Raw genomic sequence first — 134,496 nt, 5'->3', positions numbered from 1 at the left:
CGGCGGAGCGCTCCGCCCGCCCCTGCGCGCATGCTCGCAGCCCCCCGGGCATGCGCCGGCCGCCGCGGCCCGGGGCGGGAGCAGGCGTGCATGGACGGGGCGGGAGCCGGGCCCGGCCGGGGAGCCGAGCCTCCGGAGCCGCAGGGAGTGCGGCCCCACGCCGCTCGCTGCGCTCCCTGCACAGCCTCGCAGCCGGTCCCGCAGGCGCGTGGGCTCCCGGGCATGGCAGCGCCACCCCGACGTGCTGCTCCGCAGAACCGGTGACCGTGCCAGGTATTTAGTGATCTTTAAAGAGATGGATGACAAGCGCCTTCCAAAGCAAACTGATTAAGGGCTGTCACGCGGCTCGCAGTGTTAGTACTGGTTTGGCCACTATGGACATAGAAGCAGGCAGCGTTTGAAAAGAGGCAGCATCTTGGATTAGCTGTGAAGAAAAAGGCTTTAAGACAGTGGCCTATAATAGAGAGGAAGGAAAAATTTTAAGCCCATAAGCCAGTCTTCAGACTTACAGTGAAAAATTCAAGAGGGCAAACGTATACCCAAAATCTCAGTCCTTTTCCCTGTGCTAGTGGACTTAACTAACAAGCACTGCCTCTCCACAAGATTTATGCCTTAGTAACTGCAGCATTAGTTTATTTCCAGATCTTTCCTTACAATCCTATCAACTCTCATCATGTTACTGCCACCCTGCCCACAGGTAGCTGACCCAGCCTAGAGACAGCCAAAAAGGGAGCTCTCCCAATACCTTCCAGGGCATAATAAGTTCTTAGATGATATCAAAATGATTTTTTAAAATTGCTCAATGTAAGGTTTTCAGAAAAATAAATTATAACAGACATTTATCTTTATACATCTGAAAAAAAAGAGACTGAAGACTCCAGTGTTTTTGATAATGAGGCAAGCAAATAAAATCCACACCCTAGAAACACAAATAGTGGTGAATTCTGCAGCAGTAATTCATATTTGCTCTTTTTAATGGTTTAGAGGAAAAAAGTAGATCAATGACAAAAGACTTTCAATAGCATGCCAAAGTATACACAATTTGAATTAAACAACTCTTTGGGTATCTACAGCATTTGAGACTAAAAGGAGCCTGAAATAATAAAGGAGTATGAACAGATTCAGAGTATTTTTTTCTTTTTAGGGATAGGCAGGAAGAAAGGAAACAAAATTCAGCAACATGCCAGTGTTCTCACTGAATTGTGATCCGTCTATTTCCATAATTTTAGGAACTATAACAACAACTGGATCAGATAGTCAAAAAAAAGGGGGGGGGAAGTATGATATTACAAGAGATAAATAACTAGGCTAAAAATAAGTTTATTGTACATTTGTTCCCTCATCTCAGAAAGAGCAAGCAGCTTTAGGCACATAAAGCTCTTACTTTGACATGCCTAGGTCCTAGGGTGTAATTCAGCAGCCAGGGATTTTTCTGGCTAAGCCCGGTTTTCCCTTGGAAATGCTCTTGGCACTGAGAAATTGACAGATCTGGTTATTAGCTGTGCAGCAGAGATGCTCAACAGATGTTCTCACAGGCAAACAATCTCATCTGCTCACAGACAAACATGGGCTCAGCCTTAGTGCTCAACATCACACTGATGCCTCTTACAGAGAAGTGGCACGGGACAAAACTGCTTGCAGCTTTGCACCACTGTAGTCTTATTCACAACTACAGATGTCTTCCATGAGGTTTTATGAGGGGAAAAAAATCAAAATTTAGGAAAATCAGAGAAAATGTATATCGTGACAGCACTGTCCATTACAGTAACACTATGTATTTGACTGCACTGTGCTGAAGAGACACAACAGTAATTGTACTGCAGCCATCAAGTAACAAACTACTCCAGTTCAAACCCTGCTCCTTTCCTTACACCCGTGTGTTTTCTGCTCCCCTGATCACACCTAAGTCATGGCAGCCTATAATCAATCTGCCAAATAACCTCAGGGAGCCTGACAAGGAGGAAGAAATTCAGCTGCCAAGAGCAAACCATGCAGGTAAGCCAACAGGGCGCCCCTCAGCTGCTGCTTTACACGTTTGTTTCAGTTCAGTTTTTAAAAAGATCCCAAAGCACTCCCAGACTTAAATGCAGCCACCTATGCAAAAATACGACTGTCTTCCCAAAAACCCCAGCACTTCTTAACACTGGTGATTTATGAAGCCCCTTGATGTGTGCAAAGAGAGGAAACCACATCTCATACCCGTATGGTTTAGCAAACCACAAAATACGTAGGACAGAAAAAAAAACCCGCAGGAGTATGGGCTATGAAGAACATTGATATCAAAGACAATAACAAAGAGGACGGTAGTAGACTAAACAAGAGAAAGAAATGTAAACAAGCACAGATATCGCCCACCTGCGCTTCAACACACTTCAGCATTATCTAAAAAGCTGGAAACCATGTGCAGGATATACAAACTAAAAACCTGAGTAAAGCACATCGAGACTACACACAAACCCCCATCGTTTACTGCTGCTACAGTTGCCCGCACAGGCGGTTCATGATATCTGAAAAAGCATTTTGTTAGCGCAAAAGGACGAGGGAAAGGCTGGATAGCACGAGTGGGATCGGCCAGGAGCGCCGGCAGGGCGTGAGGCGAGGCAGGGATTGAGAGAGAGCAGCTGCTTTACCGGAACGTGGAGGCATCGAGGTGGTATTTGGGAAGGAGAAGGAGGGGCAGAGGAAACAGGTGCAAAAGAGCGAATATGGAGATGAACGGTGGGAGTGGCTGGCAAAGGTGGGGAGGAGAAGAAAGTCCTGGAGGCTGAGAGGTGAGGGATATGGCATGAGGGAGGAGCAGCGAAGGGGCGACGAGGGCGGAGAGGGGCGGCCGTGAGGGACAGCCGTGAGGGACGCGGGCAGCGGCGCCTTGGAGCGGGCTGGGGCGACAGCGCCCTCGGCCAATGAGGAGGATCCACGCTCCAGGAACAGGGAGGAGGCGAAGGGAGTTCCGGCCGCCCGTGGCCCCGCCCGGGACGGCCCGTGGCCCGCCGGCTCCCCGGCTCGGCGGTGCCGGGTGCCGGCCAGGAGGCGGGAGGCAGCGGGGCCGCGGTGCGGTACCGCGGGCGGTCACTGCCGCGGGGTTTAGTAAAGGCTGCCATTTGCTTCGTCTGTCTAGCTGCTGTCAGTAAAAACAAGCTGTTGATGAAAGACTTGGTCTAATCTTTAATATCAGTTTTCCAACTCAACCCGACTTCTGGTCTTCTGAGAGATCCTTCTTTAAATTATCCAGTGAAGATTTCTTGTCATCGGGTCTCAGAAGAACAGTCCTGCTCACTGGAAGGAGGTCTGTGTTAAAACTACTGAGGCAACCTGAAGCAGTCCCATTCCCCATTGTGTGAACAGAATGGCTTTGTTCTAGAGTTGCCACAGTTTTCATACATAATTATTTACCACTACAATTTTTTTAAGATAAATGAATCCTAATTCTTATATTGGATATTTCTGTGACTTAGCTAACGTTTAAGATGCAATTATATATTGCGTAGATGCAGCTGCAGTGCATATATATATATATATATATATATATATATATATATATATATTGCAGCAAATACAGCTGTTTCATGAAGCTCATGGGGAGCCACAAGTCAGCTGAGGTAAAAACTGTGTTGTGTTACAGCAAAGTACTGTGAAAGCTGTGGTTGAAAAATGTTACAGTGTAATCTTCCTAGAGTTTTTGTCCTTTTCCTAAGAGTTTAAATTGTTTGTTGCAGACAGATGACAGACTCAAAGTTGTGTCTTTCATTCAGCAGAGATTTGCTGTATGCTGTTGATAGATTGTATGGTATCTGTGGGGAGGAAAAGAGCATCGCTCACTGAATTGAATTCCTGTCCAGATTACAAATGTCAGGTTGTAATAAAGCCTGATCTTTCACTGCTTGGCTATTTTTAGTAATTAGATCGTGATTACAAAACAGAAATATTTTGATAATTGATTAAGTTACATAAAAACGCTAATCCTTCCACACAATGTTCTTGAATTGTCTAAAAATAGCAAAAGGCCATGAGGAGACAAAGACACACTAGCATATGTCGTGGCCTTCAGTATTTCTTTTATTTTAATGTTCTGTTTTCTGCTCTTTGGAACACAGTTTTTCTGAAAAAAACCCATGACCATTAATAAACAGGTTTCTGAAAATTTCTTTGAAGCTGTATTCACAAATATGCTGTATTTTACTCCTTTGCTACAAGCTTGCTCAGTCCCAGCACAAAACATATTCTTGAAAAATATAACTAGTCTTAAAAACATGTATGGTAGGAGGTATTTGGCCGTCTGCAAGATTAGCTGGTTGAGAATGGTGTTAGCTGGCATAGTGGAGGGACAAAAACCATTTACCTTGATAGAGGAAAGACATTGCTATTTGTTAACTGCATTAAAGACACTAAAGTCTTTCTCAGGGTTTGGGAGAGGTCTGGATAAATCGTGATAGCAGGATATTCATAAATAGTATGACATAGTCTTACTAGTATTTTATCCAAAAAATTCAAGTTGTTGTGACACTTGTGGTGTTTGAATTATATACTAGTAGTTAGCATATAAGGTGATGCTTAGTCAGCAGAAATCAGCATATTTCCCCCAAGTTATTGTAAACTCTGTGTAGTTTTTTTGGGCTCTGTAAGTGTTGTAGACAGGCAGGATTATAAAATAAAGGCCTTTTGAAATCAGGCCTCACTCTGCTAAAATTGCCAAAGCTGGCCTGTCATTTCTTCAAAGTGCAGCTAACAAGCAATATGCAAGTTCCCATGTGAAGCTATATTAAGAATAAGAAGTTCGTTTAACACAGCAATCTATTCTGATGGTGAAAAACAAATGCATTTGTGTGAAGTTGTCCCATGGGAACCCACAAAGGAAAAATGTAAACATATCTAGAGAGAGAAAATTTGATAGACATATATAATAGCCCTTACCCACCAATCAACTGAGTTTCACTGTATTGCTGACCAGTTAGGTTGAACACAGTGCCTTCTGATATTTCCTATAAATATGAGCTTTGTGAATAAAGAATTGGCTTTCTGCATGAAGAAAATGGAGTCTCGGCTGATTTATTCCAACACATAAAAAATTAGACTTTTGAGTTTTCTTGTACGTTTTTCCCATGATATTCCAGCAGGCCAAATGGATTATAAGGAACTCTTGATAAATTGGTACGTAGGTTTTTCTTTATAAGAATATTATTTTGATTTTTATAATAAAGAACATTAATTCCATATATTGCTGAGGGATTTTTAAAATTTATTTTATCATGCTTGTTGCTTTTTGTAAGAATTTGAATATGATTGGTGAGAGATGAACCTTGCAAAAATAAGAACTAGTTATTAAGCTTTATCTAGTCAAAGCATAATCTGGTAATCACCAAGGTTTCAATTAATTTTCAGGACACTTCTGCAAGGCAATCTGAAGGGTCAGGATACTCTTAAGTGAGCACATCATCATGGATCTCAGTAGGTCCAATGCATTCTAACTCTTCAAAGAGCCACTGTATTTCTGACTTGTCCACTCTGGGAATGGAGATCCTGTAGCCATATGGGTGGGTTGCCCTGGTGCACTTTTAGCCTCTGTTCCTGCATGGCAATACTCTTTTATGAACTGCTAGCACATGGCACTTCTTTCATGCCCATCTGTCTAAACCACAACTTTCAGCTACCACTTGAACATATTCTCTGTAATCTCCTGCCCAGCTTTCTTCACATCTTTCTTGCCCGGTCTATGTCTCTATGATGGCCTGTGGACCTTTTCAAAATATTAAATCTTTTTGCTGACAGGGTACCTGATTCAGCTGCTAGCCTTCCCTCTCCCCAACTTCAAATTTATCCTCACTTTTCCAAAGCTCTGTTCCTTTTCTGTTTTCTGTTTCAGGCTACGCAGCTAGCCGGGACGCACCTTAAGGTCAGCCGCCGCTGCATTTGGTGCCCAACGTGAGGCAGGCCGAGACCACCACCGGACCCCACGGACGAGGATCCCAGAACCATTGGGCTCTACCCACTGGATTCTGGCAAGTTCCTCTCTGGCCGTCAAGCTACTTCTGGTAGAGCAGGCCCCTTTTCGGTGGGTGGCGCTCCCAGAGGACTGGGATCGGCAGCTCCAAGCACCCACGGAGTCGGTCCCACCACAGGAGCCACTCGCCCCGGATTTCAGTTTGACCTCCGCCGAACGTAAGTCCTTTTTCCCTTTCCATTTTTTCTTTGCCCTGCCTTTTTAACTTTCCTGACTGCTTTGCTCGGTCCTTTTTCTTACTGCGCAGGCCTTTGCCGGCATAGTCCGGCGGCAGGGCTCGGTGGGAGGTCCCCCTTTTCACTTTTACTTTCTCGTTTTCTCGGGGCAGCGGGTGGATTGAGTTGCCGTCTTTTTAAAAACTTAAATATGGGTGCATGTTTCTCAGGAACTGAGAAGAGACTTTACCTCCAGGTTGCGGGTATCCTTGTTACTGGGAGGGTTGAGGTCAAATTATTACCAGTTTTATGGGAAAATCCACGCACTGCCGCAGATCTGCAGGGGGGAACAATATCTACTGACCACCTGTGTGGGACGGGGAGTTGGGGGGATGGGCATTCCCAGGCGTGGTACATCCCCGAGGAGGCGTTGAAGGAAAGCGCCAAGGCGGCTGAAAGTGCTTTTTTCAGATTGCGTTCCTCTTCCATCTCTCTGATAACCTACTCTAAGATCATTCAGTCCACTAACGAATCGTTTGTTGCTTTCGTCGAGCGCCTCCGCCAGGCAATTGAGTTGCAGGTCCAGAGCGAACCAGCTAGGATGGACATTCTTACTGAGGTGGCGGCTGCAAATGCCAACTCCGCCTGCAAAGCCGCCATCCTCAGTTTGCCTCTGGACCCGCCTCCCACTTTACACCAGATGCTGGAGGTTTGCACTCGGAAAGTTTCTATCCCAGCGGAGGAGCTCGACCCCAAACACCAAATACCATCTCAGAGGATTGCGTTAGTGGACACCGAGGAAGTTGCTGCCGCTTCCACTCCTTCGACCCCTAGCCACCCTTCAACCACCCCAAGGGCGCCACGCAGGACCACCGATCCTTGCCACCTGTGTGGAAGAACCGGCCACTGGATGCCAGAGTGTCCCCTGAGGCAGGAATTCATAGACTTTAAGAAAAAGCAAAGACCTCAGGGGAGCACTCAGAAAAAAAACTAGGAGTCGAGCGCGATTCCTCCCTGCGCCAAGACACAAATAGGGCAGGCTCGTTTACATCCCGCGGGGGGGTGAAAAAGGGGGGAGACTCCCAACAGAGCTTGCCTGATGCCACAGTTTCACCGGACTTGACACATTTTCCTTTAACTTGTCATACTAAGGCTATACCCAGACCCATATTGACGTCATTTTCCAAAATTTCTCCTTTCAGGTTGCACCTGACCGAGTCTTTACATCTACGCGACTCAAGTTTCCACCTTGTCTCGGTGTGCCCTGAAGTGACAGGTACTTGGAGTCGGATCAGATGTAAGTGCATCGTGGTCGGAGACACCAAATACACACCATTTGACATCAACATTGTCCCAGGTCTCATAACATCAGACCTGGGGAAATTGTCTCTCGGACTTTAGTCTATTCGCCCTCCCACCTTTTTGCCTCAGGGACAGGTCGTGGCACAAGCCATTCCTGTCCCTGAGTTGACCTGGGACCCAGAGCTACCAAAACCTCGACAACAGACAGCTTTACCTGCGGTAGCCTGGGCCCAGGTCTTAGGCAGAGAAAAACCACGAATCACCTGCAGCTTGCAAAAAGGTGGGGACCAAAAGCTATTACAAGGGCTTTTGGATACTGGGGCAGATGTGACGATCATTCCCTCCAGAGAATGGCCGTCACATTGGGAATTGCAAGACGTGGCTGGACGAGTCCAGGGTGTCGGGGGCATCCAATTGGCCAACAAATCAACAATGTCGTCGAACACAGGGGTCCTCTCCAACCGGGAATGCCGTCCCCAACGATGCTCCCCCAAAATTGGCAATTGGCAGTTATTGACATAAAGGACTGTTTCTTTCAAATTCCCCTTCACCCTGACGATGCCGCACGTTTTGCCTTTTCGGTTCCTACCATCAACCGGGAAGCCCCAAGGAAGAGATACCATTGGCGTGTTCTCCCACAAGGTGTGAAGAACAGCCCCGTCATCTGCCAATGGTACGTCTCTTCCTTGCTGTCCACAGTGCGAGCAGCAGCGAGAGAATCGATCATTTACCTGCAATAAACCTAGGCACTAACCCCAGAGGCCTCAGCAGCTGTGAGGTGTGGCAGATGGATGTCACCCATATCCCTGAATTTGGCAAACTTAGCTATGTTCATGTGTCCGTGGACACTTTCTCCGGTGCAGTTTATGCCTCTGCCCATACAGGGGAGAAAGCAGTCGACACCAAAAAACATCTTATTTTAGCTTTCTCCGTGTTGGGCATCCCAAAAATAATCAAAATGGATAATGGCCCAGCATACAAGTCCAGGGAATTCAGGAGCTTCCTACAGCAATGGGGAATAGAGCATAACTCCCCTGGACATTAAACCCAGACTGCACTACCTCTGGAGTCCGTCTCTTCATTTGCCTCCTGTGGGTTAGCGGCCCTCTATCTCTCTCTCTCAGCCGCGGATCCTCGTCCCTTAAGGCGAAAGCCTTAGGCGCTCCCCTGACCGAGCCCCGGATCGGGAGAGTGCCCCCGTGCTGCCGGCGGTGCTGGCCGCAGCTAGCCGGGACACACCTAAAGGTCAGCCGCCGCCGCTGCACTACTTACCCTGTGAGATATAGCAGAGACCCTGAAGTGCCATCTGGCTCAGGGTTCACAGACACTTACTCCCTTGACCCTGCCAGGACCTTGGGGCGATGCTCACAAACTACCTGGTGAGAAGGGACAGGAAGCATGAGCAAACCAATTGTTGTTGAAATATCCTCCACATAGGTGGTCAGCAGGGGAAAGGTTGCTTCCTGCCTTCTTCTGATGAAAAGGAACTGCCTCAATAATGGCTTTTGAAAGCAAGAGGCATTTCCTGCTCCAGCTTTGCTGCTTACATTTTCTGTGCTTGGCTGGGTTTCCATCATACCCAGCTGCTCCTTCCTGGTTGTGACAACACTTTCCTTCCATTTGACAAGAGAAGATCAGCAAAGTGAAGTAAGACAAATTTTTTCACTTACTTCCATCTGGTATAATTAAATACTTGAGAGAAAGCAGGGCTTATATATTCTTGATCCTGAGGAAAATATATGAATCTGTCACCAGTTCCCAACTTACTAGCATGCAATGTTCTGACTGTGCTACTGCTATGTTGGTTGTATAGTTAGGGTCCATAGCAAAATCTAATTATTCTTCTCTCTTATGTGTGACTTCTGTGTGATGCGTCCTGTGTTTGTGCAGATTCCGGGTGTTACAGGATAGACACAGTTAAAACCAAACAGCTGATAGCCAGCTATCATTCTGCCATGCTTTTAGGTAATTAGCATGCATATGTTGGGAGATTTCACAGAATCTCAGAATAGTCTTGAGTTGGAAGGGACTCAGAAGGATCATCAAGTCCAGCTTTTAGGTGGATGGCCCATTTGGAGATTGAACCCACAATCTGGGCATTATGAGCACCATGCTCCCACCAACGGATACCTCTGGAAGCCTTTGTTATCGAAGTTCATTTGGGACTGAAAATGAAGAATTTCCAAAATGTCAGTTTAGCTGTTTATGTTGCCAGGATATTTATATTTACAGGATCATCTGACTCCTGTCTGCTCTGTTCTCATTCTTTTGCAACCAGGAACCTCGTGGGTGACCACAGGAGAGGAGCTGTGTGAGACTGCTGTAGTGGTGCTCAGCCAGACAACATGCCTGCCACAGGTGTTGGTAACATCAGATTTATCAATTATTTCTCCATGCAGACAGATCTTTCTGAAGCTACTGCATCTTTCTGAAGATTTATTCATTTCAGCCTAATGTGCTTTTTCTGTCTTCTACTGACATGTGCTACTTTTATTTTTCCAATATATGAGAAAGAAACCATTTCTTCCAGCGAATGAAGTAAGGAGAAAGAAAAGTGATTTCAGTTCATCTCACTTTTACTAACCAAAATGAATGTAAATGAACGAAAATTGTTTTATTCCATGTCAATCTGGAATAATAATATTTAATTTTGAAGTCCTTATAAAATAATATTTAATGTAATATTTAATTTTGAAGTCCTTATTAAAAAATAAAAATAAATGATGAGGGCATCTTTCTTTCTTTTCAGAGTGGTTCAGGTGCTTCACAGGAGGGTGGAAAAGGTGATATCAGTTTGTGCTTCTGACTGAAGGACTAGAGCCAGTCAGAAGAGCTCCCATGGGAACTCTTCAACCACTGAGCTCTGGTAGCTCTGCAGTGAATCTTTTGCTGCTGCTGTCACTGCTGATGTCCTCCAGTGGACATGGTCTCTCTGCTGTTTGCACTTCTCAAACTGAAGCTGTCATCCTTCTGTCTTTCAGGTTCTCCACCTGATGATCTCAATTTCTTAGGGTTGTTTGGGGGAGCTTGTGAAATTTACTGGTTTTCCTTTGATTCATCTTTAAATTGTGGTCTTTTGGCTTCTGATTTTTTGTTTATTCACTCCCCTCCCCCCGCCCCCCCCCAATAAAACCCCCCAAACATACATCTGACTTCCCAAACAGATCGTAGTATGAAAATTCGTTGCATTAGTAAGAAAATTATTCTATGCTAGTGGGCCAGGGGTTCCTCAGGGGCCAGAGAGATTTTCTGAGCTCAAGATAATTTCTAAACAACATCAATTCAACATTTGCAAAAGAATTTACTTTTACCTAGAGAAAAACACTTAGGACTGACATGTATGGAACTTAGGCTGACATGTATGGAAAGTCTAATAATGGGGACATAAAACAGGACATGGCCACAAATTTGGACAAATAAAAATAGGACAATCTTTTCTTAGCATTTTCAGCAGTACAGAGACCATTAGCAGAATAAGAGCACTGTTATGCCCTATTAACAGATACTGTGGTGCAAAAAGCTTTCCTGTGAGAAACTTCATGTTTAAGGTTGCAGTAACATATTTCTTTTCTTTTTTCTTTCTAGTTCTTTCTGCTATGCTTTCATGTGCATTAATCCATTTTTTTTTCCTCTTAAATTTAGGGAGAATAACTATTTCTGACTAACAGGCCAGCAAAGCAATGAAAAATTAAAAGTTTTCAAGCCCTTGTTTATTGATATGAGAAAGTTCTTAGAAAGAGTCTTGTCCAGTTGTAGTGCATGAACTCACTGAGAAAACTTAACATGAGACTGCAACAAGGTATGTGACAGAGTTCTCATCCTCCAGTCCTTCTGCCATCAGGGAAATGCCAGGACCTTTGGAAATAACATGAAACATTGTATCTTGAATATATATATATAGCTTTACTAGCACTTTTAAAATCACACTGGCATTTTAAAATAAATACGCTGTCTTTTTCTTTGTTGTGCTTCAGGAATGTTATTCTCCAGTTTAATACTCCTGCTAAAACCACACTGCTGCTTCCCCCTCCCCACCCCTCCAATTGGAGGCACTAAAGGCAAGGCTCGCAGGCTGAGACAAGAACAATTTACTGGAAACAGCAATGAGATAAGAAAGCCAACAATGAGAAAAACAATATTAACAGAGGTATACAAAAGTGCAAAAATGCTCACCACTGACTCCTTGACAAATAAACAGTGCTGGAGGGATTCCCTCTGCCATGTTTACTCCACTGAAGGAACGAGAGTCCTCACCTCCTGCCCCTGGCAAGGACCTGAGCTGGTATTGAGTAGTATCACGGTCCTGGCCACTCCCACCTACTGCAAAAAATTAACCTGTCCTAGCTGAAACCAGGACAGTCTTTAGTGTTAATTACTACTATTAGCGCTGTGCCTGCCAGGGAAATAATATTCGAGTTGAAGCTAAGTTTCTTCTTTGTGGTGGAAAAATCAAAGGCTTTGAACTTGCATACTAAAGGTGAAGGGCACTGTGGGGTGCTGTGACTGAAAGAAAAAGAGGAAACTTCTCATAAATTACAAATAGACTTGACATCCTTTTGAATTGTGAGAAAGCTCTTTAAAAATATTTATTAAATGCATGTTTAAAAGTAGCTGTTTCCTTCAGGGTGCACAATATGGAGGAGCGGCCAGCCAGATGTGGAGGTGAGCAGGTGAGGTAGGGTAGACTTTCTCTCCTGTCACATCTGAGTTCTGTAGCTTATCCCTCTGCTGTTCTTACCTCTCTCCTGATCAGATTTATTAAAAAAAACACCCTTTATCTTACCTGGTTGTAAACTTACAATTCATTCTGGTTTTATTATTGAGTGCTCCATTCTCCCAAAGTGTAAAACCACAAAAAACTCAGTCTTTGCCTTTGAGAAACTGTACTTTAGGCATAAGATATAGTCTTGAAGAAATGAGGACAGAAACAAAGGAGGGGAGAGAGAATGTAGGAAGATAATTTTGATTTTCAGACCATTAGATTTTGTTCACGATTTTGGCCATTGTTGGGATTCATCTCAGTACATTTTAGTTGCTTAAAATACAAACATCTGTCCTAAAATAAGGAGCAGGGCTTCTCATAACCGAAGGAAAGCAGCAGATACCTCCAAAAGGGCATATCCCTTTAAAGTGTCTAAAGAAGGTGGTGGGATGAACTCTGTAGGGTTCCCTGTCTTTCTTCATTGGAGTGAAGGAAGCCCAAGTGATTTGTTTAGATTAAATACTTTTCACATAGCAAGAAGAATCCTAAGCTCAAATAATTTCATTTCTTGAAAAATGTATTGAAATTTTAAAGTGGTGGCTCTACTCCTGCCCCTTCCCTCACTGCTGGTTGGTGTCTGTGAAGGGAGCACATGCTGCAGTGCTGACAATTCCCATCCTTTGTGTGTACTGAGGATATGCCTTGGGCCTAAGCAATGACAACCCTCAGACCTGTGATGACTTGAAAAATCACACACCAGTGCTATCTACCCTCCAGCCAGCACGGGACGAGTGATGCATTATAAATCCAGATCCTTTACCAGTGCAGAGATTAAAGAGGTAAGAAAGAAGTTTCTTAATCCCTGCCTCAAGCAGTTTAAAACCTCCTTCTTGCTTGGGGTCCTACATAAATCAAAACAGAAGACTGACTATATTCAGCAAATAAATCTTCCTTGATATTTACTTCTCGCATAAATTCTCTGTAACAAATTCTGAATTCCCCATTAAATACGTTAATAAAATGTCAACCATTTTATAATTTAGTAGCATCATAGTAATAATACTTTCTTCAGTTATATGTGTCTCTTTCAGGCAACATTTGACATACTGCTTGCACATAAAATGTTAAATTAATATCTTAATACATCATTTAGTTTTTTTCCTAATACCAAAACCCACTAAGTGTAAACCATCTGTACAATAATTAATCACGCATGAGTGCAAACTAAATGCAGATTAAATCAGCCTGAAAAAAGTCTCTCACAAGTAATTTCCACATGCATTTGAGGAAAATAATTTCATAAAAATAAGTATAAGAATTATTTCTGCTAGAGTTAATAATTATAATAATGGCAGAGGACACTTAGTACTGAGCATTGCAATAGGATTAAAGAACACACCTTTCTTTTTTTGCCCCGAAAGAATAGGAACAACCAAAAGAAAACACAGTGATTAATTTATAAAACATATTTTGTTCATATAGAAAACCTTCTGTTTAAGGATGTGTGATGATACTTGACAGACTATAATGAATTAAGCCTTACAGTCAGAGGAGAACTGATAACAAATATGTCACCTGTAAAATTGTGTATCAAGGCAAGCTGCCATTGTGAATACTGGAATCACAGTGCCACACGTTTCAACAAAGACTGCAGAGAGCAGTGGCCAGTTCTGCACATGAGCTGTTGAACACTGTTTCAGAGCTGCTCCATCACCATGTTGCCCATGACTGTGCTGTACCCCACACATCAGTCCCTGTCCTGTGCTTGCTGCTGGGGACAGTTACAGGCAAAACTTGTGCTGAAATGCAAAGCCACAACTCAAGTTGCCCTGTTGTCTTCATCTTCAAATTGATAAAAACCTAGTGCTCCCACTGATGATCCAGAGTTTGAACTATTTCAGATTTGGCTCAATATGTCCACACTAGTGCAATCACAGCTGTCTGGCAGGCATGTTTACAGTCACCTCAGAACCCCAAACAGCCCTCCAGACCATTCACACTCCTGCTGTGAGTCATCCTTTTTGACCCATGGTCAGACAATCCAGAGCCACTAGACTTCTGATGCTAACTAGCTATAAAGACTTTGATATTTGATTTCAAACCAGACCAACTGAACAGATGTTTAATTAAACAACAGACAAGATGTTGTTTGCCAGCACTTTAAGTATCCCAGTCTTCTGTTGTCAGTTGCATGAACTTTTTCTGCCATGAACTCAACCTGTCACAATTGTCTTTCAGTGAATATATTTGCTGATGCCAGAAGCAGAAGGAGTTCACAAATCAAGCTTTTGACAGGTTGCAGGCTGGGTCTCATTCTCACCTACACCTTGGTGCCTCAGGGGATGTGTTGTCTTCTCCAGCTGAAGTGCACAGGTATGCCTTTGCTTGCTTCCCTCACTCAGCTCTTTTCATTCCCAGCTGCGACACTTGGCTGCCTGGAACCCAGGTAAGACCTCTTCAGCATCTAATTTTCCTGTTAAGCATGGAACCAAAATTTGTTGGGGTTTTTCTATACCTTGTTTGTCCATTAAAGTGAGTGAGGTTTAGAGAGCATCACTTGTATTACATGTCACAGTGTTAGGGTAGGAATTGGATGTGTAACTGCCAAGATTGCTCATCAGGGGCACCTGTATTTCACTACAGTGCTGTGGCAGTGGTTGCAGCTTAATTAATCTCTGAATCTGTCCATTATTCTGACAGAGTATAAAATTTGAATTCCAACACAGGAGGAAAATATTTGCTCAGTTTTGCCTCGGACAGTGGATCTGTGGCCAGGTCTCTCTGTAGCCAGGCACGGCTGCATGGATGCTCAGCAGCATCATCTCCCTGTCACATGCCAGGCTCTCTGTGGTTGTGGCAGGTGAGAGCAGCTGCAGCAGCATGAAAGCCTGGTGACCTTTACTAGCTTTCCCTGCCTGTGGTGGCTGAAATACTCATCTAGGTACAGCTGTTGTGTCATGTGCTGTATAGAGCTGGGTGCACCAAGCCCACAGGGAGCCTATAACACCTGAAGTGCTTTTGTTTCTGTTCCCATACTCTGGGGTGTATTTCATTTAAGCTCTCTCAGTACAGTGACGGCTGTGTGAGGGTGAGAAACAAGAACACAGCTGGGAGGTGGTGCTTGGGGCACACTCATACAGGGATGCCCCAGCAGCTGGAACTGTTTCAGGGCACACCAGCCTCACTGATTCCTACAGGTGGAGAAAGAGGTGGAAGATTCAAAGACGGGGGCAGGTTTGGAACTGCCACCAGTTCTACTTGGTGGCAGGTTACTGGATTGCCTTTTATACCTATGGCTACCTTTTGTTTTTCCAACAGTTTTGTTGGCAAGTCTCACTTTCTTCCAGGTAAATAGGAAGAGGAAGGATGCCATAATGCCACAATCAACCTCTCCTGGACTCAGGCTGAGTTTCCCCTGTACAAGTTTTTTGCACTGATGCTGATATTACCTGGTTTTCTTCACTAAACATTGAGATGCACTTACATCAGATCTCTGACAAAACTTGTAGCACCTGACATCAGGCATTTCTCAGTGGCATCTTCATTAGGACCTCTGACTATCTTTTAAGTTAATGAAAACAAACTAGGACCTCCAGAGAAAGAGCTAAAGCTCTGCAAACAGCCCTGCTGAATCCACTTAGAATTAAGGGTTTTTATTTGAATACTACAGTATTTTAGCTGGTAACATTCTGGTTATATTTCACACTAAGTGTGAATATGTTTTCACGGTCTTCTCTGAAAGCCTTTGTGAAGTGCTCCTCTGCTTTCATCCCAGTTTCAGTGCCAAAAATTCTATCATGAGATTTGTTTTTTCTACAACTAAATCAAAGCCAGGGTTTCCTTTTAGTCTTTATATTTTTATTACATCTCATGTCACTTCACTAAAGGCTGGTCCCGGGTACACCTGTGTCCCTGGTGAGAGAGAGTACCAAGTGATGGACCAGTTTTTCTCTTGCAGCAGTACCAGTCAGAGTTTGATGGGGAGGCATGAGGCTGGGGCTGGCCATCCTGTTACACCTCAGTAAGTACAGATGCTACAGTGACTCAGGCCAATTTTGAAATATTATCATGTGATTTACACACCTTTCCAAGGTTTTGTTAAACACTTCTTTTAAGAAAATGCAATTGAGAAACACTTGACAGTGAATCCTTATTCCCCACTCTCCTGCCAGTGAGGGACCTATGAGATATGAGATCTTCAAGCACAAAGAAAACATATGTGTTGTAATTGAGTCTGATTCAGGTCCTGAAAGGGGCAATCAACACCTGCTAATAAATAATGAGCATGGATTTGTATAACTAAAAAGAGCATGCTAACTAAACATAGGCACTGCTTTACATCTAAAGAGTCAAGTGTCACTCATCATCTGAATTATAGCCTGAGCCATAGACTGAAATTTGGCTATGAAATGCTACTGTGGTAGTTGTATTTCTAGTGTTTTGTAGGATCTTCAAATATCAGTTGTAGGGGTTTTTTAACTGCACCTTTTCGAACAAGTTGAGCCAAGTAAAGCTGAATGGATATAGCCTCCAAGGTACCCATTCCTTTGCAGAGTTTCAGGACAGAACTTGTTTAAAAGGAAAAGCCCTGTAAGGGAAATCTTAATATAATGAGGAAGATACTGAAAGTTGTTTCAGGCAAAACAAAGAAGAAGTCCTGCAATTATTCAGACAATCCAGAATTACTCTTTTAATTTATTAATGACCACTTCATGGGGTCTGACAGGGCTCTGACACTGGACTAGGGATGAATTGTAAATTAAAAGAAAATCTGGAGGACCTCTGATATCAATCCTGGTCTCATTTCCACTATCATAACTTGGAACAGTTATTTCAACAGAAATAAATGGAATTAATTCAAATCTGTCTCTATTCACAGAGTCGATTGAAATGCTCAGTGTTCTTTTGTAGGACTGCTGGCAATGGGTATGTCAGGATGGGAAGCATAATAAATTATTGCTCATGGCAGATTGGCATTTTTACTGAAAAGTAATGTGCTGAAAAATTTAGCATAGATTTACAATATGCTAGCTATATTTTTTATTATTATTTTGCAGCTGGTGTGTTCATAACTGAAGTTCTTTAAAAAAAGTATAACTAAGGACAAAAGGGGTACAGGCAAAGGATAATTGTGTTTTCTGCTCGTGTTGGGATTTAATTGATTTTGTACGAGGAATACTGCTGGCTATACAAAACAATTTAGTCTTTCTTTGATCTTCTTTTATGCTCAGTGCTGCTAAGTCCCCAGCAGGCACAGCATGACTGTGGTGCTGGGTCCTGCCACCCAGCCCTTGGGGACCTTCTCCAGGGCCGCAGCAAGCAACTGACAGCCTCGTCAACCTGTGGGATGAGCAGCCCTCAGAAGTACTGCATTATAGGCTACCTAGAGGTTGGTTTGCTCTTTCTTCTTTAATAAACTGAACTCCTCTTACTAACCATATTCTCACTCTTCCTACTAACCTTATTCTCATCTGCATAGGGAATTTGCCCAGACTGGGAAGTTCCTGTGGGAGTTATCTGAATAATCGTCAGACAGGGTGACACCAAGTCTGGAGGAAGGCTGTGCCTCACTGCAGCACATAAGGAGGGTTTGGCAGCAAACAGCCTCCACAGTGATGTTTCTCTCAAGGGAGAGAAACATCCCTGAGATGCACAGGGACTGAGCACAGGGATTTCTGAAGAAGCTTTGCTCTGCAAGTCCTCTTCCCACTCAGGCCCCAGAGGTGAAGCCCACGGTCTGTGTGTGTGAGGGCAGGGGTGCCACAGGCTGCAGAGCCCTCTCCAGAGGACATGTCCATATGGTGTTGAGACCTGAGGCAGCCTGTCAAGAGATTGGCCTGAAATGAGGCCAGTGTTGCTGAAAGCAGAAAGCTGCCTCTGAAAAGGGAAGACCTAACAGTGTGGCCCAGGCTTTGGCCATGTGGGTGGGTCAGCAGATCCAAAAAAAAATGTGGCTGACCAAGAGGATGCCTCTCACTCCCTGGCTGCAGTGATTGGGGGGGGGAACCACTGGGTATATGGAAGGTGTGCAGAAATGAGGATTCCCCTCTTGTACGTCCTGGAGGACTTGGCCCCACTGAGCTAATAAATTGTCACAAATAGAAATATTGTCGCTAAATAACAGCCTAGGCTGAAGAGGAAGTTCAAATACAGCTTAATTTAAAAGCAATTGAAAATAATTAGAGTTTATGACCTTCTAGCTTAATGTTGTGACACATTTGCAGAGTAAAGTATGAACATGGAACCAAGCACTGCTCCAAGCTGCACATTGTATCTACAGTTTTCTGCAAAATGTAAATATCTTTTTCCTTTGCTAAAACAGCTTGAATCCTCTTTCTAGTCCTAAAGGTGGATGATTGTCTTTTATTCTTGCTTTTTAGGAGGAGATCAAAGAGCAATAAAAAAATTCATTTTTTCACTTGCCTGTACTAACCCTTTGAATTATGTAAATACAGACTCCTGAAAAGGAGCAGCTGTTCTGCAATAATCCCTATGATTTAATGCTGCTTCAACATATCTTGACCCCTGGTGGCTGTCTCCTGAACAGGGTGAAAACTACAAACTCTGCTGCTACAGAGCCCTTTGTCAATGTGTTCTGTTCCATCAGATTGCCTTAAATGTGTTGTAACCTACAGAGCATCAGAGTGCCACTTCACTTTCAATTTGCTTTCTCACCAGCACATTTAGAATTCTTTGCTGGAGAGAGACCAGGAAGTTTTGCATCTTGTAAACCAAAATTCTTCCTCTCCTCTCCTGATGACCTGTGTCAGATTTCTTAAGAGCAAACCTTACTCATGAAAGTGCGTGTTAGTCAATGTGGCAAGCTACCAAGAGCCAGGATTTAGCTGGGATTCAGATGGAAGAAAACTAAAATTCAACTGCTTTGTGTTTGGGAAAGAGCACTACAAATAATTTTTAGGCTTTAATATGTCTTACTGTTTTTAAAATGTAGGTTAAGTGGGTTTTAGCTCAATGATTGGATTTACTACTTATATATGTTTTGAAAGGAAAAGAGAGGGCACTCAGTGTTGAGGAGAGTATAAATCTGCACGACTCAGAGGCAAATGGGATCTGCCAGACGGAAAAGAGAGGGCACTCAGTGTTGAGGAGAGTATAAATCTGCACTCATAGGCAAATGGGATCTGCCAGACATGGACATGCACATGCTTGTTCTTTGGAGCAGATTTTTATGGAGCAACGTTAAACATAAGTTGCCCCAGTGTCACATTGTTTGTCTATAAAAACGAGTTTGAGTGTTCATGATCCTTCCAACTACTTCAACAACCTGAGCTCTCCTTACCAGAGCTTTCTGAAATGAGATGACAGAGTTGTTTTTTTTTTAATTTCTCACTCATCTGCTAAAATGTGCATTCATATGTTTGTCAAGTGTAGTATAGAATGACTGAATATAATACATAACTACTATATTTGAAGTGTATTAATTATACCTGTAAATCTATATATCTTCATTTATTTAAATGCAAATTATTCCCAGGTGAGTTCATAATGCAAAGATGTTAAAACCATTCCCAATTCTTTGTGGACCCTGAGTGTACCACCCATCTCCTTCTGGGTCATTTCCAGCCTCCCAGCCATGGCCACCCCTGCCCACCCTGCTGAACCTTTCCCCAGGGCCCTGCTGGCTGTGATGGCTGCTCAGGCTCTCCACATGATCCAGCTCAGGCCATCTCCCAGCCCAACATCTTAACCTTGTCACCTCTTGCTCTCCTGCTCAATCCCCATTTTACCACCTTAAACAGGAACTCCTTGTCCTCACTATCAAAGCCTCTCATTCAGAACTGAGATATCAGTTAATCATTACTACCTTCATCATCTGCTTGTAGCATTTTCAAATAAGATCCTTGTGTCCTGTTGATATCCTGATTTTCCTCCTTTGCATTGTTTTTAAACTTTCCCAGTTCCCCTACGCTTCAAAAGACACTGACAGTGGTCAGGGTGGTGGTGTCATCTCGAACCAACTACTTACCTAGTACCTGGTCTTACTGAGATCCCTTCTCCACAACTGAAAAAGTGTCATTTTTATAAAGTACCTGGGGAAGACCATGACCAACACTTACTATGTGCAAGCTTTGTGCATATGATGGTTCTCTTGGGCTTGTATATGAAAAGCCTGAGTGATTAAAAGCACAGGCATCCAAAGAAACAAGACAGGTTCAAGCCTTGCAATGACACAAATATATGTACATCCACCTAAATTTTGTGAAGAATTCAAATTAAGCTTTTATTCTGCTCATTTTGTTTTCTAGGCTGAAGAGAAGTGTTTTCTCTGTGATTCCAGATACCCATATAATCCCTATACCCAGCACAACAGTCACATGGTTGAAAATGTTATCACAACGTTTGAGCCTGAAAGGAAAAAGAAGTGGTGGCAGTCAGAAAATGGTAAGTTCCTTAGAGAAGATGTTACTGCAAAATATTACTGGGAGATTTCTTTATGTAATTGACTTTCACGAAGTTGCCTTCATGAAGAGATGAAAAAAAACCTGCATCTGTTCTTTGATTAGGTAATACTGAGTGATTTAAACCCATTTGTGTGTAGCAAGATAAGATTTCAGGAAGTCTGTGTTTCTGTGGACAAGTTTTAAACTCAGCACCTCCAAGAACTGACCAGAGGATGTGTGGCCATGAAAGTCATATATTTTCCACAGGGTGTCTACCCGGACAGAGAATTTTCATTTGGGGCAAAATATACATTTGCCTACAGATGTAATGTAAAGACAGTCTGTGAAACACAAAGACCCATTTAAAAAATTATTTTTAAAGAACTAGTAGTTTAGGAAAAAAATAAATAAAGCCTGGCTATCAGCTCCCTTATTCTGATATTCCCAAGTTCCTTTTCTGCAGGGCTGTTCTTGATCCATTCATCCCCCAGCTTGTATTGATTCTGGGGATTGTCCTAACCCAGGTGTAGCACCTTGCACTTGGCCTTGACAAACCTCATCACACTCCCAGAGGCCCACATCTCAAGCTTTTCCAGATCCCTCTGGGTGGTCACTGATCCTTCACATGTGTCAGCAGCACCACTAGGCTTGGTGCCCTCTGCAGCTTGTGGAGGATGTGTGCAATCCCAGAACTGATGAGGGTAGTATCCTTACCGCTTCTCTGGGAAGACATGCTAGGAGGATTAACATTTACTCTGTCTTAGTTGACTTAGAGTGATTATGTGAAAAGCTGGTTGGAAATTAAGGCATGGAAAAATAAGATAATATGTTACCTCTATTTTGAGTATCCAGCTGAAAATCCATAAGTCTTGTTTTTTCATGGAGTTTAGCAGGGATCTGTCACCAGCTTTGGACACCACTGCCAATAAAGCTGTGAGAAGAGCTTTCCTTGTTCTCTCTATCTTTCTTCTGGGATGAGGTCTCATGCACAGCCTGGTCAGCAGGAGTCCTGAGACTCCAAATGTGTACAATGGGGATGTCAGCTGAGCTCCTGGCACTCTCTACAGAGAGTGTGTGACTTCTGGAGTTTTTTTTCATATTTGTTGCAGTTTTGGAAGATGCCTGGTGCAGTAGTTCTGCTCATAACAAATTTCACATCTGGAAGTATAGAAGGATTTAACAGTTCTGTTTAGCGTGAAGAAAACACCTCATTTTATTAGTTCTCGTTTTCTTTCTTAGCAATAAGTGAATTATTTGAATGGATTTTAAAAGGTAAACCTAACTGGATATAGAAACAAACAAACCCAGAACCCTCCCATGACTATCATTTACAGCCTGAATTATGTGAGCAGGACCTTCAGCCATCTCCTGCAGTCTCAGTGACATGCAGCATTGCTGGTGACAGTGCCAGGAAGGCAGCACATTGTATTGCCCTGGAGAGAGAGGTCCAGATGCACGGGTTTGTGCACAGAGGATACCCCAAAGGGTCTAGCTGCTCTGCTGGAAAAGGCATCTTTAAATGCCCCATGGGAAAACTGTCTCAGCAACCCCTTCAATGTACATATTGTGCACTTCATTTTCCTTCTCTTTTCAGGCATTGACCATGTCAGCATTAGATTGGACCTAGAAACTTTATTCCAATTCAGCCATCTTATCCTGACCTTTAAGGTACATATTTTACCACAGCTTTTATGTAATATCATACACTAATTAACCACAGGAATAAATTGCTTAGAGAGGCAATGAAAGCTCCATCTTTAGAGGTTTGCAAGAACAGGTTAGATAAACACCTGTCAAGTATGGTTAAATTATAGTTGATCCTGCCTTAGGGGAGGAGGATAGACTGAACAGCTTCCTATTCATGTGCCTTCTGAACCTATTTTCTATAAATCCGAGAATTAAAACTGAAAAAATACTTTGCAAAATTACACTCTAAAAATGTAAGACATATCTGAACTGCAGTTGCTCTTTCAATTTAGTTCAGTTCATTCATATCAATTATGATCTAGATGATTACAATTTTTTTTTACTAAATTCCTAATTGTTATGGTAAACTTCCTTACTTACAAAGTAATCACATATCTATATGAAATGTTACCTTTCCCTTTTGCTAGAGAGAGGTGCTAATGAGCTTTTTTAGAGACACTTGTAACTATCACAGTACCTGTAACGAGCCTATAAACTCTCAAATACAAAATTTTAGCATCCTTCAAAGAGGAATATCAAAATGTAACAACCCCTGAGGTGTCTTATTAATGCTGGCTTAGAGAATTCTTGAAATGTTTCTTGCAGACATTTCGGCCTGCAGCAATGCTGGTTGAGCGCTCTAGCGATTTTGGTCAGACCTGGAAAGTGTTCAGATATTTTGCCCATGACTGTGCAGCTTCTTTCCCCAACATCTCTTCTGGTCCAGCAAAAAGTGTTGGAGATGTTGTTTGTGATTCAAGATATTCAGACATCGAGCCCTCCACTGAAGGCGAGGTACTGTCAAGTATCTGTTTGTATGAGTTCAAATTATTTGTGGAACTGAAGGTCTCTTGTCTGTTAAAAAAGAGGTCTGTCCTTTGTTCCCTTTGGTGGCTGCTCATCCCATCTTTGTTTTGCAGGTTGTTTTAAAAGCTTTGGATCCCAGCTTTGAAATAGAAAATCCATATGTGCCATATATTCAAGGTATGGACACTACATGTTTTGTCCAGAGACACTTTGCTGGTATTTTTTGTTTTGTACACTGAAAGGGTCAACAGCTCAGCTGGTGTAAGTCAAAGATGTTGAAAATTAGATACCTAAAGATATTAGGGACACATTGTATTTGTAAATTAAATGGGCCAGTCTTGTTCTCTAGCTCTGAGGGCAAACAGCAAAGCTCTGCAGAGCACATCCATGGAGCTAAACTGTCTTTCCCTCTGGATTCAGGCCCAATCCACACTGCTTTTTGAGAGCAGTCCCAGAGGTACACGTGAACCCATGAAGACGATGGCTGGGAAAATGCAGAGCCATACCAAGTAGGATGCTAACACTTATGCAGCTCTGTGCCAGGAGTGGGTCCCTGCACTGCCACTATAGGCATTACTGATCTTGGCCAATAGTGGATAATTTTCATTATCTCTTTACTATGGGAAATTTCTTGGATGACTGATTCAAGCTGAAGATTTCATACTGTTCATTTTAGACTGAACTTGGGCTCCTGATCTCTCTTCTTTCCTTCCAGATCTCATTACATTGACAAACCTAAGGATCAATTTTACTAAACTCCACACCCTCGGAGATGCTCTGCTTGGGAGGAGGCACAGTGATCCCCTTGAGAAGTACTACTATGCCATCTATGAGATGGTTGTGCGGGGCAGCTGCTTTTGCAATGGCCATGCCAGCCAGTGTGATTCCATGCAGAACCTACGGGGAGATGTTTTCCATCAGTCTGGGATGGTGTGTCCTTAATGCTGTCTCCAAAAAGGGGAGTCTCCATTGGTGTTTTGTGAGAAGGAAGAGATGGAGGGAGGGAGCTGAAGGAAGATCTCTGATAATCTTTGGATTGGCCATTTGCAACTGCTAGTTAAATGTTTCAATGCAGACTCTTCCTTTAAAACCTGGGGTTGGAGTGCACAGAAGCTGTCTTTGTTGGCACTACTGTGGTGTTTCAAAAGCAACTGGGACAAGACATGTTGATAATAGCAGCAAAATGCCAGAGCTGTAATGATGCAAATGTAATGCAGTAAGTAGCCTATGGCATGTGCAGACTTGAATGGCCACTTGTTGGGTGCATTCCACACTCCAGCTGGGCCTGGAGGCTCTGCAACGGGAGAGGAGGCACTGGCACAAAGAATAGCTGATAATGCAAAGCTAACCCATGAAAAATGGATTATTAAAAATTCCAGGAATGTGATTGCAAGTTCTTTCCCTCTGGGAACAAGAGTTTTTTCTCCTGGAAAATATGTATCACAATATGAAGACATATAGGGAGAGAGAGAAATAATCTACAATTTTGATGTCTCCTTTGATATCTCTTTAAGTATTTTTTTTCTAAATGTTGCTCAGTGGCTTTAAAACTATTTGGTTAATGTTTGGATATATTCTCCAGATCTTTTACTCAAATAATTGAAAATTATGTCAGTTGAGGGAGCCAAAGAGCTTCAAATTTTCCTGATCTTGCTGACATATCTTAAACAAATATCTCTCTTCCTCTCCTCTCCTCTTTTGTCACCTTATCTGCTCTCTGTTCCCACCACGTTACAGGTCCATGGGAGATGTATCTGCCACCATAACACTGAAGGTTTCTCTTGTGAAAGATGTAAAGATTTCTACAATGATGCTCCCTGGAGGCCAGCTGAAGGGACACAGGATAATGCTTGCAAACGTAACTCAAACATGATATTTTCCTTTTTAATAGTAGGAGTGGGTGTGGCACAATCCTACTCCAATCCATAATGAGATGGCCAGGTTTCTGGGAGGGAGACTTTCATGCCTCATCCAGAAAAACAGATTCCTGCATCCACAGGTGCTGTGTTATCCTACAAGAGGTAGAGCTGTTTCACGTTCGTATTCTTAAGAAAAAAAAAAAAAAAAAAACCAAAACAAAAAACCCCCCAAAAAAAACAATAAAGGGGGAAAATCAGCTAATGCAAAAAAGATCATTCATTGGTTTGTGTTTTTCATGTGAGTGAAAGAATTTAGACATGGCTAAATTATTTATTTCCACAATAATAAGTAATGCAGTATTCACAAGAATAATACATTAGGATTCGTAACAAATATTCAGCTAGAAATTTCTTCAGCAGAGCAGTGTCCCCCACTGCATATCAGGCACACTCACCTGCATTTTCAAGTTTAGGATACAGTTCTGTCCGAAGACTCCATTTTTTTCTCCCAGCTGTAAGACACAAGGCCTGGGAATAATCTTGCTGGGCACTGAAACCGTACAAGTAACCAGTGTTAAGTAACTGTGTTAAGTGTAGACAGCAATGTGGCCAGACCACAGCATTTACCTGGTGTGAAATACCCCACTGTTTGCTTTGGTTTCAGGTTGTAACTGCAACAGCCACTCCAGCAGGTGCCACTTTGACATGGCCGTGTACCAGGCCAGCGGTGGGGTCAGCGGTGGCGTTTGTGAGGACTGCCAGGACAACACCACGGGCCAGCACTGCGACAGCTGCAAACCTTCCTTTTACCAGGATCCACTCAAAGTCATCTCAGATCCTCGGCCGTGCCTCCGTAAGCTTCCCTTTTTAACTTCTGCAAGAGTGACTCAAAACAGGGCTGCTCTGGTTCCCTTTGCTCCGAGCCCTGTGGCCATCCCCATGCTTCAATGTCCACGTGGTTGTAAAAATGTTACCAAACCTATAACATCCAAACTGCCCTACCAGCACTGTGAAAAGAGCTGCATATTCCAAATCCTTGCTAAACAGAGCTTAGAAATCCAGCAAAGCTATAATTTTTCTTGAACAAGGTTAGTACAAATAGCATTAGTGATGTTTCTTCTGTGACCTTCCGCGATTACAGAAGAGCCTCCAAAATGATGGGAGGAGTAAATAACTTTTGCTAGATACCTGCCATATGCAAGAAAAATAATCTTTCAGACATGAAAGCTCTTCTTCTGAAAGATGACCTGAATTCATTATTAACATAGGATGGAGAAAACACTCTGAGTATTATTTAATTGTAGCAATTGACTGGCATGAAAACTCCTTAAGGAGGGAAGGGCAGATCACCAGCAGCTCTGTAACTGCATTTTCACGCTTACATCTCCATGTGCTTTTTTTGTGTGTCTCCCTGACGCTGCCTGCAGCATGCAGCTGTGACCCCGCGGGGACCCTGCCCGAGGGTGTGTGCGAGAGCCGCACGGACCCCGCGCTGGGCACGGTGGCGGGGCGCTGCCCCTGCAAGGACAACGTGGAGGGCGCTCGCTGCGACAAGTGCAAGGCAAACTTCTACGGGCTGAGCAGCAGCGACCCCCTGGGCTGCCAGCGTATGTAAACCACCTCCTCCAGCCTCCTTTCCAAAGCGTTTTTAAGGCATGAAGGTAGTTGAATGCACAGATCCACACAGTAATGCTCTTGTAACTTGAGTCACAAAATACACAGCTTTCTGCTGTAATTTAACATCAACAAAATTCAAGGTTTCTAGTGCAGCATCCAAGACTGAAACAACACAAAATGACTTTCAGAATGCATAATATAATGCAACAGATCAGGCTATTGCTCATAGAAGGGTTATTAATATGCAACTTAATTGAAAAGGAATATTGAGATGACAGCAGCTGCTGCCTTGCCAAAAGAACTTCCAGCCAACCATTCCTCTGAGAAAGGCTTGGTGAAAGCACATCCCACCCCTGCCCAGGTGCACCCCAGCTGGGTTTATGAGCACGTTATGCCCACACCAGGTGCTCAGCACACACAAGGACTGCAGTGCAGATCAGCACACAGCCCTTGGCAATCCACTGCTGAGGCCTTCTGCCAGTGCCTCTGCTCCCCGCAGAGAGGGACCCACTGAGAAATTGTCCATTTCCAAGGGCAGTCTGAGGGCTGGAGGGTGCCAGGGCACATTCATGTGCAGAGTGTCTGTGTAGAGGATGGAGACTGCCAGTCATGCTGATGCCACATCTAATGTAAATGCCAGTCCTGGGCTGTCACTGGGCCCTGCAGAGGTAACTGCACTTTTCTGTCCCTGCAGCCTGCAACTGCGATCCCTTGGGCAGCTTGCCCTTCTCCGTCTGTGATCCTGCCACGGGACAGTGCCTCTGCCAGAGGTTCACCACAGGGCAGCGCTGTGAAAGATGCCTTGTACGTACTCAGATTTTGTGTTTGCTTCTGCATGCGGTTGTGGAAGTCTCCTCACTCATCTCACACCTTTTCATTGCCAGAAAAGTGAACAATTACTCAAAATTCAAAATAATTTTATACCTGTGTGCTCCCAATTTGCATTGACACGTTTGTTTTTCTTTCTCTGCTCCCAAGTATTTGTGCAATCAAATTGCAGGGGGAGGAGCACTCCCAGGAAGGAAAGGAAATGCAAAATTATGTCCTTGATCAATCTTAGCTATTTACAGAGCAATTTGCATGTACAAGTGGGTAAATATCTGGCTCTTGCAGTGGCTGAGCACCCCTGCTATCCGGTAAGAGGAGCAATCTCCCATGGCCAAGCACAGTAGTGCTCCATTGTTCATCCAGCAGAACGAGTTTTGTTTTGCTTTGCATACTTAAACATTTGCCATAAAAGAACCTTTCTTTTTATACCAGGCAGGATACTGGGGTCTTGGCAACAGCTTGTATGGCTGTTCTCCATGTGACTGTGATATTGGTGGATCCCAGAATAACTTGTAAGTTAAAGTTCTTCAAGTGCTTTCTTGGTTTTAATTTTTATAAACTCTTAGGCTAGATTTTCTGGTTAGGTTAGTAGTCACAGTACAGATAGGGAAATAGAATGTAGATGGAATTTCATCATATACAAACAGTGTGAAGTTTGGTGGAGATCTTGGAAATTTATTTGTGTAAGGGGATTTACCTATTTCCTTTGAAACCAACCTTAAATCTGGTTGAAACTAGATATGTTTAATATGAAATATAAAACATATGCCTTGAGAGAACCAGAGGCCCTAATATCATTAACACCTAGAAGTAAGTTAGGGGTGACATTTTTGTCTTAGCTTCCTACATCTACCTTAAATGCTACATTTTTTTTTCTCAGTCCTATTTAAAATGTGTAATTTTAGAAGCAAGGTTGGTTTCAGTTGGACTCCTCCAAAATCTGTTGTGTAGGGGTCTTCACTACTGCTGTTAGGCTTCAGATAGAGGAGCACACAGTCCCATGCTGTAGAGCAGCTCCTTGTGAGCAGGTAAATCACCTGGTGTATTAAATACATGTGTAAGCATACGAAAACATTCAATATCACATCAAAGGTCCTTCTGATCTCATGTCCTGCCTCCATAATTGTGGGTAACAGATTATTAAGAATTGTGAAATAGTGATTCTTATAGAAAAAGATACAGGAAATGATACAGGAATAGACAGGAAGCAAAAGGATCAGTGCTTCAGGTATGGAACAGACAAAGACAAAGAAGGTTGTGAACTCTGAAATCATGGAAAAGTGGCATTGAATAAATGCAGCATCAAAAACAGAGGAGGTGGGTGATAGGAAGAAGTTTAGTAATGGAGGTAATCCAGCAATGGGAGAAATTAGGCAAAGGTGGAACAAGGGTGGCTGTGAGCTGCCCTCAGACTGTGAGGACCCTGCTGTGCCACTCTGATGTCCTCCCTTTTCCAACTCCTCCCATAGGTGCTCGCTGAAGGACGGTCAGTGCAGGTGTCTGCCCAACATCGTGAGCCGCCAGTGCAACGAGCCAGCTCCAGGATACTTCTTTCTACCCCTGGACTATTATATTTATGAAGCTGAGCAGGCAAAGCCCCTTTCTGGCTCTGCGCCCTTGGTAGGTATTTGGCTTTTTGGGGGTTGTACTGAGAGGGGATCATTGTGGTGGTGACAGTGGAGCTGAGGCTGAGGAGGAGAGCCCTTGCTTGGGGAGCAGCTCTTCAGCAGGAAAATGCAAAACAAGCTCCTTGACCATTGTCAAGTTTGTTTTCCATGGACATGACTATTCCATAACTGTGGCTGTTCAAAAGGGACAGTCACTACAGCGTGGTATGACCTGCAAAGCTGCCCTTGCTGCTTCTCAAGTGCAGGCTGGTCTAGCGTGAATTAAAGACATACATTTAATTATTTAAATTAGAGGAAAGTGTTTGAATTGCCAAGAGCTCTCATGAAATGTTTTATTTCTGGGAATCTCCAACAAGGGAAGAATCAAATTACTCTCTGCTCCATTGGACTAATTCCTGCTGCCTTATATAACCACATTGATTGTAGCCTAATTTCCTCAAGAATTTGGCATCCATCTGTAATGTTTTTTGAAAAATTAATTTTTTTCCCCCTTCGACATGGGGGCAGTTGTTCCCCATGCTGAATGCAAACCTGAAATGCATCCCTTCCTCTGTCTATGCTTTTGCTAACATTTTTTCTCTGACATGTTGTACAGAAACTATAGATAAGGAATAATAAAAAAATGTTTATTTTCAGGTTGCATCCACAAATATTTAGCTATAGTCACAATCTGTAATTATCCTACAGTCCAATAATTAAATGGAAAACAGATGTCTGGGACATAGCTTATGAGGGAAAAGTGCAAGTTAATTTTAAAGGAGTGAAGGAAAAAGATTTCCAGCAGCTGCTAGGCCACAATTTAGAGTTTCTCCCAGTGAGAATAAATCTTATTTTAAGAATGTGAATTTTCAATTACTTTCTTACCACCCTTCAAGACTGTCGAGACAGTGCTGCTCTTCTTTTATTACTTCATAGGTTCAGCCAAGCACTCTTCCAAGGTGTGACATTTACTTCCAAAAGAAAGGCTATGAGTTCATGATTGAAAATGGAAAGATTGTGTTAAACAGGAACAAGAAACGAACTGTAAGGAAATCTGGACTGGAACAGGTAAATTAGAACTTGAGTAGTTACTTAAGTTTACACCAAATAATAAAATTTTATTTTGTAACAAAGAGCAAGGAAATGTCTGAACACATGGGATTTGCAGTCTCAGACATTACAATCCTGACACAAATCAATTTTTGGTACACAGTTGGGTTGGACATTTTATTATTCACACTGAGAGGCTGGCTCTGCTATGTCCGGTGCCTTTGTAGACTCAATTTCCACGAATTTTTGGAAGAGAAAAGTTCTTATGAAAGGTAATTTTTTTTTTTTTTGGTTGCAAGACATTTCCAACAAGTTTACCAAGACATTAGCATGGTACCTCCTGCACTTAAATGCAGCCATTGTAAGTACTGATATTTATATATCCTGCTTATAATGGAATAGTCCAGCCATGTGTGAAATCAGGCTTACTCTGTTTAAGGTTTGCAATGTGAATGTAGATATAATACTTGGAGATGCCAAGTATTCAGAGGTGATCAGATTATTCTGGTCCCTCTTATTGCTGTTGCTGCAAAGTTATAGGAAGCTTTCCTTTACATGTGTCCCCAAATATCCTACCTTTGGGAGAGTCTTAGATTGTCAATCTCGAGCTTGTCCAGAAAATGAGACTGATGGCTAAAATAAGTAAACAATGTGGCAAAAATATTTCCTTTATTTTTTCCAAGTTTGTTTTTGGGTAATTTAACTCTGTGTGTTGCTGAAAACGCCAATGTGTCCCTGCAGGGTGCGATGCAGTTCGGACAGGACTCGGATTTGGCGGTGGTGCTCCGGCAGCCCAGCGCTGGTCGGGCTGTCACCTGGACAGGACATGGCTTTGCCCGTGTTCCCAGTGGAGCTGGGCTGAGATTTGCCATCAGCAATGTTCCCTTTGCTATGGACTTTGATATCACAGTTCGCTATGAGCCTGAGGTACTTGTGATGTCTTGTGATGTTGTGATAGGTGCAGGGTCTATTTTGTGAATAATAGGATAAGCAACTTGTCCTATTCTTTATATCTACAATTAAAATTGCTTGGTTTTTCACTCAGTAACAAATTACCTCACCAACCAAGTAATATGTTTTACACTGACCCCCTTAACCCTTTCCACTCAAATATGAAAAATCTGCACTAAAAGTGTTTTCTAAGCATTGGCCAAGATTTCCTCTTTTGAATGTTTCTCTTTTGGCACCTTTACTTGGACTGGACTTTTACTCAAAAATCAAACACACAGAAAATACAGTTCCTTTTAGACAAGCATCCTGTACTCCTAGCTGGGCTTTTTTGGGCAGCAAAATGTGTACAGGCAGGAGTGATCTGCACAGATGCTTATCCAGGCCTTTTGCAGGCATCCTGCTTCCCAGCTGTTCCAGCTGGACTCTGAGATGTGTGAAAATTGTAGGAAAATAGCCAAATTACTATTTTTTGCCTGGAGAAGATTTCTTAATGATGATGACATGTCTAGGGAAATCTGTTAATCCAAATCTGGTTAAACTCAGGTCCTTACCCATGTCTTCAAAAACACACGCAAGTGTTTTATTGGTAGCAGCTTTTGTATGCTCCTTACTCTTTTGCAATTCTCTGGGACAGTCCCACAACTCAATATTTTCCTGCTGTCTATTGTGTTCTGTTCTCTGACTGGCACTCTGAGGCAAAACAATCTCCCAGTGCCTTAAAACATTGGCACAATTTTTCAGTGGGCTAGCTTGAGGTAGCTTTTTCTGTCTAAGGATTGAAGAGTTGGGTTTTAAATACATTTGTTACAAAGTTTTTTATGTTTACTATTTCTTATTAGATGTGTGAGAAGGCAGCTAATGAAGGATATCTCCAGAAAAACACTGTGCTAAGAAAAGAAACTCCAATGACTCTAACAGAGCTGTTTCCATTTGAACAAGCTGAGGTCCCATTTCCGTCTCTGCTTTTCATTATCTATTGCAAATACAATGAATTTTTCACAAATAACATTGTTTTTCAGTGGTATAAAGAATAAAGAGAAAGTCTGTCTTGTCACTGCAGTGTGCAGTGATTCAGATGGCTTTCATTAACACTTGCAAAGAGAAAGCAGGTTTTTCAGATACAAAATGTAGCCATAATTTTTGTCTTTTGTTTATAGTTGTTGGAAGACTGGCTTGCAAGCATTTCCATCCAGCCTGCTGGTATCTTGTCAGGTCAACACTGCAAAAACAAGGTCCTTTCACAGGAGCCACATGAATTGCCTCTCCCAGCTACAAAGAGGTCTGACTGTTGATGTCTTTTTGCCTGTAGATCTTCTGAGTGCAAATAATTTACTGAAGCACTGCAGAGCAACACATGTGTGGGATAGTGGGAATATCAGAAACACATGTGTGGCCTTTTCTGTTGCTAGCACACCACAATACTACATAGGCTCTAAGGAAGAGTCTGATGTCCCAGTCCTTAATCTAGCAAAGGTTTGCCAGACTCAGGAGAGCAGCCTGAGATCCAGCTGAGACTGGTTGCTCTGGTGAAGATCCAACTGCAGCTGCTTCAGTATAGAAAGGAAATATTGACTTAAATTCACTGTCATGCTCTATTTTCAATGCCAGCTTTTCAGCTTGGACCTGTGTAAAGAATAGAGAGAAGCTAAGAGGATGTGACCAATATCTTGATCAAATAGGGACAGGAAAGGATGAACATGAACAGTGAGTTGCAAACCCCCTTGCTAGAAGCAGTAAAATCTGCCATTTTCAGTTTAATCTCCCCCGGATTAAATTGCACTTAGTGAAGCATCTGGCAGAAGTCCTGCAGCTTTCCCAAAGCCTGCAAGCATGGGGGTGGGTGTGCTCCTCACAGGAGCAGGGCTTGCTCCAGGCTGAAGGCATCAGTTTGCAGGCACAGAGGGAAGGGAGAGCTCACAACATTCAGTAAACTTGCGTTGTCCTGACTCCTGGCTATAACTGTGCTTCATTTCTGCTAAACAGGATTGCAATCCTGCAAACTCCAGTCTGCCTGGAGCCGGGAACAGAATATTTTGTGGATGTGTATTTTTCTCAGCTCTCTGCCTCTGACAAAAAGGCAAAATCATTCATCTTGATTGACTCAGTGAGTAATTCTGTCACAAGTCTCTTGAGGTTGTATTTATACACAGTGATTTTTTTTTACAAACTTATTAGAAGTATTTTTTAAATAAGGTATAGTGTGTTTTAAAATAAATTCAGCTTCTCTTTTTCTCCACTGGCATTGTTTGCATATTTTTGTATGGAAAGGCAGAATTATATCTGGTTAAATTTTCAAGGAGCAATACAAGTCATACTTGTTGCATGCATTGCATGTATCTCGATCTGTTGCTCATTGATTATGAACACAGTCCATACATATGTGCTGATAAGATGCTGTGGCTATGGTTATAAATTTGTACAGCTCCTCATCACTTAGGTTTTTTTTAAATATCTCTAATTTGTTGGGATCATGGATATTTTTAATTATTATATTGGAATAGTAAAATTAGATGTGTACTTCCTGGGAATCAGGTCCAGATATTTCCCAAGTTTCCATCAAGTCAGGAACTGGGTGTTAGTTTTGGGTCCTTCTCTTGAGAAAAATATTTTTAGATCTATTTCTCTTATTATTCCTGTAGAACTAGACCTGGCAAGGGCTGGCTATACTTGGACATAGAACATTCAGCTGATTTTTCCCTATCACAGTAATACAAGTAAAAATTTTGGCCAGACACTGCTTTTGGCGTCACTAACACAGCACAGCAAGACCAGTTCTGAGTATATATCAGAGATCTTATTATAATTTTATTTTTTTAAACACAGTCTCTCTTATTTGAAGAACTCAGGGAATGTTTAGACCTTCAGAATAAATGTGAATTTAGATGACAGAATGGCACAAATGCAGATTTGGAAGCCCAGTGCTCCAAGCCTCTGTCGTTGCAAGGGAAATCACATTAAGAGAATGTGGGAAATTCTGGTTTTCAATATATCTAAGCAAAATTATTTTCATTTCTCTCTTAACAACAAAGCTTGGACTTATTCCCAGAATCAGCTCCGTGGAGAACTTATGCAGTGAAAAGGATTTAGATGAATACCAGAAGTATCACTGTATTGAAATAGCATCTGAAGTTGGGCCTCACGTCCTGCCCGAAGCGTGCGCACGGCTCATAGTGAGCCTGTCAGCCCGAATCCACAACGGCGCCGTCGGTAAGGACCAGCCTGCACAGGCAGCTCTTTTGGGCAGTTGCTGGCTCTCCCTTGAGTTTGTAGGATATGTTGACTGTGGAGCTCTCAGCCTGCAGTGGTGTAGAAGTGAAGCTGGCCAGCATGTGATATCCATGGATGTGCGGGGTATATCCCGCTGAACCCTGCGTGTGCTGCAAACACCTCTGGGTGGCATGAATCTCAGAGCTCATCACTCCTGATGGGCTTCATGGAGCAGCATGAGAGGGACCATGATGGTGTTTTTGTGTCTTCTGAAAAGCATTTCAACCAGATGCCTTTACCATATGGCCAAGGCATTCTTTCTTTTCTGGCTGCTGTAAATTGACAGAGAAGTTTCAAAGCCGTCTCTCTAGATGCTGTAGGTTAGCTGAATGCCTTGGTAAGATTCCAGACACGATGATACATAAGTTGGTGTACTGGAAGAGGTTCACCAAGAAAATCTTGATGATATTCCAGCAAGAAGGCAGTGGCAGGTAGGGTTTGAAATTCCTAGGCAGCTTCCTGGACCCACCATTAGCTGGGCTCAGTAGCTCAGGGAATTTCCCAAGTGTTTGTCCCTGAGAAATGGAACTTCTCTGCACTTCCAATAAGAGGAGGGGCTTTTCTGGGCAACTTTGGTGGCCAGCTTCTTCCAGGGAGCCTAGCAGCAATGCCTCCAAAGTGATAGCATCTGCTTGAGTTGGGCAATTTTTAGCACTGATGTCTCACTCACTTTAATATCAGGCAATGAGGTCACAGCTGTGCAACCAGTGAACCCCTCATTTAGGCCTGGGCTGTGCTAACTCCCTATTGGCCTGATTCCTAAAGTGATGAGATTCTCCCAATGAAATGTGGGACTTTGGTTTTCTAGTGCTTTCCAGAGCATCCTGGAAAACATCCTCTGTGGGATAGCAGAGCATCTTCACTCAGTAAGTTAGTCCAAGGTGTCCAGAAGGAAACAAACAGTACACAGATGCAGACTAAATGCAGTTTGCAGGTTATGCCCAGTGCTCCAGCTAGAGGCAGATTTATAGCAAATCTTTCTAGACTTCAGGATGTCTCTATTTGGATCTACACTTTACTACTCCCTTTCTGTCCTACCCCAACGTGTGCTGAAGGCAGTGCCTTGAATGTGGCAACTGCAACACCAAGGCTTGTGCTGGTGCCTGATATACCATCACCATTGGTGCTACACCATCAAATGATCTAAACTATGGCCATCATCAGGTTAGTGAACCCCTGAGAAGAATAACCAAATTCTTTCCTACCTATTTTAAAGTGTGAAGCTTGCAAGCTGATGAGAGCAGTAGAACTCCTTGACTACCTAACCTGTTTTGATTTTCTTTCCCCTTGCCAGCATGCAAGTGCAATCCCCAAGGGTCGCTGAATGCCAGCTGCAGTAAACTGGGGGGCCAGTGTCAGTGCAAAGCCAACGTCGTGGGACGCTGCTGTGACACCTGCTCTGCAGGCAGCTACGGCTTTGGCTTCCATGGCTGCTATGGTGAGTGCCTTGCAGCCAGCACCGCTACCAGTACCATATCCCAATTTTTCAGGGCTTTGAATCCCAGATTATGTGTCAAGCAACATAAAAAAATGTTTCCACGAATAACAAATTTTCCATCCCTGCTGCCTTTGAGCAGCATCAGCGATGGGATGGGTTGGCAGGAATGCTTTAAGGACACAGCTTTGCTTTTGGTGTTTTCCAGCGTGCGAGTGCCACCCGCAAGGCTCGCTGAGCCCGCTGTGTGACCAGGTGACGGGGCAGTGCTCCTGCCGCCGGGAGGTGGATGGCCAGCGCTGCAGCCGCTGCCTGCCTGGGTACTTTGGCTTTCCCCACTGCCGTCCCTGCCCTTGTAATGGCCACGCGGAGCTGTGCGACCCTCGGAGCGGAGAGTGCCTCAACTGCCGCGGGTTCACCGCTGGAAGCCGCTGCGAGAGGTCAGTTCATGGGCTGTGCTGCAAAGCTGCGCCAGACACTGGTTGTGGTGTTCGTGAGGGTCCCAGGACGAGGGAAGAGATGAATCTGACTCCATGTTCTCAGAAGGCTGATTTATTATATTATGATATTATATTAAAATAAATTATATAGTAAAACTATACTAAACTATAGAGAAAAGGATACCTCAGAAGGTTTAACAAGAATCAATAATAAAAACTCATGACTGACTCCTCAGAGTCTGACACAGCTGGCTGTGATTTGTCATTAAGTAAAAACAATTCACATAGAACCAATGAAAGAATCACCTACCACATTCCAAAGCAGCAAAACACAAGGAGAAGCAAGCAGATAATTATTTACATTTTTTCTCTGGGGCTTCTCAACTTCCCAGGAGAAGAAATCCTGGCGAAGGGATTTTTCAGAAAATATCACAATGACACTGGTGGTCTCCAAAATGCCTGTGTAGCTGGGGGCCTACAAATGCATCAATGACCTGAACAGGTCATTGACATATAAACATGAAACTGGGCCTGGCTGCTGAATGTCAGGTATCTATTTCCTTACTATTACCTATTGCATGTGGAAATGTGCATGCAGTGCCTGTGGGTGGACTGCAGCAGGGCATGCACCCAGCATTGCAGCAGGCTACCTGCAAGAAGGCATTTGAGACATGGAGGCATGGCACATGTACTTGGAGACATGCACAAAGCACTGTGTATGGGACAAACTGACTCCTGCCAGGTTCCAAATTGCCAGCTTTCAAATTTAAAATTCAGCATGAAGCTAGCCAAGAGGCTGAATATTGTGCTGAATACTCATTTTAATACTCAATCACCTTCAAGGAGTTTAAGTAAATGTGCCCTCTTTGCTGGTCATATTAGTTCTGTGTTATCAGCAAATTACTTTTCCCATGTGTTCCAGCTCCATTCAGAGCACTGCTCCTCTTTTTTATTTTGTACACTGGCAGCAGTGTCACAGTTCAACATGAACATTGAAATTAAGTTTGTTTAGTTTGGTTTGGCTGGACTGTACCTTGTCATTAATTTTTAAAAGGTTTTCCTCATGAAACCTGTTGAGCTTTTCCTGCAGTGCTTTTAGACAATACAGTATTTGGCTGTTCTATTTGTAGATGGCAAACAAATTAAAAGTGGCAGACTGAAACACTTTTTGCCATGTGGCTTTGCTGAATCTCCAGACTCCAGGGGGAGGAAAATCAGATAGCAAAGTCTTTTAGCCTTGCCTCTATACATATGGAGAGCTGTGCTCCCATTTGCTACAGTAGAACAGATCAAAGACTGAGGATGCTCCAGGAGCCTCTGCATTGTTGTTGCTGCAGCTGCAGGACTGTGGGGGGTTGGGATGCAGAGGCAGCTGTGGTAGGCAGGTGGTTGAGCCCCCAGGGAGCCCCAAAAGCCCCCACCAGTTCGGGTAACAGCACAGCCACCAGCACCTTCAAAGAGCCATTACCCCAGGTTTGCAGAACGTGTCAGACAGAGCATGGCTCAATAAATATGTTGCATCTAAAATATGCAGTATTCTCTGAGTACTCTTAAGGAATCATTGCTTTTTTTGCCTGTGCCAGCACTTTTTACTGTCATGCCAACCACTCTGTCTGGATAGAAATAGATGAATATATGTGCTGATAGGTAAATATAGAGAATTTTTATATGGCAGCTTTTAGCTGCCTATGCAGAGCATGTGTGATATGCCATATCATCATCTGCAGAGGATCAGGAATGGGACATCACACCATGATCAAGTGAAGCCAATTTATTGCAAAAAGCAAGCTATATTTATATTGTGTTCTACTGTCCATGCCTCAAGCTAATACATGATTGGTTAAATCATTCTGTGCATGCGTTTTAAGCTTTCAGTTAATTTTAGCTTGTTTCTTCTTCATGCATCTCGCTGTGGTTTTCTTGTCTGCCTTTACATCCTAAACCATCTGTTGCTGAGAGTGTTCTTCTTCTTCCCTGCCCTGTCCTTCGAGGGCATTGTGACCTTACTCAGTTTCTATGAAGTCTGGATTGTGCATATATATATATATATATATATCTATATCTCCATTGTCCTGCAAAAAACCCTCAACAATAATAATTCAGTTTAAAACTGTTCCAGAGTAGGTGAAGTCTTCACAAACATTTATTGAAAGGAAAACATATGTCTTTCTTTTTGGTTCAGATTTTGAGAATGCAGCTCTGATTTTCCATTTTAGAACACCTTTGAAGCTTGAAATGTCTCTACCAATTGATGGAGATAGCATTACAATGATCTGGAATACTAATTTCAATATATACATATAAATTGATTCACCTGCATGAAGCACTTGACAACTTGTCCTGCTTTGTGTTGACTGCTTTGGCAGGTGCATGGATGGCTATTATGGAAACCCTCTGGATGGAGAACCCTGCCTCCCATGCATGTGCCCAGGGGCACCTACAAGCAATAGGTATTTTGCACATTCCTGTTACCAGGACTCCCAATCTGGACAGCTTGTCTGTAATTGTCTCAAGGGATATTCAGGTACGAAGCAAAATAAGGACTGGTTTTGATACTACTTAAATTAATGTAAGAGAAAAAAAATTATCGTCTTCCACCTGTCATGTGTTCAGAAATAACAATGAGATAATGCTAATAAAACAGCTAAGAAAAGTTAGCACTCAAATTTACTGAAATTATGTGGCTAAGTTCTGACTAGGAAGAATGGGAATTGTGCAGTTAGTGTTTTCAAAAGGGATTCACCTATGCAGATACAGTGAAGTCATTAATTATTCTGATGTCACTCTCTGGAAATCTCCTCCTTTCCAGAGGCATTACACTAATCTGGTGGGGAGAGGGGGGAGAACTGCTTCTTACCTCTGAAAAAGAAGCATTGCAAGCCCAAATGGGAATATCAGAAAGAGATTATAAGATTTCCTAATCACAGAAAGTCTTTCTCCATATAGAGGAAACTCTTTGACATTATGCCTTAAAGTGACTTCTTCATGGTTCAAATAGTCATTTTAGAAATGGGGTTTCTGTTCTCAGCTGTCTAAAATGCAGATATTTTTGCAGCAAACTGATTCCTCATTTCCTAACATCTTGTTGACTTAGATTGAATTCCTAAAGGGGAAGCTGAAGATATTTCCCTTCCTTTGGGCATTAGAAAGATCTCCGCTGGTGGAAGCAAAGCTTAATGGGAATTACTGCTGAAAATTAAACCAATGCTGTCATCTTTACTTAGGCAAGGCTCCTTATAAGTCAAGAGTGGTTTTGCTTGAGTAATTGCTGTAGGGTCAAAATTATTCATGTTGGTGTTCACCCAGGGGACATCTGTCCTCACAAATCACGGCACTCCTCAGTTTTGGACTTTATTGCCCCTGCTCCTTTCCAGCAAGACTCTTGATCACCTTTGTAGCAACAGTCTCACTTTCTCAGAGATTGAGAAAGGCTCTGGGTCCTGAGGAGCACAGTGAAGGAAGAGAGTCCTTGGCTGAGGGTGAACCAGTGGATGTGGTTCCAGAAACACCAGTCTGCCCAGAATGGTTTCTGAGATGCAGAGGTTGCACCTAGATCAGGGCAGGCATTGAGACAAAATGCAGCACTAGTTGTAATGCCAGCAAGCAAGGACAGAGCATCAGAACTCATCTGAACCCCTGGGTACCCTCCAATGCTGCTGTTGGAGTGAAGGGCCAAGGAAAATCCTGAAAATATGGCTAACCCTGACTACTGCCATTGAATGGACTTTGATGGAAAAAGGTGTTTGGAGGCGTTGTATGATGGGGCACCTAATTGCTCTTACTGAAAGGACTTCCTTGGTATAAACAACTTGGGATGAGGAGGGTGTATTTCCACCAGATTTCAGTGAGGAAGATATAATTTAAACTGTTCAGAGGATTAAAGGGCAGGTGGATATTTTCCTATGGAAATGTGCATTGGAACAGACAGTCTGAATATTTTAATAATATTAGTGGAAATTACATGTTTCACTTGAATTCCATCAGCCAGCAATATTTTTACCTTTCTCTGACAGGCAATCAGTGTGACAAGTGTCCTAGTGGGTTCTACAAAAACCCCAGCAGCCCTGGGCTTGATTGTGCACCATGTCCCTGCAATAACAACATTGATTTGACAGACTCAGAGTCCTGTGACAGGGTCACTGGGGAATGCACCAAGTGTTTACACAACACCCATGGAGCAAACTGCCAGTTCTGCAAACCAGGTTATTTTGGCTCAGCCCTCAATCAAAGCTGTCAAAGTAAGTAACAGCACTGCAACTGTGTTTTACTACCAAGAATATGTTTTTAAAAAATAGGCTATAGGGAAAGGCTAGACCTTGGAGGGAGGACAAAACTAAAGCAGATAAATAGAGCAAAATATAAGAATCAGAAATATATTTCTCTATTTACTAAATATAAATCAATGATACAAATAACATGGCATCTATTAAATTCTTTGTCATCCAAGTCTCACTAACTCTCATACTGAATATCACTCCTAGGAAATACTAATTTGTGAAATGAAAGCAGTATTCTCTGTTAGAAAAATAAATGTGCATTCTGCTTCTTCAAGAAGGAATCAAAAGTAAAGGAATCAGTGATAATTGTTTATCCATGTTGCTGGCTGACGCCAGCTAAGCTCAGTTAGAGCTCAGTTAACCAGATGATCCCTTGCTGAACTTCCTGCCTTAGCAGTTGTTTTCATTAAGTGGCTAGAGTGAGAGCATTCAGGCAATTGAATAGACCCTGTGAGGACACATCAGTAACTCAGCACTTTGAACAGAAGAGTAGGAGTGTAAGGAAAAGCAAGGCACAAGCTTCTTCCCAGTTTTTCTCTAGACTCATTTTCACAGATGTGCCTGATTGAGGATTTAATTTTTATGGCCAAGATAACTATAAGTATAGTCAAGACACTATTTTTCTGGGAATCTCTAAAATACAGTCCAAGCCCATCCCTCATTCAGTCTTGGAAAATGTCTGTTAGAAATTGTTAAGCAAGAACTTCTGGCTCCTCACAAGGAAGGCTTCTTATCTTGGCTTACTGGGGATTCCCACGCTGGATAATGCCTACTGTAAATCAATTTATCCTTACCCAACATATTTAACATTGCATTGTAACAAGATTAAAATACACTGAGCCTTCATTTTCTGTGCCTGCATTAAAAGGGTTGAACATTCACAGTAAGTTTTCTCGAAGCCATATGTAAGTTATTACAGAAAGACAGGTAGTGTGTATGAGATTAAACATGTTCAAGATCACTAAAAGTAAACCTACAGCATAGGCTTTATATCCAGCTCTGACTGTCCATCAGCTGTCTGTATTACTGTCTGCTGCAGTAATTGTCCTTCTTTTCCCAGGCTGCACGTGCAATCTGGCAGGTGTTCACCCTGCCATGTGCCCAGGGGGGGACACAGCCTGCCTGTGCGACCCAGCCACAGGAGCTTGTCCTTGCCTGCCCAACGTGCTGGGTGCCACATGTGACCAGTGTGCCCCTGGCTACTGGGACCTGGACAGTGGAAAAGGATGTCAGACCTGTGACTGTGACCCAAAAAACTCCCAAAGCAACCAGTGCAACCAGGCAAGAAAATTACTGTTTTCCAGGAACCAGGGTGCTGGTGTTTTGACATGGCAAAGTGGGGACCCTCTTATAAATGAAGATTGTTTTTTTGTCATATTCCATGAAGACAAAAAATTCTTTGGAAGTTTGTAGTTGGTGCAATCACACTGTGAGTCATTAAATCAATCAAAAGTGTTGTTCTGATAATGTAGCTTTGCAATTTCTCTTTACATGTTGTTTCTCTGTCAAGTGGATCTTAGAAATACATTGTAAAAAGATGTCACAGGAAAAAGCTGCCTCATAAATATGCATATAGGGAAGAAGGAAATCCAAGCTTGGACCCAAGAGTCTGATGAGTATTTTTTAAGTGTTTATTTTCATAAAGTAGCAGATGTGGCCATTACATTAATCATACCTCATCTATCGTCCTACTAGAGTACCTTTTCTCATATTTAATTCCTGTGCACATTTTAGGGCTAGAATGCAGAAAAAATTAAACAGCATTTCAGAACAGAGAGGTGAAATTGTGGTCCCATGGAGTAAACAGCAATTTTGCCGTTGACTTCAGAGCACGAGGAGCTTATCCTAAAATCTTGCTGATGTGCTTGCACATTTTTCTTTCAATATGTTCTCTGTTTGTTCCAGTTTATTCAGTAGATTTATTATTTTTTATAGCAAATTTAGTTCTTGACCTCAACGAACTACTAGTGGTCATTCAAGTTGTAATTCCCTAGAGTTTAATTTAATAGCTGAATTACAAAATATTTTTTCTAGAGCAATGTGCATAGTATACCCTCAAGGTTTTCAGTTACAATTGATCTATTGTGTAGTTTAAGTTGAAATGTTAAGATGAGTTCTTAGATCTAGCAAAAATAAAAAATAAGTCTCTTTTGCAAAGGAAAAGAATCCTCTCAGATCACAGTCAGATGATGAGTTCTCAAACAGCATCAGTAGATTGGATCATACAAAATCTCTGACATTAGTAAAGTAAAGCCATTTCTCAGAATGCATTTTGTTTTCAGGACCTTCAGGAGGAAGGTAGGAAAGCTGGGCCAGTACTGTGTGAGCCATGGTGTTCAAAGACTGTGGGCAAGCAGTGTTGGTGCAGTCCTTGTATGCTGAAATAATTGATATCCAGCCCTATGGCTGTGCTGGAAATTATTCCACCCTGTCTGTCGTTACAGCTTACAGGCCAGTGTCCATGTAAGCCAGGTTACAGTGGAAGATGCTGTAATGAATGTGAGGAAAACTACTTTGGCAATCCCCAGATGCATTGCATTTGTAAGTATTATTATGTGGGACAACTGGATAAGGAACTGCCTCGACATAAATGCTTAACTTTTACATTCACAGGGGAGACAGGGCATGCATGTAGAGAAACAGCCTTTCATATGTTTGTGTGTATGAGATGGACAAGTGTTTATTTATCTGTATTGTTATTTTAATGGTTAAGATGGAAGTCAGAGATGAAGAAGAGTCATTACTGTGCAGTCCGCCTTGCTCTAACTCAAACACTGCTTTGCTTTTATTATCTTGAAATGCGCCCTTTTTCATGCATTAATCCCACAGAAAAGGAACAACTGGATGTAACCTGCTGTTCCTTTCTTGCAGCATGTGAGTGTAACCTGGAGGGGACCCGGCAGCCCACGTGTGACAAAGCCACCGGCGCGTGTAACTGCCGTGCTGGTGTCACCGGCCGGCTCTGCGACCAGTGCGGCCGCGGCTTTGAGAAGGACTTTCCCTCCTGCCCTCAGTGTCATCTTTGTTTTGATCAGTGGGATGCTGAAATTGCTGCTCTTGCTCAGACTGTGCAGGGGTTGATGAGGTTTGCAGCAAAGCTGGAAGATAAAGGAGGACGACTGCCCAGCTGTGACATGCGCTTCAAAGCCTTCGAAGATGCCATTTCTGAAACTGAACGCATTTTGAGACATCCTGTCCTTTCACTGGAGGCCCTTTCAGGCATCAGGGATTTTCAGAGCTACCTTCAGTAAGGGCTAGGTTGCTCCTGGAAAAATCCCTTAGCTGAGAAATTGTCTTCCCCCAAACTCCACCAGCCATTCCTACATATCAAGTCCCACTTCTGATCAGCACACAGACTCCAGTCTACTAAGTCACTGTTTTCATAGATCTGTGAACAAAATAATCCTTAATATATGCCTAACCCATAGAGACATATACTTAAATGCTGGAATTTTCCAGCTCATACTAAAAGTTTTCTAAATAAGCCATATAATTAAATGTTTTTGCTTATTTATAAATCTCTTGCCCTCTAAAATATTGTGTAACTCAATTCTAGTTTAAGAACAATCTGGTCTGACCTTTCTACATAACTGTTTTATCCCCTTCAGACAAAAAGTTGCACAGATGGATCCCCTTCAGAGTTCACCCTTTGAGTTTCCTGACCTTAACAAGAGCATAGAAGATATAGTAGAAGAAGCCAACCTAGTGTTCGAACTTCTACAGCAAAAAATACATCTGCATCAAAGGTTTCACTACTTGAACTTCAAAGGTAAGTGAGCAATGAATTAAAATGGGGGGACATTTTCCCTGAAGTTTTGGAATGCCTTTTCATCATAAACCATTAAACATTTCAAAGATTCCTTAGCTTCCTATGGTAGCACAACAATGTTGACACTAATAATATTTTATACTGACTTTCCAAATTCTCTTTGTCTTACAATGCTGTGATTTCTAGCATCCCAAATTTCAGATGCATGTGCCAGGGTCACATTAGTCAGGAGTCTCATAAATCCAAATGCTTACACCAGAATATAAAAGAAACCCAGTTTCACAGTACAGACTTGCATGCAATGTAACAGCAAAGGAATCCCCCCCACATCTGACTCCTCTTGCTCATAGGAATACTTAAAGAATCTTGTACAGGAATGGTTTATTTAATTAAAGCATAGTGTCATACTGCAGCTTCTTAGTGTTCCCATGGGAAAATACTTAACTTTATGTGGGACAAAAGTAGCTCTCCATCATCAGAAAATGTGAAAGCAGAACTGAGCTCCTTGGCATTTTTGAAAGAATTACACCCTCTGTGCTTGAGCTAAGTATAGTCTCCATCAGCTGCTAATAGATGTAATGATGATGTCCCATACTGGTTTCTGGGGGAAAGTGGGGCTGTATCAGGCAGGCATCTTGAATAGGTGCTACACCACCCACAATGGCAAGAGATGGTCAGCAGACTCCTCTCCAAAGAGATGGCTGCCAACATGTGAACCCCCAGAAGACAGGGTGCTCACCACAGAAAACACAAGCTACAAGCAAAGCACTCCCAGTTACAGTTCCTCTGTGTTTCATTCAGGCAAGAAAAACTTGGGTTTTTTGTTTTGTTTTGGTGTGGGTTTTTTGTGGGCTTTTTTGTTTGGTTGTTTTTTTTTTTTTTTGTTTTGTTTTGTTTTGTTTTAAATAAAAACAAAGGAAAAAGAAAAAATAAGGAAAAGTCAGTAAAATGCAAAGTGGAGGGAACGGGAGAGGGGAAAAGAGGGATTAACTAAGGTTTAGGGCTTCCATGCCCTGCTGTACTTGGCAGCCCCCTGGGGCAGCTCCTCAGCTGAGATCCCTCTGCAAGCAGCCAGCACAGCTCTCCCAGGCTCCACTTCTCAATTCAGCTGAGCCTTGCACAGACAGAAAGGCAGAAAGGCAAAGAAACAATAAATCCCAGGGAGGTCAGTGGACACAGAGCTGAAGCAACCATGGTGCTCTCTGGTCACATTCCAAACCCACTTCATCTTTTGGCCTCTGGAGACAGATAAACAGCCCTATAAAAAGCACATGGGAGTGTGGGGAGGGGAAGTCCTTGAATTTAAGATGAATTTCCTATCAAGGCCACAAATATTCATTGGTTCTGCTACCAAGCATATAATAGCACAAAAATAACATTTCCCTCAAGATAAACAGCTTTTCTGATACCCAGGAGAGAGACTGGCTCCTCAGTCCATCTTCCTTTCGGACCAGCTCATATCCTATATATTGCTCTGTCTGCTTTTTCCTCTCCTTTTTGCTGGGGTAGGTGTACCACCTGGGGCACATCTGGCACTCGTGCCCTAGACACACACAGAGAATGAGCTCTTGCCTATTCCTCTGTGCAGAGCATCAGGAGTCAGAGTCTTCCTCACAGGCAGACATTCAGCTAGATGACCTGGAAACATCAATATCTAATGATAAATTAAAAGCACTGGAAAAACCAAGATGCAAATACCCTTAAAAGAATGTTTGCAGTCTGTGAGATCTCATTAAATTACAGCTTTCCAGCATTGGCCCCTGGCTTTGCAGCAGCTGAGGTGCAGTAATGCAGTGAGAGAAGCTTCCTAGGCTGTAAATCAAGCCTGTGCTAAGACACTGTGTTTAATGTAAAGGAACTTGGAATCTCTACATCTCCATCAAAAACCAAATGTGGAAAATGCATTTAGGCCACTTAATGGAGAGCTGAACCACTGTGAAATATTCCTGCAGTGGAATTGTTGCAAAGAAAAAGCCTCTGGCTTAGATGAGGAGTTACAGCAGTCTCTTGCCAGGTATTTTGTATTAAGAGCTAACTTTAAACTGTGTATTGTTTCCAAGAATTACAAGATAAATAAATAGCCCTGGTTCCACATGATAACTAAACATTGTTGTTCAGCTTCAGTCAAAGCACAGTCAAGGGTTTTAGAGCCTGAATCAAAGCACACAGAACTTGAGTGTCTTGTCTTTGACTTCTACTCAAAACTGAGTCAGTTACCAGCACAAAGAGAGATGTTAATCAGAAACCACTAATGCTTTTTCACTGCTGACACATCAATTCTGGTTCTGGACATATTTCTGCCCAGGAATGTGGGCACAAATCTGGACTCTCTGGAGATCTGGGAAACCTCGACAGCAGCAGTAACAGCTTTAAATTATGTGTGTTGCAAAGGGCCTGAATCCTTTTCTCAGGCTATTAATCTGCAAAAAATGTAATAGTCTCCAACCCTTTTGAGCCTACTTAAGGAAAAGCTTTCACTACCCAAACAAGACTCTTGCTGGAAAGCTTTTTTAGCCTGGCCTACTAGCTTATCATGAAAGTGCTTTTTTTTTTTAATTCATCAGTCTCGAAACTGGATTTTCCAGAGACAAAAAAGCCCTCATATAGTCCCATTTGTAGTATAAATTTTGGTCTCACTCTAGCAGACAACTCTTGGATGCTATGCTGAACAGAAAGGATGGTTGCTTTCTTGACTCACAATCAGGCAGCTGATCATTTCATGACAACTGGCAGAAAGAGTTTTCCTGCCTAAAACATAATAAATATCGGGAGCTTTTATCCAATCAACAATGGCAGCAGTGCATGAGCTATTGATGAATGCAGATCAGTAGCAGTTAGTGTCAATAATGGGATCTCCTTCATACCCTGTCTATTCTGCTGCCTTCTCAAACACCTTGGCATCCTGTGGATGACATAGGATCCACCATTTTTTCATCTAGTTTAGCAGGATTTATGAGCATCGATAAATATTTCTGTTGGATAAGTAAAGGATTAAAAAGCTTGGCTGAGGGAAAGACAATTCCTGCCCTTCCCTGCTTCCCAAATCAAACACCAGTGAATCAGCTGTCATTCAGCAATTGTCCAGAATTAAGTAAATGCACAAACTGAATGCAACCAAATGCAGTTGGTACTAAACCCTATTTCTGTTGGTACAGAGGCCATCAGCAACATTAGGAAACACTCTGAAGTATCATTGCTGGCAGAACAGAAGACCAGGGTGACAATCCCTATTGTAAGACACTCAGAGTACACCAGGAATGACACACTTGCTATGTTGGACCATCAGGTCTTAAATGCAAGCAGTGTGCTGCAACAGCTCAGAATGATCAGAAGTCCTGACATCCAAAACTTGAATGAAAAGGTAGGTGCTGTGGATTTTGAATGAAAGCTAAAAAAACCCAAAAAACCAAAAACCTCTTTTTTTTTTTTTATGTTGTACTAGGTTTTATTTTAAAAAGGTCCTTATATGCATTTTTAATTCTGGAAAATGGCACTTCCTTGCCACAGCCAATCGCATCAAAAACAACTGCACTTCTCAGCTGTAGTTATTTCCAACCTTCTGGAAGCCATTGTTCCCAGCATAAGGAACTGTTTAAGCACTCTCTAGTCTCAAGAGGTCATCAGAGTAATTTTGGAAAGATTAAGGCAAGCCTCCTTCATGAGTAAGTTAAAATAACCAGAGCGACTTTGTCCTGGAGTGGATGGGGAGTGCTCACATATCCTTTGTGTCACCTCTGGGAATGAAGGGGATTTCCGTTCTTCTGCAGGGCAGCCGTAAATACCTGATACTACCAATTCATGACAAATCTGGAAGAGATCATCCACCTAAGCCTATAGGTTCCATATCTGTGTCAAAATACGTGGAGGACTAGACATGGCACCTTGTTCTGTTAGAGGTTACCTGGATCCTTTAGAAGAGGCCATTGACCCATGGGCTGGATATAGTTAGGGAATGGTTTCAGCCCTTTTGCTAAAGAAGAGTGAAGCAAGGGTCTCAGTGCAACACTTGGAGCCTAACAAATGGCTCCTGCAAGGAGCTCAGAGCCATGGATGCTGCCATTGCATCCTTCAAATCAGGGGAGAGTAACTGGCAGTGATACCCATCTTTATAAAGACCAGATGCTGTGTCTTAGGGAATATCCTGTCCTATATTCAATGTTCATATGATGTCAAACATCTTCCTTTGCTCAGGAGTGTATCTCAGGCTCCCAGAGGAGTCCTGACACAAGCATTTTCCCTTTTGCAGATCTGTGGTGCTCCAGGAGACCAGCCATGTGCCACAGCAGCCTGTGGGGGAGCTTTGTGCCAGGACAGTCATGGACTAAGGCATTGTGGTGGCCCAGACTGCACTGGAGCTCTTCCTCTCTCCTCTGAGGCCTTCAGGAAAGCTGAGGAGACTGCTGTGATGCTAAATAACTTGACTACTCAGCTACAGGAACCTGAGAATCAGGTGCTGTATATCAAACCTACATTTGTTCAGTGAAATGGATGGAGGATGAGATTTGGGAGGTCACAAATCTACAAAAACTTTTGGACAAAGAACGATGAACTCTGTCCCAGCATCATAGACCTATCATGATTCAGTACCAGGTGCAAGCCAAGAGATTGGCTTTATCTAGATCTTCTTCCTCACAGCTTCTAGGATTTCAAAAGCCATAGTACCCTGTATCTCTGGGAGTAGATGGTTTCAGGCTAGAATTGTCTAAATTTGTACTGGGAAAAATTCAAATGGCACCATTTGTCAGTAGCCTGACATGCTTATTGCAATGGGATTACTGCTGTGCATGGCGTTAAGCTCTATTTATACAATTTCATACTACTCTGTTTGCCAGTAAATTACTTTTGAAAATAATTTCAAGATGAAACTTTTCTGCCCCCAGTAATGTTTAGGAGGGCATCAATTATTCGACTATACTGCACAGTAGCAGTGGAAAGTAATTCAAGCAAAGTGTGGTCAATGCAACATATGCCAAGGAAACAAAACAAACAAATCCCAAAGCACCACTAGGGAATTTGTTCTTATTAACCGTCAGAGATGATGCCTGTTACAGTTATAGGCAAAACACATTTTCCAGCAGAAATAACATTCTGCTGTGGCTTTGTCCTGTCCCTGCAGGATGCCTGGGCATCCATTTCCTCTTTTTAAAACACACTCGACACTGCATCCCAGCCAGCCGGCCTGGAAGTGAGTAATTGGGGACCGCCCCGGGCCCGGGATGCAGAGAGGCCGAGGCGGGAGCGCTGCCAGGCTGCCGGGACATCGTTGTGCTGCGCACGAGCCTCAGGCACCTCTGATAACAGCAGTGAACTGTTTGGAGATATTTCAGAAATAAAAACATCAGCATTTTTCTCGTTGCATGGGGAAAGACCAAATCTCTTCCCTCTGCAGACCACAGATGTACCTGAGCCATTCTTGAAGGCAAAGCCCCTACCAAAGTAAAATACCGTTGGAATTTGATAATTAGTCTAAAGTTCTCATTTAAATTATCCAGAATACTCATTTTAGTGGCAAAAGATAACTTTTAAAGACAAGCCTTCAACTCATGACAAATGAAATCCCATTTTCTCTAATCAGACCTGAATCTGATATGATCAGCTTAGATCTGAATCTGATCACTGACAAGCTACAGTACTGCAATAACTGTCGGTACTCTTTTTCAGAAACAGAAGGGGGCTGTGGTTTAGCAGTGGTTGCAGAGAGAAAAAAATGCTTGTTTTAGTCTTTTTCTGAGGCCAGATGAAGCCGAGGGTGTAGCAGCTTCTGGAGTTCCCCAAAGAGGTCTCCTACTACTTTTCAAAGCCACATGAAGTGATTCCAGCTGAGGCTTGGATCAAAATTACCTTTGTGTCAGAGCCCAACTTGCAAAGCAATGACAGATAACCTCCAGAAAGTGGCACTGCTGTTTCTAATAATATTTCCAGGTTAAAAACATTAGAAAAATGGCAGAAGACAGCAAACTGAAAGGCTCACAATTTAATGGGCAACTGGAGACAGCTATGAATCAAATTGAAGTTGATGGAGAGATCACTAAGGAGGTCATCCAAAAAGTGAAAGTCTTCTTGTTAGGTAAATATGCAATGTTCTTTTTGACTCATTTTTCATAAATATATTCCAATATAATACAGCATAATGGACAGCCAGAAGATGATCTAGCTGTGTATGCATGAAAATTCTCATCTACGTCCTGAGCTGTTCAAACTTTTTCAATCCCTTTTTTCTAGTGCTTCTTTCTCCCAGTGACAGTACTTTGTATCAATTTTTCAATTAATCTGTTACATTCTGATTATCATATTTTATTACTGAGTTTAATTTGAAGTAACTCTCTTTGTTCCTGGTTTATCTGGGTAAAGGACTACTAAGATAATTTCTTACAATATGTAATGGTTAGGCATGTCCAATGCATCCTCAAATTGTTATTCCACTCCCTTCTTCCAGGCCCATAAATAGAGGCTCTCAGTAGGGAGCGTGGGAATTAGGACACATCCCATTCCATCGTCTCCATAAAGCTGTAACTCCAGGAATCAAAGGATTCTGGTAGAACTTCACAGCTCTCATAAAAAAAAAAAAAAAAAACCAACTGTATATACCCTAAAAATTTTCCACTCTCAGGATTGCAGAAAAATGCTGTAGGAAACAGATCCTAAATTTTTTACCAGATGCACATCACAGGGTTCGAATGTGGCAGGATTTTCTTTAATCTCTTCAATGTAGCTGATCTCATAAATTTCTATGCATTGCAGTCTTTTGGCATTCATACCTCTACATCCAAATGGGAGCAAGGGCAGAGGACAGAGGACTTCTAATGTTCAGAAAAATTTACATTATTTTATTGATTTAGAAGATTTAGGTCCATTTGATTGCTTAAGAGTCTCAGATTTTTTATTGATAGCCACTGATAATTCCATCTTTCACTCTTCTTTTATATTTCTTAGTAGATATACAGCACTTATTAACAATTTTAAAAGAATTTTTTCAAATCTTTGTTTTGCTAATTTTAAGAACAGGAACAGCTGAAAAACATACAGTTAAACATTAAAAATACATTAAATCTGCTGTACTTGACATTGATGTGAATGGTGATTCTGGATGAATATATTTCTACAGGAAATAGCTCTCAGGAATGCACTACTGTTTGTACACTAAATGTCTTCTATTTAATTCTTGCTGACTTACTCTGTAGATTAACACAACTATATCTTAACTGCTTTATCATACAAGGTCTTGCCTGTAAATGGAAGTAAGCAGAAGACAAAACTGATGATGTGACTTCTCAAGACATTGACTACTCTGTGTGTGCCTCTGTCTCTTAGTAAAGAGCTAGGACAAGCTCATTTGTAATGGGAATTTTCAAAATGTGATTTTTTCTATTGTGAATTCCCATTCTATATAAGTCTGACCCAAGTTTCCTCTGCAGCTTAGCCCTTCTCATTAACCAGCAAAGGAACCACTTTCTCAATATTGTGGCAACTCCAGGGAAGGGATTACACCCACTGGCCAGCTTGGAAATCTCCATTCACACCCCAGCCTCACCAGCACCTCTTTGATCTGTGGGCCAAGGAAGAAATGGGCTCTGACACATCTAGCTGTGCTGGGCACTGATTTAAAGCCCTCCATGGGCTCTGTCCTACATCAGAATTTTAATAACTCAGTTCAAAGTGGGTTCAAATCCTCATTTCAGCCAGTTCTGACAACACTAACAGCAGTACCTGGAAGCATAATATTAAATTACAAAGTGTTGGAGATAATTCTTCTACCCCCTTGCTGTGCCTGTCAGCTTTATTCTCCCACATAACTCAAAGGGTAGGCAGCCATAATGACCATTTACTGGGAGGAGGGAGCCACTTCAGGATACTCTCAACCTCCATTTCTGTTGCAGACGAGAGTGCGCCTCCAGAAGACATTGAGAAGGTGGCAAATTATGTTCTGCAAATAAACCTTCCCCTGACTCCACAAGAGCTCGCAGGCATGCTTGGCAAACTCCAAAGCATTATGAACCACTGTGAGAAGTACAAACTGAATAATAAGAGAAACATAAAAAGGGAGGATGCTCAGACACTGCTGGTGGAGGCACAAGAAGCTGAGTAAGTAGAGCGTTTCCATACTGGTGTGCCAGCTCCAGCTGGGGTGGCACTGTGCACAGTAGGGCTGCTCCATACCCCTGGCATAGCACTGGAAGGAGAGTTCAGATGGAGATTTCACCTTGCCTTTTCCACAGGGCCTCTCCAGCAAGAAGGAGCCATCGCCACATGGGCTGCAGGAGCCAAATGCTGAAAGGAAGCAGCTCCTGACAGCTCTTGCCTCCTCTGCCTTCTGAGTCAGAGAGGCCAAAGCAGCTCCTTAACTCCACCTTGGACCTGGGGGAGCATTACATCTGGCTCACTGGGTGGTTTGAGTAAGGGTGAGAAAGACCCAACAAGAGAAAAAACCTGTTCATCCATGGGTCTTCCCTGCTAGCTGTGCACCACCAGGCAGCCAGCAGCACCCAACCTCACCCTGAGTACAGCAACTCAGGAGCTCCCCCACAAAGTCCTCTCCTGAGGTTTTGTTTTACCAATTCACCACAATTTTAATGGTTGGTTTTGGACCTGAGGAAACATTCCTGTGTGTCAGCATGGGTGCATTTGAAACATGTTCTTGCATTGCTCACCACACCACGATACTACATACGCTTCCTTTTTTCCATTTTAGCAAAGCAGGTAAAGCTCTTCTGCCAGTGAATGAAATTAATAATAAACTAAAAAATGTTGTGAAGTCCCAAGGACACTCCAAAAACACCATCATAAATTTAAATGAGAAGATACGAGGCATCAGAACACAAATCTCTCAGGTATCTTGCTGCAAATATTTTAATTTATTTGCTAGATTTATTAGAAAGAGATACTTCATTCTGAAGTTTCCTTAAGATAAATAAACAAAACCAGAATGTGGCACAGATATGACACCAATTCCATACTGCTTAAGAGTCTCTTAATCCACTGACAGTCCCTCATTACCACTCTCCACAAGCTGAATGGATGTTGCATAAGAAATCACAGCCTTCAATTGCTCTGTTTTAGGCTGAGAACCAAGTGAACAAGACAAACGATAAACTGTATGACTTGTCAGCCAAACAGACTGAGGTGGAAGATGAACGTGCCACATGGCAGGCAAAAATGCTGATGAGCAAGAATCAAGCTACAAAGGCAAGAGCAGAGGCAGAAGCAGCTCACAAGCGAGCCCAGAAAATTGATAATGTAAGCCCTTCTGTCACATGTTAAGGGGAAAAAACCTCCTCCATGTTTAATAGTATTTTTGCTTCAGAAGCATTGCCATGCTGTCATAAAAACGTAACATTTTCCTTATGCCATGCAGTGTAAAATGCCACAGTTAAGAAGAATTTGTGTTTTATTTTAAGGTTTCTGGCATACACTTCTGTTTGCTTGAATGACAGAAAACATACACATTTCTTCATGACATTTTTTCTTGCAGTGTGTATAAGACTTGTAGTCACCATGGGCACCAAAAAACACAACAGAACAAATCACAAAACCAGATATTAAAATACATGAGTGAGGGAAGCAGCCTGACAATTCATCCTGTGCCGTTCTCCTTCAGAGATAATTGCTGTGGAAGTTACTTGGAGTTTTTGATTGGCTTGGTGCTTTCCAGTAGTTCAGTTTTTTTGAAAATGCAGCTAGGAATTTGCTAAAATGGCAAGAACCAAGTACCCACACCACAAGCTTGGAGCTGGCCGTACTTCTAAGTTACAAGAACTGTAGGCAAAATCTAAACTGCAGCATCAACAGCAACCTAGATCAGAAGGGACCAGATTATAAATGTAACAGTATATAACAGTATATAAGAGTTATAACAGTAAATATTACTGCAACTGAAAATGTAAAAACCCCAATGCTGCTACAGGTAATTCATTAAATTTGAATTAAGCCTTATGACAAAGTGAAATTTACAGAAAAGCCCTATCAACAAAACCAGCATAAATTTAAATATCTTAAATATTTTCTTTATATCCTTGCCCCTCCCTCTCCTTTAGATTACTCCACTGGCAGTTTGTTTTAATTGATTTCTATCACGTCTTGCAAAGCATTTTTCAATGTCTACAAATTAAGGATATATTTTTTTAATATTTAAGAGAATGAGAAATCTAAACTTTGGTTCAAAGAGAATGTTAAAAAAAGTATTACAACTTCATTCTGTACACCAGATTAATTATTAAATGCTCTTAAACTAAGTAATGACATTTTGTTACAGGAGTTTACTGACGTTAAAAGAAAGTACACCATTCTTCAAGAAAAGCTAAAAGTCCAAGGACCTCCAAAAGTAACACTAGAAAAAGTGAAGCAGTTGAAAAAAGAAGCAGAAAAACTGGCTGAAGAGACTGAGAAGAAGATAAAAAGAATAACAGGTGATGTTCTCACTTCCACAGTGAGTGGTAAGCACTGTGTAGTCATGAATTCAAGGCTACAGTCCTTGCCCACAGACATTAACACACTAAGTTCACCCAAAATTAGGTTTAAAACAATTTACCTGGTGAAAATCCCTGCCTGAAGCCACTAATTTTAAAAGCAGTTGAATTGATTTGGCCTATGTACTTTTTCTGACTTAAATAGATTGCTATAAGCAAATGTTAAGAACTGTCCACATAGGGACTTGCAGAGATTTTCTTCACGGCAAGTGCAAAACCTGCATAAAACCTGGCTGCAGATTTAGCTGGAGGCCCTGATTTATGCATTTGCTTTGGGCACTTGGACCTTCTATCCTTCCTCTATGCTCTGTCCTTCCCCACATCACCCAGACAAGGACTTGTGTGACAGAGCTGTAGGGCAGCTGTTTTCCATCAGCCCATACTTGCTCCCCTTCAGACATTATCTCTGAGCAATGGCAGAGCAAACCAGCTACAGCTATCAGCTACCAGTGGAGACTGAAGCTGGCGTGCCCTGGCTCTGTGGGGCCATGACTGCCAGGCAGAGGGGTCATGGGCCCTGCAGACCGGAGCCGCTGTGGCTGTGCTGTCACCACTGCTCACACAGGCTCAGAGGGTCACCAAAAAGGAGGAGCACATCCCATGTCCCTGCACACAGGGAAACTAATTCTCATTGCAGTCAAGGTCTGGGCATTCCCACTGGGAACCCTTAGGCCTAGGATCCTGCCAGGCTCAATACCAGAAAATACCACATATCAGCAAAACTGAAGCAGAAACTCTGTCCCAGGAGAATACTCTTCAGGACAGGATCCAAATAAATATTTTGAGCACATACCTTGAGAAAAGGCATTAAGATTATCCAAGTCACTCTAAATGCCCAGATGATAAGGACATTAGAAACAGGCAGTGAATCCTGTGGGTATAACTCATTTCCAATGCCTTTACATTGGTGTAGCTTCACAGGAACCAGCATAAAACAGTTACACAAGTGAGGGAGACTTAAGCCCATCGCACCCAAACTGTCTAGGCTTTACACACATCAGTGGACACTGTTCTCTGACTGTTTCCATTTAAACCAAGTCCTTTAAGAGCTCCATGTCTTGTCCCATCCTAGCTGATGGACAAAAGCACATGCTGTAAAATTGATTTCTTCAAGGCTATCATGCTCTTACACTTACACAACAAATGTGAGCATCATTGCATGTCTCTGGTCTTCCAGATTTGGAGAAGAAGCTTCAGGAACTGAATCAAACCAAACAAGAAAAAGCAGAGCAACTGAGACAACTAGAGGAACAAGTGATAGCCATTAAAAATGAAATCATGGAGCAGGAAAGCAAGTATGCAACATGCAAGAGTTAGGGTCTGAACAGACCATCAGGTAAAATGAAACTGAAATCACCATGATTACCAACCACATCCTGAGCATCCTGGCACAGGCCACTGTCCTCCAGAAATACATCTGAAGTGGCCTAGTGAATAATGTAATTTTATCTTTTTTTCTTTTTCTTCTTTTGTCCAGTTGAGTTTATATGGAAATAGGAAATACCTTGTAATAAACCATGTGATTCAGTAATCAGGTGTAGTCTTTGAGGGAGCTCTACAATACACTCCTGGGACAGTCTAGGGCTTCTTGTGGCGGAGGGGTTGGAAATGCAAAAGGAGGATTGCTCAGAGAGCTGCTGGTAGCTGTCTCAAAGACAGGCTCCCAACACCCTGTGTCTTCTGCCAAGCCCTAAAAACCGCGGCTGTGCCATGACCCTGCACGGGCTGCCCAGGCTGGATGGGGCGATGCCGATCAAACCCTGCGGGATCCCGCGTTCGCCCCGGCTGACAGCCGGCAGCACCGCAGGCATCGTCGCTGCTCCAGCCCCATCTCCCCTCCGAGGCAGAGCGGGGGTCCCTCAGCAGGGCCCTGGCGGTGGGAGGGTCCCGCTGTTCTCCCTGGAGAAGCGGCGGGCAGCAGCTCCCACCGCGCGGGGGGCGACAGAGCCGACTCCGCGGTGCCCGCTGGATGGCAGTGCTCGGATGCTCAACGCAGGAAACATCTTAAAAATCTTTCATCGGGCATTGCCGCTCCTGCAAGGCACGTTTTTCTTACGCTGATAGGGGGTTTCACGCATTTTTCATTAATGTAACCGACAACTGGAGAATAACTCCGGCTTTCAGGTTTAAGCTGTGAGTCTAAGGGGCCAGAAATGTTGAAAACCAACTTCTCCGGCTCTTCCCACAATGCAGCACTTCACAGAAGTCAGGGTTCACTCAGCAATTTATTTTAGCCATCAAGAACACATGAATTGGCTTGAATTTTAGGCTGTAAGTATTTTTTAAAATATATTAATAAAGAAGGAATCTGTGGTTAAGCAAGTGTTACAGACGTTTAAAAAAGACTGAAGTGAGCTATGCCTCAGTTTGAAACTCCCACCCTTTTATACATACTCCTGCAGGACACAGAGCAGACTAAGGATGGGTTTTCCTCAGTCAGAACCAGTTGTGTCATTCCTGGCTGGACTGTCCCACTGCGAGGGACTTCATTCAGCTGCTCCAGAGCTCGGATGCAGCCCAGACCACATCTGTAAAACTCAGGAATGCTCTGCGGGAGCACAGGGCTCTTAACATTTACTCATGCCAGCAGCACCCGTGAAACAATCCTTATCGATCCCCCGGAGATAAACACTGCATAGTCATCACCCTGTGTTTACAAGAGCTAAAGCAGCATTGGTATGCGCTGGGGGCTTGGGTGGGAATTGCTGGCAGATGAGATTTCAGAGATACTCCTCTAACTCAAACCAGCTGCGCTCCAGGGCAACGTGCAACACGCATTACACTGTAACACATTCTGTTGCGAAAATAATGGAATCAAATTATAATTTTGATATCATCTAAAAAAGCCACCTGAACCCAGGAATGCACGGAATTTGTGGGTTAGCATTTTCTGAATTTTAGCACCTGTGAGGCATGAGCCTTCTTTCTAAGTTATTAGGCTGTAATCAGATGATTGTATTTAGGCTGACTTTGACCTAATGAAATCAAACATCTCTGTTTCACTTGGAGCACACACCAAGCTGCTCACATGCAGGTCTCCAGGTAATGAAGGATTTTCTGCAGGTTTCAATGCATCTCTGCTGGACTGCACCTGGAAGAGGCAAACTGAAGCTCTTTGACAGAAATTCCCAATTGCATATAAACCAAAATTATTTCATTCATGGCTTTAAAAATCTGAATTCACAAGCAAAACGTTGAAAGAGAACTGCCTCCTAAAATCCACTGTTGACTATGAGAATTGCTGAATGGCTTTCCACAAGCTGCATGGATGAGAAATCTGGAAACACAATGCAGTCAAACAGCCTAGAGAGGAGATGTATCCATGGGGGGAAACAGAAATGGCTGGAAGGAAAGCGGAAGCAGGAACAAGAAATTCAACACAGAGTCTAACCTCCCCTCCCTGCCTCCAAGCATGCTCAGACACAAAGGAAGCAGATCCGATGGGACCAGTGGCCACAGAACTCCAAATCCATCCTGTGACAGCTTCTGAAGTTTACAACTGTGCAGCATTTCCCATTGGAAGTGATGCAAAAACTTTCAAAGTATTTTTTTCAAAATTAATTTGTGGGGAAAATACTGTCTCTAGATAAAAAAAATACCTATTTGTAGTTCCCCCTGGACCTCCTCCCTGTAGGCAGAAATAGCTTCAGAAAACTGTTTCTTGAAAAAGAATTAAGTTTCCTGCTGCAGAGCATTTTTACTTCAATGGCATTAATCAAAATGCAAATAACGCAACCGAAGACATAGAATCAAAGATATATTTAATCAAAATCACATCATCAGCTCTGTCTACCAGGCATTTGACCACTGCAGTGTTTTAATAAGAACATGGGTGATCAAGCGGGTCCCACTGAGGTCCAATTGTGAAATTTTGGTTTTTGAGACTTCCACCCATGCACAAACACAGACACTCCAGGGCAGTAAAGGTGGTTCATCAACCACAAGGACAGGGCACAAAACTGATTTTTTATCATTTGAAGAATCAAATTAAAATACCCCCACTCACTATTTGTCACGAGCACTGCAGAGAGGGAGAGACACAAGTCCCCTGTTCCTAATTTCTCACACACTGAGTGTGGTGGTTTCTGTGATGTCTGAAAGAGCACCACAGTTCTGGGTGATGGTGGCCACCCCAGGCTGTGGCTGAAGCTCCAGCTCAACCCCTGATGTCGCACGGCAGGGTCACCCCCAGGCTGGAACAAAGCACATTTTCATGCTCTCTGTGCCAAGGCACAAAGGAGCCCATAGGGAAGGACAGGACTTCTACAAGGCTATGAAACTGGGGGGGAAGAAAAAAAAAAAAAGAAAAAACTTCAAAGTCAGAAAAATATGGGACAGAAAAAGTCCAGTGGCAATGGAACAGTTGCGCATGGGGTGATGCTGCTGCCCATCTGCCATAGGCCAGAGGAGGCTCTACCAGCAGCAAAGTAAAACATTTTCTGTTAGTGGGGGGCCAAAAATGTTTGTTTTACTGAAGCTTAGAAAATACAACAGGGTTACGAAACTGAATTTGTTTTCTGAACTTAGAAGATCACATGGGAGAAGAAGTTTAGAATATTACAATTCCTGCCCTGTCACTATAGAATGATTTAATTTTATGGATATCTTTAATGAAACAGCTTCACAAGTTCTTTAATCCAGAGTCTTGGGTTATGTTTCAAACCTAGTGTTTAACCTTTAGGGCAAGTCACTTGGTATCTCTCTGTTTCTGCTTATCCATCTGTAAAATGAGAATGAACATATTTACCTACCTCGGCAGGGTTTGCTGGGCCAGACAGACCATGGTGTGTTTTCATTCTGGCACTGCAAATAGTGAGGGCAAAGTGTTCTTGGGGGGCACTGGTACCTGGTAAAGATTTACACAAGTACACGTGTTACACGTGTGCAAGCAAAACCTGGGTATATAAACCCAGGTATTTGTCCCAGCCACGTCCATCTTTTATACAGACTCCTAGCCATTTATTTAACACTAAACACTTTCCCTGGGTGCTGAGGGAACTCTGCCACCAGCCAATGAAGCCCCCATGTTCCCCAGCAGAGGCCAGGGCACTGACATGGGAGGCTGGGGCACAGGGGCAGCTCCAGCACAGCCATTCATTCCTTGCAGCTGCCCCAGGGAAGGCAACAGCGTCCTGTGCTCCCAGGGAAGGTGACACAGCCTGGCAGTGGCTGCTGTAGGCTAGCTGGGCCTCTCTGCCTGTGCCAGAGCCAGACCTGGCAGCACAGCCACCATCCCCAGCAATGGCACTCCAGAGCCACGTGTGCTGGCACCGCAGCACCAGGCAGAGTGGGGCTACTGAGCCTTGCGTGGGACAGCTGTCAATCCCCTGGTTCTTTGCTGGGTTTTGGGTCTTACCACACAAGTATGCACCACCATCCATCCATCCATCCATCCATCCATCCATCCATCCATCCATCCATCCTTTCCTCACAAAGGCCCGGCTTCATCCACACTAGCGGCAGAAGGCAGGATTAGGTCAATAACCCCGTTCCTTCATTGTTTCTCCACCGACAGGGGTAGGGACTGGGGGCACCCGATCGCACCTATCCGCCACCCCCTTCCGATTGTGGCACCCTGCTCAGAGCCCGCTCCCGACGCTGGAAAGAGCACAGTCTGCGGGCCGGGGGGCTGGAGTCCCCGGTGTCCCGCTCGGGGCTCCCTGGCCACAGCCGGACAAGACCTCCCCTTGCCTCCCACCCCGACCGAGCTGCCCTTCCTCGACGGCTGCGCTCCCTGCCCCGGCGAGGGGCCGGGCGGGAGGGGCTCGGCCCGGCCCCGCGGATGCGGAGGGGCGGAGGAGGAGGAGGGCCGGGGGCACCCGGCGGCGCGGGGCCGCGGTCGGGAGCGGCGGCGCCTGCGTGGAGCGGCCAGAGCAGCGGCTTTCGGCGGCGCGTGGAGGGGCAGCCGCGTCCCGTCCCGTCGTGTCCTGTCCCGTCCGGTCCCGTCCCGTCCTGCTGTCCGCCATGGGCCGCCTCCCGCTGTACCTCTGCTGCTGCTGCCTCGGTAATCCCGCTCCGCTCCGCTCCGGCCGCCGTCGGGGCGCGGCGGGCTGGGCGCGCCTCGGCAGCGCCCGCCGGGGCGGCTCGGGGCGCCCAGCCCTGCCGCGCTCCCGCTTCCCTCTCTCACCCTCTGTCCCCCTCTCTCCCTCCGCGGCCGCGCAGCGCTGTGGCCCGCGGCGGCACAGGAGCCCGAGTACAGCTATGGCTGCGCCGAGGGCAGCTGCTACCCCGCCACCGGTGACCTGCTCATCGGCCGCGCCGCCCGGCTCTCCGCCTCCTCCACCTGCGGCCTCCGCCAGCCCGAGCCCTACTGCATCGTCAGCCACCTCCAGGTGAGCGCCGGGCGCGGGCGGGCAGCGCTCCCGGGCACCGCGCTCGCTGCCGGCGCTGGGGCGGCATCGCCTGCTGCGCGGGGGCTGCGCGGGATGCAGGGGGTGCGCGGGGTGCACGCCGGCGGGCAGCCCCCGGCCGGGGGGACGGGACGAGCCGCCGCCCGCGGGTGGGAAGCGCGGGCAGCGGTGCCCGGTGGAGCAGCATCGTGCCCCGTGCGGGACCCCTCACCCTGGGTCCAGGGAATCCCCCGCGGCTTTCGGATCCGACCCCGCTTTCTTGATCGAGGCCAAAAAGGGAGAATGTGCCGCAGTAAGTTCAATTAATGCTTTATTTCCCGGCTCGCTTGGAGCCGTCTAGACAGCTTCCTAAAGGAGAGTGGGCTGTAGGGCTCGGCAGTGTTTTGTCCACAGTCCCCGTAATGCAATTACATGTGTATGGTCTCGGAGTGAAAGGATGCAAATGAAGTTGTCTCAGCACATCTGGTGAGCTGCTGCTTTTTAAAGCCAGAAGCAGCTCACCAAACTTAAAATATCTGAGAGAGAAGGGATGGTGGAGAAGAATAAACTATCAGCTATACGTGGAACTCTGTTGAACTGAAAGTAAAGGGATAATCTCCGGACGAATTACTGTGGAGACAATAGGGCCGGATTCTGGCACTTGGAAGGAAAACCGCAGGAAGCAGGAGAGGCTGTAACACTTGACTCATTTGTGCCCTGAAGTTACCAAGTCCCCCTTCATCCTTTCCCCACCTTTTGTTTTACCGTATAAGTTCTGTCTAATAGCATTAATACTTTATTTGATGTGGGATTTAGCTTCACTGAACATTTTCTGTGTGTGCTGGGATTGACTTCAACAACATAAACATCTCTGGTAGAACAAAATAACAAAGGCGCTTTGTTACATTTTCTTGTCTCAAAAAATATTGAAGTGCCGTTGTAAAAAGCATCACTTCAGAAGTTATCGTGTGTCCATATTCCTGATCTCCCATTTGGGATGTCCCTGGTTATTCTGAACCGCAGTGTGTGGTATTGAAGAAATCGTGGGAGTTGCCATTATCCTCTTAGTAACATGAGGCGTGGCTGCACTGAGTGCTTGGTGGAATTAGGTATTCTAGGATTCAGTTTTGGTCAGAGAAAAGGAGCAAGTTGTGGCATGAAGTGCAGGGGGAGGGAAGCCTGGAGCAGACAGCAGGGATTGTCTTCCTGGGACCCCTGCTCTTGCCATTCTTTCTGCTGGCGGAGTGTTCGAGGGCTCGTGGGAGGTGAAGCCCTGAGCTTGGGAGGAGCCACTGAAGCCAGAACTGGTGAAATGGAAAGCCTGTGTGGTGCAGACCTGCCAGCTGTCACATTCTTGGCATTTGTCTCCATAAACGTGCTGGAGGAATGATGCCTGTGTAGCTTTTGGCAGGGATGAGTTGTTGGTGTGTTGGGGCTCCTTCACTGCCATCCAATGAGCTCCTCTCCGTCATCTGCCCTCTCCTGTTGGTCTGGGCAGGAACCCTCCTTTTTGGTTCAGTTTGCACCCTACCTTGCAGTCAGAAAGTGGTGGTTTTAAGCAGAAGGACAATGCAAAAATAGCACTCTTTGTAGTAATAGCCATGATGGGGTTTTGTCCCCAAAGAAGCTTCCAGCTTTCCCAAGCAGCACATCCCAGACTTGTTCTGAGATTTTTATTTTTTTTTTTTGCTTGGGCAGACCTTGTAGTGTGTGCAAATTGACTTTATGTACACAGTTTGAGGTTGCAATACCAGCTGAAGATGCAAGGTTTGGGTAGGAGTTGGACAAGCTGAATTCAGAGAAAGGGGCTGAATCGCTGAGGGTCCCTTGATGTGCTCTGAGCCCCACGGGAGGTATCCCTAATGCACGCAGCTTGCATCTCCAAGCCAGCTTCCAAAAGCCAGAGTTGTTTCTCACAAGTTGCTAAGATGCAGTTTTGCACGTGTGCATTTCTACAGAAGCAATTCAGCAGTTTTCTGTAGATGTTGCCATTGGTTTTGAATTCCACTGGAGAATATGTGCACTGGAAGAGATTTCCTGAAACTGCAATTTTCATTGAAAGCATGCTTCCCATAAAAATGAAGTTTATGGAATTCCTGGCATATTTTCCATTTGGCAATTTGCATTAATTCATCGAGGTAAAAAACACTTAGCATTTCAACAAAAAACAATCTTTGATGACTCCTGCAGGCAAAATGAGTGGAATGTGATATGGATGGAAAATACTCTTATCTGCAGGAAGCAACTATTGCCCCATGGATAAAATCAGTAATGCTGATTATCGTGTTGTTTCAGGAGGACAAAAAATGTTTCATATGTGATTCGGAGGATCCCTTCCACGATACTCTCAATCCCGACAGTCATCGCATTGAAAATGTCGTCACCACGTTCGATCCCAATCGCCTGAAGCTCTGGTGGCAGTCGGAAAATGGTATGCGGTTTGGCCGGGGCAATTTCCGGGGCTGGGAGCTGTTTTCCCTCCTTTTGTTTAAGGGTACCTGTGGGTTTGCTCTTATCTCTGGCCTGCTGGTTCCTGCCCTGTGAAGGGTCATGCTGTGTGAGGAGCGATGAGTAAAACTGGCTGCTTTTGTGTGCCCTGGAGCAGTCCTTAATCTGTAACAAAACCCCTGGAGTCCTACAGGAGTGTTGGAAACAGCCGCCCAAGCACTCTGCAAGAATCCTTTCCTAAAGAGATGAGTTTCCCACGCTGGCCTCAGATCTTCCTCATATTTGGGCAGCGAGAGCAGAGCAGCCTTCCAGGAGTAAATATCCCAGGGCTTCCCCACGCCGCGGGCTGGGGAAGGAGGGGGTTTGCGCGCAGAGATGGCTCTTGCCCTGCCTGCGCACCTCCAGTTTCCTTTTCCTACCCCAGGACAGTAAAGCCTTATCCCTCCTAACCTCCCTGAGTTTCTGTACCATTTGCCAAACAAGAAAATGAACAGCAAAAACAAGGCAGCTTGTTAAAAACAAAAATTGCGTATTAGTTTGGTGGGGTTTTTGTTTTTTCTTTCAATCCTTCCTCCGCCTGTTTTACTTTTCTGGTTATGCTTTTGGCATGCCTTCATACACAAAACAAGGCAGCAAGGGTTTCTCAAAAGCAGTCCTACCCTGAAACCTTAAAGCCAGCTGGACAGGGTGGGATTTCTGCAAATGCATTGGCAGCAGCTGCCTTATTGTATATGAGAAAAAAAAAAGGTAATATTTCTAACAGTTTTGCTGCCTGTTAAAGAAAGATTTTTACTAAATCCTTTTTAACCATTTAGATTAACTGCTTGCAGCCAGCAGTTCTCTTCCAGCATTCCAGATAATTCATGTTTTTTGCAACAGGCTTGGCAGCATTCACACAGAAAAGTTTCTTAGCTCATAAGGTCATGAAAATGTCCTTCAACAATAAAAAACAAATGATTCTTTCTGTCCAATTCATGTTTTCAGGCATACAGCATAAGGGACCATTGCTGCATGCTTCACAGAAGGTTACAGCTGGTCAAAAATTTAAGTGCCTTATTGTTTTATTATTTTCGTTTCTTACCCTTTCTCCTCTCTGTAAATCTTGATTTTATTTTTTATTTCTAACTACAGTATAATTAGTATCCAGCTGTTTTGAGAGCTCTTTTCACAAGGCAAAATAATATTTCTGGCTGTTTTTCTTCCTTTCTCTGTAGAGTCCTTGACCACAGGTTTGGTTACAGCAGTTTGGAAAACCTTTTTCCTCTCACCATTTTCTTAACCCTTGGAACTGCAAAGCAGGGCTGTGATAGTTGCTTTAGGAGTGTCTCAAAACCAGGTTATAAAGGAGCTGTTCTTGTGGACAGGAGAGTCCAGAGTGAGTGAAAAATGGTGGGGAATGGCCCCCCAGACACCAGTGAGACTGGGGGTGTTGGGGCTGCAGAAGCCTGTGCTGCTGCCGGAGAGGCTGGGGTGTGGGAGAGCAGCCTGAGCCACCACACACATCTGGGCTCAGCATCCCCAGCTGGGCTGGGGGCTTTGGTGCCAAGACCCAGCTTGTGGTGGGCCCATGCTTGCCCAAGTGCAGCGATGCCAGGCACACCCCTGTCTCAAATAGCACTGCAGCTCACGCTCTGTGCTGGGGCTCCTTCCTTGTAGCGCGTTCGGTGCTGATCGTGCGCAGGAATCCCACGCGTGATGCTCTTCAGCGGGTTCTTGGTGTCTCCCCCTCTACCTCTGGCACACATTAAACCATTATATTTCTTTTCCACATCAGAGCCAAGGGGTAAAGAAAATAGTCTCATGCCAACAGAGTGAAGAGCTTTGGCAAAATTTAGATGTAGAGACTGGCAGGTGTACTTGCTTGCTGAACACCTTCTTTTCTCTGCCCCTGCAGGTTTGGAAAACGTGACTATCCAGCTGGACCTGGAGGCTGAGTTTCATTTCACTCATCTCATTATGACCTTCAAGGTAAGGAAGCCACAGCCTTACCCCTAAAACATGAGGAAATGGGAGGTCTGATAGTCTTTCACATCTATTTGGTATTTGGGCTTTGTCTGAACTGTTTGGTCTGAATTTTTCAGAGCTGCCAACCATTAACCAGTGCTGAAGTCATGCAGAAAGGCAGAGTTCTGATTTGTCTTTGAATTCCAGTGAGGCTGCAGAAGGTGTCATGCTGAAGCTGGGCTTTTTGTTGGTGTGTCTCTGGTGGTTGTATTCTAGAAGATTGTTAGCTAAGTCATGTAGCAGCAAGGGTTTTTTTCCTGAAAAAAGTTGGCCATGGTATCAAGTTTTCGTTTGGCAGATGGAAAGGTCTTCAGGAAGAAGGAACATCTGTGCACAAAGTGTCTTTGTTTTTTTACAAACAGATGTTTTGGAATGGTAGCTTACGTCCTGTACATCCAAAATGTTCTTCCCATGTGCACAAATTAATCTCTCAATTTTTACGCATCAGCTTTCTAGGACAGCTGGTTCCTCTTTCCTGTGGCATCAACAAGGGTTTCTCCCTGTGACTTAAGGTGGTGGCTGAGTTGGAAAGTGGTCATTTCTACTGAAGCCAGCAGTGAGGGACCCCCAGAAAACCCTGACACTGCAGCCATTGTACCCCTTGGTCTGCTGTCAGGAGGAAGACTGCAGGGGAAAGATAGTTTTAATGATGCCTTGTGGACTTTGTGTGGTAAACAGTTGAGCAGCCTTACTTCTGGGTTGCTAAATTTTTTTGTTGGGTGAGATACTAGTTTCTAAGTTGGGTGATATTTTCAGCCAGGAAGCAAAGAGAAAATTTCTTTCTAGCTGTGACTGAAATGCTTTTGTGCTTGCCTCTGGGAGGTCCTCCACTGAATACATAAAACTAAGGAAGAGATTGTTGCCATTTCTTTGTAGGTACAAGTCAGGGTTAAATAAATACCTGGTTTTTGAAAGTCAGCACAAAAATGAAAACATGATTTTATATAGGTCAGAGGGATTATTTTTTTTTTTCAAAACTTCATTAGTTTGTTTTTCTAGAGTTGGATACATGTAGGTAAGTAGGACACTGGTGTGTGTGAAGCAAATGCAGCCTGCCAGAGTCTGGGCAAGGCCAGCTGTAGGAGAGTCACTGGGGACTGGGGCAGTCAAATGGAGCATGAGTGGATGAAGCTGAAACTCTCAGTCTCCATAAAGAAGGTTTTCCTGAGGCAGCACAGGGGACAGCTGGCACTGAACAGGGGTGCTGCAAAAGGTCGTGTGGTCAGACAAAGGAAATGCTGGGGCTTCTCTGAGCTTCAGAGGTTCCTGCTCAGCAGTAACTTCTGGGTGTCAGAGCTGTGTGGGAAGCACTGGCAGTGGCCTCCTGCTCCCTGCAGCAGCAGAGGAGGGCCATTAGGTCCTTTGTAAAAGATCAGGCAAAGAGGTACAGCAAGGAAGAAGGCTCTGCTGCTTTCCACAAGCTGTGGGGAAAAATCTTTTTGTCTCTGTAAAGCTCTCCTTTAACCCCCACTTTTCAGAAAGGGTTTGGAATGAAGAAAACTTGGAAGTTTTCTTGTTTAAGTGTGTTTAAGCCCTTGGCCACTGAGTGCTGTCTTTTGAAGATGGGTATGAAGTAGTCTATGGTTTGATGAGTGTTATTTCATGTATCTGCCTCTGAGGAGAAAGTGGAATAGCATCAGAAAAGTATTTCCAATATTTCCACATATGAAAAATAGTTGGTGCAGGGAGAGAGATTAAAATCCAGACATGTGGATTGCTCACACGAATAAGATTTAATGTAAATGCAAATAATAATTAACCAAATGAAATCTCATGTTTTTCTTACTGTTAGACATTCCGTCCTGCTGCAATGTTGATTGAAAGATCGTCTGACTTTGGACAGACTTGGCACGTTTACAGATATTTTGCATATGACTGTGAGAGCTCATTTCCTGGGATTTCAACTGGACCCATGAAGAAAGTGGATGATATAATCTGTGATTCCCGATACTCTGACATTGAACCTTCAACAGAGGGAGAGGTCAGAGACAATTTTTCTAATATGTTTATTGTGTAGACTTTTTCCTTACAAATTCAGATTTCTCTTATTTTTGAAGCTGAATCTTTCATTGTTTGATTTTTCCTCTAGGTAATATATCGTGTTCTAGATCCTGCTTTTCGAATTGAAGATCCATACAGTCCAAGGATTCAGAGTATGTATGCAGTTGCCTTTCAGGCTGATTTGAGAGCATTTCAGTACTTACTTGCTTACAAAAACAAGTAATCCACTAACAAGTCATGCATTAGCCCCAATAGCAGTTTTGAAGTCATATGAATACCTTTGTATATGGCTCTTTTTCCTGACTCAGACAGTGATGTGCAGGGAAACAAAGATTAGTGTTGTGAACTCAAGGGATTGCTCTTGCACACTTCTTTGGATTTGGTCCTTTTCTTAATTGATAGGGATTTATTTTCATTAAAGACCCCCTTTCCCCAAAATACATGCAGTTGCCAAGAGAAGCCTTGGAATGTAATCCTGTAATTGTACAGTATTCAGAAAGCAAATGAGGAGAGCTACAAAGGTACTTATTTCTTTGTGCATGTCTAGCTAAAATTTGTTTTATTTTTCAGAACAAGGTTGTAACTGGAACAGTTGGCCATGGTAGCACTGCATGGCTGGGCCACTCAGATGTGGTCATGAACCACAATTTGCTGTAGTGTTCATGCATGGTCATGGCAATACTTGAGGAATCTGTTGCTCAGTGTGGCTTTAAGAGAAACCTTGGGGGGTGTTTGGCCTGAGGGAACTGCAGTGCTTGGCCTTAACCTGACCTCTGATTTAATATGCATTCTCAGGTTGGGTTCATGTCCTTCAGTGTAAAGCTACCTGGAGCAAAAGGAAATATGTGAAGTAGAGGAGTGTCTGCTTGTTGCTATGCGTTTAATGTTGGTTTTTTTCTTTACTCAACATTTTAAAGGAGAAACTGCTTTCATGGGCTTCAAGTGCTTTGTCAGGCCTAGTTCAAGGCTATAAGAAATTACATAAGATTCACAATATCAAAGTAGACATGTGGATGGTATTAATTACTGCAATATTGTATTCCCATGGATTATCCCTTAAGAAATTCTTTGTATTTGGTCAGTGATGGGGTATTACTTTTTTCCACAAAATGTAACTAATTACATTTCCTGGGAAAGTTGGACGTGTACAATAGAAGAATTATTTGTCTTTGTTTCCAGCTAAGACTTTTTCCAAAAGTCTCATAACTCTAATGGCTCCTGGTCCTCTTGGCAGCAGTTTTTGATATCAAGTCCTTACCCATCTTATATTTTAAAACCCCAAAGAACCAGTGTCTTTTAGGTAGTGCTTTTCTCCTTGCCTTTAACATTTGTGTATGTGCCTGTGCATGTCTATAATAAAATAGACCATTATTTTAAATTATGTTTAAACTTACTTATACAGTTATCAACTTGTAATAAAATAATGTAATTTCTTTTTCTTTTTTTTATTTGGGGAGTGATGTGTAGGTGCTGAAATTAAATCTGATCTAATCTGTCCATAGGAAGCATGCTTAGGAAGTCACTCCTGGCTTCCTCCCATTCAAAATATCTGGTAAATAACTCCAAAACAGACTTGCTGATTAGGTATTTTGTGTGTATCCTCTGCAGACCTATTGAAGATCACAAATCTGAGAGTCAAATTTGTCAAGCTGCACACGCTGGGAGATAACCTCTTGGACTCCAGGATGGAGATCCGAGAGAAGTACTACTATGCCATCTACGACATGGTGGTCCGTGGGAACTGCTTCTGCTACGGACATGCCAGCGAGTGCGCGCCCGTGGAGGGCTTGGATGAGGAAGTGGAAGGAATGGTAAATATTCACACTCTTCTGCATAAAACTCTTCTTGTCTGTGCCTCTTTTAAGTGATTTGAACACAAATGTAAAGATGATACTCTGTCCCTCACCTCTGCACGCTTGATTTTCAAACAACAAAACTGTTGTAATTATTCCTCCTTGGCAAACACATCTGTCATTATTGGTACTAATCAAACATGTATCTCAGATCAGGTGATAAGTGTTTTAACATTCCTTTTCTGATTATGTTACAGAGCTGATGAAACTGAAAGGTAGGAATGAAGAAAGGGAGTATAACCTTATTAGGTCAGAGACTGATGTATGAGTTGACTTGGTTACCTTAAAATTGAAGTGGAATAGAGGCATCAAAGGCTGAAACACTTGTGAATCAAACGTAACCTGTGTTTGTATTAGTCGTTACCAGCTGAAAAATCAAGGTTGTAGCTCTAATAAACACAGGCCCTGAAGGAAAACCCTGATTGCCTCCATGGTATGCTGCTGCACAAGTGCCACATCCCTTCTGGGGTCTGCTTTTCCCCATGGTTTTTGCATGACAAGCCATACTAGCACCCTGTTAATGGGTGAATTATTAACTGGTTGGAGATGTGGAAGCATGTGGGAGGGTTGTGTGGGCTGTCCAGGGCTGCAGGATGCTGTCGAGCCGGGTATGCTCCACTGCCCTGTGTTTGGTCAGTGTCTCCTCCCAAGCTTTGCCTTTAGTATTGTGGCTACAGCGCTGGTAGTGCCAGTGGCAGCAGCTGTCACAAAACCACTCTTGGTCTGCTTGCTGCTTGTTCTGTACACAAGGCAAAGCCTGGGACTGATGGATAAACACTAACACCATCACCATCCAAACTGGCTGTTATCTTTGCTGTAAGAACCAAGGCAGGGCTGGAAAGAGGACACTGGGCTAGTGACCTGCTGATGTAAATAGATGCATGTTAATAGCTAATTAACAGCTAATAAACAGCTAACTTTTAGTTCCAAGTGGCTTCTATGATTATTGGGGGGGAATTGTGCTCTCCTTGTTTATTTCTGAAAGCATTTATTCTGGTACTAGTTCCAGTAAGGAAAGAAGGACAAATTTGTATGAAGACACCTGGGCGGGGGAAGGACATTCTTATGGCCCTTTTTGCCTTTTCTAAATGCAGTTACATGGATTAAAGTCTCCAAAAGTATATGTCTGTTATGTGCAAGCTTTGTTTTGCATTCATTGTAGAATGGTTTGGGTTTTTTTCCTTTTTAATTTATAACCAACTCTTTTTTAAATTCTTTTTATTTCCCTCCTTTTTTTTTTTTTCAATTACAGGTTCATGGTCACTGCATGTGCAGACATAATACCAAAGGATTAAACTGTGAGCAGTGTTTGGATTTCTACCATGACTTACCCTGGCGCCCTGCTGAAGGTCGCAACAGTAACGCATGCAAAAGTGAGTTGGAGTAAAATGCAGAGCTGGGTGAGCGTTACATGCTGTTACCTGGGCTTGTGTAAAATCCTTGTGTAAAATCCTTGTGTGTAAAACCCTTCATGTTCTTTGGGTGGCACCGGTGTGTCTTTCCTGCAGAGTTGTACTTCCCCCAGGACTCTCACTCTGCTTTCTGTCTTTGTCACAGAGTGCAACTGCAATGGCCACTCCAGCCAGTGCCACTTTGACATGGCTGTGTACATGACGACGGGGAACACCAGCGGGGGAGTGTGCGACGACTGCCAGCACAACACCGTGGGACGCAACTGCGAGCAGTGCAAGCCTTTCTACTTCCAGCACCCCGAGAGAGACCTGCGGGACCCCGACGTCTGTGAGCGTAAGTGCAGCCGTGCTCCGCAGGGTGGGAATGGCCTTGGGGTCCGTCAGGAAAGGTGGCTGTCTTGGAGGTCGTGAGGGAGCCTGGCTGGGTTTTGTTTTCTCTTTGAGAATCTGGGAATTTACCTGGTCCTTGTGTGTCCAATCCACGTCATGTTTAATATTTGCAGGAGTGACAGTCTTTCTACACAGCAGTTGAATTTCAGTAATTCCGTGTGAGACTTGGCCTTTCATTTTGTAGCAGTTAATAAAACATGTGTGATGCTTCCTTCTTAGCTTGCAACTGTGACCCAGCTGGCTCCCAAAATGGTGGGATCTGCGACCGCTACACTGATTTCTCCACCGGCCTCATTGCCGGACAGTGCCGTTGTAAATTATTTGTCGAGGGGGAGCGTTGTGACCTCTGCAAAGAAGGTTTCTATGGCCTGAGTGCTGATGACCCAGCAGGCTGTCAGTGTGAGTAAAAACATATGTTCCTTTATGTGTGATCAAAAGCTCTTTGAGGAGCTGTTAGTGCCAGGAGAAGTTGGTTTATGGGATGGATTTTTTTTCCTTTTTTTCATGTTTTGGCTAAAGAAAAAATGTTACTGTAGATTTGATGTAGCTTGGAGTCCACCAGCCCTTAAAAATGTAGTTCGCCATTTGATCCTTCTAGTGTATTCAGTGGAAATGGCATAATCCTCCTTATTTCTTTTCAATTATGAGTCTCTAGGCCAGGGAAGTTTTACTGGAATGAGTGGTGGGCAAAGAATGAAATTAATTTCTGTAATGGGGAATTCAGGGGAAACTTTAATGTATATATTTAAGTTGAACACTGTCTAAAATATGACTTAAGTTGAACACTGTTTAAAATACTGAAGTCATATTTTTAGACAGTGTTCAATTTAAATATATACATTAAAATATGGTTTTTACCTGCCTATTTTTAATATGCTTTTGACCTGCCTTGTTTGTATTTCCCAATGTAGCTTGTGCGTGTAATCCTCTGGGTACCCACCCTGGGGGCAATCCTTGTGATTCGGAGACAGGAAACTGCTATTGTAAGCGTCTGGTGACAGGAAAGCAGTGCAATCAATGTCTGGCAAGTAGTTCACCGTAAAATCAATTGGGAGAAACTGGTGTGAGGGAGGCTGGAGTGTGGGAAGCATGGAGCAAGGTGCTGGCCACTGTCTCTGACTGCCTGCTAGCCCATCCTGGCATTCAGGCTGTAGAGGGCACCTTGAGATGTAAGGAGCCATGAAGTGTGCTGTGTTTTGGGGAGCTGGGATGCATGTCGAGGCAGACAGGAGCATCCAGTCTAATTCCTGGGACCCTAAGGAGTGAGACATTAGGATACCTGTGGTTGCTCTGAAAATGAGGGATCTAGGGCAGTTCTGCTGAAGTCCTTGCTGGGGTGAAAGACAAAATGGTCAGGGAAATAGTGTTACCAAAAAAATTGCTTCCTAAACAGGCCATTATTTTAGGCAGGGATTATTTCACACACATACATTTTGATGTAGTGTTTATGCATGCTGAGTGTAATAGAAACACACTGTCAGATAACTGGATGTGTTTGTACAAACACTGAGAAACTCTTATCTAGCAGTGAACTGCATGGAAAAACCAAACAAGTCTGTCTATCCAGCAAGCAAGTTGCAGAGTAGCAGCCCTGCAAGGGCAGTGCCCTACACAAATACCCACTGCCCCATGTGGCTCTCTTGTCCTTGAAATGGTCAGCAAGGTGGGAGGAGAGCAGGTAGGGAAGTGCTGTTGGTGCTTGTGGGGGTAGACCCACAACCAGGGGAGCAGGATCCATGGGTTGTGGGGCAGTCTGGGACAGCTTGTGCTGAGATTTTAAAGCTGTTCCTTTGGGTGAGATGGAGCTAAGTCTGCAGCAGGTTACAGTGCTGGTGATGTTTCCTCCTGCAGCCCGAGCACTGGGGCCTGAGCAATGACATGGACGGATGTCGGCCCTGCGACTGCGACCAGGGGGGAGCGCTGAACAACAAGTGAGTCTCAGCCCACTTACTCTCCTGTAATCGCTCACCCAGCCTCATGTTTTTGTAACCACAGCATCCAGGGCTCAATGTGCTCTGGGGAAGGATGTTTGATACCCATCTTTCTGCTTCACAAGGTGGTAGATCTTGATTGCAGCAAAGGTGGCAGGGGCATCCATGTCTTTTCTGTGCTGAGCAGCCTCTGTTTGTGCCACTGGTGCAAGTGAACATGTAAAACTGTTTTTAGTGTAGCTCTGCCTTTGTCAGTCATGGTAGGAACTAGGTGTGGTTTAAGCTCTGTCTTGGCTGTAACCCAGGGTATGGTCCATGTCGAAGCTTTGCTGTTAGAGGGTGAAAGCAGGACTCGGGCATGACATGGACAGTGACATGGACATGCTGGTCTTGCTTTGCTCCCAAATCACCCTTTGGCCAATCTGTCTGCCCACCAGTGCTAAGGGTAGCATGCTAGCTGCACAGTACTGCTCTGTTGCCCCAGTGGTGCTGCATGGAGCAGGATGTGGACCTGGAAGTGCCCACTGGGGAGATGGACATTTTTTAGAGAAAATTGTAAGTTTTGAATATGCATCCATCAGCATGGAGAGTTGGAGTCATAGCTTAGATGCCCTGTCAGTGGGGTGCTGGGTAGCCAGCCTGCTTCTCTGACCAGAGCAGTTCTCTGTGTGCTAGGTGTGTGTCCAACCTCTGGTAGTCATAGCTTAGATGCCCTGTCAGTGGGGTGCTGGATAGCCAGCCTGCTTCTCTGACCAGAGTAGTTCTCTGTGCTAGGTGTGTGTCCAACCTCTGCCGTGTCAACAGCAGCATGTTCTTTGGCTTATTTTTTTTTTTTCTCCTCTCCCCTTTCTTCCAGAAACCCTTTGAAATATCATGCTTTTGTCTAAAGCCATGGAAGTTTCCCAAGGGGGTCAGAGAGCTGTTTCCCACTGAAGCCCATGGGACCACACTGGGGGAGTGTGGGACTCATCTTGGTGTGTCTCCCATAGGTCATCACAGCCTACAGACACCCCATCTGCACCAGGGATTGCCGTGGGAATGTCCCACGGGCCGTCTCTGCTGTCTGCTCCCGAGTGAATGATTAGCCCTTGGCAGACAGGAGTGTGGATGTTAGGGATTATTTACTCCCCCGTGCTTGCTCCCTGCGCACAGATGGGTTACACCACACAGCTCATGATTCCCCCAGCACAGCTGCTTCCAGGGCTGTGGGGTAACAGCCCAGCCGTGGCCCAGCCCGCTTCCCATGCACTGAGCCCGCGATTGCAAAAGCGTGTGGGGAGGGGACTGCAGCGTCCTGGCACGGGCAGGCAGCAGCTGTGCTTTCCTCCAGCCGCAGGACGACCGCAAAGCCCAACTCTGGCTCCTGGCTTCTCTCTCTCACGTCATCAGGAAGGGAGAGCTTTGCTCTCCTCGGGGCTCCTCTCCTCAGCTGCTGAATTGCTGCTTTCTGGCTCCCGCTCAGGGTGTGGGATGCTGTGCCTCACCCAGAATTCATCCCTGTGGTGTAACCCAGGTGGTGGAGTTATTGCCTCCCTGGAGGGGATGCTTCCCAGCTCCTCTTCTGGGACAGCTAAGGCACTTCTGGCATCTCAAAGTGAACATTTAAGAGAATCTCTGCAACTTCAAAACCAGTTTAAGTTAAAAATTACTCTTTGTCTGGAGGCTTGAGGAGTCTGGAGAATGTTCATGGAAACCAGAGGCATTTACCTTTAGAAAATGTTTCTAAGTCCCACTCAGATTTAAAGACAGAGGTGTATTTTGGTGGACCAAAAAACCTTCCTTTCAAGAAGTGTGATTGGGTGTGTGCAAAATGTTCTCAAGGGTTCTTTGTGATGCAGGACAGACTCTAGGGACAATAACACAGCTGAAGGCAGTTTGGGGATAAAGCTGTATTGAGTAAAGAAAATGGCTCATTATGAAAGAAGGGGAAATCTGTGTGTCACTTTGGACAGACCTTCTGGTCATGGCTCTGACTGCCCCATGTCACTGGTTGTGCCTGTCTCTAAAGCAGCCAGGGATGGTTTTCCCTGCAGTGTAGCTGCTGATGGTGACCTGTCTGGATGCTTTAGCAAGTGAGAGCAGCTCAGCATCCTGGAGCATGTAGGGTCATGCATGTTCTTGCTCTGCCTGAGACCATACAAACACATAAACTGCCTGTGTGGCTTGCAAGCTTGGACCCAAAGGCTTCCCTTGGCTTCAGGGCAGATGTGCCTGTCGGCTAGGTCTGATAGCAAGTAAAGCCCCCAGAACTCCTGTGTCCCAGGGAATCACTGCATCCATAGCATGAAATTCTCTTGCCATCCAAACAGAGGAAACTACTTGCAAACTGCCTACTGGAAATGTTCCTGGTCCATGCTTGCTTCCAGCCTGAGCCTGGATGTTGTTTTGGAGAGTGATAGTTGGGCTGAGCCAGCACAGTGACTGTGCTGCTGGGTTAGAAGTGCAGGTGGCCCAGCTGCAGAGCCCAAGAGCCTCTCCTGTATGCTGTGTTCAGAACTGCTTCTCTTCCTGTGTCATTTAAAATGTCATAGCTCCGTCACTGTCTCAGCATAGCCAAGATCTGTTGTGAATTCATTGCTCTTCCATTTTAGCTGCTCAAGTGAATCTGGCCAATGTGAATGCCGGCCCCACATGTTTGGACGTCAGTGCAACCAGGTGGAGCCTGGCTATTACTTCATTTCACTTGATCATTACATCTACGAGGCAGAGGAAGCCAACTTGGGTCCTGTGAGTAGCAGTTTCAGTGGTCTGGGGTGTCTGGAGAGCTGTGGGAAAGTTGTTTCACCAGTTGGCTCTTGGAAATGTCTTTTATACTCTGCGTGTTTTGCAATTAAAATGTGGAAAACACAAAACTGAAATGTATCAGAAAACCATTAACCTGTAGCTTTTCAATCTTAGTATCAATAAATAATGGAGTAATTGAGGGGGGAGGAATTGTAATTTTTCTTTTTAAACCTGTTTTTTTGGTCATGACTGTACAGTTAGTTTTCTGTCACCATCTCTCTCTGTGCCCCACCACATCCACTTCTCGTATCTCCAGAGAGGTGCGACACAGACAGTGGCTCTTCTCTTTGGTGCCACTTCACTGGGAGTGAACAAAGCACACATTTAAGCACATTGCCACGGTTTTTATAGTTTCTGTACATCAGTAACATATATTTTATTAATGACTAAAACCATATCGGTTGTGCAAAAAAGTGTTTTTGTAAGTGAGGTTGCCTCTAGTTTGTTTTGCCTGCTGGCATGGTACAACAGGGTCTCTGGCTCTTTCTGTTGCCCATCACACAGCCTTGCTTTCAATTCATTAAAAGCAGCTAGGTGATTATATCAATCACTTTTGCCTCCAGCAAGGAGACGGGGAGATGGAAATAATGGTTTCTGTAAAGGATCAGATCCTTGACTGCCTACGATCAGGGTACTTGTGCCCTAATTTATTTATTTTGAGCAAAATGCAGCCACTTTGCAGTTTCATCCAAGGCAGAGGAGTTTTTGCTCTCATATAACTGCAGAAATGGAAGGCAGCACAGAGCAGCAGTTGTACCACAGCAGAGGGCACATGATCTGGCACAGGGTTTTTGGTGCATTTGTGTCTGCCCAACTGAAGAAGTGGTACCTGAGGCTCTTCCAATACTCAGGGATGGAGAAGCCTGGCACAAAAATCCACCCTGCCAAACAGAGCAAAGGGATGTGCTGCTGGTTTGCCTTTTGAGACCTTGAGAACAAACAATTTTTAAAAACATCAATATTGAAAAGCTTTCTCACAAATCTGATGATAGAATAAAACTCAAAATTCACAGATAGGGACCCAGCACAGAACAAAATGCAGTGGCACAGAGTTGTAGGGATTGACAGGCAGTGCCAAGCCCCTGTGCTCCTACAGCTGCATGCCCTTGCTCACATCCTGCCTGCCACCCCTTCTGAGTAGCTCTGATTTTTGTGCAAAGGCTAATAACTTACAACCAGGCTCTTCAAAGAGTGTGAGAATACATGAGGGGACATCCTGAAGTGATACGTATATATGTAGACATTTCCTTGCATTTTATCCCTTTCTACTGAAGCAGCTTCCTTAGGAATGCACAGGATGTTGTTCTGTGGAGAGAACTATTTGTGGATACAGATACATTTGAAACAGGAAGTTTGAGTGCCATGTTTCTATTTTCTGTTACCTTTTTCCTCTGCTTTATATAAAAAGAATAGATAAAACACCTGACACCTCAGACTGAAAAGGGTGACCATGTGTTGATTTGGCTAGGAAATATCTATCAATGATTAGGATCTCTGTTCTTCAGTGACACCCTGCTCATTAAAGCCATGATCTACTTTTCCAATGTTATTTTGAGCAGCAGTTTGATTTTAAAGAGCCTGGTGTGGTCGGGGAGCAATTAGCACTCAGGCTTGGATGGTTAATGGAACAGTGATGTGCCACTGCAGTAAATCCTACTGCTACAAGTACAGTGTGGAAATACGTATGGTGAATGAAATGTCATAGCTGGTGGATTAGTTACTCATAGCAAGTTCTTAAATTTAATTCTGCACCATAGCAGAGAAATAAATGAAGAGTTGTGCTGTCTTGTTTTGCTTTATCTCTCTTGCATTTGTAATGTTGTTAAGTGTAAGGGCAATGCTATGCACATGTATGGATTTAACAGAGAATTTGTGTTGTCTGGGATGCCAGCAGTAGATGCTGCAATCCAGAAGTCATCCATCAGCAGAACCCCGCACTTCATGTACTCCCATGGGACTTGCAAATGTACTGGATCAGTGCTGAAATATCTGTTCCCTGTTTTGTAGGGAGTGAGCATAATCGAGCGCCAGTACACGCCGGACCGCACACCGTCATGGACAGGCATAGGATTTGTGAGGGTCCCTGAGGGGGCGTACCTGGAGTTCCACATTGACAACATCCCCTACTCCATGGAGTATGATGTTGTGATCCGCTACGAGCCGCAGGTGGGTCTGTGAGCCTCCCCGCAGGTGCTGGCTGTCCTGGTGCACAACTGACATGAGCCTAGCACTTAAGGAGTCATCAGGGCTCAAAGAGAAGGACAGGTGCTCAGTTAAATGTCTGAGATGTGAAAATCCAAAATGATGTTGACTATTTCTAGTACTGTTTGCTTTAGAGTTTGTTTCGCTACTGCATTGTTTCAGCACATGTTTAATGAGCAAGTTAAAAAGTGACAAGTCCCATCAGGGCAGATTAGATTATAAATTTGTTCTTGGCCAGATCAGATGGGCATCGTGTGCCTTAGGAAGCGAATTGCCCATCTTGGATGTTGAATGCCTGCAGCCAAGAGTTTGCAAGCAGATGGCTTTGGTAATTTGCAGAGTGAAGGGAAAGAGAAAAATCCCTCCATCTCCTTGCCTGTTGGCAGCAACTAATTGCAGTGAATACTCAGATACAGGACCCAGAGGTGAGGGGAGTCACAAAACCCCCTGGTGATGCCATGATGCAGATGGGGCTGCTGGCCACCTGCTCCTTACTCTCAACCCACACCTGCAGCTGGTAGAGGCCCCATTGATGCTGCAGCTGTAGCCCCATCCTCCCTGAGGCACCCTGACCACCCTGTCTGTGCTCACGCTTTTCCTGGCCTGAGCTCTGGATGCTTCCAGGAGTTTATGATTATTACTTTATACTATGAGCCTTTTTTTTTCCCTAGTTGCCTGATCAGTGGGAAAAAGCTGTGATCAGTGTCTCACGCCCAGGCAAGATTCCCACAGGCAGTCGGTGTGGCAACACAGTTCCTGATGACGATAATCAAGTGGTCTCACTGTCACCTGGATCCAGGTTGGTATAACTGGATGGGCAAAAGGAGAGAAAAAATAGAACATTTAAAAATTGAAGTACAGTAATGTCACATTTTTAGTTTGCTGTAACCTCTCTGCAAGTAGGTGAAAATTAATTTCCAATGGATTATAAAAACCACATTTAGTAGTGTGTCTGTAGACTCAAAGCTTTTAAGTTTATTCTCATATTCTGATACGGTTTGTTCACTGAGTAGAGGGAGGGGGAGATGTTTGCACAGCCTGTGAGTGAGCACTGGTTTGACTCTTTACCTTGCTGATAACCTTTTCCGGTTCTGACTTCCACAAGCCTCCAAACCGCCTCTCTCACGTCGCAGCTTTTGTTCTGTCAGGTCTTGGCTGCTTTCTGTTATCTTGATTGCTCTATAGGGGCACCTGAAAGGCTTTATGGTGCCGTGCGTTTGAAGTAAGGACTGTTTCCTGTTCCTCATTCAGATACGTTGTTCTCCCGCGGCCCGTGTGCTTCGAGAAGGGGCTGAATTACACCATCCGCCTGGAGCTGCCCCAGTACTCCTCGGTGGATACGGAGACTGAGAACCCGTACACACTCATTGACTCTGTGAGCAGAATTTATTGCAGGGATGCTCTTAAAAGCCTGGAAGTTTGCATTTCCCCTGGCATGTGTCTGTGTAAATTCAAAGTGGTATTTTGCAGCATTGCTCCTTACAGTTGAAGTCAGATTTCAACTGAACAATGTAATGCAGCATAGGTTTCTTAGAAAGTTCCTCAAAGTATGTGAGCTGTTTTTCTGCTAAGAGGCTTTTGAGGTATTTTGCAGAACTGCAGCTGTCCACAGACCTATAGTTTTTTTGGGGAGGGTAATATGTGTCATGTAGGTCATGAAAATCAATGTCAGTGTCAATCTTCTTCTTTAGAATTGATAGGATTTGGTAGATTTGGTAAGAATTTGTCAGATACCAAAAGGTATCCACCAAAACTAGAGAAATACTGTCATTTATCTTCCAAATTCTGTCTGGCTGTTTGCTTTTTAGCAAAAAAAAGTTAGAAACTGGGATGATACTAAATTTTCACAATTTTGGTGGAGGCTATTTATAAGTAGTGACACTTTATCGTTGTAAAATTGTTTTGTAGCTTGTTCTCATGCCATACTGCAAATCGCTGGACATATTCACAGTGGGAGGCTCAGGCGAAGACGTGGTCACGAACAGCGCTTGGGAAACTTTCCAAAGATACCGGTGTTTGGAAAACAGCAGGAGTGTTGTGAAAACTCCCATGACAGATGTCTGCAAGAACATAATATTCAGCATTTCTGCTCTACTGCATGAGACTGCATTATGTATGTAACCATCTACTTGTAGGGCAGACTGTGCCTGGGGGCTGGATGGCGCTTGCAGGCAGAGCAGTTTGCATGGGGAAGGTGTGGGATGAGGCAGGGGATTCATGTGTCTTATGTAACAGTGCTCACTTTCTCCAATGTTTTTCTCTGCTCAGCATGCCAGTGTGACCCGCAGGGCTCCCTGAGTTCGGTGTGTGACCCCAATGGAGGACAGTGCCAGTGTCGTCCCAACGTTGTTGGAAGACAGTGCGACAGATGTGCCCCTGGCACCTTTGGCTTTGGGCCAAGTGGATGCCGACGTACGTTAAACCCTTGGCTCTGGGCTGTGCTGTGGTTGGGGCCCTGAGGTTATGGCTTGTCATGGAAACTCAGCCCCTCTCCCACTCTCTTGCAGCGTGTGAGTGCCACGTCCGAGGCTCTTACAACGCCTTCTGCGACGTGGAGACGGGCCAGTGCCACTGCTTCCCTGGGGTGTACGGGCGGCAGTGCGACCGCTGCCTGCCCAGCTTCTGGGGCTTCCCCAGCTGCCAGCCCTGCCACTGCAATGGCCACGCTGACGACTGCAACCCCTACACCGGGGAGTGCCTGAGCTGCCGGGACCACACAGCCGGACACAACTGTGAGAGGTACGGCACGTGTGCCCTTTCCCTGGCCCCTCTCCTTCCCCACAGCAGCGTGGGTGCAGCAGCTCAGCTGTTCCTCTCTGGTGCTGCTGTTCAGGCAGGTGTTAAGCCACAGCAGAAGTCCCTGGGCCTGGGGAGTCAGAGAAGCACTGGTTGTCCTGGAGATTGATGGGAGTGGGGATCCCCTCTTCCCTGCCCACAGCCTTGTGTCTGCATAAGTGACCAAGAGCATGCTGCAGGACCCCTGGCCTTTAGCGAGTCATTGCAAGCCTTCTGAGAGGCGTTGCAGTGGCAGAGCTGATGTCCAACCTTCAGTGTCCTGCTCCTATGCTGGTGTAAACCAGGCAAACTTGTGTCTGTGGACACAGCTGCTAGGAGTGTGAGTGGTAAGGGAGAGCCATAAGGATGTTTCTGCCCTTTGCTTCTTCACAGTGGTAGAAAATGTGAGATTGTTTACAGCAAGGCTGCAGTGTGTTTGCCTGCAGTCCCTGCATGCTGTGTACTCTGTTGTGCAGGTGCCAGGCCGGCTACTATGGAGACCCCATCCTGGGATCAGGTGACCACTGCCGCCCCTGCCCTTGCCCTGACGGCCCTGAGAGTGGACGCCAGTTTGCCAGTGGCTGTTACCAGGATCCAATCACACTGCAAGTCGTGTGTGTCTGTAGCGTGGGATACATAGGTACTTGGTGGGACTGGGGAGGGGTGGCTGGCTGGGTTGAACCTCTCAGGGAGAGGATATGTTCATGTGGGTTAGATGTGACCACAGCACCAGCATCAGTGGGTTGTTGCAGGGGGTTGCCTCACTTGCAAGGTGCCAGGGCAGAGTGATTTGTGTGGGTGGTGCCAGCATGACCATGAACCTCATCTGCAGCAGAGGGATGATTGCTACTGAGCAAATGGTTGATAGGACAGCACTGGAACCGAGAGGATGAGCAGCATGCCTTGGTGCCCTGGGTGGTACCATCCATGCTCTACACCAAGTTGCCATGGTCTCACCAAGTGCTATCTCTGTTTCTTTAAACATGATCCAGTTAATGGCCCCCAGTGATGGTCTGTATTGCCTTGCTGATCGCGGGCTGCGCACCAGGGAGCCGTGATGGCCATTCCCACTGTGCCTGTTTGTTCAAACAGGCAGTCGATGTGATGAATGTGCGTCTGGTTTCTTTGGGAGCCCCGATGAGGTCGGTGGCGCCTGCCAGCCGTGCCAGTGCAACAACAACATCGACACCACTGACCCAGAGGCCTGCGACAAGAGGAGCGGAGCGTGCGTGAAGTGCCTCTATCACACGGAGGGTGAAAACTGCCACCTCTGCAGAGAGGGCTACTATGGGAGTGCCCTGCAGCAGGACTGCAGAAGTGAGTACAAGACACAGCTGCTGCCCCAGCACCAGCCTTGTCAGGGGCAGCAGTGGACAGCTAAATGCTTTTTACCTGGGAGCATTTGGGGTGGAGGAAAAAATCTTATTACTTCCAGCTGGAGTTGCCTGCAGCTGCCCTGCAGCTGGGTGGAGCTCCTGGCTCTTTACCTTTGAGATGGAGCTCAGAGACAGCATTTACATTTGCTGAAAGGAGGGAGGATTTTTCAGGAGGGGGGCTTCTTACCCTCTTGATACTGAACTATGTTTATATCTTCTCCAGTGATAAGGTGGTGGGGGGAGGGTTTGGCTTTTGTTTACACAGGGTCCCTGCAGGAGTGGTTGGGCAGTGGGAATGAAGGCTGTGATAGGAAGCTGAAATGGGTGGTGGGGAGGCCACCTCTCCTGTGGCATCAGGCACAGCCCAGCAGGACAGGCAGGTCACTGGGCAGGTGAGCTCGCTGTTGGCCAGTTCAGCACTTCAAGCAGATTTGTCACCAGCTGACCGAGGAGAGCTGGGCACACCTGGGCTTTGCTTGTACAGAGGGAGGAATGGAGAAGAGCAGGGAGGGTTGGGCTGGTTGAATGAGGGTCTCCTGTGGCCTTCTGTGTGCTGGGGCAGAAGCTGTAGAGGTGGCCAGCTGTGGGACATGAGGAGGGCTCTTGAGCAGTGCTGGGTGTCATTCAGTATTGGGTCAGCCGGGCATGGCCACTGGCATTGGGAAGTGCCAGCATCTGCCCACACCTCTGTGGACTCAGACAATAAAGTAGATGTGAAGTCAGGGCAGTCTGGTAGCGAGGGGCAGGTTGACACGGAGGTGCCATGTTTTTTATGCTCTTTCCCTCACAGAGTGCGTCTGCAACTACCTGGGCACCGTCCGGGAGGACTGCGAGGGCTCGGAGAGCTGCCGCTGCGAGGCGGCCACGGGGCAGTGCCGCTGCCTGCCGAACGTGGTGGGGCAGACGTGCGACCGCTGTGCCCCCCACACGTGGCGGCTGGCCAGCGGCACCGGCTGCGAGCAGTGCGACTGCGACCCCGCGCGCTCCCTGGGCCCCGCCTGCAACGAGGTGAGGGAGCACGGGCCTGCCCGAGCTCGGGCCCTGCTCTGGGGCAGGGCTGAGCTGCTGAGGGGCCCGTGTCTCCTGATGGGTTTGCCTTTTGGCTTTGACAGTTCACAGGGCAGTGCCACTGCATGCCGGGTTTCGGAGGCCGGACCTGTCGGGAGTGCCAGGAGCTCTTCTGGGGTGACCCAGGCGTGGAGTGCTTAGGTGAGTCCAACCCCGGTACCTGCTCCTTTTGGAAATGTCTGTGTGGCTGGGCACACCATCACACCCCGGTTCACTGGGACACCCCTGCCAAGAGCAGCTCACTCGAGCCCTGGAAAGAGGGAAAAAGGCATGGTGGGGTCTGCCCTGGGGTTTTGGTGCCTTGCGGGATGGGACATGAGGCACGAACCCAGGCCTGTGCTTGTCTGTGTTTTTCTTGTCTGACCTTTATTTAGAAACAAATCTCTCTGTTTAGAAACAACTCTTCCTTAAGGGTAAGTTTGCAATGCTGTCAGGTAAGCCAGCATGATAAGAAAGCATATCACAAGCATTTGAGTTTGAGAATTGTTCTGGAAACCAGTTTCCTTTGCCTTTCAATTGCATGTAGCTGAAGACCCCTGTCTCTTGTGCCTACTTACAGAGACTGGAGATTTTCTATTTAGTAGGAGACTTTCCTTATATTTCAGATAAAAATAAAGGAGGAAGCAGAGACCATGCAGTGGGTTAGCCATAGCTACATGCTGCAAAACAGAGCACCGTGAAGTAGGTTGTTTAGAAAACTGGATGGCCTCTGTCCTTTCATTATAAACAAGTCTGTTCATTAGCTAGAAAAGAAACTTCAAACATTGTCCAGACCAGAACAAACTTGTATCTCTGATCTGTTTAAATAGGAGCCTTTGCCAGGAGGGTTTGCAATAGATTAAGGTATTTTTTCCTGCAGGGAGGAATGTGCTTGCTGTGGTCTTTAATAAATCCCTTACAATAGAGATACCTTGGAGCCCATTATCTTGGTAGATAGGCAGGTCACAGCTACTTGGTTACTGCAGCAGATGAAAGGACTGGGGAGTTGTCCCAGTTCCTGAGTACATATTGGGTTTCTTGGGGGAAAGGCTGCCTTTGGAGAGGCTGTGTGTGTTCTGACATGGGAAGGGGTGTGCTGACCCTGCTGGCTCCAGGGCAGGGATTGTCTTTTGCTATCAGTTATCTCCATCAGGGTTTATTGATGGAGTCCATCTGCACACCTTATCAGCAGGATTTTGCAGCATAGCCTCATTTCTGATCTCTCATGGAGTTTCTGTTGTCTTTTGAATGCGTGAAAACCTGTTTTAATTTTTCTGAAGTAAAGAGTCAATATATTCTTCAGAGCCTGTTTTTACCACGTGAGCTCTACACTCCCCTTCCAGTCCATCATCGCTTCTGTGCCCTAGTGACAGAGGAGACTCCCTCGGGTGGAAAGGCAGATTTTCCTTCATGACTGCATCCAACAGGAGGTCTCTGTGGCAGGTGGGGGGAGCTGCTGCCCAGGGCTGAGCAGTGGCAGCCTGTGGTGTGATGCTCTGGACAGGCTCCAAGCATGTGCTCGCTCCTGGAGCACATCCAGCCGGGTAGTGCTGCAGGCTCTCCTGGTGTGCTGGGGTCAGTGCCTCCTGCCTGTCTCCTACCTTTCCTTGGCAAGAAGACAATGGACTTCTCAGCCCTCATTTAGCCCCGGGGAGTGAGTGGTGATGTTCAGGCTGGCAGACCTGCAGCTGCTGCGTGGGCAGGTAGCAGTTCTCAGGGATAAGTGGGTTGCAAGCGAACTGGAAAACCGTGCCGTTTAAGGAGCTGCTGAGCAGTGTCCCTGGAAAATAGCAGAGATCTGGCCTGCAGCCAGTGAAGCTGGAACTGAGACAAGGCTTTGTCACAAAGATGTCTGCTCCAGTTGCAGGGAACATGTGGACTCCTGGCATGGCATTTGCCACCTGGCATGTTCTTACTGGCCCAAGCAGCCGGTATGGCCACATTTTGTGCTGCATTCAGGAGCAAAATAGGAACCAATCTGGATGGGGAAGAGCAAAAACTATGAACCATGTGAGTGTGGACACAGTTTTCATCAAGCTGGTGCAGAGGTGTGGACATTGCTCCCAAGGACTCCAGTGTGGGATGCTCCACTCTCTAGGGCAAGTGGGTTTATCACAACCACAGGGTTTATCAATTACTCCTAGGACAGTGATATGTGATCTCTTCACGAAAGGTCTTCAAGTTGTTGGCATCAAGAAACACAAGCCCCTGAAGAGGAAGGGGGATCCTAGTGTTCACGTTGCTTTGACAAGCTTTACAGTACTAAAAAATCCCAAGTGCCTGCCAATAAGCTCTGGACATAGCTGTGTGGAGATGTGCAAAATGGCCCATCTAGGACAGGCTGGGGCTGCAGGTCTCCATGGGTTCTCAGGCACTTGCAGCAGCAGTGAGTTGTTAATGTACTGGCCCGGGGTCCCAATACATTCCAGGGGATACCAGGCTCTAGGGCACTCTTCCCTGCCATCCCCATTGCCAGCTGCTACCTGTGATGTCTCTTCTAGAAACCTTAGTAAGATCAGACATGGTGAAGCAGAAGCCAGGGAAGGCAGGTTTTTGTACCTGGTCTGGGTGCTACAGTCTGTGCCCCTTGCTGTGGAGAGAAAATGTCATCTGATGTCTCCTCTCTGTGTGTCCATGGAGATCACACTGGCACCACACCGCTGGGGCCAGCTGAGGTGGGTGTCTGTATTTGGACAGCATCCTGAACCCACAGCACTGGCTGCACTTCAGCACCCACTGGGGATTACACACCACAGAGAGCCTCTGGCTGGGTCTTCAGAGACTGCTTACTCCCTGTGCTTTGAAAAGCACAACATTGTCTCATTGAATTCAACATAATGCCTGAAACAAGCACAGCAGAGGCATAGAGATGGGGAAGAGTCCAGCATTTCTCTCTGGCCTCGTGCAGGTTCCTGGGGGGTTACAGTGGGCAGGAGCTGTGCTGTGAGCATCGCCTGCTCTGGAGGCAGTGCCAGCTCCTTGGCAGGACTCTTCTGGAGCCATTGCTCCAGCCTTGAGCTGGCTGCAGCTCCACATGAGCCTGCATGTGAATGTGTGTGTGTGTGTGTGTGCATAAAAATCCTCCCTAAGGTAGCAAATAATAGCACTACAGAGTTCATGAAATTCAGGTCTCCCAGGCATTCTGCTGGAGCGTTTCCAAAGCCTGGCAACTAAAGTGCAGGACTCAGCATGCCGAGTTCTGCACCAACTTCAACCCACAAAGCACATCTCCAGCAGAAGGCTCCAGGCTCATGGGAAGCCTGAGATGTGGAGTGGCTGCAGATGCAGCTCAAACAATGCCTTTGCACAGTAGATACTTAAAGTTTATGTTTCATCTAATATGAAGGAGATGACGATTTTGCTGTCATTACTGTTGTAATAAATTGAACAAGCAGAGCAGAGTGCAGTTAGTAGGAGGTACTGTGTGAGATTGGAAGTTAGGTGGTGTTGCTATAACCCCTTCACAAGAAGCATGTCCTGTGTTGGACATGAGTATCAAGTCTTACTGTAAAGTCACAGAATTGAACTACAATGAAAAAAAAAAGGTAATGTTTTTGTTAAATGCATACTGCATACATTGACAACAATGTTGTTTTTCTCGGTTTTTAGTCTTTGTTATATGCTGGTGCAGGAACAGCAGTTCGCTAAAAATTACCCTATTGCCATTTAAGAATAACTTTTGTATTCTTAAAATTTAACACCTGGTGCATAGGCTGCTTTTATAGGAGATATTTTTGGTGTTCAGAGATGTCTTGTTTCCTTCTGTGAGAAGTGCCTAAAGGAAGTCAGACAAATTCTGTGCTAAAGAAAATAGAATTTTCATTTTGAGTTCCATAATTTTAATTGACCTAGGATCATAAAATACTGTAATGTGTATTGATTGTTTCAAGAAAACTATCCTTTTGGCATGGTCTGCTAGCATGTTAAGATGTTGCTCGACTCCAGTAATTTTAGGCTGGGATCTTATCTTAACATTCCTACTGAAAATCATGATGCCGAGGAGTTAGCACTATGCTTGCAGGGTAACTTGAATCAATAGCTGATTATTCAGAAGAAATTTGCTAGCTTTGCAAAACTTTCAACCTTATAAATTGTTGAATGGGTTTCATATCACAGTGCCTCACTACCACTGGTAAATTTTGCCAGGAAATCATGTTTGAACAAAACCTTTGTGTTTTTTCTGTGGGGGAGTTAAACATTTGATGCTTGCCGCCCTCAGTCTCAAGCAGTAAAAAAAAATATTTCTGGAAAAATTATTTCTATTCAGTGTAGGATGATGTACAACACTTGTTTGTTCCTGGCATTCCTCAGTAAAGAATTGAACACTGATACTGGTCTTCATACAGCCATTCAATATCCATTCTGTCACCTCTGCGGTAGTACCAAGTGCTTTGACACACCTGAGTTTAAATTAAGTGATGTGCAAATATACTGCATATTGAATTACAGTAGTTTAAATGGAAGTGAGTTCTAAATATTTAAAATCAGAGGAAAATATAGCTGAGCTGTCAGAGTAGGGAAAAGATAAAGCAATTCACAGATCCTTTTGGGCTTAAAGCAAACCTCTCCAGCTAGTTACTTGCTTCTTTTGGATTTCTCCTCTTAGATTTTTTCATGACTGCATTTGGTATACATGTTTCAGTGTTACTTTTATCTTTAGGATCAGGAAAAAGGAGGAGGAGAAATGCACTGATGAAGGTGATACAGAAATTACCCATGGATATTCAGTGTGTGCATGCACATACGTGCACATGCATTTATGAACAGACAGAGCTACAATCCTCATAATCTGCTAATCAGCACATCCTGACTGAAGGATTTGGCTAAAACTTTTCCAAAAATATGGTTTCACTGAAGTTGAAGTATGTCACAAAAGAATGATTGATTGAGTTACACACTCAGTTAAAGAAAACAATACGCCCAGTTCCAAAATGACATTTCAAAACAGAAACCTATTGTTTAATTTAGTAAATGCTCCTTTGAAAACCCTTAAATCTTGGGCCAACAATTTCAAAGGACTTCTTTTCCTCCACTGAGTTTTCCATGGGAGGTACTGTTATGTCCTGCTCTGCTTAGAGATTTGAAGCCTGTCTAACACTGATCTTCAATGCAAGCAGCCTTGTCTGCATTACCTTTCAGCCCTTTACCTTGGCTTTGGGCCATCTGTCTGCTTGAAGGGAGAGTAATCAACCATTCGTCTTGAAGGCATTTCCAACTCAAAGTGGTCAAGGCATCCAGTATCTTGAAGTAAACTCAACATCTGTTTGATTTTGCAGTGCAAAATGAACTACTTTTCCAGTTTCTTGTCATGTAAGCATAGGGAAGCGACATAAAAGGAGTTTATAGGACTTTGTCTTTCCCTGTGCCGCATATAAGTAGAGTATAAAGCTGTTGGTAGCTAGTGAGCCACATCTGAAACATCTGCAGGCACATCTGCATCCCTAAATGTGCCTGTGTGTTTCTTGTTCATGAAAAAGTTCAGATTAACCAGATATACTCTTAACACTGGATGTGTTGTATTACTCAGGTCTTACATCAGATTTATGAGTGTGCTGGTTGGAGCCAAAATCTCCTGAGCAAAGCAATACTTTGAAGGCCATGTTTGAGTTAGCCTGCCGGGTACAGAGCTGCTTCTGAGTCACACCATGGCCATAAGAATAGTTGGACATAACAAAGGAGGTGTTGGAGGAGCAAGAACTCTGCTGTGGCTAGAAGTGATGGTGGTACTTTGGTCAAACACAATAGTGGGCATGATGTGCTGGATCACTCTGCCATGGTGTTTGCTCTGTTTTTAGGGGTAATAGGAATCAAGGTATCTCTGGTACTCACATCCCAGTTCATTGGCAGGGATACTAGAATGTCACAGGAATTTTCTGGTGCATGTGCACCCACCATCTTGTATGATAGATGTGTAACTCAGTTGCTCTTCCATGAGCTCCTTGCCAATCCCATGCCAGTCTTTTCCAGTCTGTGCCAGCTCAGAGGGCCTCCTTTCCTTTCACATACATCCTGCTTCTGTCACTATGTTTTTGTTCCTTTAGGATGAAGTCATGCCCTTCAGTCAGAGACTGAAGGCAGCAGGTTCTTGGCAGGCAGGCATTTCCTGAGGCAGAGGTGAAAGCTGGCACTGAGCTATTTGCCTGGTGGACTGCAGTGTTCAAGGTGCTACTCACCATGGAGAAGGCTTTACATGATCTTTGCTTGGGCTTGCTTTCCTTCTCTTGAGAACTGGCCACAACTGCAGTGAGTAGAGGGTTTGATCCCCACCATGGCATAAAGGGAAGGTGTTCTTCTTCAGTGGTCTTGAACATGCTCCTTGCTGGGGTGTAAAATGCCTGGTGAAGGTGTTCAGGGCACAAGGTACAGGACTCATCCACTAGAGGTTTTAGAGATGGTTTGGGGTGAAATCTGGTGTGGTCCTGTGTATGGTTAATATCTTGGGAAGATAATGGAGAGGAAGAGCAATAGGAAACCAGCACTTTTGAAAGCCATTCTATGTACATTTCATTCAGGGGACTGAGGTAATTTAGAGCCAGGATTGCCTGCTTGTGAGCTTGATAAAAAGTCTTAAAATGGAGCAATAAGGTACAGTAATGTTTCTAGCTGCCTTGTACAATTTCTCATGGTCCTGCAAAGCTCAATTTGGGAGATTTGTAGGACTGTATTCTTCCAACTGTTGCTCTGCATTTAGAATAAATTACTTCTTTGCTCTTATCATCCCCCAACAGGCAGCTGTGGAGTTTGGGTTTTCACTTTGCAAACAGTATGTTAGTACCTGAATTATTTTCTCTTCTTCCCTAGTGTTTTCTGGTTCCAGAGATTTTGGAATCCACTTTGCCATGTAAATGCTACTAAAGCCGTGTCATCTGCATTTCCTGAACATGCAGGTATTCAGGAGTAGAATTACCAATATGGGGTTATGGGTTTTTTTTCACATTAAGCCTTTTAAATCTGCAAGTAAATATAGTGCTCTGATTTGCCAGCAGCAAGTATTCATGTAACTTGATCAGACCTCAGGATCTTTGAGAGAAACCACATGCCATTTAGCCTCTTTCTATACAGAGGAATTTGGACAATTCGTCATTATACCAAGGGCCTTTATTAGTTGACAGAAGGGTTAACTGACCTTCAAACAGGAACTCAACGGTTTGCCTGCAGGGAGCATATTCCATGGTGAGTTGACTACTTAAGCACTTTCGATGTAAAGTAAAAACAATCTCTTGTGTCAGGGTATAGTTCAAAGAACAAAAGACCGTTTTGCTCAATTGTGCAGGCAGCAGAAGTTATTTTTGTCTCTTGCCTATCATATTCACATGTACAAGAAAGTCGTTTTGTTGAGGAGCGATTTGTTCTGCTGGGGCTCTTTGTGTAAGTTTTGAGCTGAAGACCACCACTGTGCTCTGGCATTGAAGGAAACAATGTACAGTCTTGAAAACAGCTTTGTGTTTTGCCCTATTTTCAAGGGGGCATTTGCTTTGGGTGTGTGAATTGATTTATGGGCCCTTTTGAGCCATTTAACCTCCTTCGAGAATGCCTGGTAAATGGATGTGTAAGTGAGGCGTTTTATCAGGTATGCCAGTCCTTTTCCTGTTTAGGGAACATGTGCTTGACCTGTTTTGGGTGCACTCTGTCTGAGGGTGACATTGAGGGTGACAAACAGTGTGTAGGCTCTTGGTCCTTAACACCTCAAACACTACAGGGCTGCCCATGACCACATTTTTGTTCTATTCTACTTTTCACTGCCAGATTTTTGCCTGATTTTCTGTATACCCAAAATGTCAGCCCAGTGCCAGGATCCTCAGTGTGTGTTGTGAATGTTTTCCCACTGTCCATGGCAGGAGCATGTTCTGAGCCAGTCCTTGTACCTCTGCCTAGAAGATCTCACAAGGGCTTTTGCTCCATAGATTTGTCCTGTTCTTGGAAGCCCATTCCACTTTTAGCACCCACAGCACCTTACAGAAGAGGGGCCTTACCTTCCACTTAACCAAGTGCTGTGTAATCATTTATCTCCTTTTAGTGCTGTTTGTGGGTGGTGCAGGGGCGGTGGTTGGATTGTGATCTGCAGGGTTCCTCACCTGAGTGTTTCTCCTCTGCCGGAGGAGACAGTAAATGGCTGTTCATAGTTCAATTTTCCTTTTTCTCTCATTATTTGCTCTGAAACCCTCTGCTATGTGCCTGCCTGCCTCTTCTTTTCCTGTCCCAAGAGCCTTGCTGTACTCACTCTTCGTTGCAGGAGAGAAACTGGGATCTTTGTTTTCAGTTGCTATCTTGCTGACATCTGAACTTTGCAACAAGTGGTGTCCATCCTTGCTCCATTTTTGTTCCTATTTCCAAGATGTGCAAATCCTGATCTCCCCTAGAGTTATTTCCCCATCTGTCTCCCCTTTCTCACTCACACTTGCTTTCTCCATAGATAAGTGATACATCCATAATTAGCTTTTTATAACTGAGACGCTGACCACATCTGTATTCATTTCACCACTTTATTATAACTAATTTTTTCCCACCCTGCCAACATCACAGTCATTTCCCTTTCCAAGGCCTTCACGTGTGCCTTTTTCTCCTCCCAGCATGTGACTGCAACCCTCGTGGCATCCAGACCCCACAGTGTGACCGTGCCACTGGGCAGTGCATCTGCAATGAAGGCGTGGAAGGGCTGCACTGTGACAAGTGCTCCCGGGGCTACTCAGGCTTCTTCCCTGACTGTGTGCCCTGCCACCAGTGCTTTGCCCTCTGGGATGTGATCATCAGCGAGCTGGCTAATAGAACCCAGCAGTTCTTGGACAGGGCCAATACCCTCAAAATCACTGGAGTCACTGGCCCATACCAGCAGACGCTCAACACACTGGAGGAGAAGCTCACTGAAATTAAAACCATCATCGCTCAAAATCCAGCAGCAGAGCCCCTGAAGAACATTGGCAATCTCTTTGAGGAAGCAGAGTGAGTACAGTTGTAGTTACTTGGATCAGTCTGTCATGGGAAGGAGTGGGAGTTCCAGTGAGCTGGGATTTACTTGAGTGACTGGTGTCCCCATGCTGGGCTGAGGGCACTCTGGCTGGGTGAGGGTGCTGTGGCTCCTGGGCTGCTGGAGCACCTTGCCATGCTCAGCACTGGCAGTGAGTGCCCTTCCCACCGGGCAGAAACCTCTTGGGGCAGGCAGGAGCAGTGCAGCAGCCACGGGCTGGGCTGGGTTGTCCTGCTCCCACTGCTCTCCAGGCAGCTAATTACCAGGGAGCCACTCATGCTTGCCTTGTGCTGCCCCAGGGCAAAGGACAAACACTGCTATTATGTGACAGAATGAAGAGGGGGAGAGATTAAATTCCTGGATTTCCGAGTGTAGCTGATGAGTTGGAAACTTGGGCTTCTTTCTGTGCTCTGTGCTTGCCTTGTGCTGCCCCAGGGCAAAGGACAAACACTGCTATTATGTGACAGAATGAAGAGGGGGAGAGATTAAATTCCTGGATTTCCGCGTGTAGCTGATGAGTTGGAAACGTGGGCTTCTTTCTGCGCTCTCAGCACGTGTTGGGGGAAGCACCAGGTTTATAACAAGAATTGTTTCCTTTTTTCTGAGAGTAGAAGCCTTGTATTTTATTTTAGGGCTAAGCATGCAAAAGATGGTGGTCTGGAGATGGGGCAGCCTAACATTAAGTAGGATTACAGAGGCTTTCTAGCTCTGTCTGCAACTGCTCCAAGTTGCTTGTGCATTGTGAAGGGAACTGCACAAAGCAAAGGGGCGAGGATTAAAGCACAAATGTCTCAATTAGGAATCGTTTGTGCCCTACAGCTCCCCTCCCTGCTGGAGAGCTGAAGGATGCTGCTGCTTCTGGACTCTGTGTGTATTGAGGGAGATCAGAGCAGCTGAGGAGCTGCTTTTCCCTAACATGCCTTATGTGTAGCTGTTCTTGCTCCTCTCTGGCTGTATAGAAAGTGCTGGGCTTTAGAGAAGTCCTGGAAAACAGCAGGCTGTTGAGCTATTGAGAGAGCTGTAAATTGATATTAGATCTCAAATACTGCCTTGATTCTTTCAGAATGAGGAAATGCTTGCCTTGACAGGATCACCATGGATGGGAATAGCTTCCTATGCCCATTTCTGTTCCACAGCAGCCTTGACATGTAACTCACTTGCTTTTCCTTTTAGGGTTATCCCACTAGCTAAAGCCTGCTCCGTGGCTCACTGAGTGAATGCTTAGAGCAGGAGGTTTTCCTTCAAAACTCTGGTGAGGAGGGATCTGTACAGAAGAGTTTAAAGAATCCATTGTGTTAAAACTAAGGCTCCCCCCTCCCTGCTTCCTGAAGTTCAGTTCTGTCTGATGAACTCGTAGTAATCAAAACTACATTTGAGCTGTGTGGGATGCGAAGCAAATTATGTATGGATCATAGTAGTCAACTCTGACCTATGCAGTTGCCATGATACAAGAGCATGACTCCAGTCCTCTGGAATCTCCCTCCAGTTAATCTTACACAATGCAGCTGTTTTCTGAGCAATTTGGCACTTTGGGTTTATAAATGTGCTGTAGATTGAAAAGTAGGTTTGTATAATAAAGGAAACAAAACAGTATTCTAGGTAGGCATGTTGTTACAAATCCCTTGGAGCTCCACTGAGGGAGGACAGGTCCTGCCGTGGGAGAAGCTGGATACATCTCTAGCCACCATACTCCACTGAAGTATGAGGCTATGACCCTTCTTCCTCGCCGTGTTGAGTCCTGTGCCTGTTTTACAGAAAGCTGACAGCAGATGTTACAGTTAAGATAGCTGACATAGAAGAAAACCTATCAGCCTTATCAGCAAAGAGCAATAGCACAGACACAGACCTGAGTGCACTGGAGACAGATGCCAAAAGTCTCGACCACGTCGTGAAAGAACTTGCAGAGCAGCTAGAGTTCATCAAGATCTCTGATGTTCGGGGTAAGTGTCACAGGGAGGGGGAGAAGGCAGCAGGGTGGCCAAAGATTTAATTAGTGCATGGGTTTAAGTACCAGATTAATCTTCTAACTTGTAATAAAACACAGTTCCTCAGGGACAGGTTTTTTCTGTGCATTAGCAGAGTTGCTGATGCAGCAGGAATTTTTGCCCCCTTATCTGGTCTGTCTTCCTCTGCACATTGCAAAGCTGGCTCAAATTCTTGGGGCACAGAATCGTCTTAAGGTATCATGCTGAACACATTGTAGATGAGACACAACAGAAGAAAGTGCACCACAGATTTCAAGATATGTCTGGACATCCCTCTTGCTCCCTTCAGTCTGTTAAATTGCTATTTCTGGGTGAAAAAAAAGAGCTTGTGGTAAAGGGTCCAGTTCTTCTGAGCCACCCAAGCCTTGCATGTCCATTGGCACACTGAAATGGGCCAAGAATTTGCTGGAGGAAGAGGAATGTCACCAAATTAATTGGAAATCTGGAAAGCTGACTTCAAAGAAAGTATTTATAATTTTTCTTATATATTTCCTGGTTTGCAGGAAGTCTGAGATTGTTTTCAGTGAACATGAGAGATTTCAGAGTGAGGCGAGTAGCATGTGGAATAGGGGAGTCCCAGTCTTCTGCCATTCTGCAAAAGAAAGCTGCCCCAGGGTGCAGAGTATAGTCACCCCCAGAGGGTCCCCCACACCCACACAAGGCCTTTCCAGGAGTTGTCCAAAATCAACAGTTCCATAAATCAGCATCTTTCATCAAGCAGTTGTTTCTTAGGAAAGCTCTCACCAGTTTCCAAGCAGTGACTCCATAAGCCAGACATCCCAGGGCAAGCAATAAGAACTGATGGGATAAGGGAATCCTTAGAAAACAGACTGTTCCCCTAAAAACCTTCAAAGGCTGTATCTCCTTTTGCCCTTAGGCCAAGTAGAATTCAGTCACTAGGGTCAGAGAAAGGCTTAACTTCAAAGACCAGCTTGACACTTTCCACCCAGCAAAGAAGCAAACTTTTTTTCTGCAAGAGGCCAAATTCTGTCATCCTTGCAATGGCACAGCTGCCAAGGCCAGCGTTTCATTTAATGTGATGTATCACTAGCCCTGATGTGTCATCTGCTAACATTTGTAACATACATTACTTTGGGTTACTCAACAGAGTTCTCATCAGCTCCCTCTGATTTCTGCAGGAGCCTTGGACAGTATCACCAAGTACTTCCAGATGTCCCTGGAGGCAGAGGAGAGGGTCAATGCCTCCACTGTTCATCCCGATGGCGCCGTGGAGCTGTCAGCGCGAACACGGCAGGAAGTGGAAGACTTAATCAATGAGAAGGAGGCCCAGTTCAAGGCTAAGCAGGAGGAGCAGTCACGCCTTCTGGATGAACTCGCTGGAAAGCTGCAGAGCCTGGATCTCTCTGAGGTGGCTGAGAAGGTACACAGCTGAGCATCGCTGGGATAAACCCGGAGCAGAAAGAGTCGGGTTTGTGGTGAAGCAACGGGCAGGGAGGAGCTGTAGGCATGGCAGTTACACAGAGTGAGATGTGTGGTTGGCTCATGAGAAATGCCCCTTGCTTGGTTGAGCAGCCCCTCGGTTTTGTGGGCTAGAACTGGGTTGTTTAACTGGTGGGCTCTGACACTACTGGCTTTCACAGACCAGCCTTTCACATTGGTCTTCCTCCCACTCTTCCCAGCCCCAACAGAGCACCTGTTTTTCCATCACCCCTGTTCTAATCCAATGTTCTTTGCTAGGGACAGAGTTCCCACGTGCAGAAAAGTGTGGCAAATCTGTTGGGCTGAGAGCCATCCTCTTCAGCCTATCCCAAGTTCAGTGCTTGCTTTCCCTAGGCTCCCCTCTTCCCTTCTGCAACTCCATTGGGTACAGTGTGCCTGCACAGTGCCCAGCCAGGCTGTGCTACTGCACACACCCACAGGTCTCAGCATCCCCCCAGGCTCATCCTCCTGCTCAAGACAAAGCAGAATTTACAAGGAGCTGGAGGCAAAAGGGCATCTTCTCTGTTGAAGGTGCCTACTCATCTGTAAATATGATTAAGGATGGCTTTTTCTTGGGAGAGGCTGGGTGTTCCCTCAGTTTCTCTTTGAAGTTGGCCAGCTGCATTCAGTGAACAATTCCTGAACAGCCCTGGGTGAAGGCAGGCTGCAGGGCACTGCTCATTAACTCCCCCGGGCAGGCCAGGCCTGTGGTAGAGAGTGAGTTCTTCACACACTGATTGTCCCTTGTCCTTTACAACCAGTCATCCCTCCCACTCCCTCAGCCCTCCTTTTTTCTCTGAAGGGAAGAGAGAGACATCTTTCTGTTTAGTTTCCCTTCCCCTACATTCCTGCCCTGACCATTCTTAAGAGCTGAAGTCTTGGGTAGATGATTATCAAGGCAGTAAATACTGAGTTGCTTGGAGGTGTAATCATGAGACACATACACACACACACACCTTTTTGCTTTCTAGCTACTGCTGGGTTACGTGCCAAACAGGTAAGAGGGACTCATTTACACTTCACAGGAGACAGCTGCAGCTAACTTGGCTCAGCCCCTAGGTTTTCCCAGGGAGATGTTTTGGCTGCAAAACCTGAGTCAGTGACTATCATTTGGCAAAAGAGATGGGGGGGCAGGGGGGGCATGGAAAGGTAAAAGAGCCTCACAAGAACAGGGAATTTTATTTTTCCCTCTGGTTAAACCTCCTGTGTTATTTCATTACTGAACAATTTACCAAGCAGTGGATAATTCTCAGCACAATGTTGCTGATAGAAATATTTTCGCTTCTGGAAAAAAAAGTTTACTCTGAAATTTTGTGGTAGAACAGTATCCCACTCCAGCCCCAGGCAATGGAATGGGAATCAGGCTGTGACTGCTTCCCCTGTGTCCCTGCAGACGTGTGGCACTGCTCCGAGAGCCTCCTGTGCCGAGTCCGAGTGCGGGGGGCTGAGCTGTCGGACGGACGAGGGGAAGAAGAAGTGCGGAGGCCCCGGCTGCGACGGGCTGGTGACTGTAGCTCACAATGCCTGGCAGAAGGCTATGGATTTTGACAGAGACATTCTCAGTGCATTAGCAGAAGTTGAGCAACTCTCCAGAATGGTAATACGCCAAATCAATTGTTAAGATAGTAAAAAAGAAAAAGGAAAATCTGTCTGTTGTAGCACAGACAGTAATTGACAAAGTATGCGCTGGTTTTCTGTAGAAAATAGTTCTTTTGGGTTGTGTAACTTCATCATGCTTGTAAATATCTTCAGAAAGGGAGCTTGCTAGAGTGAAGCTTCATGGATAACTAAACATCAGCCTGAGTTGTTTAAACTAGCACTGGTGGTATGGATCAGGGCCAGCTTCCAAGTGTTCTGTGAGTTTTATGAGAAAAAGCATTCCTTGTTCCTATTACTTCTGACTCCAGATGAATTGTTTTAAGACAAGCCCTAAAGCATAAGAAGATAAGCAAGCAAGCCTCCATTTTCCTTTCTTTAGGTTTCCGAGGCAAAACAGAGAGCAGATGAAGCAAAACAGAACGCGCAAGCAGTTTTGCTAAAAACCAATGCTACAAAAGAACAAGTGGACAGAAGCAATGAAGATCTGAGAAATCTTATTAAACAGATTAGAGACTTCCTAATGCGTAAGAACATTACATTTTAATTATATTTTAATTCTGGGTTTGTGAAAACTAGCTTTACGTCTGTATTAATCTTCCAAGAGTTAGTGGAACAGTTGTCATCATTCCCCCCACCTCCCCTAGACAGACAGTGTGTATGATGAAATCTGGAAACATGAGAAAAAACAAGAGAAAACCAAGATAATAAGAAAGTGAGAGCAAATTGTGACATGTTCTTGTGCGCATTTCAGCTGAGGCTGTTGTACTGCTGTACTTTGCCAAGTATGTCTGTAAGTTCTGGCTAGAAAGACAAAGTAGTATTAAAGGGGAAGCAAGTCAGAAACTGTGTTTCTCTCTCCGTAAGAAAGCAAGAAAAGGTTAAATGAGAGCCTTGTTTGCCAGCAGCCCATTCCTTGCCTGTTTGCTCAGGGCTGACTATGCTGGGAGCACAAATACATCTATGTGCAGCTGTTGGTTTTGTTTCCTGTGGGCTCAGGTCCTCCCCAGAGTGGTGCAGCTGAGCACCAAGATCTTTAAATGGCTTCCAAGAGTGCTGTGCCAGCAGCACACCTGCTGGGCCTCTCCTGAGAGGGAAGTTTCACCTTGGGAAGTACCTTTAACACCTTGATTATCCATAGATCTGGGGGAGGAAGTTTTCCCATGATTTTCCTTCTTAAGGAAGCAGCTGAACAAGAATTTGAGTGCTGTGATGTGACAGAGAGAAGGTTTTACTCACATCTTTGTCATTTGTGTCCATCTGCTAGAAGACAGTGCTGACCTGGATAGCATTGAGGCAGTGGCTAATGAAGTGCTGAACATGGAGATGCCAAGCACTCCCCAGCAGCTGCAGGCCCTGACAGAAGATATTCGTGAGCGTGTAGAAAGCCTTTCTGATGTTGAGGTCATTCTGCAGCAGAGCGCTGGAGACATTGCCAGAGCAGAAATGCTACTGGAGGAAGCTAAAAGAGCGAGGTATGCAGCCCTGTTCCCTCTCATTGCATCAGAAAATGCAGTTTAACTTTCCCTGATGTAAATTTTTATTCCTTCAGTAAGGGGCAAGCCCAGCCCCTTGCAGCCTATGTTCTTTTTCCAGTTCCAAAGCAAGAGCATTTTTAGCATTAACAATCTTGCTCCACAGCAAAGGTGCAACAGATGTTAAAGTCACTGCAGACATGGTGAAAGCAGCACTGGAAGAAGCTGAAAAAGCTCAAAATGCAGCTGAAAAAGCCATCAAACAAGCTGATGAAGATATTAAAGGAACTCAAGACTTGCTGACTTCGGTGAGTTCTTTATGAGTGTTTCCTAACATAATAGAAACAGCACCAAGTCTGATGCTTAGAAACTGATGTAAGCCTGTCTAGGGAAAGCTCTTGGGTACCGCAAAGCAAGGGCTGCAGTTAAATTGCATCTAAACTGCATCATTCCTGCCTTTACATCAACTTTTGAGTGAGTGGGACAGATGCTAGGGAACTTTTTGCTCATAAACAAACAAACCAGACAACAACAACACAAAAAACCCACCAAAAGGCTTTTCTCACCCCATATCCTGCACCAGCCAAATTAAATGAGCAGGACTGTAGCCCTCTAAACCAGCAGGTCTGACAAGACCCCTGGCAATCCACACCTGCCAGCCACACTGGTTGTGTATTGGTGTGCTCAGTCATCCACACTGCAGCACCAGACTAAAATAAACAAATGCTAGATTGAAGTGCCAAGTGCTACAATCTTGTCAGATAAAGTATTTGCAGACTTCATCTCAAAGCCCTCATGAGACCACAGTGCTATCTATACTTATGAAGCTTGTCCAGTCTAGAAGTTTCACAAGTCCATTATCACATGATGGAGTCAAATGTCTGAAGTTTTGTCAACGGATTAGTCAACTCTTGCGTGTATAATGTAATCAAATGCTTTTTGACCATGTTCCTTAATGCTTGTGCAGCCCCATATGTACCATTCTCAAGCACTGAGCTTTTTCACCCTGACTGCAAAGGGGCCATTTTTAGCAAAACTAAAACACTGCTTTTAACTCAGATATGTGGACACAAACTAGTTAGTTGAGCAGGGTTTATGGAGAAAGTTTAGTGTTATATCCATTGTCTTTTGAAAGTCTAACTCTCATTCTTCCTTCTCTTAGATTGAATCTGAAAATGCAGCTTCTGCAGAAACGCTGAACAATGCTACCTTACGTCTGTTTGAGCTAGAGAGGAGTGTTGAAGACCTTAGGCAAAAGGCTGCTACAAATTCAGGGAATGTGGGAGAAATAGAAGACAAAATTATTAGTGCAAAACAAAATGCTGAAGAAGTTCAAAAGGTGAGAAGCTCAGGAACAATCCTAAAGAGGATTGAAAAGAGAAGCCAGCAAGTCCCCCCCCGCCCCCAGGTTTGGCTAAAGGGAGATCAATGAACAAATGTGATCTGTCACATTTATTGTTCATATTCTGGGGGTAGAAAATACTCCAACATTTATGCTCATAACAAAGATAGCAACTTTTTACTTTGGTATCAGATCCTGAGAGAGATTTATTGGGAAGTTTTCAGGTTCTGAAATAGCTGCAGGAAACCTTTCCCAGGTAGGTTTCTGTTCCTCAGCTTTACTATATGTCACAGAAGAACTGGAATTTTTTTTTTTTTCCAGAGTATTTATGGTTCTATGACAATGATAGTTTCAGGACAAACAAACCAGAATTTGGCATATACAGAATGAGGCAACAGGAAAAGTAATTATCTTAACATAAAACTGAATTTCTAAATATCAGAGATGCAAGATTTTTCTCTGTGAACATATGGCATTACTCCCAATGTTTGCTACACACTTTGTAATAGCAAAAGAATGTTCATTAACAAAACAATTGACCAGTCTGCCAAAGGAAGTTTCATTGCTCCCATCTCTTGTCTGTAGTTAGCCCACCAATCTCCAGAGAGCCATTTTCTGACAGGAGAGCTGCATTATCCATCAACTCAACAATATCCAAACACTAAGTAGTATTTCAGGTGCTGTCAAGTGAGCACAAGAGAATTCCAGTGCTGCTATAGTTTGTTATCTTGCTCAATGGTTGAATTTAGTTGGGCCATAGGACTTCTTTAATATTAACCCCACAAGCAAAAGCACAGCTGAGAAACCAACCTCATGACTTTCCCAGCACCTTCACTAGCACCACCTGGGCAGCCAGTTCCGTTCTTGTTGCTGAAAGGGTAGCAAGGGTATTCCTCCCCAGATGCAACCCCTCAGAGGGCCCAGGAGCTGTGCCAGGTGTAGCTTTCCAGCAGTTCTAGGGGCCATGGCTTTCATTAGTTACAGAACCCTGTAACTGAATCCCATAAATCTCTGCCAAGTGCCAGTGTTTGAGCTGTAAAACAGCCACAGATCTGCAGAAGAGCAACTGATGAGTCTTCACCACAGCTCTTAGTCTTGGACAGAAAGTAGGAAATATCCTGACACCGTTTCTGCTTTTGTTAAGAGAGCTCCCGGGGCAGTCTCTCCTGGCAGCCAGATTTAGTAAAGGACAGAGGGAGGAAATGCCAACTCTGTATTGGCTTCACTTGAGCTCCATCTTGTGCTTGAATTCGGAACAGGTGCTCAACAGCGAGCTGAGTGGCAAGTACAAAACCGTGGAAGAGCTCATTGCCAGGAAGACAGAGGAGTCGGCCGAGGCCCGGAGGAAAGCAGGCGTGTTGCAAGATGAAGCTAAAGCCTTGTTGGCTCAAGCAAACAGCAAACTCCAGCTGCTCAAAGGTAAGGCTGTTCTGAGGAGGTAATTTGGCACCTCAGAACATGAAGCAATTTCATGCTGTTAAACCAGCTATTCATCAGCAGAAGGAGAAAAAAAAAGGTACTTTTTTGTTACTGAGACTTGATCTGCTTTCTGTATTCTTATGGACATAATACAGTCTTTTGAAGCAAAGATTTCTACAGAATAAGCTGAAACAGGTGAGACACAAACTTCTGGTGAGGCACCTCTCACTGCCCCCAGAACTGCCACAGGGAAGGAACAAAACTACTGTGCTCAGGACAAGGACTCATCTGTTCCAGAAAAACCCCATCTCCAAACAGTACTCCCCTCACCCCACCCTGGAAAGCTCTTAAAACAAAAGCTAATCAGGACAGAGGAGTTCCAGTTCACAGATTAATTTAACATTTACTGTTGACAAAGTTGATTGAACCAGAATAAGGCAATTTGCCCTTTGCTACTCCTGCACAGTTACTGTGACTTGCTGAGTAGTCTTAAACATCACAAGCCAAAACATTTCACTGTTCTGTAAAAGCCACCATAGAGCAAAGAATGACAATTATTTTAACCCTCAAAATATACTTTTGGATTTTCACCTTTGGAAAATAACTTCCTTGTTCCTTTACATCTCTATGTTAAGGAAACAAAAAGGTGCCATTCCAGCCTTTGTTGATTTTGGGGGGTTTGTTTGGTTTTTGGTTTTTTTTCCCCAGTCAGCGTATCTTCCACAACAGAAATAAATTTGAATAGTAATTTATCTGAAACTATAATGATTTACATTAAAACACCACCAATTAAGCTGGTTTTTTTGCCTTCCTTTGCCTACAGATTTGGAAAATACATATGAAAACAATCAAAAAGTTCTGGAAGACAAAGCCAAGCAGTTGGTGGAGCTGGAAGAGACAGTTCGCTCCCTCTTACAGACAATCAGCCAGAAGGTTGCTGTTTATAGCACTTGCTTATAAACAGGAGTGGGAAGTGCTTGTGTTCAGGATGGGTTTTACAAGTATTATACTAGTTCTTTTTGACATTACACTAGGACCTGATAAGGTGAACAGGTTTTATATTGACTTTAAAGCCACAGAACCAAAGAAAAGTAACTTTTTTGATGTTGAAAATAAACAGTACTTTTGTATCACTGTATGTACCTAGTATGACTCATTAAGTTCCTGCCTATTTTCAGTAGCTGCAATGGTACATCAATTAATCCTTTAGCAAGTCTTGTTCTTACACTGGTTAGACATCTAATAAAATCTTGGCTTGAGCAATGTAATTCTAGAGAAGGGTTACTATTACTATAAAACATAATAATGGTGACTCAGACCAAATTACCAGTGAATGAAGAAATAGCATCCACATGTAGTTAGTTATGCCACAGCACTTGAAAAGGATTGTGTACCCCCTGCATGATACCCATTTAGGCCTAAGACTACTTTCATGTCACTGATTATGGAACACTTGATATGTAGAGTGAAAACAAAGAGGTCAGCACTGAAAGTATGAATGCACCAAATTTATATGATAATCCAAGCTTGGGCTCATAAAATAGACAGAGTTGGAAGGGCCCCACAAGGGCCATCGAGTCTAACTCCTGGTTCTGCACAGGACACCCCAAGAGACACCACATTCCTGAGAGCACTGTCCAAAGACTCCTTGAACTCTGTCAGGTTTGGTGCTGTGACCACTGCCCTGGGGAGCCTGTTCCAGTGCCCAACCACCCTCTGGGTGAAGAATCTTTTTCTAATATCCAACATCAACCTCCCACCAGCACAACTTCAGGCCACTCCCTCAGGTCCTGTCACTGTCACCGCAGAGATCAGTGTCTGTCCCTCCTCTTCCCCTCATGGAAGTTGTAACTGCAGTGAGGTTTCCCCTCAGTCTCCTCCAGGCTGAACAGAACAAGTGACCTCAGCCACTCCTCATACGACTTCTCCTCAAGGTCCTTCACCATCTTTGTTGCCCTCCTTTGGGCACTCTCTAATAGTTTAATGTCTTTTCTATATTGTAGTGCCCAAAACTGCCCCCAGCACTCGAGATGAGGCTGCCCCAGTGCAGTGCAGAGCAGAGCAGGAAAATCCCGTCCCTTGCCCAGCCGGTGAGGCTGTGCCTGATGCCCCCAGGACACGGGTGGCCCTCCTGGCTGCCAGGCCACTGCGGACTCATAATTCAACTTTCCATTGACCAGGACCTCAGGTCCCTTTCCACAGTGTTGCTTTCCAGCCTCTCCTTCCCCAGTCTGTCCATACATCCAGGTGCAGAATCTGGCACTTTCCCCTTACTGAACTTTTAAAAGTTGGTGATTGCCCAGTTCTGTAATTTGTGAAGGCCTCTGTGCAAGCCTCTCTGCCTTCAAGGAAGTCAGCAGCTCGCCCTGTTTTGTATCACCTGCAAACTTGCTCAGTAGCCCTTCCTGTCCTGCCTCCAAGTCATTAATGAATAGCACTGGCCTGAAGATGGAAGCCTGTGGAACCCCACCAGTGACAGGTCACCACTCTGATGTCACCCATTCACTGTAACCCTTTGTGCCCCAGCTGTGCGACAATGATCCAGCTGTGTGCTGGACATTCTGTGTCGAACGATCCTCTTAGAGACAGTATCAAAAGCTTTGCTGAAATCCAAAAAGGGTACATCAACTGGCTTCCCTGACCAGCTATGTGGGTTGTCTTGTGATAAAAGGAAATCAGGTTTGATAAGATGGTTTTTGATACCTCCCACATTAATCTTCTCCATAACTACCAGGCACTGAAGTGAGACTGACAGGCCTCTGACTGACTGCCAGATTCTGGGATCCCCCTTGCCCTTCTTGAAAATCAGGGACAACTTTCAGCAGTTTCCAGTCAGCTGAGACTTCTCCAGATTCCACAAGATTGCTTCAAAAAAAAAAAAAAAAAAAGAAATCAACAGGCATTTTGTGATGACATCAGCAGCTCCCTGAGGATTCTTGGCTGAATGCTGTCAGGCCCCATAGATTTTGTCGGGATCCAGCTGGAGCACATCCTGCACAATTCATAGTCCTCCAGCTCAGGGCACTGAGACCCCCTTGGTCCATCATCCGTGTTGAAGACAGGCAAAGATCCTGTTAAACACCTCTGCCTTGTCCCTGACCCTGTTTGTGACACGACCATCCTCATCCTGCAATGGGTCAATGTTATTTTTACACTGCATATTGCTATTAATGTATTTGAAAAAACTCTTTTCATTGTCCCCCACTGTTCTGCCAACTTCAACTCCCGTTGAGTTCCAGCCACTTGAATTTTCTCCCTACAGTGACCAGCAGCATCTCTGTTCTCCCCCTGGCACCTGAGCATGCTTCTACTAGGCATACACCTTCCTTTTTTATCTTGTTTCCAAGAGAAGATTCCTGTTTAACCAAGCCAGTCTTCTGCCTCACCTGCTTGACTTCCAACACTTGGGAATTGCCTGTTCCTTAGGAGGTGTTTAAAAAGTGACCAGCAATGATAGATCTCAGCACCTGAGAAAGGGGACCTTACCAATTCCCTGAGCAGCCTGAACTTCTGCTCTCCTCATGTCCAGAGCTGAGGTTTTGCTGGCACTTTGCCTTCTATCACCAGGGATTTCAAACTCCGTCCCTTCATAGTTGCTGTGGCCAAGATGGCCACCATTCTCAACTTCACTTAGGAGCTCCACTCTGTTGACACAGATTAGACCAAGGAGGGCATTTTTCCAAGTCATCTCCCTTGTCATCCAGGTTTTTAGGAATCTTCTGGCCCAGGTGTGATGCTCCCAGTTAATTTCTGGCAAGCTGAAATTCCCTATAACATCAAGGAGAGTTGATTTGGAAGCATCCCTCATTCTCAAAGAATAATTCATCTGCATCAGCATCCTGGCTGGGAAGTTTGTAGTAGGCTCCCACAATGACACCTGCATTATTTTGCCTCTTGATTCTTTACCCAGTGGCTCTTCATGGTGCCATTGCCAACACTCTGATCTTCTATTACACTCAGTGCCACCCCTCTGCCTCTTCTGTTTGCCTATCCCTCCTGACCATCCAACAGGCATGCCACTCACAGACTTATCCCACTGGGTTTCACTTATGCAGCATGCATTAGTGTAGAAACATTCCAGGAAGATGCAGCCTTTCTGAGAAAGAGCTACAAAAGTTCAGAAGGGCACATAATGGGAATCAGTTAAGTAGCTGTACACAGACAGCTCTAAGAACAGCCTGTACTTAACACACATGATGTGCAGCAGTAGCATCCTGTTCACTCTAATTTCAGCTCAAAGTTGTGTGCATTACAGTGCCCCTTCAGAGCACTGTACAGTATGGCACAAACTGATTTACAGCCACAAACATCCATCAGCTACACAAGTCAGGACCCAAAACTGCAATGTGTTTGCACATCCTGACTGCTAACTCTGACCCCAGGATTCTATCTGTGTGTATGTTCTTTGACTGACACCTTACCTAACATCATCAAAATCAGGACAACTACAGCAGGGTAAGAGAACCACCTAAGCAAACTGAAGAGCATTATGGTTAAATAAATAATTACCCCTAAGTTCCAGAGGTTACAAATAGCACAACAAAAAAAATCCTGTGAAGGATTTGATCATCACAGCAGTGTCATGCACTGTTCACTGCCAGTGCACTCAGCAGCTGCCAGAAAGTGCCAGTTTGGCAGCACTCAGGCCTAACTGCTGCCATGAGACCATTGACAGGTGGCTCAGCAGCTCATTTTACTTTTACACTTTTTTGTACACTTAGCTAGAATGGGAATGACAGCAAGAGAAGTAACAGAAATAATTTTAAGGCCTTGATTTTTATTTTTAAGCGTCTGGAAAACTCAGTCTCCAGTACAAACTTAGAAGTATTATTGGTTATGTTTCCCTGGCTTTTCAAACTTCATTTGACATAAAATGAGATACAAACTTTTGTAACTGATGAACTTCAAGAATGAATTGCAGTAAGACTGCTACAAGTATTCAGGGGGTGGAGGGAGTAGACACAAAACTGTTTCTGAGAGAGCAAGGCTTCTGGGAAGAACTTGCAAATCACATGATTAACACTTAACATTTACCTTTGTTAAGCTAGAAGTGATTATTCTGAAATGCCAAGATCTATTGGAAGAATCAAGCTTTTCTGCTCTGTTGTCTCACCTTCACTTTCCATTCAGCAGCTTCCTACTAGCACCTGAAAGCAGATCCACATTAATTCACTAAGGCAGCATACCCATGAATCAGATGGTGGGAAGCTCAATGAGGTGGAATGGTTTAACCCCATCTACATTTAAAGTAGGAATTCAGAAAATAAATCACAATGAAGAAGAGTATCACTGGTGTTTTGCTGATTAACTGATATGGTAATGCTGGCATCCATCTCTATCACTCACTATAGATAATACTTGAATAAGAAGCTATAAAGCAAGCTAAAAAGATATAACCATCTTGGCTATACAAAAAACCAAGTAGCTGTAACACCTTCTGAATGTGCACTTCTCATTGCACTGGCATGATGAAAAAGGACATGCACAATACCAGCAGGTATTAAGGTTTTCTTCAAGGCAGAAGAGCATGGCAAAAAAAGAAGAAATGGCACCTTGGAAAAGAAGTACATTTTAACTACTGGATTTGGGCATCCTCCATATACAGGTTAAAGATCTTCCAACAATGCCATCTGTTTGTGAGTTTGCTCACATAATCAACAACCTAGACACTACAAGGATCCAATCAGCAAACAAAATCCAAGAAAACCCTCCAGCCATGTCAAGTATTTATTAAGCTCTCTTGCTACAGAGACAGAAAGAGAGAACAAAATAGAAAACAGAAGAGAAGAAAGTATGTCTTAATTGTGTGGAGAGCTGACACTGCAGCCCTTATGTGTGGAAGGTGCAGAATAACCCTCAAGTCATAGCATTTAACAGCAAACACTGTTTCACTACCCAGTTTTAGCATTTCAGGTTTAAGAGAGCTGGACAAAGGAAGCTTTAAAACCAAAAAGGATTAGGTAGCAGTACAATGAATTTGTCTTCAATCTTTCATTTCTCAATTAGCACTCAATTTTTCCCCTTAAGAGTTTTCAATATGAAAACCTGACGTGGAGAATCACACAGACAGTAATTTTCTCTTTAAAAAGTGAATATAATTTTAATTGATCTACATGAGCCCCTCTTCTCCCAACATCCCAACACTACTAGGTCAAAACAAGTTTTGGTACTCATAAGTAAGAAGTAGGTTAAATACCAAAGTTAATCCCTTCAGAAGGAAACACACTTTTGTGCGGAAGTGACAGTGGCATTTTAAGTGACAGTGGCATTTTAAGTGCCAGTATTCCACTGGTTTATTGTAACACTACTTCAAATAAGAAAATACAAGGTATGCTGGACAATCATCCAGAGTTCTGACCAGCACACCTGATAATCCCATGCAGCAGCAAAATGTTTGGTTTCCAAAAAGAAAAGAGTTCTGTCAGGCTGCTTTTCTGCAACATTCATTGTGTAAATAAACATGTAATTTTAAGTATTTAATTTACAGAGACTGGATAATTCCACTTGTCCCAAACTCTACTTGTTTAAATATCTGATGTTTAAAATTAAGATATTCACTTAAAGTCAGTCCTAAAATCCTCAGATTCAGCCTTCCATAAGGGCCCACAGTCCATTTTCAGAGATGTACTATATATGTACAAAGATCTGCTCTTTTAGAAGTTGATAGCTTTGCCAAAGGACGCTGCCAGGTTTGCTTCCCTGAAGGCTTCTGACACCGTCTGCAGGGAGCAAGCACAAAAAGTTACAAGTCATTAATAGCTACATGGAGTAACAGCATGTCTGTGTAATGGTGTTCAACAGCCCCTTCAGAAAACACTTACTGGATGGGCATGGCAAACTCTGGCTACATCTTCACACGATGCTCCATATTCCATAGCAAGGGCAGCTTCATTCACCATTTCACCAGCACCCTGCAATTTAATGGTACTTGTAATTAGCACAAATTCTTATGCAGTTGTCCAGGTTCTGCTGAATCAGTAACAGCTTATTTATAAGCATTTTCTGCTAAAAAAGAGAAGTTATGTTTTAACCAGCACTTCATTTGTGTTCTAATGCAAGTAATGTAATCTATTTGGTGATTGTGCTCAAATCTAGCACAGATCTGAACATTAATGAGAGTATTTGTTCTCTCATTCCTAGGAGTTGTGCAAAAGCTAGGCATTTTTCCATGAAAGGAAACCTACCCAAAACTTCAATGCTTCCCTGAAAAGTTAAATAGATAACTAGATTTTTAAAAAAGCATGTTACTACACCTACAGCCTCATTTTTATTTGCTGTATTAATGCATATTTACTAAAAGAATATATCTCTGAGGAGTCAAAAATAGTTAAATCTCCTCTTACATTTTTAGCACTCAGATCCACAACCATAAGATTTTTCCCCAGTCCTTTCCCAATAAAGAAAATTAGATTGGTTGGTATGAGACAGACAAAGTTGTACTTCCTTTAAGGCATACTGGTTTCTAAATTACTACAACTGCAAGAGAAATTAAGTAGCATAGAATATTATTGAGAACAGTTTGGTATTTCTCTTACAGAAAGCTGTACACAAAAATGTATGGAAGTGTTTCTGCAAACATATTTGGAAAAAAAAATTTAGAGCTAAAAAACAAAACAGAAAAATTAGGGTCTAACTTTGGTTTAAAAAAATCCAAAAAACAAAACCAAAAACCCCCAAAACAGGGGAAATCCCAAAGGTTTTTTTACTCTAAGTTCCATAAATTATTGACCCCAGATTTGGTGACTGCAGTGTAAGATTACCACCTTTGGTGAAGTTTTTAGTTGGAGAGATGGGAAAACAGAAAACACCAATGAAAAAGACTCAGTCTTTTCAGCTCCTTTAACTTCCAAAAGTTGAATCAACAATTTCTGTTGTTCTCTCAAGTATTTGGCAGTGTTCATAAAAACAAAATGAAAACAAAAACCCACAACAAACACCATCACCAAAAACCTCACTACACAAAACTTGTCAAGGAAACCAAATAAATAACCATAGTAATTCAAGAGGGAAAAAAACAAAAGAAAAAACCAAAAAAGCTCGGCTTTCTTTTTTAGTTACACCAAAGTAACTAAGAAGTGGGAAGGAGGGCAGGGGTGCAGAACAGAACTGTAAAAAAAAAAATGTAAGTATGGTGAACTCAAACCTTCTGTTTACAAACACCACTTCTAACTCAACAACTATGCAACACTAAATAAAAAGCAAGTTACAAGGCAAAGAAAGCAGAATTGATGATACTTACTGAGCCTAAAATGTGAGCACCCAACATCCTGTCTGTCGACTTCTGACTAAGTATCTTCACCATGCCATCTGTGTCAGCATTTGTCTTTGCTCTACTGTTCGCAGCAAATGGAAATTTGCCCACTTTGTATTCTACACCCTGCAAAACAGACGTGTTACTGAGTTCATGACCAACAATGTACCCAACTGTTACAGATGTGAGGAGAAGCAATGCAGGACTAAAACAGGAGACACAGGAATGTACGGGAACTATCACCGTAAATGGTGTACCAAAAAAAGATTAATTTGCAAACAAACAATATTAATGTCACAGAATGCAAGTTATTAAAGAGAACTGTGGTTCCTGGGAGAGTGGCATGCACTAGAGCATCATTCGCTCACACCCCCTAAGCAATAAAATCAAGTGCAGAAATTTGGATAAAGTAGCTAGATAAACAACTAGACAATGAAACCAAGCTCAAAGTGGAAAACCAGTTTTTGCTGGAAAACAAAACAAACAGTACCTCTTCTTTCAGCTGTTCTTCTGACTTGCCCACCCAGGCCACTTCAGGATGAGTGTAGATCACAGAGGGAACGCAGTTGTAGTCAATGTGAACTGCTCCCCCAGCCATGCCTTCTACACAAATAATGCCTTCATCCTCAGCTTTGTGGGCCAGCATAGGTCCAGCAACTACATCACCAATAGCATAGATGCTATCAGACCAATGAAACAGAATAAGACACTGTTTAAAAACATCCTAGCACACCTGGGCTACCTTACATAACAGTCTGTTTGAAACATGTTACTGAAAACTCAAATCAAAACAGATTTAAATACTTCATTTTAGTGGTCTCCACAGAATGACAACAATACAAGAAGTACTTAGTGACATGAAATAGACAGTGACTCTCAAATTTAATGTGACAGTGACTTTTAATTTTGAAAGACAGAAATAGACAGTGACTTTTACAACTTCAAAGGCTGACTAAAAATTTTTAGCTACTGAAATGATAGGCTGTATTGAGTTTTCTTTTCAGAAAATGAAAATAATGTTGTGTTTTTAATAAAGAAGTGCTTTACTATGGTAAACTTTAAAAAATAAGTGTTCTGCAATAAAAAAAAAAGGAAAAAAAATCAGTCTTACTTACTTTGGAATTTTGGTTTGGAATCTGTTGTTGACTGGAATTCTTCCCCTCTTATCAAGTTCTATTCCCATTTCCTCAAGACCTAGATTTTTTGTAAAAGGACGTCTACCAATGCAAACTAGGAGCACATCACAAGTTATTACTTCTGCCTTGCCACCAGCAGCAGCTTCAACACTACAACAAAACAAGAAGCAAAAATGCTAAGCTGTAAACCTGTAGCCTTATCTCTTTCTGGCTAGTAACTAATATGACCCAAGATGGTGATCTCCTGGCTGGCTCTGGCACCCAAAGCACTTCATTCAGCCTGCCCCATGCCTCCTCCTTGCAAGAGAGAAAATCAGGGTGTATTTTAAATAGCAATCAGCATGATCTGATAGGATCAAATCTGTACAGCAAAGTCACTGCTTGTACCAGTACTTGCCACCTGGTGTATATATACTTTGTATATAGTATATATACTTTGGGGTGGGGTAGGGCCATGTATTCTGAGCAAGCTTTCTTGTGGCCCAGGAACCAAACAGCTGTTAGCAGCTGCCATGCATCCCAGGCATCCCTCAAGTGCATCTTGTCTTTGAGTGCACCCAGAACAAGTTCAGTTCATGTACTCTGAGAGCACAAGAACCAAAGCATGGAAAGTGAGGAAAACTGGAAATGTGTTTCAAAAGCAAACTCTGAACCAAAATGATACCCTAAAAGCAGAAACAGACTACATGAGAGATCCAATCAGCATCAGCATGGCATGCAAAGAAGCCCAAATCCTGGAGTGACAGATGACAGAGTGTCCCAAGCTACAGTGATACAGCAAGTAAAAGTCACCATATTAAGTCCCCAGTGAAAAACATTTAAGCTTTTTTTTGTGAAGTAACACAAAGTAACATCAAGCATTTTTTTAAACTGCAGTTTCTGCATAGAGAATCCCATCAACACAAACAGAACTAGTGCATACTTATGGACTTTTACAAAGCAAATTTACTTTATGTGTTTCTATATTAACTGTTCATGTATAAAGCTTCAAAGGTCTAGAATAAGACCATTAAAATAAACTTTGGTTAGTTTCATTTATTTTCGTTCAAGAACAGTATCTCTTACCCTAAGACAAGATGACCTTCCAGAATAAGGTCAAGAATTAATGGCTTGGCAATGACTGTATGAACAATCATGGCATTTATGCTAGTTATACCAGAAGCAAATATGTTCCATGAAAATAATGATTTACAGTTGTTTTTATTACTGATCTCATTGTAACAGTGGTTTTATGCCAGCAAGCCCTCAAGTCAATGGAACCTCTCCTGTATAAGCAACTTAGGACTTAATAAACCCAAAATTATGAGCTCTGTAAGCTGTTATAGAAGGATAAACATTTAATTGCACTAAAGAATTAATTTTCATTCCTGTTTAAAAAATAGTATCAGACTATTTTTAAAAAGGTTTGATGGATTGGGAGGAAGAATATATTTTGCATTCCTTTAGTTTTATGTTAAACACTCACGCTACATCTATTTTTCCATCTGGTCTCTTGGTAGCACCAGTGACTTTGGTGTTCAGTTTAAACTTGAATCCCTGCTTCTGAAGAATACGTTGGAAGTTTTTAGAGATCTCCATGTCAATGCCCATTCCTCCAACGTGGCCCATGAACTCAACAGCTGTCACATCTGCACCGAGGCGCTGCCAAACTGAACCCTGCAGTTACAACAATACAGGTAAAAAGAGTTTGTGAAAAGCAAACTTCAGATACTTTTACTCTAATATTTACAAATAGACTGTAAAGTATTCTGAAACAGGATAACATGTAACAGCAAACTGATCAGTTTATACAAACAATGTAAAACAAAACAAGTTAAATTTTCCCAGCCTTTCCAGGAAAAGATTTATCATCATTTATTTGCAGGCTCAAAACTTCCATGATCAAGTTCAGGGAATTAGGCTTTTAAAGAAATATATTTAGTGATTTCGTTAGCTAACTCATGTATGTTTTATATTCTAGGTATAGAAGAAATTCAAAATCAAAGAATCTGAACGGAAAACCCAAAGGGAATTGCTTGTCGTGCCCTAATACCACTACTAATTAATCAAAACAATACTACATATTAAGGAAATTTTACACAGCAAAATGGAGCCTCTGCTGGTCCTGCCTGTATTTATAACCTTAATCATGGTCATCAGCCTCACCAACAAAACCCACTTAACACCCTGCAGGTATTTACCCAACAGTTACCCACATCCACCCAATACAGAATTTCACTTTGCTTACTCTTTCCCAGCTTATTGGTCAGCAGGTTAAGCAACCACTTGGCAGATGAGCACAGCTTCAAGCAGCTGCAAGACCAGCAAATATAAATTCTTTTTGAAACATGCAGATGTGAGGTAAAAGGGCTCCAACCACGGTGAACTACAAAGTCTCCATGCTTTTGGCTGATAGCATATGTACTACCAGATCACATTAAACATCTCTTGAGATCAACTACTAAACACAAGAATTCATCCTGACTGTCCTGGCATTCCCTCACATCCCTACTACTTGAAAAGAGAAAAATAAATATGCAAGGCACTGGATGTTCCTCTCTAACTTCTTTGCTTATCTAACAAGCTGCAGAAGTACTGACCCAACGAACACTTACCCCAGCTTTTCTGGTAAAAAATGGAGCTAGCAGGCTAAGAAGTCTGAACAGATTGACTACAACTCAGTGAACTGTTATAGCACCATCAAATACAACCAAAAAAGCCCATCCTTTTCCTTTACAAATTAAAGGTCAAGTGGTTTAAATATCCTCTCACCAGTTCCACACCAATGACTCCTGCACCAATGACAACCATCTTTTCAGGAACTTTCTTCAGTGACAGCGCACCAGTGGATGACACAATGTTATCTTCATCAATCTAATGACAAAGAAATGCACAAAGGGAGGTTTGCAATCACAGAATGTGAAGTGCAATCAGGTGCAAACCATTATTACATATTAAATTGTATGGCTATGAGACACTGAAAAGGAAGAACAATTAAGTTCATATACGTACAGTAATTCCAGGGAAGGGAGCAACTTCTGAGCCTGTGGCTATGAGTATGTTCTTTGTGTTGATAACTTGTGTGCTGCCATCTTCTTTAGTTGCAGTGACTTGGTTTTTGCCAGTTATTTTTCCAAACCCAGATACATGTACAACCTTTAGCAATCAGAACACAGTGAAGTCAGCTTCAAATATGTAAGTCAGGCTACATTTCACCTGAATCTCACTAATCCTCAGAGATGCTGCTAACACATCTTTCTGCATCACTACCTGGTACAAATCACAAAGAAACTGTATGCTAGTAGGAATAGTATACTATTCCTTTAAGCAAATTAACAATGAAGGCACTAGGCATTTTGAAGTTTTCTGGAAGAGAAGCATCCAAATTCTGCCCTTGTCATATCAGTCACTAATTTACATGGCATTATGAAAATATAAAAAGTAGGAAATTCAGATTAAAAAAATGGATATACCTCAGTATATAACCCAAACTAACCTTGTTTTGCTTAAATAAATGAGCAATTCCACCTGTCAAGGCCTTCACTGCACTACTCTTCTGTTCCATCATCTTCTCTAGATTCAAACGGACTCCTGTAACTAAAGTTAAAGCAAAACAAGCTTTAACATCAAGTGCAGATTGTTAATGTTAAAGGAGCTAACCTCAACACAGTTAACAGCTGGCACAGAAAGATATGGTGAATGGCCCTAAATGCTAAAGGTTACATTCAACAACTGCTACACTGAAAATCAATATTGCACTTTTCAACTATAACTTATCTAGCCACTATTCAGAATTCAAAGAGCAGACACGTTCCTAAGCCTCCAAATGACAGATAAAGGATATTATTTATAACTCTAAACTTTCTGACCAGAAAACCATACTAATCAGAAATTAAAGATTAAATTTACTTCTTGGTGGAAACCACTTATGTAAGAGGCACTGAGAGCTCCTCACTCACTTTCAATTCCTCTATTAGCAAAATCTTTTCCATGGGCCAAGTGATACAGATGTGAGTTGTTCAGCAAGGCCTAAAACAGACACACAAAAATGTAAATTTGGACATACATTCACAAGAATATTTATTATAAGGAAAAAGAATTACACTATTTGCAAAATGTTCTCACTATTGTTTGACATATAGGTATTTGGAAAGGTGCATTTCAATCACAGAAATTGTACACAGTAGCTCCTACTGAAACATTGAATAAAATTACATACTTTACATAGAAATAGAAAACAGCTAAATCTTTTTGCTCATTTCACCATAGAAACTGGTAATTACTCCACAGAGATTAAAAAAAAAAAAAAAAGGAACAGACTAAGTAGAGGAAAAGAAAGATAACTGTGACTGATAGCCAAAGAAAAGATACAGAATAACTGATGAGGAAAATCTATACTAAAATGCTTGTTAAGATTTTAGCCTGTGCAGACATACATGAGTTAAATTTTGAGCTTTTGTGCTGAAGTTTCTATAACTGCATAGCCAGCTGAGCTGAAGCTGGATGGCTTGGAGCTAGCTCAGGTACATGGATCTTCCAAATTCATAGATAAAATCAGATTAGTTTTCATATGGATGGCTAAAAATCAGTAGCTTCAAATTCAGAAGCTTGATAGTTGTATTTTGATTAGAAATAACAATATAGTTAAGGCAGGATCTTACTAAGAAAATAGATTCTTTTGTCATTGCCACCCCAAATATGAAATTATCTGTATCTCTGCAAGGACAACAGTGGGAGTTTGCACAGACTTAAATCTAAAGCAGGCACAGTAAAAGATTCAAAAGGCATTTTGAAATACTTGACTTATCTACATATGTTTGTGTAAAACTAATTCTATCAAATAAGATAATTCCATTTTTATAATTTTTATCAACTGTCTTTAAAATTTCTCTACTTCACATACCCACCCGTCACAGCCCCAAATCTGTAACATCCACATTAAGTAAAAGATGCAAGCACTGCTTAAGACTTTAGCAACTAGAAAGGAAAAAAAAATCCATGCCCAAGGTATTATTTTGGGTGGTTTTCTGGAAAGGAATATTTGAATCATTTGTTATTGCCTTGGTGTACACAGCCTATATATCCTCTTCTTAAGTTTACTGCAATTCAAACATTCTAGACAGTGTTCAAGTTTAGCCATGGGTTCAATAGTATTTTCATAAGAAGTCTAAAGGATAAAAAAAAAGGGTACTTTGGAAGTTAGTTAAATAGATCCTAGCAGAGTTTCAAACTTTCAAGGTAACACTGTGTGGATTAACACGTTTTAGTGGTGCTTCAATATATTAAGACACTCTGAACCTCATTGAAATGATTACTAAAATGTTACAAAAATTAATATAATTTTTTTTTTAAACTTAGTATTTATACTGTATTTTCTCCTCCTGTGCTAATGGAACCTCTTGAGCAAAAGGATTAGAAACAGCAACACAGTTAGGAGGGATCTTGTTAGGAATATTATGTCTGTTACTACAGCCATCACAAACCTGGCCTTTGCAGGATCTTGCTCCACCTGCTGGGTGCTATTGAGGCAGATTCCCCAGCAACAGCACGGCTCTTACAAAGGCCGAGGTCTGAAATTACTTTAAACTAGACTGACAACATCAAATAGGAAGTTCTTATTAATTTCTTCTTGCTTCTCCTTTCCTTCAGAGTATGTGTTGGACTCAGCTCTTTCCACATCTGTTTTACTCCACACAAGCACCACGAGCCTCACCCTCCAGGCCATTCTTACATGTACATCCATCTTGAGAAACTCCTTCCTAAACTCCTTCCAAGTGAAGCACATCACGTCAGCTGCTTTTAATGAAGCTGTGACAAACATGCACACTTACCTTGGATGGAATACATCCAACATTCAAACACGTTCCCCCTAACGTTGCATTTTTTTCTACACAGACAGTCTGAGGAAAAACAGCAGAGGAAAAAAAGATAATTTTTTAGTAATACTCTGCCACCATTTCCTTATAGGCTATCTCACAATTTAGAATTGATGACAAAGACATTTGTCCACTTGTCTAGTAATTCTACCTCTACAGGTGTCCCATTAATTTAATTTCTAGATTTATTTTACAGCTCATGTTTCTCTTCCCTCATTTTCTGTTAACCTAAAACCCAAAAAATAGCTCTTTGCAACCCAATTCTCTACCAAACTGCACCAGTTTACTGTCTGCAAACGACAGCCACTGCACCATTCATACAAATGCTACTTGTATGTATTTTTGGAGTCCTACCACAAAAATCTACAAAGTAAATAATAAATACAAGACTCAGTCCAGTGAAAGATGTTCCCCTAACAATTACAGAAAAAACTGCTAAAAGCAAAACACGTAAAGATGAAGACTCATAAAAACAAGAAAACAACTGGTAGGTGAACTGGAGTAGACTGAAATCCCATGAAGCTATAGTTTCTTCAAAGAAAACAAAACAGAACAAAACCTCCAAGCCACAAACAACATCTCCTCCCACTGCTATAAAGTTGTAACATCTATAAAGAAAAACAAAAATGAAGTACAGCAAAACCAAACAAAAATAAAAATAAGGTCAATAACAACAGGGATGGAAAATATTTCATCTCCTTCTCATTAAGCTGACAACATCAAAGTGTGCAAATGACAAAAACAACTGCCAAAACTTCATTTAAAAACAGATCACTGGGAGAGAGAATGAAGGAGAGAGTATCCTAAACCATTTTTGCAGAAGCAAAGGAACTGGCATCTCCTTCTTTGGAAGGCACACACATATTCAAAGTAATTGTCATCTTGGTTTTACACTCTTGAGAGTTCCAGTCCACTGAGAGGCAACTACCTAGGTGAAAGCCTTTCACAATTTCTTTAAATTGCTCCTTTTGTGCTAAAGTAGGTGATGGTAACATGAAGAGCAGAATTCACCACATCAAATCAGAGGAACACTCTGAGACATGCTTATCCCCTACCTCCCCTTCCTCTTGTTTTAAGCACGTGAATTCATGAAACACAACACAAGGGCTTTAAAAGCTGCACCATGGATCAAACAGCATCAGACTGCTCCTGCCTTTACCCAATAAGGATGTTCTGCCTCATCCATTTTCCATAAATTTCACTGACAAGGCCAAGCAAAGCTTTTGGAAAGCCAATACCCAGAGAACACTATTAGCAATAACATGGGATGCTGTAGTGCTGATACAAGGACTCCATGCTTGTGCCAGTAGAAATAGCATCAAAACTGAAATTTAAGTAATTCAGTAGAGCAGAATGAGGTTCTTCCCTGGATGGTGTAACTATACAGTCTTTTTGCCAGTCTACTAAAAACATCTCCTTAGATTCCTCAAGGACACCAAAAACATTCTACATGTTTATTCAATGATAATGGTGATATGCACAAGTATGTCCAAGCATTTTCCCCTCTCTAGCTAGCTGTGCAAAAGTGTAACAGAATTATTTTTTACTATAAAGAAAAACAGAATCCAGGGCACTTTTTAACCCCCTTGTGCATGGTTTCCTACTGTTAATCACAGATATGAAGGACTCAAGGACAGTACAGTTCCAAGAAAAGCTGCTTTGTAGCCAGCCACAAAAATAGCTTTGGAATAATCAAACATGAACTCACATGGAAGAAGGCCACAATCTTAATCAAAACCTGCATCACTGAGCACCTTTTTTTCCTCAGGTTACTAGCTAAGTAACCACATACATCCAGAAGCAAGAGTACGTATCATGACAAAACAGCAAATCACAAAGATGTGTAAAGACAATTCAGTTATTTTGCTCTAGGTCACAGGCAGATATACAACCTAAAGGAATCTCAAACACTTATATTTTGGTACAGTTATATATTAGAAGGCTAGAAGATACCCAAAAAGATGTTACTGACACCCAGTTGTCGGAGTACTGACCAATAAGGGGCAACACTCAGAATTACAGACAAATTCAGTTTGAAGGGACCTCCTCTGGAGGCCATCTACTCAAACATCCTTCTCCAAACACAGGCAACATCAAAGACATTGAGGGAGGTGACTCTCCCCCTCTACTCTGCTCTCATGAGACCCCACCTGGAGAACCGTATCCATCTCTGCAGCCCCCAACACAACACAGACCTGGAGCAAGTCTGGAGGAGGCCACCAAGCTAATCACAGTGCTGGAACAGCTCTCCCATGAAGACAGGCTGGGAAAGCTCTGAGGAGACCTTAGAGCAGCCTTCCAGTATCTAAAGGGGGTTTCCCAAAGTCTGGAGAGGGACTTTTCACAAGGACATTTAGTGACAGAAACAGCCTTAAGCTGAAGGGCATAGATTTAGATCAGGTCTTAGGAAGGAATTCCTTACTGTGGGGGTGGTGAGGCACAGGAATAGGTTGCTCAGAGAAGCCGTGGATGCTCCACCCCTGGCTGTTCAAAGCCAGCCTGGAGGGGTCTCTGAGTAACACGGTCTAGTGGAAGGTGTCCCTGTCCACGGCAGGGTGTTGGAACAAGGCCAGCTTTAACATCCCTTCCAACCCAAACCGTTCTGTGATTCTATGAGGTATCAGGTGGCTCAGGGCCTTGTACAGACAAGTTCTGAAAATACTGAAAGATGAAGACTACTCGCTGCAGGGGCCCCCCATTCCTGTGCTTCACTGGAACTCACTCATCACCAGGAGCTCTTGTCCTTACCAGGTGGTCAAACCAGGCTAACTTCAGTCATGAAGTCTATTTTAGGTAATTCTGAAACATTGTGACATACCAAATAGCAGAAACATGCTCAAGACTGCTAGCACCACCTTCTCAGAGCTCCAGATAATTATGAGAACCATAATGCAGTGCCAAGAGTGTCAGATGATCTCATATTAAGAAGGCAAAAAAATATCCTGAAGTCACATTCTGTATTTTTGTAAGTTTAAAAACATCTAAAATATATTATAAACATACAACTCTTACAACACTTAATTAAATGACACACCACTAGTACACATCAGACACAAACTGCCTCTTCTGAAAGGTGTTCAAAGACAACAGGCAAAACAACAGAGATGAACACAAACAAATGTAACTAAGATACTACAGTACTTCTATACACATTTTTGGCTCTAAAATTCTCACATGGCAGTAGAATTCCACTAATAACATTCAAAAAGCCTATCAGTTGAATATGGCTTTTTACCCTTCTGAGTTCCCTCAGTCTGTTCTTCAGAATAGCTTTCCACCAGTCTTTTTGTCTGTCACGATTTATTTTTCCCTTTGTTGAGAGAAAAATTCCTTCCTAGAACTGTTTTCCCACCTTCTCTCTCACAAGAGTATAAGCCCACCTCAATTATCAGTTCCAAGCAGAAGTAAGCTGCCCTAAGCAGCTCTGTCAGTAGCAGGGCTATAGAGAGTAATACAAATATCAAATTCTGCATAATGCAGGTAAGCAAGGTAAGGAAAGATTAGCAAAAGATGCCAATGGCATCTGGTGGCCCAAGATGTGACAGAAGGATTACAGTATCACACAGACACCTTTCAAGCTGAGTGAGGTCTCACCTTAAACCCAAGCTGAGCTGCTTTGATAGCAGCAACATATCCTCCAGGCCCAGAGCCAATAACCGTGACATCGGCATCAACTGAAACACAGAACAGCTGAGTTACTGTTTTTTCAGCAAAATAATTGCATATGAAGAATTATGCAAATTAATGAAACAGGATTAGATAAGAAAGCTACACCTCATATGTGAAAGTAACTTTGTGGACAGGGAAAGGTTGTGTAAAGGTATTCATTCCACAAGAAAAATAACCAGTCTTAAATCTCACAAGGAAAATAATGTAAAATGACATCAAGAAACTGAATTTCCCATCACTCTTGCTCTAAAGCCTTTAAGAACTTGACCCAAGATGTCTCGATAGCTTACTGTAACATTTGTCCCAACATAGCTTCTATTGATGTTTAGCACCAAACACAAATGCTTAGTGAATGCCACAAATTTATAAAGGTGAAAACACAGCCGCAATAGGTATCTGTGCACACTCTATTGATTATAAAGCAGTGGAAGCTATGAACTTTGTACCTAGCTCATATCTCGTAACCACAATCTCTGTTAGAATATTAATTAACACAAGAACAGTGATGGTGAAGTTCAACTTCTACTTACAGCATTAGCATGAAATCAAATTATGCAAATAAACCACAATTTTCATCTAAATCTCCATTATGACATGGATTTCATCTGGAAGGCTGATTTCTGAGTTTGAAGTATTGTTTTGTTTTTTGGTGGGTTTTTTTTGTCCAAAAAAGGTTTCTCACAAGAAATTACCTTGATCAGCATAGGACCTTTGTGGCACTGCACAAACTCCCTGAAGACCATGATGAATTCGATCAAAATGGCTTCTCTAGAAAGGAAAAAAAATAAAAATAAAAAAAGAACCCCTTGGTATGTCTGTCCTTGAGGGAAAAGAAGCATTCAGCCACACAGAGATGAATATACAGTTACTGTCACCAGCTAACCAAAACAGAACGGCACGACTGAAGCACTGACTGGAACAAGAGGCAGAAGTTGCTCTGCCACTTACCTGCTCGGTCACCTCAGTCTGTCATCACACCTGTTCTCAGGTCAGTCTCACCTCAGGCTGCCTCTAACTACAAAAACTTTCAACTCTCAAACCACATAATGACATAAATTATATATCCACAAGAGTTTATGAAGAGTCTCGTTGTGTAACCAACCCCTTCAGCCACGTCCTATGAACAGGCAGCTGTATCTCATACGACGTTCGGGAGGGCAAGTTTTTTTAACCTTTACGAAAAAGTAGTGGGACAGCACAGAACGGCTGCCACAAACACACCGAGGGCCGATCACCCTGTAACTGGAGTAGAGGATGTCCCTGGAAGCATTTGCGAAGTCCCCAGCACCGCAGCCCAAAAGCCGGGGCCGGCGGCGCTTCTTGCAGCCACCATGGCCGCGGCCTCCCGCCGGCCGGGACACCGGGGAACCAGCACCGACAACGCACACGACAGCCGGTCCCTGCCGCTCAGGGGCCTGAGGGCAGCCACAGCCGCCGCGTCCCCTCCGCCCGCCGAGCGGCGAGGGAAGGGGTCGGCAGGGCAGGGAAGGGAGCGCGGCCAAGGCCCGCGCCCGCCTCAAGGCGCCACTCCGGCCCCGCCCGCCCTCACGCACGCCCCCGGCGGGCTGAAGGGTCTGAAGAAAGCGCAGGCCCGAGCTGTCCGGCGCGGCTTTCGCCCCTTGTCCCCTCCCTTGCCCTCGCCTCGCCGCCCCGCCGGTGCCGTACCCGAGCGAGCGCACAGGAGACGCGGCCCCAGCGCTGCATGTCGGCGGTGCCGCCGCGCCCCGGCCGCTCAAGGACTCCGCGGACGCGCGCAGGCGCAGTGCCGGGTGGGGCGGGGCCAGGCGGGCGCAGGGCCCTCAGGCCGGCAGCGAGCTCCGGGCGCGGTCGCGGCCAGCCCCGCTGCCCGGGCGGGGGCACCTGCCGCAGGTGACCCGGGAGCGCCGCCGGGCGGGTTTGCAATGTCTGCAGAGAGGGAGACTCCGCGGCCGCCCTGAGCAGCCTTTTCCAGCGCTCTGCCACCTTCAGCGTAAAGAAGTTCTTCCCCCTGTTGAGATGGAACTTCTTGTGTTTCATTTTATGGCCATTGCTCCTCTTCCTGTCGCCGGCACCACTAAAAAGAATCTGGTCTTAGATTCGTAGAATTCCGGTCATAGAATAAGCTGAGTTGGAAGGGGCCCATCAGGATCCAGCTCCTTGCCCTGCACAGGACACCCCAAGTGTTTTTCAAACACTTCTATAATTCTGTCAGGTTGGTGCTGTGACTGCTTCCCTGAGGAGCCTGTTCCAGTGCCAAACCACCCTCTGGGTAAAGAAACTTTTTCTAATATCCAGTCTAAACCTCCCCTGACTCAGCTGCATGATGTTTCCTTGAGTCCTGTCACTGCTCATGAGGATGAAGAGATTGGCATGCACCTGTCTACTTCCCCTCGTAAGAACGTTCAAGACCACAATAAGGTCTACCCTCAGTCTCCTCCAGGCTGAACAGACCAAGTGACATCGTAAGTCCTCACAAATCTCCTCATAAGGCTTCTCCTTCAGACCCTTCACCATCCTCATGGCTTCCTTTGGATGGTCTCTAATAACTCAATGTCTTTTTTATATTGTGATGACCAAAATTGAAGTGACTCCGGCCCAGTGCAGAGCAGGGTGGGACAATGCCCTCCAGTACATGGTTGGCCCTCCTGGCTGCCAGGGCACTGCTAATTAACATTCAACTTCCCATTTGTATGTATTGATGAGATCCCTTCTCAGTCTCCTCTCGAGCAAGCAGGCCCAGCTCCCTCAGCCTCTCCTCTTAAGATAGGTTTTGCAGTCCCATCATCATCTTTGTGGCTTCCGCTGGACCCTCTCCAACAGCTCCTCATTTTCCTTGTGCTGAGGAACCCAGAACTGCACACAGCATTCCGGATGTGGCCTCGCTAGGGCCCGATAGAGGAGGAGGGCCACCTCCCTGGGCCTGCTGGCTGCACTGTTCCTGATGCACCCAGGATACCATTGGTCAGCCATCCTGGCCTCAAGGGCACACTGCCAGTTCACAGTCAGCTTGTCACCGAAACTCGCAGGTCCTTCTCAGTAGAGCTGCTCTCAAGTAGGTCAGGACACAATCTGTGCTGGTACTTGGGAGCTCGTGGGCCCACCTGGCACCAAAGTGAACCCTGGGGTGAGCAAAGCAGCTCCTGTCCCAAACTGACTGTCGTGAGCAACACCTGGGCACACACAGAGAAAAGGAAATTACATGTTTCAGACAGAAAACTCTTCCATCTAATTAACAGTGAAATGCCCATACATCCTTTTATGTTAAAAAATGTAAGATCTAAGATAATTTTGGAAGGACCTTGAATAATTGTTTTAAATTTATTTAATAATGAAAAAAATTGAACTAGAATATTCTTGAAAATGTTCTCGAGCTAGAACATTCTCTAGAAGAAAGTTCTCCTCAAGAAGATGTAACTAAGAGAGGACCTCATCAATGTATATAAAAAGATGTATATTTTGATTGGCATGACGTATTCAGCACAGAAAAAGGGAAACAACAATCACGCATTTTCCTAATTCTCCTTGCAAAGACCTTGAATTATAGGCACTGGGCAATTTTATCCTACAGTGCAATGAAATTGGAGCCTGGCAATGGCTCAGTGGTGTCAAGCAATAGGAGAAGAGGCAATGGGCAGAAAGTGAGGCTCAGAAAATGCTACTTGAATCTGAGGAAGAATGTCTGTACTGTGCAGGTAACTGTGCACTGTAACAGAGTGCCCAGGGAGGTTTTGGAGTCTGCCTCACTGTAGATATTCAAGAACCTTCTGGATGCAATCCTGTGCAATTTGCTCCAGGATGACCCTGCTTGAGCAGGGAGGTTGGACTACATGACCTACTGTGGTCCCTTCCAATCTGACTGGTTCTGTGACTCTGTGGCTGTGAAATGCACGTAAATTCAATTATAAAACATTCAAAAATATAACATCTAAAATATTTAATTTTGAAAATATTTTCAAGTGTCATGGAATAATTGTTTCCAGTTTATTTAATCAAGAAAAGAATTGAACTAGAATATTGACACATTTTTATAATTAGTGTGGTTTAATTTAATGCTCTGTATATTTTTCCAGAACTTATATTTTCTTCTGGAAAATAGATTTTATTTTCTTCTAGAATAATAGATTGCACAACCTACATTCCTCTGTTGTTTCACTTCAGCACATCAGTATTTTAAAACTTAAATCCTTCATTGCCTGTGGGAGAACAACAATGGGACAGGATAATTTTCCTTCTATAGTGAATTCTATCTAATTTAGAATATGCATAATATTCTGTTCAATTTAAGCTAAAACCACCCAAATGTGGCTTTAGGTAAGTGATATGCAATATAGATCTTACTATTGATTTCCCACCTCGCCTGAAATTGAAAATATTTTCTGTAAAAAAGAGTTCTCACGTTTTCTAGACGTACTAATTTCTTGCACACGTCAGTATTTCCATCAGGGGGCAGCGTTCTGCTACTTCCCGCACAGCCAGGGAAAAGGGCCCTGTTCAGCAGGCAGAATTCCCCTTCTATCTTTTTCCATAAGGATTTCTCTGATCGGCCCTTCAGCAATAATGGAGACTGTATGTACCCGATATTTTTTATTTTTAAACCCTTCTTGGTGAGGGCATGGTGTTAATAATGCCAAGGTTGTGTGTTTGATCCCCGTATGGGGTATTCACTCAAAGTGGACTTGATGATCCTTGTGGGTCCCTTTCAACTTGGAATATTCTGGGATTCTAATGAAAAACATCCCAGAGTTATCCTGGATAGTACAGTGTCCCCTCTTTTACTCCCACCCTCCTTAATGAGCCAACCAAAGAGAATAAAACCCCAAACTGCTCCAGCTGTAGCTAACTGGAAGTACTCAGCCAACATGTTTTAATTCTCCATGGCCTCCCAGCCTTGGTGCCTGTTGGGGTACTGGAACTCTCCCCACTGCACAGGCAATACATGAGTATTTCTAGGGAAATTACAGGTTTTTTCAGAGACAAATCTGAATGCCATGAGAATGTGTTTACTGCAAGCAATGATCAGGACCATCTCCTGCAAGAAGAAATGACTGGAGGCTCTGAATGATGCACCACCAGTACAGGTGGTTACTGTGGCCACCAAAGGGAAGGCAGCCTCTGTGGTTATTGCTTCAGCACCCAGGCAAGCGGATGTAGGGGGCCTGGGGGAATGCAGGAAGCATTAAAGTGTGTATTAATGGATGGGGACAGTGGGAAGGCAAAGGGCCATACAGGGAATGCAGGGTTACATCCCTGCATCACATTCACCTCAGCCCTGGTAGTCACCTCTGAACAGCCTTGCCCTTAACTGCATGTCCCTTGGGGTGGCCTTGGGCATGGTCCCTTGGGGAGAAATGTTCTGAACCTTCCTGGGTACTCTGCTGAAGTTTGGAGATTGTTAAAATTCTTTTTTGAGGTTTTACATCTCTGAGTAATAAAGATCATAAAGACATTGTATTGTCTGTAGAACTGTGGTACTTGTAAACCATGGACAGCTGAGTACTTTTTGTTCCCTTCCTCCTGGCATGACTGTACGTCCCCTTGCTTTGGTTGTGGCACTCCTTTCGTGAACAGTGAGATTACTGTACCTGTTTACACTTCCACTTTTTATTGCATCCATGAGTACTCATGAAATGTCTCCTCTCAGCAAAGCAGACTCCCAAGATTCCAGCTGCATGAGGAGGAATCTTGTCAGCAAGAGGAGGCAGGTGATCCTTCCCTTCTGCTCAGCACTGGGGAAACATAGATGGGGTTCTATGTCCAGCTCTAGGCTGTCCATTACAGGGAAGACACAGATCTGCTGGGGACAGTCTAGCAAGGAGCCATGGACATGGCAGAGGGGCTGAAGCGCCTCTGCTGTAAGGAAAGGCTGAGTGAGCTGGAACTGTTCAGCCTGGAGAAGAGAAGACCTGGGGGATCTCATCAAGATATACAGATACCTGAAGGGAGGGCGCAGAGAGGATGGAGCTGGGCTCTTCTCAGCAGTGCCCGGTGACAGTGCCAGAGATAGTAAGCACAAAGGGAAACACAGGAAGTTCCTTCCAAGCACTTATTTTCCTGTGAAGGTGACTGAGCACTGGTACAGACTGTCCAGAGAGGTTGTAGAGTCTCTCTCTCCTTGGAGCTTCTCAAAAGTCATCTAGACATGATCCTAGGACACCAGCTCTAGGCAGCCCTGCTTGAGAAGAAGGTTGGATCAGATACCTCCAGAGGCCTCTTCCAACCTCAACCATTCTGCAAGTCTGCGTCAGGAAAAAAACCTGCATCATGGTTATTTGCTCTGAGAATAAGAGTAACATCTGACTTGGAGTCAGGAAAGCTGCCACGACAGGCTGAAGTCAGCAGAGGGCAATATGGCTGCATAGACTGACAGAGCTGCAAGGATGTGTTAGAGAGAAAGAGAGCATTCTATTTCTCTGAAATACTGAATATTTTCTTGCATTAAACATTGAAATTTTATGTGCATACATAGCTATGCACATGTGTATTTGTACACATCAAGAATATCAATCTAGACAGACTGTAACACTGGGTCTGACTTGAGAAAACAGAACTAAAATACCTACCACGTTCCATTCAAGGACTGGATGGTGGCCATCAGTGTCTTGTACCTTGCAAAGCTGTTATTAGGTCACATGAACACATTTTCAGATTATTGTTCCTCTCTTTGGTAAATCCTTTTGGTAAACTCCTCTCTTTGTGAGAGGCAGGGCAAAGTGTATCCAGAAAGAGACAGGGGTGGCATTTTGTTTTGCATCCTTTTTCAAAGCAGGGAACTGCTTTCTAGACTGCTCAGCTTACTGCTCCGCGTAGAAAAGCTTCCTATCACTCAACCAGTAAAGCAAGACGAGAAGTGCAGAGAAAACTACAAGTCAATGACTTCTGCTTGAGGTTCTGCATAAATATGTAGGATAAATAGGAAAGAAGGTGAGTGAAACTGGGCCAGATGCAAAACAGCAGCATACCTCGGATTCATTGAAAAGGCAGGACAGAGCATATCAGGAGACCTGGTATTTGCTCTGTTGTGCAGGTATTTTACAAAGATCTGTGGCTCCCAGATGCTAGCAGGAGAGTTAAGTGGTCACGACATTCTTCTACCAGTTAGAGCTCTACAGGAGCACATGTAGGCAAGAAGGGGTTGGGAAGCTTGAAGCATTTTCAAGCCAAAGAGAAGATCAGAGTCGCAGACCCTACAAAGGGCACCACAGTTGGTGCTAGTGACAGGACACCTTTGGGTTCTCTCACACCACCTGGTGAGTCCACAAAAGGGCACTGGTCCAAGCTGAATTATTATATACTGAAGACTTTGCCACATACCGTGGTTAAACACCCAGCACCCTGCTCCTGGCAGTGGTTTGTGTGTGAGGTGGAATCCAGCTGCCTCACCTGAGGGAGTTGTATTGCTTTGCATTTAAATGTTAGGCACCTAGAGGAGCCATCACCGTAAAGCAAGTACCCAAATTCCCTGCGTGGTCAGCAGCTGTCTTTGAAAATAAGCACCCAGGAGATTCTATCTGCCTGTCTTACATGCATTCACCAAGGCCAAGGCAATCTTTCTTGGGACCTCCAAGGATTCCTGCCTCTGCTTTTACTACACAGAGAAAGTGAGCAATCACTGCGGGGCTTACTGCAGCTCTCAGGGTTGGACATCTGCTTTAGCAGGTCTAATAGAAAACTTGTGTTCTGGGCTCCTATGGGAGATGCAGAAAGATTGGCAAATTGAGAGAGTCACTCATCCTATCCCAAGGTGGGTGTCAAGGATTGTCCTCCAACGGTCAGCTCTCGTGCTGCCATATGCCCAGCTGAGAGGGGACATAGGTGACCTACACTAAACATCTAATTTTGATACAGTCAAAGCTGGTGAGAAATAAAGCTCACCCCATTAATGAAGGAGGGCCTCCAGAAGCCTGGAGAACTCAGGCATCTCAGGCTGCTCAATTAACTCCTGCCCTCAGCATCCCTGGGACACAGCTGTGTTACTGCCCCTCAAAGGATGCAGAGATGAACCTCCCTTTAGTCATCAATTTGCTTAACTTGATATATCAAGTTTGTATTGCAGAAAGACAGTGGGAAGGCTGTGCCTGATGTCCTTCCCTCCAATCTCCTTCCATGTGACTTTCTTCTGAGTAGCAATTATTTTGCAATAGCAGTGGGTGGCTTTGCATATCAGTAACTACTTGTACCCTGTAAAATTCTGTTCCCTGCACATTACACTTGTGAAAAGTGACTTAATTAGAAAGGAGATTATGGATGAGGCCAATGCAGTATATGAAAGCCCCGTTTGTTCAAGGGAAAAAGTCAGTGTTCCTTCTAGAAGGCAATGCAATATATTATTCACTGTAGGGTAAAATTCCCCTGTAATTCAAGGTCTTGGTCTCTGCAATGAGAATTAGGAAGATACGTGATTGTTGTTTCCCTTTTTCTGTGCTGAATATGTCATGCCAATTTAAAGTTCTTTATAAGTATTGTTACCAGAGCTGATCATGAAGTGCCAGTTAATTTTCCCATGTAAAGCAAAACCACCCCACTTTAATTTGTTTTAAGTTCCCAGTTACGTTTTCAGCTTTGCTGTAAAAATCAAACCAAAGCTACAAATATTTTCTATTTAACAGACAGCTGTAAAATCAATTTGTTCCATTGTTGGAAAACATGTAAACTGAGGTGGAAAGTTTCCACAAAAGTTTTCATGTTAACTAAAATCTCAATTTGTCGTCAAACAAGGCCATTAAAAATGCAGCAACTGTGCAGTATTTAATTTTCTTCAATTCCAAAAGCTCTGTCAGATATGCAAGTCACTCACAAACACCCTCAAGAGATATGTATTACATCAAAGAAATGGTACACTTCTCCTCTGGGGTTAGGTTCTCTCATGCTCTGCTCTCCTAATTCAGGACCTGACCTTTAGACCCCCTGAGCAACAGTGTGACTAGCAGGAAATTTTGCACCAGCAACCAGTGACATTTTCTTTGCACCTACAGAGAATCTCTGAAGTAACACATTCCCATTGTTATGTCATCTTGGCTTTATGAAAGTCAAAGTTCTCCCTGAAGCATAATGACATTGTGCAGTTTGGAAGTTTCTCAGTGATAACAGGGTCATAAACACAGTGTAATTTCTGCACCCTAGTTCACTGCAGTGTTGAGATTATAGGCACTGTACAGCACCTAGATGGGAGAATGTCCTGATCCTGCACAATAAATCAACTGACACTGTGAAAACAAAAGTGCACGCCCCATGCTGATTTGCAGTTTGCCCTTTAAGAACTGTAATTGATAAAGATTAGGGGAAAAGAGTTTCTTCATAGTAGCTTGTATGGGGCTATATTTTGGATTTCTTCTTGAAACAGTGCTGATAACACAAGGATGTTTTCTTCGTCCAGTTCAGGTATGCCTACGTGAGTGAGAGTGAAGTGCTGCCATACTCCTAAACATAGCTTCAGGGTGATAGGAATGCCTGGTTCAGCAAGGTTCAGCTTCTTTAGGATGAGAATGTCTGAGGGTCCTTGAGGATCTTTGAGGCTGATTTCAAGTAGAATCCAAGAAGCAGTACCCAGGAAGTTAAGGCTCCTGTGCCAGCTCCTGGGCGGGCTTGTGCTCGCTGCCCTGCTGGGATATCAGATGCTTCAATATCCCAATGTCACCAAACAGTAGCCTAAAGCACACTGTAAGACCATGTGAGGGCTCGAGATCTACTGCTTCTGCAGGCTTAATGAATTTTATTTCCTAGATTTTTTTCTCCCTCTAATGCCCTTATAAACATGGCAATATTCAGACATTAATTCAGCGTGGGTTAAAACATGGGTTAAAATCAATCCACCTTCTCTACCTGTTTGTTCTAGAGGGATATTTTCATGGCTCACTGGACGTATTACTGCAACTATTTATCTCGCTGCAGCAACTTCTAAGGTGACTTGCCTCTTTTTGCATTTAGAACTAAATTTAGTGTAACTGTGCTGTAGCTTAGTGCCAGATTGCCCATGCCCATGGTTGAAACAGTTGCTCTGCTTCACTCTAAAATTACTTTCTGTCCCTCCAGCTGAAGCTGAGAGAACTTGAAAACCCTGAAGGGCACCAAGGCAGGGGAAGGTGTGAGGTTATGGGCTGTGCACTGTGTTGCCACCACAAACGTTGTATACAGTGCTTTTGGGGGAAGCCTTGTTGTAGAGATTCATTTCAAACTTTTGCTTTGCTATTACTCCTCCAACCTGATTTATGCTGTAAAACTGTGATCTGACTACGCTAAGAGCAAGTAGGTTTACTTGTAAAATGGCAGAGCAGACTCACAGTGTCTGTCTTACAGTTCCTTTTCCAGCTGTTCTTCAGTCCAGCTACACATTAGTACCTCTGCTGCAAGGCACAAAATAGACATGCAGTGCACAGCAGAGATGTCAGGGTGCCACAGTGGGAAGCAGGACCTCCCTGTGGGCACCCACAGCCCCTTAGACCACCCCAGCTTCCCTGACTGAGCTGAACTAGGAGCCCACTTTCAGCTCAGCAAAAAACTGTGTCAGAATTCACAGTGCTCTGTCACAACCCAAATTAGACACATGTTGGAAATTTGTCTTCTGGTTCTGAAGTCCTCTAAATTTTTCAAACATCCCAATACCATTACATACCAAGGATAGGAGCCAAGCCACTGGACTTTGAATGTCTGCAAAGGCAACACCTGCATCTGTGAGACTTCAGTGCAGCGGCTTTGCAGACCGTTGGAGTGACAGATACTCACAAGGCACCTCCAGTAGACAGCACCATGGGAAGATGGGCTCTTCACAGCCTGGAACTTTTTCATAAAGATATCTCTTTTGTAAAGACAGCTGACTGTGACCAGTTCAGCTACGGGCATCCACATCAGCTTTCTTCCATGAGCCACCCTCTCACCTCTCTTCTTTTGATCTGGAAGAGGCAAGGCTCCCATGGGGCACAGACATGAGATCCTGCAGTTACTGCCTATATCCAATACATATGCACAAAAAACATCCAAATTCTGTCATGTCTCAATTTGGGATGCTTTTGCAATCTGAAGAGTTTGCTTTAACTACTGTTTGTTTCTGGGTGCTTTCACAAAGTAATGATAAGAAATCATGAGATCAAGTACCTGGCTTCTTTTTGGTGTCTCCTCAGCAGGTCTGCAGCCTTGAGGCTCGCAGCATGGAGCAAGTGAGGTAAGTTGAATTGTGGACATTTCATATATAAAATCTGGTAAAAAACTTGTCATACTCTTAGAAATACCCAAACAATTTAGTTTGAAACCATCCCAGAGTTCATCCTGAAGCAGATTTTATGTGTTGGATTTTATTGCAAAGACCTGCAGCACAGCATGGAGCAGTACAGCTGTGAAGTGTGGTAGTCAATATTTGCTTGCTGAATTCCTGTTGGACTACTGGCCTCAATGACATTGTATGGCAGGAACATCACTTTGTGTTGCGCACTCAGAGAAAAAGGACTCCCTTTTTTATTTTGAATTTTGTTCTCTCTAGTACTTTAATTTACATTTTTTTGTTTCTAATATTGAGAGCCCAAGAGAGCAGGAACTGCTCCTCAAAGTGTCCTTTGCACAGAGATACATGAGCCTTTTGTTTTGCTGCATTCTTAACATATTTGTGGAACAGAGTCATATTAATGTCTAACAAGCTAATAACCAATACCTGCAATACCCCTCATAGGCTTTCCAAACAATGTTAACCACAGTTCTTGAAGTTCTGGTATTCTTGCTGGTGGCCTAGTCAATAACTAAAATGGATGACAATTAAGGAAGACATGTGACAAGACATTCTTGTGAACAGCAGCACACAAACAATAGGACTTGAACTCCCAGGTCACCCAGGTGAGGCACAACCCACACAAGGACCTGGCTGCCTGCCCTGTGCCAGCTAATTGCTCATGGAGCAAATCAGTGTGGACTCCTGAGGGACACAGTGGCGATTTTGAGCTGGTTGGTAGCGAGGAAGATGGAAAATCATGTCAGTAATCCAGCCCCACTATGACTGTGACACCAGAGCAACACCTCCTAGGCCAGCAAGAGCCAGCAACATCCTCATTCCTCTTTTCACAGCTTGCTTCCCTGCCTGAAGACAGGATCAGATTTCTAGGAAAAGGCTTTCCAATCCACAAACTTTAAGACCTAGAATAGTCTCAAGGATCTGCCACAGACTCGAAGCAGAAGTCAGAGAAAATACTATTTTCCCCCTTGAAATAATTTGAAGTGTGGTTGGGCTTTCAGAAGGCTTCTCCCAGTCCAGGTAATTTTAATTCTAGAATAATGAAGAATGAAGAATTGCCTTGAGCTGGTATCTGCCTTTAACAAGAGCTACATTGGGCTGTCAGAGGACAAGATATACTTGCAAAGGGAGTTTCAAAAATATCTATCAATTCAACATCCTTTGATATGGCACTGAGTAAATTTTACATGTGTCAGTTTATTTTAAGTAAAGCAAATATCAGATGTTTGTCTACTAAGGAAAGGGTCACACTAAGAGTCATAAAGCAATTAAAGAATCTTGAGTGGAAGTTCTATAAAGTGACAAGTGTTCTTATATCATTAATACAGCAATAGATACTTCAGGTAATTTTTAACTGTAGAATGAGGCTTTAGTATTAAAAATGGCACTTAAGCAAGCATGAAATAGTCTTCTAATCATGTTACTGTTCCTCTAATTGAAGTATTATCTTTCAAAATTGGAGTGATTAAATAAGGGGAGTATTTACAAACACTTTGTCTTAAGAGAGAGTCTAAGGGTTATCAGCATAGATATACATTAACAAATAATATTTGAGTAAAAAATGTACCTTGGATTAGTTTTCAAATAACCAGGAATAAAGGAGTTCAATGGCATTTCATATCCTGTATTCTTAGACGGTCAGGGAAAAATGCTGTCTATATATATATATAGTCCTATCATAAAATGTCAATTTACTAAAAAGAATGGTTTATAGTGGTCACAAGAGCCCCAACTCATTTTCCTGTATGACCAGACCAGTCTAATAATTTTGTTTGCATTGTGGTTAATTTTGTTTAATGGTTGATTTGGAATTATTTTTGGTATTCATTTGCATACATATATACATAAATACTCTGGCATAGGCAGACATAGGCATATGTGTGACCAGGAACTGAGGGGAGAGTTTATATATTCATTCTTAAGAAAAACGGTGTTTTGTAGCTGCATCAACCAGAGTAGGGTGCCTGGGGTACTCATTCTCAATCTCTCCTGATGAAAATTTAGACATGAATTTGTTGGTGCCTTGATGAGACAGCCCCTACTCTGCACATTTATCCTTTCTACACGTTTTGCTGGCACCTCATTCCTCTGTCACAGATATCACCCTCTCATCCTCTCCGACCTGCCTTCAGAATATTAAAACTATACAAGTTGTTTGGGTACAAGTTTTCTTTTTTTGAGCACAAGGTACATGAGGGCATAGGACGTCACACAGGGTCTTCCACAACCACGTGTGACCTTAGCACTCCACCCTTAGCACTCCATCAAAGTTGTTCCCCTGTGCACTCCCAGATGAGTCTCTGTCTCCCCTTTGTGGGGACAAAGACAAGCAGGTTGCAGCCATGGTACAGCGTGTGCTGGGCTCCTGTTTGCACCCCAGTGCTCCTTCCTGGCAAGGCTCTCCTCACTCTCCTGGGGAGGCTGTGAAGGTCGGGTCTCATGTGACAGCTTCACCAGACTGCTGTGCTGACTGCAGCTCCCTGGGACCCACCCCCTTCACCTGCTGTGACTTCACCCCTGGACCTTCCCAGCTCCGGGCTGGCAGAGCGCATGCGAGTGCTGCCACTCAGCAGCTCAGACCCACCAGGCTCTTGCCTATGCAACCTGCCTAAACCCCAAACCCTACCACAGCTTCTGGGATAAGACTTAAAAGAGTTTAAATATTAACAAAATGCCCTGTGTTGCACCAGGCAGTCAAGGCTGAGCACAATGTTCTGCAATTGGGTTACATCAGTTTGGAAAAATCGTGCCTTTCAACGGCCTCGTGTACACACAATGAAGTTTCATTTTCCAATGTGTAAGCAGGTAGCAAGAGAAGACATCTGCTGTCCTGAAGAATTTTTTTTTAAGCTCATAAGGCTAACTGAAGCCCAGAATCATCTCTTTACAGCCCAGAACAAGTGCTCAGCTATTTCTGCTCTCCTGTGGGTTGATAGGAGGAGGGGAAAGGCTGGGAGCAGGGTGGTGGGGACATCTCCCTGCTCCTCTTCCTCAGCAAGGCTGAT

General features: G+C 43.9%; 4 protein-coding genes across 4 annotated transcripts; 2 read left to right on the top strand and 2 right to left on the bottom strand.

Moving 5' to 3' along the window:
- Positions 1-337: 337 nt before the first annotated feature.
- On the bottom strand, positions 338-3,101 carry LOC121336304 (predicted GPI-anchored protein 58). Its single transcript, XM_041405323.1, has 2 exons — positions 2,631-3,101; positions 338-454 (listed from the first exon to the last, which is right to left on the bottom strand). Exons 1-2 carry the CDS (start codon positions 3,099-3,101, stop codon positions 338-340), a joined length of 588 nt encoding a protein of 195 aa, XP_041261257.1.
- A 13,043-nt stretch (positions 3,102-16,144) lies between these two features.
- On the top strand, positions 16,145-55,932 carry LAMB4 (laminin subunit beta 4). The gene is made up of 34 exons (XM_041405395.1): positions 16,145-16,178; positions 17,389-17,546; positions 20,425-20,560; positions 22,154-22,227; positions 22,852-23,040; positions 23,166-23,229; positions 23,768-23,982; positions 24,790-24,910; positions 25,576-25,764; positions 26,339-26,518; positions 27,223-27,332; positions 27,789-27,868; positions 28,826-28,976; positions 29,900-30,031; positions 30,755-30,940; positions 32,122-32,243; positions 32,948-33,068; positions 33,994-34,171; positions 35,526-35,669; positions 35,875-36,106; positions 38,473-38,630; positions 40,120-40,344; positions 41,444-41,664; positions 42,828-42,924; positions 43,255-43,630; positions 43,992-44,152; positions 47,308-47,513; positions 48,399-48,602; positions 50,075-50,219; positions 52,030-52,234; positions 52,842-52,980; positions 53,210-53,386; positions 54,402-54,555; positions 55,793-55,932. The coding sequence occupies exons 1-34, from the start codon at positions 16,145-16,147 to the stop codon at positions 55,930-55,932; spliced, it is 5,424 nt and encodes a 1,807-aa protein (XP_041261329.1).
- Positions 55,933-60,418: 4,486 nt separating this feature from the next.
- LAMB1 (laminin subunit beta 1) lies at positions 60,419-102,527 on the top strand. Its single transcript, XM_041405352.1, has 33 exons — positions 60,419-60,619; positions 60,778-60,947; positions 63,240-63,375; positions 65,287-65,360; positions 67,189-67,377; positions 67,486-67,549; positions 69,006-69,208; positions 70,503-70,623; positions 70,808-70,996; positions 71,272-71,451; positions 71,964-72,076; positions 72,904-72,983; positions 75,575-75,710; positions 77,775-77,933; positions 78,641-78,768; positions 79,221-79,344; positions 79,878-80,082; positions 80,238-80,381; positions 80,477-80,708; positions 81,221-81,384; positions 81,837-82,061; positions 82,911-83,128; positions 83,233-83,329; positions 91,738-92,107; positions 93,888-94,072; positions 95,257-95,498; positions 96,951-97,154; positions 97,536-97,680; positions 98,421-98,628; positions 98,795-98,936; positions 99,791-99,967; positions 101,230-101,389; positions 102,213-102,527. The coding sequence occupies exons 1-33, from the start codon at positions 60,580-60,582 to the stop codon at positions 102,347-102,349; spliced, it is 5,361 nt and encodes a 1,786-aa protein (XP_041261286.1). The 5' UTR covers positions 60,419-60,579; the 3' UTR covers positions 102,350-102,527.
- Positions 102,528-107,103: 4,576 nt separating this feature from the next.
- On the bottom strand, positions 107,104-122,079 carry DLD (dihydrolipoamide dehydrogenase). Its single transcript, XM_041405354.1, has 14 exons — positions 121,966-122,079; positions 120,993-121,068; positions 120,226-120,305; positions 116,587-116,655; positions 114,715-114,784; positions 114,252-114,352; positions 113,768-113,911; positions 113,528-113,629; positions 112,242-112,432; positions 110,756-110,926; positions 110,131-110,320; positions 109,629-109,766; positions 108,211-108,300; positions 107,104-108,108 (listed from the first exon to the last, which is right to left on the bottom strand). The coding sequence occupies exons 1-14, from the start codon at positions 122,002-122,004 to the stop codon at positions 108,043-108,045; spliced, it is 1,527 nt and encodes a 508-aa protein (XP_041261288.1). The 5' UTR covers positions 122,005-122,079; the 3' UTR covers positions 107,104-108,042.
- Positions 122,080-134,496: the final 12,417 nt, after the last annotated feature.

Source organism: Onychostruthus taczanowskii, unplaced genomic scaffold (genome assembly GCF_017590055.1).
Source record: "Onychostruthus taczanowskii isolate IOZ18803 unplaced genomic scaffold, ASM1759005v1 scaffold23, whole genome shotgun sequence".
Classification (NCBI taxonomy): Eukaryota; Metazoa; Chordata; class Aves; order Passeriformes; family Passeridae; genus Onychostruthus; species Onychostruthus taczanowskii.
Note: the sequence above shows the minus strand (reverse complement) of the source record. Positions and strands in the feature narration are given on the sequence as shown.

Excerpts from the sequence above, each read along its gene's own strand:
- LOC121336304 (XM_041405323.1), bottom strand. The coding sequence starts at position 3,101 with ATGGCAGCCTTTACTAAACCCCGCGGCAGTGACCGCCCGCGGTACCGC. Across the intron at positions 455-2,630 it reads CTCGATGCCTCCACGTTCCG|GCCACTGTCTTAAAGCCTTT; the intron begins GTAAAGCAGCTG and ends TCTCTATTATAG.
- LAMB4 (XM_041405395.1), top strand. The coding sequence starts at position 16,145 with ATGAGGCTGGGGCTGGCCATCCTGTTACACCTCA. Across the intron at positions 27,333-27,788 it reads AGCGCTGTGAAAGATGCCTT|GCAGGATACTGGGGTCTTGG; the intron begins GTACGTACTCAG and ends TTTTTATACCAG. Across the intron at positions 38,631-40,119 it reads TTGTCTCAAGGGATATTCAG|GCAATCAGTGTGACAAGTGT; the intron begins GTACGAAGCAAA and ends TTTCTCTGACAG.
- LAMB1 (XM_041405352.1), top strand. The coding sequence starts at position 60,580 with ATGGGCCGCCTCCCGCTGTACCTCTGCTGCTGCTGCCTCG. Across the intron at positions 79,345-79,877 it reads CGTACACACTCATTGACTCT|CTTGTTCTCATGCCATACTG; the intron begins GTGAGCAGAATT and ends ATTGTTTTGTAG. Across the intron at positions 83,330-91,737 it reads CCCAGGCGTGGAGTGCTTAG|CATGTGACTGCAACCCTCGT; the intron begins GTGAGTCCAACC and ends TTCTCCTCCCAG.
- DLD (XM_041405354.1), bottom strand. The coding sequence starts at position 122,004 with ATGCAGCGCTGGGGCCGCGTCTCCTGTGCGCTCGCTCGG. Across the intron at positions 121,069-121,965 it reads TCTCCTGTGCGCTCGCTCGG|AGAAGCCATTTTGATCGAAT; the intron begins GTACGGCACCGG and ends TTTCCTTTCTAG. Across the intron at positions 113,630-113,767 it reads CTCCCTTCCCTGGAATTACT|ATTGATGAAGATAACATTGT; the intron begins GTACGTATATGA and ends CTTTGTCATTAG.